The 144,179-nt window shown below is 32.3% G+C and overlaps 2 protein-coding genes across 3 annotated transcripts in view; one reads left to right on the top strand and one right to left on the bottom strand.

Annotated features, from left to right (window-relative positions):
• LOC136983812 (vacuole membrane protein 1-like) overlaps nt 1-45,472 on the top strand; it is a 69,451-nt gene extending 23,979 nt beyond the window's left edge. For both annotated transcript variants that reach the window (XM_067280676.1, XM_067280677.1), the window contains exons 2-12: nt 1,209-1,486; nt 1,556-1,646; nt 5,560-5,670; nt 10,842-10,921; nt 12,710-12,791; nt 20,578-20,629; nt 25,641-25,729; nt 26,215-26,295; nt 31,786-31,964; nt 41,845-41,947; nt 43,456-45,472. In XM_067280676.1, the coding sequence (XP_067136777.1) occupies nt 1,209-1,486; nt 1,556-1,646; nt 5,560-5,670; nt 10,842-10,921; nt 12,710-12,791; nt 20,578-20,629; nt 25,641-25,729; nt 26,215-26,295; nt 31,786-31,964; nt 41,845-41,947; nt 43,456-43,623 (1,314 nt within the window). In that variant the 3' untranslated portion in view covers nt 43,624-45,472. The remainder of the gene's footprint in view (nt 1-1,208; nt 1,487-1,555; nt 1,647-5,559; nt 5,671-10,841; nt 10,922-12,709; nt 12,792-20,577; nt 20,630-25,640; nt 25,730-26,214; nt 26,296-31,785; nt 31,965-41,844; nt 41,948-43,455) is intronic.
• An 18,385-nt stretch (nt 45,473-63,857) lies between these two features.
• On the bottom strand, nt 63,858-143,715 carry LOC136983831 (uncharacterized). The gene is made up of 10 exons (XM_067280700.1): nt 143,026-143,715; nt 142,434-142,638; nt 142,310-142,354; nt 142,117-142,228; nt 107,800-107,809; nt 106,352-106,519; nt 100,005-100,187; nt 89,050-89,315; nt 68,898-69,606; nt 63,858-65,738 (listed from the first exon to the last, which is right to left on the bottom strand). Exons 1-10 carry the CDS (start codon nt 143,090-143,092, stop codon nt 65,254-65,256), a joined length of 2,250 nt encoding a protein of 749 aa, XP_067136801.1. The 5' UTR covers nt 143,093-143,715; the 3' UTR covers nt 63,858-65,253.
• Between the last annotated feature and the right edge of the window lie 464 nt (nt 143,716-144,179).

Here is a 144,179-nt window from a genome sequence, read left to right as displayed (position 1 = left end):
GCTTACATCTATCTTCAGGAATGCTTAGAACAACTTATAACATCATTACCTAGTAATATTTTGTCAACAACTATGTCATGATAGAAAGAAAACAGATAGTTAATTAAAAATTAAAAATTTTTTATATAGGTTGTATATTAATATTTTGAACATTTTGGAGATCAGTCATTTCAAGATATGGGAGATGATCTTCATCTTTACGGTTGACAATATTACTTTACTGTTTCTCGATAAGTCAAAACTGATTCCACAGTGACACTGTTCTACTCGCAATTCCTTTAGACTGGAGTGACAGTATAAAAAAAATTCTTTAAAGTACCTTTTCAAATAAAATTCTAGTAATTAAAAAATGCAATAATACTCAAAATGCAACATTTGTGAAGATAATCAAAAGTGTTCAGATTCTAAAAACCATTGACCTGACGAAGATCCAGAGTGGAGGATCGAAAACATTAGTCTGTACCATTTATGAGTAAGGACTTATTGGAGTTTTATTTTAGAAGGTACTTTAAAGAATTTTTAGTGACACTGTTATTTTCTGACTTTAAAATTTGCAGCATCTCAATGTTTCTATTATGGGCTTCTTGGGAAACACTATTTCAATCCTTTCCTCTCCTGATGTCTTTAATGTATTAAGCAATTTTAAGGATGATGATAAATCTGAAAGCACTTGAACTCAATTTTTTAATATGTATTAATTTAGTATATTAATGATTTAATTATTGTGTTATTTGTTCACTCTCAGATTGGAGGTTTAATGTTAGTTTTGTTCTCTGCCTAACAGTATTAAAGGCATTCTGTAAAACTAAGTTTTATTTGAACAAAGATCAAATGATGTATTTAAGAATGAAGATAAAAAGTTTTGAAAACATGTGGATAACCTTTATTTAGTATATTGAATGAAGTTTATCCTAATATTAGCAAAATATTTTTAAAAAGGATCCAATCTTATAATGTAAAGCAGTTTATAAATTTTAAGAATCATTTTCAATGTAAAAAAACTGCAGTTTTTCATTAATTGTCAGAATTATTCATCTTACTTTAATAATGCAAAAAATTTATTTTATTTTTATGTTTCCATTATTTACTGTAAAAAAATTACTCAAAAACTAATTTAATAAACTTAGAAAATTAATGATGTTTCAAAAATTATCAAATACAATATTTTTTATATATTAATAATTGTTTAAAATGGCATTTTTGAATAGGTAAAACGATTGGAAAAGTGGGATAAACAGAAAATGTCTGAAAATATGGACACTTTACCAAAAGCAAGAAAAAATTTAAACAGTAATAGTAATGGAGGAATTTTACCAATTTCAAGTATATCAGTGCAGACATCTTCATCTTCGATTGCCAATAGAGCAAGATTAAAAATGGAAGAATTGAGAGAGAGAGAAGAATTAGTTCTTTGGAAACAACCAATAACTACATTTAGATACTTTGTAAATCAGTTACTAATTCTATTGGAAAATTTTTTTATTAAGTAAGTTTACTTTTTTAAATCAATTTATTTTAATTTTTCAAATATCATTCTGATAAGTTTTTTTTTCAGATTATGGCAATTCAAATGGTTAGTGGTATTTATTTCAACACTTATTGGCTTAGGAATTCTTATTTATCAAATGGAAGGGCCTCATCAGAAGGTAATTTTCTTTTTAATTTATTAATAAATATGAATATTTTTAATATTCATTGTAGTCCTTTTTTTCTTATTGTTGATATTTTGAAATGAACAACACACATTAATCAATTGATTTTTAGCAGATTTAAGTTTGTAATGATTACTTGCACATTTTCAAATTTCTGATTTAATAAGCTGGAATTGATTGGAAGCTAGATTTAATTTTGAAACCTTATGCAGTTTCAAAATTAGATTGTCAAGATATTTTGTCATGCCTACAAAAAGTTTCAAATTGTTTATCTATTCAGGTTCTTTTAAATAAATAACATTCTCAACCACACAAAAGACAAATCTTCCAGGAATCATTATTTATCTACTGAACTGTTTTTGAGAACCTCTTCCCATCATTAGTAGTATTCTAAAATGCAAAATTTTCAAACATTTTTCTATATATGATATGCAAGATAAGACCAATATTATATTCATGTTCCAGTTCAGTTATAAAAATTAAAATTCCTCAACTCAAAACTATGTTCTTTCTATGTTTATTTTTCTATAAACATTTCAAAGCCTGATATTTTAATAATAAGCCACATGATCACCATAATGAATCTGGCTACTTTACCACTACTATTAATAATTAAATTCTAAGTAATTTGGTACTAGAGATAGGCATTGGGTGCCATCTCTTATTAAATTTAATAATTATAATTAAATTAATATTTACTAAATAATTTAGAATATTCTGGAAGAAAATATTAATTTAATTATAATTATTAAATTTAATAAGAGATGGCACCTAACACCTACCTCTAGTACCAAATTACTTATAATTTAATTATTAATAGTAGCGGTAAATTAGCCTGATTCATTACTTGATCGTTTGGCTTATTATGTTCATATTTTATCAAAATTCAAGTCTGAATCCCAGAAACAATTACAAAAAACACTTTTATCATACTAAATATACTGCATCTCTTTACCCAACCCATACCCTCTTTACTGCTTCATCTTCACTACTTCTTCAGTTGCCAATTCCTAATTAATCCTCAATTCATTTGTCATCTCTCCTCTTTTTATCATTGATTTTGAAACTTTCAGCAGTACATATGCATCATTTTTATTTATTACATTACACTCCAAGCTTAAAAGATAAAAACACATCTGCTCAACTGTTTTTGTATTTATATAAGCATCTCTCTTTTATAATATCCTTGTTTACTCCCATAATATCCTCATTCCTCCAACTAGTGCCTCTCATGTCATGCTTGTGTTTGAACTATGTTTAATCACATTTCTTCTATTCTCTCAAATTTATTTTTGTAGACCTACATACCACTCCTTTTCCTTCATCCCTTTGTCTTTATCACATCTGTCTATCTCTTCTCCCTCCTTCTACCCCTCCTCTTTCCCTTACCCTCTTTTCTGCCAGCTAAACACCTCGTGTAAGCTGAAGTATTTCTTTTATGTATGTATGTCTTTATCACATATTTCCTGGATTGTTGTGCTGTATCTTTTTCATTCCTCAACATATTGAAAATTGATTTGTACTTCACAAAAACCATTCTCTATCTATACCTCATTACTTGCCTGTATAACATCTTGTAAGCTCTCGTGTCATTAACTAACACATTTGTTCTCTTCTCCATCTTGCTCTTTTCTTCTCTCAACTTCATCACAATTATTTCACATTTCTTCTCAGTGTCCTGTTCAACTTTCCTCCTTCTATCGACAGTATTCTAAAATTTTGTACATCAGAATATCACTGATGATGGAGAAGAGGTTCTTCCTGAAAATGTTTCAGCAGATAAAGTAATTCTGTGATGAAGGTTTCTTCTGTGTGGTTGGCATTTGCCATGGAACTGTTGTATGGTAGTTTTCAAGAAAGTAACATTTCTTTTGCATTTCATGAATGTTTCTATTTCTCCTAGCAGTGATCATAAATGTTATATTGCTGCTCTGCTGAATTATTTAATGTAAATATAACAAATTATATCATTATGTTCTGACAGCTTTTGAATTGTCTGTGGTTGAAGTCTTTTGATTGAATAAAATTTATAATTTCAACATTTGATGCCATTACTTATTTTGTTTCTAATTTTAACACAGTTGTGTCTAGTGCATTATACAAAGATGATTTAATGATTTCATCTGAAATTTCATCCTCAATATTAAAACATTTATATGTAGTATCAAAGAAGTAAAATTATATCATACTAGTTTTTAAATATAATAATAAATTTGTTTCAACAAATGTATAAAAGAGATTTTTCTAGCAACTAATGGGCTGGATTAAACAGCTTTGCATGCTGTATATTGGACAGCTGTGGTTTAGAATGCTGTCAATTGTGATAGTGAATGAGACCTAGTCTTCTTATCTGCAAACATTCATTGTGCTATGTATGTGGATTATGTTGTAAACTTGATGGCCATACCATTTTCAACAGTAGATAAAGTAGCTTCCAGCAAGAAAATACCCACCCAAATATTGCAGCCATATCATGAAATGTTTTTGAAGCAATTGAGACAATGAATTAGTTAACTGGGTTCCCAGATCTCTTCCCTATTACATATACATTATGTAACATCAAATTAATCTAAACCTTATTATTTACTAATGTCATATTGACTGCACTCTGTTATTTTATTGCATAAATAGAGAGACTGTTGTTGTAGATTTATGATAAATCTAGAACAGTGTTTCCCAACCTTTTTTGTGCTATTCCCCACCTAAGTCTTTCTAAAATTCTTTTGTCCCCCTCACATATACGTTGAACTCTCTTGGAAGATCTCTTGTCATGTTCATTGAAGTTTTTCTTGCACTTAATTGCCACACTGTTTTATGGTGACCACGAGGAAACCCGATCCTTTCATCAAAGTCTCTTGCACTTTCCAGTCGTTGCCAAATGCGATCTGAAACACCACAACTCGTGTCTGTCCACCTCGAAATCTGGGCAAAGAATGTCCTTTCTCCTCTTTCACCAGCCTAAGGACCTCGTTCATCTCTTTGTTCTCGGTGGTTCCCAGAATTGTTAATCCTACCCAAGGGAAAAGGGTTATAAAGGAAAGTTCTAGAAGGAAAGGGAAATGAAGAACAAAGAAAACTAAAACTAACTAAAATCAATATTTACAATAAATATGGTGTACAGCAGCTATATGGTTAACTTTAACTCTGGACAAGTGCATTTTCGAATTCCCCCCCAACAATCGAATTGCCCTTCTGTGGGGCGTGGGCCCCACATTGGGAAACACTGATCTAGAATGATGGCTTCTCTATTTTTTTACAAATCATGTTTTTTTTTTTTAATTTAGCAAGAATTTTACAATTTATGTTTAGCAATGTTTAGTTTTTGAACATTTTTTGTCAAATTTATGTTTTCAAAAGTTATATTTTATAAAAATTTTTAAATGTTGTGTGTTGGGATTTTACCAAAAACATTATACAATTAGACATATTTGAAGAAAAGCCAAAATGTTAAAGTCAAAGTACTTGTATGATTTTTATTGACAATTTTATACTTGAAAATCTTTCTTTCATATATTCATATCAACACTGTTTTACTACTGTCATCTTATTTTACTTTTCATATTTATAATTTGCACAAAAGCAATGCCACACAACATGAAAAAGACACTCTAAATAATAAAAAAATGGCCTGCTAAAAGCAAGCAAAAACAAAATGAACAAATCAGAAATGTTTTTCTATTTTTAAGTGTCTTCCATAAAAAGAATTTTTTTCTTTTTTTTCCTAAGATTTGTTACTAGCAAACTTAAACGGCTTCAATTGCACTTTCTTGTCTTTTATAAAATGAGTATTGTAAAAATCTATACTTATATTTTTCTGTATTAAAAATCAGAATAAAATTTTTAAAGTTCAGTATAAGTTATTTGATTATATGTTACATTTCAAGTTTTTTATGTATCTTTTTTACAGTATGTCATGGTAATAGAAAAGAAAATTCTTTGGAGCCTCTATTGGGTTGGATTAGGTGTGTTATCATCTGTTGGATTGGGAACTGGGTTGCATACTTTTCTTTTATATTTGGTAAGTTAAAAGTATTTAGAATTGTGTATTGATTTTATCAATTTATCTGTGTCTAGACTTTTGAATGTTGTGTACAAGATAGCAACCTACCTGGAAAATTTTAAATTTTTAAGAGAAATTTAACTGCAAAGAGAATTTTTAAAATTTGTGAAAATTTCCATTACTAAAATCTTTTGAAATGTACATTGGTGAAAATTTGTTTTTAAATTATTTGGAATATAAACCAGTCTATTTAACTTTTTACTCAACTACAAGAGTAATTTGTGTAGTGTCAATGGTAAAAACTTTGCTTAGAGGTGTTGTTGTTGTTATTATTATGTTGGGTTTAGTGGGCTATACTCTGTTGACACTGATGGCTGTATACTATGTTGGACCAGTCAAGGCATAGTAACCAAAACAAGACAAAAATTAAATAAGTGTGTCAGTGTGTATGTCTGTATTCAGGAATTTCCTAACAATATGACGATTCAATATAGTGGCCTTCTGTAGTGTGATATATGTGTTTCTGTTCAATTGTAATGTGCCCAGGCTTTTGTGTAGTGTGTGTGATATCACACCTGTAGAGGAGAGAATGACAGGTACAATATGCATCCTATCCATCCTCCACAGATACCTTATTTCCTGAGCGAGTTCTGTATACTTGCTGATTTTTTCAGTGCATGTGTTTTGTATATTGTGAGTGTTTGGAATGTATATGTCTATAATGTATATGATTTTATTGTGTTTGTCAATGAGTGATGGATGTATTTTTTACATGTGTAGAATATGTAGCAGCCAACTGTGTGGAACACTGTCGAATGCTTTTCTGTTATTGTTATCGTTGTTATTGGAATTATCAAATCAGTGTATCTCAGTCATCTATAATTAAGTTGAATAATTTAATGAAATGAATATGTGATATACTGAAAACCCCAGGCAGAAATCTATACTTAGTCTACATTGTATTGTGCTGAATGAACATTGCTTTCAGTGTTCCTCCTGAAAATTTTACAAATTGAATTTATTTTCATCAAATGAAGATTTTATATTTGCCAAGCGTGAATCCAGCACGAGATACTGCCACTCTGACGACGTCTAATTCGATTTTTGATTTCGGTTGAGGGGCCGCAATTTGCCGTTTATCACAAATCTAACATGTTACCGTATATTATCCCAGTAGATGCTTTCCAACTGTCGCGGTATATGAATGCCGCCATTGCTGCACTTGTTAGAAGGGCACTGTTGCTTCTGTCTACGCAGCTAGCAGCAAAAATCGAATTAGACATCGTCAGAGTGGCGGTATCTCGTGCTGGATTCACGCATAGCAAATATGAACATGTACTCCGCAGGGTAAAGGAGTCCCTATTCCCACGTACCACGCTGCAGAGAGAAGATTTTATTTGCCAATGCTTGCCTTCTGTATATATTTGTAATAATTTGTATGTTTATGGTTTCATATCAAACATGATTGCAGTGAAGTGTAATACATTTACTTTTTGCTTTGCTATAATGTCCCAAATCAGAAAGTTATTTGTGTGATACAGTAAAAAAACTATTTCCTTATGTGTATAATAAATAGGAACATTTCATAATAATACATGCTCCCATAAGAAACAACTTGAGTTTCATGAAGGCTGTTTTCTTCTTAAAGCAGACAAAAACATGCTCCCATCTTATATAAATCTTCAGCAAGCAGAATTTGTATAACAAACGTTTTTGGTTTATTTTATAAACCTGCTTCAGGTTTGAAGTTTTACAAATTCGAATTTCAACAAGAAATGTTTTAAATTTTCAATGACTACTTATAAATTCTTTTTAAACATTATAATTGTGTATATATAAATATATTGAACCATTATATATTAATAAAATAGCATATACACACAAAAGTTAACAAGTAAAACGGCAAAGCAGTATTTGGGACAAGACTATGTCTCGGAGACTCACTACTAAGCATGATCACTTTGACGCTTAAGGCAGATCTCGTTCTCATTCCCCAATCTTCTTTGGTATTGCTGGTTTTGAGCGCAGTCATTCAAACTTTGCCGGGCACGACCACGAGGACATCCATGATGCATTTTCAGTGAAATTAACCTATCCAATGTCGAAATTTCTTTTCGTTACGTGACGGCCAGGTTTGAATTTTTGTTGATGCCTAACGAAAATTCCTGTTTTTGAAAAAATAATCTTGGCTATTGTATCATCCAAAATTACTTTTCTATTTTGCACTAACAATACTGGGTTGTGTCCTATCTTGTCTGTTGACCTCGACCACATGTTCTGCATCTTTTGTTCTGCCTGTAAAAATTAACTGAGAAACTGGTAATTTACTTAATTTGGATTGGCTACGCAATATTTACAATAGTGTTGAGATGTAATACAAATCCAAGATCGGCACGGCTGTCAACTTGAAAGGTTAATTAACGTGAAGTGAAAAGATGTCTCTCTTTGTTAGAGTTTAGGAGCAAAGTGAGGTCACATGGTGGCACCCTCTGCCCTACATGTCAAATTTTTATCAGTCTCACGATTTTACTGTATTAGATAATGTTAAAAAAAACCACTTGTAATGACATATAACCCTGTTTTAACGTCATATTTGAAGCACTCCCAAATTTACAAAATTAGATTACAAATTTTATTTAAAATAGAAGATACTGTGTGTTCAGTTATAAGGTCAAAATTTACTTCTTAGAATGACTGTGGGTGGTACTCTCCCCACCTGACTTCGGTGGGGTGAGATGCCTGTTTTGCCTGTTTGTAGAAGAGGGTCACCATTTTGTATTTTATTCTGACTCAGTTCTCTGTCCCCTGACTACCTACAAGTCTGGATTTTTTTATGCGCAAATGATTTGGGCACCTAATACTCTGTGCCAAATATCAACTCTTGACATGTACTCCTTCCTACCTCTAAGCTGGTAATAAAAACACAGTATGATTTTATAAACAAGACCATAGTCTTGTCAAAAATACAATAAAAATACAAATACAATGAACCATAGGAATTCCATATGCCTATGCCTTATTTAGATATAATTAATTTGTAGGGTTAACGTCATGCATTCGATAAGGATTCTAAATTTTTTTATGGTTAATACAATTATTTTTCAATGTGGTCTTGAAGATTTTAAATGTTTCCAGTGTTCTTGATAATAGACTCCTCTTATCATTCTTGCTACATTTAGATTTGTGGACACCTTGGGCTCTGTTGCATATTGAGCTAAAACAGTTGTGGGTTTATTGTTATCTACGTTGTATTTGTGTTCAATGACTCTGTGTTTTAAAGATCTAATTGCTGACCCAATGTATGCAAGTTGGCAACTGAACCTTGCATTTTTTAGTGGGATAGAATATAAACCCGGTGCATTATTGTTGTCTGTCTCATCCGTGCTGTTATGTAGCAATATATAGATTGTGGCATTTCTGTGGAAGCATAAGCTGACATTTAAATATTTAGCAATTTATTTATAAATTGATTTGAGTCTATTATCAAAATCTATAACTATGCATTTGTGAGATCTGGATTTTATCAGAGTCACTTTTTGTAATAATTCGTTTTAGGAATTTTCCCCTAGTATAAACATCCTGTCGAAAAACGGCCCTGGACGAGAAACTATGCGTCCCCGGCCAGATAACTGTCAACAATCCTTTGTTCTTAAACTAGATCAGATCATCTTGCAACCTTAGTTTACACTTAGCGTCCGAATTCGTCATGTATTTTGAATCCCGGGAACACCTATGACACAAATCGTCATCCGCTTACGATCACGTGACCGATTTCCCAGGCAAAAACTTATAAAAGCCACTCCTTCCACCCCCTCGGGGGAGTCTCCTATCATCTGCCGGACAAACCGCCGTCGATCGTCGTCACCGACTCGGACCTACTGTCCGAACGTCTCCGCGCTCAGTCGCGACTATATAAACTGTGCCTATTACAGTTTTATAATCTCCCCATCGAGGATATCAAGTGCTAACCATCAGGAACTAAAATGAGGTATGAACCGAACTTGTAAGCTCTCTCTCTCGACCTCTACGCGACTTAGGGAATTTAGTCAGATTTTGTCTTTGTGTCCTTTGTTAAATATTAATAAATCTTGTTATAATTGTTAAATGGTCTCCTCTTTGTCTCGAATATCGCTTCGCCTTATCGTTGACCCCATCCGTCTCACCTCCTATCCACTCGCGTAACGCGTAATGCTAACAAACGAAACAGCCATCCTTGACACGTGAGTAACCGGAAAGGGAGATACGACTTTCTCTTGACCTCCCCCCGTTCTCACATATTGGTGTCATTCGAGTGGGGTTTCGACCTTTTCGGAACCCTAAAAGGCGCCAGAAATCACATATCGGTTAGACCGATCTCACACATTTGTTCATTGGGTACCAGATGTGGATTGGTGTTTCTTTTCCGTTTTTTGTTCCAGGTTTTGAATGACCTTTTTATCATATTTGTATATTCTGGCTATTTCCTCTATATATTTAAGTTCTTTCATGGTGTCTGTGATGTTTGAACATAGTGTATATGCCCTTCTGACTAGAGCTCTGAACACTGCAATTTTATACATTAATTAATGGGTCATGTGAATGGGAAAGCATGAATAATGGGTAATAATGTGGTTTGTAGAACACTCTAGTATTCAAAATGGATATATTAATGTCAGATTTTTCAATAAGTGTTAACAGCATAGTCATGCACTGCATCATTGTCAGACTGATTTAAAGAGTAAGCAGATTGGAAACATATGCACATAACGTGTACAGTATGCACTGGTAAAAAGTATGACAATGTCTGCAACATTCAGATTGCATATAACTTATTGAATTTTGTAAAAACACAGAAATGTTTAGTAATTTCACACCTTTGACAATCTGCACCATTTAATGAATGTCTACTGTATGTTGTTTAGCTTTTCCCAAGTTTTTTTTATTTGTATGCAAATATATTTCTCATAATTTGGAATGTGTTTTCTTGATTGATTTTATTTATTAAAAAAATTTTAGACTAATAATAAATAAACTTTTATTTTGAGATTTAACAACAGGAAAGTTATTTTTCAAAATTATTTTATTTCGAGACTAAAATTTTTGAAAATTTTTATGAATGATTTTGTTAAGAAGGAAGTTGATATAATATTTTCAGATAAATTTCTTGTTGAGTTGATACTTTCATAAATTAATATATATTAAATTTTCAGGGTCCACACATTGCTGCCGTAACATTAGCGGCATACGAATGCAGTAGCGTAAATTTCCCTGAACCACCTTATCCAGACGAGTAAGTAGATTTAGTTAATTAATATATTTAGATACATCTTTAATTATATTCCAACTAATAATAAAATATATCTAGAATTAAATAATTAATACCTAGATTATTTTTGAAAGAATGAAGTGGCATATATAACTGAAAATATGCAAGTGTACTGAAAATTTTATATAATTGATCAATATAACAGTATTCTTTAACAAACTTACAGGTGTAAGTTTTAAAGAAGAAGAAAAAGTTATTTTCATATATTGAAAAATTTAGGATAATACAGTAATATCCCTAACTTATGCGATAGGTGGGACCGAGCGATAACCGTGTAAGTCGAATTCGCATAAGTCCGCATATAAATACATACAAATTATTTTTAACTGGGGCCGGAGACTAAAAAAAAAATATTAATTTAGAAAAAAATGTTTAATAAAATTTTAGATAATACATATGTATAACAAATTATATTATTAAAATCGTAAACCGAAGTTATTTTGATGTAGAAGACTTCATAAAATCTAACAAATTCGTCTGATGGCTCAAAGATTCATTTTTCTCCCGCAAAATTTCCTCGTAGCATGCTAATGATTTTTTTATTTCTCGTTTTGTAGAAGAAATGCGCTGTTTGTCGGAGTCTATATTTTCTAAAATTTGTAATTCCTTTTCATTTTTGTATCGAAGTCTTTAATAATGTTAACTTTACATTCCAAAGATAAAGTTTTTCTTTTCTTGTTTGATGCAGAAGAATCAGTTCTACTTCGTTTAGATGACATAGTAGAATCTCTCAAGTCTCCGTAGATATAACAACACAGACATAAATAACACAAAATAAATTGTAGCTATGCGTCGATTCCGCACAACACATCCAAACGTGTAAGCTGAACAATAATGTGGGGGAGTAAGTAAACAATAGTTGCGTGTTGCTCAAACAAAAGACAAATCGACGAAATTTAAAAATTGTGTAACTCCGGGTTTGCGTAAGTCAAGGTAGCGTAAGTCGAGGTATTACTGTACAGGTTGAAAAAACTCAGTAACTACTACTATGAATTTATCAACTTTTTTAGTAATCAAGATTTTTCCAAAATCTTCTTAGCAGAACTTGAATTCAAACTCATCCATACTGAATGTACATTATCCAGTTACGCTTCCAGGAGCTTTAAATGTTGTCACATCGAATGGGATGTTTAATGACCACATACTCTTAATGTCCCTTAGTTGACTATAATTCTATCCTACTCAAATGAATGAGCTTATGTAAATATATATACTTACATTTGCTCATTCATTTGTTCAGTTCTGCCTGATTTGCAGAAACTTTTTTTTTCAATTTCACTCCAGCTTGATGTTTTCTTAAAAACATTTTAATAAACTAACTAAATTATGTCTAATTGTTAAATTTAATACATGATAACAATATCACCTACCCTATAGGTTTCAATTACATTAATAATTAAAAATTGCTGAATTTTAGTCAGCATTATTTAGATATAATTTGAATTAATGTTAATTTAAAAATGTATACATAAAGGTATACTCTGCCTAAACATAAAAGCAGAGAAAATTATTTTATCAGTATTTTAGTATTTACATATATTTATATAGTCTATATATACATAAAAATGTAAAACTGTCAGGAAAATTAATCTATCATCTCAATACTCATTCAAGAAATAGAAATGATATCCAAAAATAATTTTAAATAACTAAGTTATCTGAAAACATTTAGTAATCTAATTTTAATGCAAAAATTTTTTTATAATGATAAATACTTAACTGCCAAAAATATAATTATTTCTTGTATTGCAGAATTATATGCCCAGAAGAAGGGACCAAAGCAATGACTATATTAGCTATCATGAGTAAAGTAAGATTAGAAGCATGCATGTGGGTAAGTAATTAAAGTAATTATATTAAATTTCTATTATGTACTATTTGAAAAATTTTGTAATATTTCTCTCAAATAATAATTATGATCACAAATATTACATTCTTATCAAATTAACAGTTTATTTGATATATAATATATTAGGAAGTTTTCTTTCATTGTCTTCAATTGTCCAACCTATGGATTGTGAAACAATGGATTTTTTTTCCAGGTTCTGCCAAATCAATGTAATTTTATCTCCTTTCAGCAGGTCTATAACTTGAAAAATAGATTTTTTCTAGCCCATCTATTGTAAACTTTTATTTTTCATCATTTAGGTTAACAGCCAAAACACCCTGGAAAGACTCAAATATTAACATTTAGTTAATATATTGGTGTTTCCAGGAATTTGTAGTTCAATGAGGTTACATCTGGGATATGTTAAATTGAAGAATTGTACAAAGAGAGTCAGAAGACTGATACAATTGAGGAGGAGCCATCTAGTGAACATTCAGATGTTAGTCCAAGTGTAGTGCCAAAATTTAGCAAGACCATTGAGTCTTTCCAAGACATGAAGACCTTGCTGATGAGTGTCAGCATCAACAAACAGGCTGTACATGACATTGCTAATATCAAGTGGTTGTTGTATTCAATAGGCAGAAATGCAGCATCAAAACAAACCATGAAGTCAAGTGAAGTGCTAATGAGCATATATACAGGGTGATTCAAAAGTTACAGAAATATTAAAAGATTAATAACTCGCAAACTATTTACAGTAAGATGATGCAGTTTTCACAGAAATGCTTAGAAAGAAGTGGGATTTTTTGTGTAATAAAAATTTTTGTACCAAAATAGTTACATTTCTTGCCATTAGATGGTGCTTGATAAGATTACATAATTTGTGTAGTTGTTACTAGAGCTTACACTAAGAACATTTTTATTTTTTTATTCTTATTTTAACAAATTTACAAATGCTACAGTGCAATCTATAGCAAGAAATATAACTATTTTGGTACTAAAATTTTTATTACACAAAAAATCCCATTTCTTTCTAAGCATTTCTGTGAAAACTGCATCATCTTACTGTAAATAGTTTGCGAGTTATTAATCTTTTAATATTTCTGTGACTTGAATCACCCTGTACTTTGACTCTGTGCTTACAGTATATACAATTTCTGTCAGCTTTATTCTACACATATATAGCATAATATACAAACTTGTAACATATGTGTTTCTATAGAATAAAGAATAGAGATCTCAAGAAACTGAATAATTTCAAGTACTGATATTTCTTGTATGTAGGGGTTAAAAAGCAGAAATATTTTTAATGATGGATATTTTCCTGAGTATGCAGGAAATCTGTTGTTTATGATATAACAGATTTTCAGAACAATGGATGATTTTTGGCAGCCATAGTAATCTATTAAAACAAGATTCTATTGTATTTTGCTTCACATTGCAGAGCTGTGCCATTTTTATAATTTAAAAAATTCTTTGAAAACAATATTAACTTTTTATATTATTTGCACTTATTTAACCTATATATTAAAAATTTTAATAAATTTATGTTAAGAGAAAAGAAGACATTGTAATTTAAAATGATGCAGAGCAAAATAATAATAAGCATCTTCAAAAATGGGCAAATGGCTCTTAAAATCAATCATTGGCATCATTCTCTTGTATACTTGTAAAGAATTCTAATTCCTTGTAATGCATAAACTATTTTACTTTTATGTGATTTATCATTTGACAGCAAAAAATTAAAATTGACAAGAATCCAAGCAAAGATATTCTAAAATTAAACTACTTTCTTTATTAACCCTTAGCCTGCCGTTTGCCACGCCCCCTTATTTTGTAAAAACAGCCAAGGGCAAAATAGGTGAATCGGGCAATATTATTTTAAAAATTCACCAAAAATTAAATTATTATTTATTCATATGAAAAAAATCACATATATTTATCAATATAGTTAGTTTTAAATATGACATTTTTCAATAAAGTTTGTTTGAAAAATTTATGAGAAAAAAAATATATCATATGATAACTGACATTCAAATTTGAAAATTTGTTACTTTTTGTCAAAATTAACATTGTCTGGCTACTTCATTCTTATTGTCACTGAGCCGGAATGACGTAGAATATTGTTCTGTACAATTTGATATAACATTTATACATGTATTCGTTGTGAAATTATCACAAATTATATGAAACATTTGTTCGAAATTTGAACTTTATTCTGCTTTCAAATAATATAATGAACTAATATACTTTATTCATTTCATATCAAACAAGATTATATATTTTTGTAATAAACATATGATTACCAGTAGCAATAGATGTAACATTTGCTGATATTTTAGATTAAAAAAAAAATTAAAAATTAAAAAAATTATAAAATATCAGAACTGAAGGTCATAACTTGAATATTTATAATGCATTAACATATTATAGCTGAATAAACTTATAGCATTAATGAACTTATTATAGTAATATTATTGCATGAATATGCTAAAAATGAAATAAAAAATTATCAGAAAATGAAAAATTAAGAAAAAAGATCGATAATTAAAATTTTTTAAGTCAACAAAACACCACCTGGACAAAAATATGTGAAACAGACGATAAACAAAACGATGCCGTCAAGTGCTGACATCTGTTGTCGATAAATTTTATAAAAATCGATTGTTAACAGGGTAATGATCAATCGGTACCCTGGTGGTTTTGCTAAACAATTAGGGTAACGATAGATCGGTACCTTGGCTGGGTAAGGGTTAAGCAAAGAATTAATACAAACATCACCATGAAATTCCAGCAATTTTAAATTTGGTTGAAAGCATTAGTTACATTATAATTGGGTTGTTCGGCAAGTTTGTAGCGATTTTTGATAGCCGACAGTCGAGACACCAATTGACGCAAAAATGATTAGAATTGTACAAACCAATGAATATTACGATAAATGACCTTGAGACGCGTCCGTTACAAAAAAACCGTTAAGATTATTCAAATAGCGTTTAATTTGTCTCATTGCAAAAAATGGATGCAAACAACGTGCATTATCGACACTTGTTTCTTTTCTTTTTTCGTAAAGGCAAAAATGCTGTACAAACAGCAAAAACAATGTGTGGTGTTTATGGCGGGAGTGCTGTATCAGAATCAACTGTTCGAAAGTGGTTTGCAAAATTTAAAACGGGTAATTTCAGCCTTGAAGATGCTCCTCGCTCAGGAAGACCTCCTGTTATTGAAGAGGACCAGATCAAAGCATTATTGGATGAAAACCCTCATTACACAACTCGAGAGATTGCAGACATAGTGAAATCATCAGACAGTACTGTATTTCAACATCTAAAGAAGCTCGGATACGTGAATCGTTACGACATTTGGATACCTCACGACTTAACGGAAAAAACTTACTGGATCGCATCTCCATTTGTGATTCTCTTGAAAGACGAAATGAAAATGACCCTTTTCTGAAGCGTTTAGTGACAGGTGATGAAAAGTGGATCATTTATAACAGCATCAGCCGAAAACGATCATGGGGTAAGAAAAATGAATCACCATTAAAAACTCCAAAGGCCGGTCTTCGTCCAAAGAAGGTCACGCTCACTGTCTGGTGGGATTGGAAAGGAATCCTGTACTACGAGCTGCTTCCACAGAATCAAGCAATTGATTCTGATAAGTATTGTTCCCAATTGGATAAGCTGAACATGGCAATTAAAGAAAAAATGTTCGGAACTGGCCAATAGAAAAAGCATTGTGTTTTACCAAGATAATGCCAGACCTTCGCACGTCTTTACGAACACGCCAAAAATTATTGGAACTAGGCTGGGATGTTTTACCCCACCCCCTTACTCACCCGACCTTGACTCGTCGGACTACCATTTGTTCCGTTCTCTACAAAATTCCCTTCATGATAAAAACTTTGATACTTTGGAAGCTTGCAAAAACCACGTGGATCAGTTTTTCGCGGGAAAAACCGGAAAGTTCTACGAAGAGGGTATCATGAAGCTGCCCCATAGATGGCAACACGTCATTAAAAACAATGGTGCATACATACATTTTTAGTTTTAAAACAATTTTTTTTATTTCTCTTAAAAATCGCTACGAATTTTCCGAACAACCCAATACTTTAATGATTATCATTTAGAATAAAGAAAAAAATAAAAAAAAAATTCAAAAAATAGAGCATTTAAGAACTTTGATTGTTTCTGTAAATGGAACAAAAACACAAAAAATGTACAGAATACAATCATAAATGAATAAATATAAATTTAAGCAATGTTCTATATGTATGTGTGTCTACAAACATACTATGAGCACATTAATACAAATGAATACAGAATGTGAAAGATAAAATAAAAATATATATACGAAAGCAATATAGATATACCAATGTGACATGAGGGAGAACAAACAAGTTATGGAATTTTGTAAGCTAGTGGTAAACTAATCAGCATGTGTCATAATCTGTGCTGGAACTGTAGTGAATTCTGTGAAGAATTTTCTGAAGAACTGTTCTGTTTTTGAACCTAGAATTCTATTCATACTATACTTGCTTACACCAATGGATTTCACTTGGTTTTATACCCTGCTGGTCAAAAATCTGACAATATTATGCTGTTCTTCCTTTATGCACTACTTGAGAGGTGCTGCTGTTTTCTCAGCATGCTGCCTTATGTTCTTCCATGTCAACAATGTTGTCAGTTGCAGTTACTATTAACTGTGATTTGAAGTTTCATGTGTCAAAATTACTATGATATATTGCTCATCCTCCCAAATTTTAATGGTGTTTTTCCAGTTTTCTATTGAACTTGCCTTGAATATTTTCTTTTTCACTATTAAATGACAAAAACGTGTTTTTATTTCACAATGAAGTGACAATTTAAGACCTTAGACTATCTACACATCCACTTTATTCAGTACTGTATCCTTTGTATATTTGTTCCACCCCTCTTCTATTGGCATAATTATGGCTTTTATGATCATTTGCATCAAATTTTTTATAAAATTACATTAAAACCAACTTTCAGTTTACTTCTATTGTTGACTTACTGTTGTTTGTTATAATGAATGATAACATCGGTATTTTACCAGATGTGTTTGACATTCACCATTTAGACTTCGTTGTGAAATAAAAACAATTAGAAATAAAGACACAGTTTTAACAAAAGAAACACAAAAAGGTTTAAAAAGTTTGTATAGCACAAATAACTTCCTCCTCTTCCTCATCACATCCTGGTATTTTAAGTCGATGAGTAGCTTCATTAAGGTTTAAGTATTCACATATATTTAAAGCACTGTTAACTCTAACAAGGTCATCAAATGCTTTTTTCATATTCCATGTTTTTTCAATTGTCAGTTTACCCCACTTTCAAACACTTCCCAAACTCGACATCCATTAAAATCTAATCCAGTTTTTCTAAAACAGTTTACAATTATTGATTGCTTTATCTCATCGCATGATTTTTTAATAAAGTGCATTGCATCACGAATGCTTAATTTTGTTTTGAATTTCCACCTAATAGAAGTGAACATTATTACACTTACATCTTGCACCTGCTATGTGCAATGCTTTAGTTTTTTATATCTGCATACTTAAATCCTAATGAAGTTATTTCAACAGCAAAAATAATCCTTATTTTAAGAGGTTATATCACTAGTACAGTTTGGAGGTAAGAACTTGAGTTCACTAATTTTCAGATGGATGACTTGGACATGAACTCAAGAACGAAATAATTTTTTTGTTGTTGGAACTCAGTTGTCTTTAATTTTTGATTCTTATTAACCTCTGTTTATTCATTTTTCCTTTGTGGCACTTCTCCCACAAAAGCAAAAGTTTTACCAGGTAGAAGACTGAAAAGTAAATCTATTTAGTCAACCTAAAATATGTCTTTAGGTTTTCAGTCTTCAAGAAATGAATTTATTTTCTCCTTCCTCTCTTTCACTGTTTTAGGATTAATACTTTTACTCTCACCGTTCAATTTTATAGATCAGGTTATGTCTTCTTTTAAAAGAATCTATTCATGCATTTGATGCTTTAAATATCCGTAAATTGAAGTTTTTTGCAATTTTAAAAACTTTTTCCCTTATTCTCAGTCTATCAATAAGAATGTTCTGGGTCTGAGAGAGAGAATTTAATCTTGTAGTATTTCTTTAAGTTCATATCTTCATGACATTTTCTTTTCTTGGTAAATGAACTGCTCTTTTTAACATTATTATCAATGTTCTATCAACGTTTAACAATTGTATTTGAAATCAAAATTGAAATTTTTAGTCACTTCATGAGGTTTACTTTTTACTCAACCAAAATGATCACTTTAAATAATCTGGCTATAAATTCACTATTATTAATGATTAGATACTAATTAATTTGGTACTAGAGGTAGACTTGAGTATCTTTGTATCAGGCTTTGGGATGTTTGGTATACTTATGAGGTTTACTTTTGTTTCCATACAGGAGTCTACTTATTTCAATACCTGTAGTTTCTTGTATAGTGAGAGATTATACATTCTTTTCTTAGCTTTCATTTTCTTTATTATGTGGTTGAAAAAGATTAGTAGACTGTTTGTAGTGAAGTAACTTTAAATCCCATGCCCATATGGAAATACTTTACTCAAACAGTACTAGAACTGAATTAATTATGGCAGATTGGCAACAGTAGCATTATCTACGTCATAAAAATTCATTTATTTTAATTTCTGTTTCTTGTTGATGAAAATATGGCTTTAAAAATTATGGATTTAATCAGTCAAAATATGTAAATTTAAAGAAATGTAGAAAAACTGAAAAGTAATTTACAAGAAAATTTTTGTATAGAACTGACTAAAAGAAAAAGTTTACAACAGAAAAATATGGTGTAAATTATAGGTAAATGTTAATTATTCTTGGGACATATGTACATGGTTTAACTATATTATCAAATGGATTTTTGTACAGTGGAACCTCGGTATACGACCTTAATCCGTTCCCAATGTTTGAACTTATACCGAATAGGATGTATACTAAAGCAACTTTTCCCATAAGAAGTAATGTAAAAATTATTAATCCGTTCTCATGTTAAAAAAAACCCCCTCTTGATATGGTATATCAATGGGGTTGTAAAATAATTTAAACACCGTTTGAGCACATTAATAAAAAATAAATTTTATTATAGATTTTTGAAGTTATTACAGTATAGTGTATTATATTATTTAAATCATTAAATCAAAATCAAATGAAATCAAACTCTCCTTAATACTAATAATTTGTTTAGAAATTGATATAACCCCTTTTCAACGTTAGCAGATTTAATAATGTCTTTATTTTTCACGATTGTCGATATCGTCGTTCTCGGAATACGGTATGCAACGGTCAAATCTCGAACACCCGTGCCACCTTCATATTTCTCAACGTTCTCTTTTTTCAGTTCCATTGTGATTTCATTTTTTTTAGTTTTCTGTTGCTTTTCATTTGCCTTTTTGCAATTCACGATTAATAAAAATAATAAAATTTTACTTACAAATTAAAATCAGAAGAAATTTAACAAAGTAATAAACCGTGGAACCGAGAACATCTAGTCTGGTCTAGTACACCGATAGTGCTACTTGTTCATAGATGGTGCGTATAATTGAATTAAGTCGTATACCGAGCAAAATTTGTTTCGTCCAAACAGGGCGTATTCCGAATTGGACATATTCTAAAGCAGACGTATACTGAGGTTCCACTGTATTTTTAACTTACTTAGCATTCAACTCTGACATTCATCTACTTTTTATTTATATATAACTTTTATATAATTTTTATTTTATTTAATATTTTTTCTAATCTTTTAAGGGTGCTGGCACAGCTTTAGGTGAATTACCTCCATATTTCATGGCCAAAGCATGTAAGTTTTGTAAAAATTCAGTTTTATAACCTCATTAAAATTTATATTGACTGTTATCCAAAAATTTTTAGTTAATTGGCAAATAAGCTGAAAATCAAAATGACATTTTTTGGTTTTGTAATATTTTTTTAATGCTGAAATTTTTTAAAATTAATTTTTAATTTCATTGAAATAAAACTTCCATCAAAATAAAATTCAGTATATAAATTTTATACTGCAAAATGTTTGAATAAATCTACCATTTTGTGTTCTTATCAAAATTTTAACAACTCATTAATGCTAAAATTTCAAATAAAAATGATTTAAAATTTTGTCAAAATTATGTTTTGTGTATCTTTTTTAAGTAGATATATCAATCAATCAATTAATCTTTATTATTTGATATAACTTTTGTTATTACAAAGGGGGTTAAAAGAACATTATTGTTTTAAGGTAGCCACATGAACAAAGAAATTGTATAATTTATACAAAGTTAGCTTGGAAAAATTATCACCGAGTATAATTTGATAACAAAAATCAGATGGCAAGAGTAGCAGCTCGGATATCCAAAAAGAAGTTACAAGAATCGAGAAGGTGTTTTCTCATATCCATCACTACTGATCCACAAAAAAAAACACTCTGAGTCGTCCGAGATATTAATTGATTTGCCATTTAGGTTTATGGAGAACCTATTTAGTCTAAACTGTGCACCAAATGACTTTAGTTTATAACTCAAATCAGACAATAAATAAGGCATTGGACTCCACTTTCCATTAAGGAAGATTTCACTGTTCCAGCCTCTTTCAGTCAAATATTGAACATCCCTAAACCAATACAGGTCTCTCAATCGTCGATCACAGTCCAGAAAGAACTGACTCTCACTTAAACACATATAGCTATATGACAATCCTATATTATTTAATAATCCTTTAGCGATAGCTGGCCATGGCTTCAAAAAAGAATTACCATCCATCTTTGAAAGTCTTGTATATGTCAATTTTCGATAATCGTCTTCCGGTAGGTCAACTAGTTTCCTCCAAAATCTAAACAATTTTATCACCAATCCAATTGCAAGGGGAGGTCTTCCCAATTCCATTCTCAATGCAGACCCCGAGACAGATCTGTTAATATGAAACACCCGCTTAAAGTAGAATAATTGTATCGGTTCAAACTTGTCCACTAAAACACCGCCCCAAACCGGGAAAGCATAAAACATACTTGGTCCAATCAAAGAATCAAATAGTTTAAAGTAGTTATTTAATGAAGACGCTTTGATTTTAATAAGTAACGAGACGAGATTGGAGATCCTAGATCTTGCAGCAGGTAACACCTTGTTTAAATGATAGGAGAATGTACCATGTGAAGAGAAATAAATACCCAGATATTTAAAGTTAGACGCAATTTCAAATCTATGGTTTTCTAAACTAAAACTATCTGTTTTTTTAAGTTTTCCACCTCTACGAAAGATCATAAGCTTTGTCTTTTCCAAATTAATTGCCAATCGATTATCTTCACAGTATTTCCAAGTAAGATTAAGTCTTTCTCTAAGCGAAGAAGCCGAATTAGCCAAGAGAAGGATATCATCAGCATAAAGAAGACAGTTAATTTCAACATGAGAAGATAAAGGTATCATAGAACTTTTACCTCTCAGAAGCCCAGGGAGATCGTTCAAAAACAAAACAAAAAGGATAGGACTCAGTGGTTCTCCTTGAGGTAGCCCTCTATTGGACTCAACATAATCAGTGCTTAATGAAAAAGTTTCTATAAAATATCTAGTATTGGAGAAGAGACTCTTAAGTAAGTTGACAAAAAACGAAGAAAGACCAATGCTTCTAAGCTTATACCATAACAAATCATGATCAACTGTGTCGAAAGCTTTCTTGAGGTCAATAAATGCGGTATATAATTTCCCTCGTTTCCTCGATAGTGATATTTGAATAAGACCGGTCAAAATAAACAAATTATATTCAACACCTCTATTTTTAACAAATGCTCCTTGAACAGGTGTAACAATATTAAATTCGTTCATCCAAATCCGGAGTCGATTTGCAACAATAGTTGAAAAGACCTTTCTAAATACATTAATTAAAGCGATTGGTCTATAATTAGTTGGCGTCTGCCTACATCCCTTCTTATATATCATTCTCAAAGCAATTTGTTTCCAAGATAGTGGAAAGGAGCGCCTAGACCAAAAGGAATTAAACATATCTAATATATCCATTAGTATTTCTGTAGAAAGGCATTTTATCATTTCATTCCTTATATTGTCAGGACCTGGGGCCTTAGATGATCTTAGTTTTCTGATTACAACTTCTAATTCGCTCAGGGTAATAAAGTCATCCAAAAGAGGCACAGTATTATTAAGACTTACATCGATATAAATTACTGTATCTGGTCCAGCGAAATACTCTTGCAAATAGTTTAACCAATCCGAGGGAGATATAGCATTTTCACACGGTTTCTTAATTCGAAACTTATTGACTAGTGACCAAAAATCTCTAGTATTTTTTGTCTTCAATAATAGTGAATTTATTTTAGCCAAAAAGATCTTTTTCTTCGCCTTACATAGCGACTTGTAGCTTTTATTTAATTTACAATATTCGTCCAAGAGGTTTCTACTTTTGTTTCTTCGAAACATTCGTAGTATTCGGTTCTTAGATTTCTTTAAACGTAGACACTGTGGATCAAACCATTGCTTCTCAAATGATAACAAGGAAATGTTCTTCTTGACCATCCCACATCGTAAAGCCGAAGTCAACAAAATGTTTAATAGTTCATCATAGTAACTCTGCGCATCCAGCAAAAAAGTTGTCTTAATCGAGGTATACAGCGAGCTAACCAAAGATAAATAGTCATCCGATCTATCTTGTTTCCATACGTAACGAATTTTTGGGAGTTTCAGAGTCCGTACGCTATCTATTGTAAATTCAAATGAAATTGGGATTGGAAAGTGATCAGAATTGAAAATATCAAGAACTCTAAAATCCAATAATCTATCTAATAAATAAACATTTACTGTTATTAGATCTATAACAGATAGACCAACTGTTGAAAGAAAAGTGAATTTAGCTGGATTGTCTGAGGCACATCGACCATTTAAAATATATAATCCATGCGACTTAATCAGTTTTAAAAAACTTTTTCCTCTTTGGTTCAGTGTTAAGTCATTAGATCTTCAGGAATTTAGAACATTAATATTACTCCCAGCATAAAAATTATTTAGTTCTTCGCCTATTCTGGCATTCGTGTCACCTAAAATAACTATATCGTTGTCAGGGAAATTCATCAACAAGTCTTCCAGTTTTTTTAACAGAAAATCATAAAGATCTATTCTCATATAAACAAGAACAATAATCAAGCTTTGACTAAGTGAACAAAAAAATCTTCCATAATTTAATTTAATCACCATAAGATTATCGGAGTTAAACAACATTTCCGAGGAGCCCAATTTCTGGGAAACTGCAAGAATAAGACCGCCATAAGGACGACCGGGACCAATTGGTTTTTTAGCAAGTTGTTCATATAGAAACAAATCTGGGTTCAACATAGAGAGAACCGGTTTGAAATACTTAGTTAACCATGTCTCAGTTAAAGCAACTAAATCATAATTTTGCAATATATAAATGAACTCTTGGTCATTCACTGATAAGTCCAGCGTTCCTTGGCAATTCCAAGACAATATCCTCATTTCCAAAGTTTTATTTGTCTCGTTAGCAGTTGTTCCACTTAACCTTTTTGGCTGGGTTTGTCTAAAAAAGTATCGATCTTCTGTAGTTCATTCGTATCCAAATTAAAAGTAAATTTGTCACCATCAACAGCAAAAGTATTTCTGAAAGCCGACTGCCTGACTGGCAGTCGGCTTTCAGAAATACTTTTTTTTTCAAAGATTTTGCTTCCGCAAAAAAGGGCAACAGTTTTCTACGCCTTAATCTTGATCTGTATGACAAATCGTCAAAGACTCTAATGCGCAAGAATGACGGCGACGCCTGAATTTTCTTTAAATTTTTAAAGATAACTCTTTTGTCATCTTGACTACAGAGTTTAAACAAAAAAAGTCGAGTTCCCGATATTCGATAACTATTAACTAAAGGAATAGACTTCCTGCTCTGTCTTTTAAATAATTCAATAAAGCGATTAGCATTATTAACTATTTCCTCGTCATCGCCACTCAAACCAGAAACAATGATATTATCCTTCTTCGATTCGTTATGAACCGAGTCTATATAATAATTTTGAAGAGAAAGTTTATCCATACATACAGTTTTAAAGGACGAAAGTTCAGCAATTTCTCCTTCCAGGCGAGACAGACGTTCGTCGTATTCCTTATGTAAATTAGACAGCCAGTCAAATTTCGACTACGATTCCTCCAGTTTCGATAGAATAGTATCAAAACGTTCCTCGAGGAGACACAGAATCTTCTGAGGTAGTTGAGAAGGAATATCCTGCGATGCAAAATAGTCCTCCAGTCGAGACGATTTCAACGTTGGTTCGCTTGGAGATCGACGGCATTTACCGGCAGAAGTCGAAGCTTTATTGCGAGGTGAAGAAGGTGGTGTACGAGACATTGGGCCTGGGTTAAGTTCGACTCCTCCAATAACAAGCAAAAAGAACAAAATTAAAAAAGAAAGAAAGTATCACAGTAGAAAAAGACATCTTCTATAAAGTCAATTAATGGCAGACAATAAATTGTAGTTCGAAACAGTAACTCGCAGAAAAAACACGCCAGCAGCCAGCACTGTCAACAGCGCCCCCTTTAAGTAGATATATTAAGTCTAACTTTCCAGACTATTTTCAGTTCATAAGAAATCCAAATAATGTAGGAAATTTGAAGCAGAGTCCAAATTTATTGGATTAATAAGCTTTCTTACAACCCAAAAATAGCCCAGGAAGTTATGCTTAGTGATTATGTAGTTCAGTCTTGATTATGTTGTTTAAATACATAATTAACAGAAAATTAAATATGATTTTTAGCATTAGGTAATTACCGTAATTTTATTGTAATCTGTAATAAATTTAACTAATTAAATTTTAGCAAGATTATCGGGACAAGATCCAGATGACGACGAATTGAAACAGTTTGAAGAATTAATTCGAAAAAAAAAAGAACATCCAGAAGAACAGGTTAGAAAATAATTTATTTCATTCTAGAATAAGATACAGTTTATTCTTTAAGTAATATTTTTCTTTATATTTTTAAATAAAAAACTTAAAAGGAAATAATGTTAATATTTCAAATTATTATATTTTTTATCTTTCAAGTTTTATAAATCAGTTTGTATTAAAAAAAGAATGAAAAGATTGGTATTAGAAATGATAGTTCATAATAACGAAACAAAATGTAAAATGTTATTTCAATTGCTAAATTAAGTAGTTCAATGAAAGTTATTTTATTTTGAAAAATATAGGATGAATTGAATCAATTTAATGTATAGTATGGAAAAACCAAAACCTGCAGCTTGTTAAAATGTGTGTGAACTTTTGGCACAGACTTTGTATAAATAATAATTTGTATGGAATGTTATAGTATTATAATTAATATGTCAAAGATAATTTAATCAAATGTAAATAAGCATGTAATATTAAAACTACAAAATTTTTATTTTTAGTCATTTATTGATAAGACAAAACTGGCAATCGAAAAACTAGTCGAAAGAGTTGGATTTTTTGGAATTCTTGCGTGTGCTTCGGTAAGTAATTGCTTTCTTTGTACAAAAGCTTAATTAAATAACTTATTTTGCATTGAAATTTTATAAATTTAGACAATAGAAGATAAATTTTTCAGAAGAAAAACAATTTGGATAACAACTGAAACTATTGTACAATACTGTTTGAAACAAAAATTTTTATATAAAATCAAATCTAATAATTTTAAAATTAATTTTTGATATTGCAATTAAGAAAAATCCTTTAATCTAGCAAAAGTTATTTCAGTTAACAACATTTCTTATAAGTTGTCTTTGGATTAAATCCAAATAATCATATAGTTGTTTTCTAAAAGTATTAGACTTATGGACAATTTATTTCTTAGAAAACTTTGTCTTTTTTTATTTCAAAAACACTATGTTGGTTAATAACATTTAATTTTATGTTATGCCTCCTATAAGTGTTTTTTACTAAAGACCAAGACTACAAAATCAACTTTTTATTAAACCTTTAATGCTATGTATTTTGGATGCTACACATCCCATCCCTCTTTAGGCTAAAAATGTTTTTTAGAAAGTACACAATTACAAATGAATTAGGTAAATTATACAAATTTTAAAACCATCACTGACCTTTCTACAATTATTAGAACCACGTGCACAGATATACAAGACACTCACTATTCCACCTGCATCTATAGCACTTATTACTGAAGATGATGTCATCCCATACGTCATCTGTTTCCATTCCTCTATTTAAATTTATTAATGTTTTATTATTATTCATTATCATTATATGCTCTTTAAATTTTTCTAAATAATTTTTTCTTTAGCTAATATTTTTACATGATTTTTGTCAATGGTACAATTATATTTGTTACAATGGATAAATCATGGTGATTGTTTGTACTTTAATCTGATTGCAGATTCGTGCTCTTGTACTCTAATACCTAAAGATCTACCAGTTTCACTAATATAGTACACTTTGTTATCACAAGTACAATTTAACTTATAAACTATACTGTACATTTTCAATTTTTCCATACATGAATTATTTGTTTTAATTAACAGATCTCTTGATTTATTATATGTTGCTAGATTAATACCACATTTTCTAAATACTTTGTTATATTTTTTGAATATGCCCTGAACATAAAAATTTATTATCACTATTGTTAACCTTTACATTAAATCTATACAAATTATGATTTTTAATCCATTTGTTTAGTAATGCATTTGGATAATTGTTAAATAAAAACTTCTGTTTTAAATTCTGTTGATATCTCATTATATCCTGTAAATTTGTTATTCTTGGCTAAGGTTCAATAACATTCTTTTTTGCAGTTAATGGGGCAATATGATCTATAATTTATCATTTTTTCCATATTACATTGTTTTTCATATGTTCTTACATAAAAGTTTTTGTCAGGTCTAGTTATTGTAATGTCTAAATAATTGAATTTTTTATTCATTTCCAATTCTATTTCAAATTTTATACAAGGGTTTAAATCATTAACAAATTTTAGAATCCACTTAAAATCAGTTTTAGTAATTTCATACATCAGAAATATATCATCTACATATATTGCCATAAAGATAGTGCTTCAAAAAGGAATAATCTTTTTATCAATTTCAAACATAACTTTTTCCATATAGTTGTTTCTTACGAGGTGTTTGTTAAAATAATTTTTGCTAAATTAGAAGTTTATTCTTCCATAATTTAACAATTAAGGAGAAAACATAGTGATCTTTTATTACAGTTCTGTTATACAAGAAAAAATATACATGTGTACTATTATGTGTATTTTTTCTTATATTGAGGAAATTGAAATAAAAGTTTACACTGCTGCTTTCATTTGATAAATGCTGTATCTTCAGCACCGACATCTTTTGTATAGTCTGCAACTAAAGGGGGGGGGTCTAAACTTGAAATGCATCTTGCAGAATGACTATTTCAAAAATTTGAGTTTTCCTTATAAATGAAATGCATTCCTGTATGATAAGTCCTTGAATTATCAATGTACTATATGATTTAGAAACATAAAACTTACAATCTTACAATGCAATAGAATAATATTTTAAAATCACTTAAAATCAGACTTTATAAATTGTGATCATATTGAAAAAAAATACACATTTTGTTTAATGTTCAGTTTTGTTTAGTTCTCAATATTATAGAGATTCTTTTATTGATAGTGCAGATTAATTTTAAAACTAATATTAATTGTTTATATGAATTATCATAAAATTCAACAGGGAGGAGATCACTGCAAAGTTCTAGGAGATTGAACTAAGTCCCAAATATAACATACAGCAATATCAGTTGTCATTTTTAAATTTTGAAACACTTCTGGATTTTAAAACTGCTGTATTAAATTATGCAGTATTATGAATTTGAGAGAGGAATTTATAATACTTTTATTAATCTGACATTGATAAAATATTTTTGAAATATTTTAACTCTCTCAAAATCTCTCACAATTACTATTTACACTCCCAGTTTGAGGGCAGTGTTAATGAACAGATGAAAATAAATTATAACAAAGTACAAAAAAAGATAAATAATTTTAATTTAAATGGTATTATTTATAATTTTTTATTTTAATAATTTTGATTGTATTGATAAAACAATTTCTGATTTTTTCCAGTTTATTAATATTTTATAAACTTTGGGAAATTTATTAAGGGAGAAATTTATGCTTTTGTACACAATTATACAGGATTTGTTAAAAATAAATAAATAATGGCTTGTTTCTTTTTTCAAAGCCATGTAGTATTATAGTTGTAGATTAATGACAGGATAAATTACTTTTATTTAATAAAGCATTTTATTTTTAATTTTAATAATTCAGTGATTATAAAAATTATATAACTGTTAATTAGAAGAAAAAAAACTAAAAGTTAAAAAATTTGACTTTAACAAAATAAAACAGTGTGTGTTCATAATGTGTCATACCGTAAAAGACATGAGGGTCAGGAAAAGTCATGGAATTCAAAACAAAAATTTGAGTAGGAATCCTTCATAGGAAACTTCTACATTTTTGTATTTTAAATGTACTCTTGCAACAAAAAGGATTAATGCCACAATTTACCACTTGATAATTCTAATTTCATTAATCTTCTCAGTGTAGAGTTACTAAGTCTATAGATATCTCCTTAGATATAAAGAATTTTAAAGTGTGAAGAGAAAATATTAAATGGTGATAAAAATATAATACTGGTGATAGCAAGTGATGATAAAATCTTAGTCCAATTGTTTTGACATTCAGTGTGAAAGTGAATCACAAATCACAATTTGGAAAAAAACAGCAAAATGTCAAGCTTCGTTCACATCCAGCAATTTAATGACATCACACAGCAAGTTTGGGAAGAAAATTAGGAAGTGATGTTGAGAACCGAAAGCAGTTTTGTGCAATGCCGCCCAGTGTTTCCAGATTGGGAGTTTTTATCGACTGACAAAAATTTTGGGGAATTTTTTGGGGTGACCTTTTTCACTTTGATCTTTTTTACAGTAGACTAAATCAAAAACTTTGACATGACAGAACCTGTGAAATACTGTTTAAACATTGTGATCAAATGTGTTGTTCAGAATTATTCATTAAAAAATTATTCCTATTGCTAGAAAGGGGAGAGCCAGATGTTCAGGTCTCCAATTTGAACAAAACTTGGCTAGCATCAAGCACTAAACACAAACAGATTGTCATGCAAATAATAAGACCCACTTCTCAAGCATTTCCAAAAATTGGTCCTTTGAAAATTTAGTGTTTAGCTTATAAGTCTTTGGAAGTTTCAAATCTTTAGATACTGAGTGAATAAGGTGCTAAGCACTGAGTTAGATGATGTAGGTTCAGATCTTCAGAGTTCTGGTTTAGTTAGTTAATTTTATGTGTAACTTTATTATTTTACCACATCGTTAGCATTATTATTATTAGTATTAAACTTTGTCACAGTTTTTAATCTCTCGTTTTATATCATTTCCTGTTTAGAGAAAACAAGCCTCTGTAGATTTAAGTCTTTTATGTCGTTAAATAAAACTTATTTCTTCACGTTTATTTTCACATATTTTATATGCTATGTCCTCACAAGCAAATAAGCTTCAGATGTTACTGCACATGGACGAAAAAGACAAGTGATATGAAAATAGGGCAGCAAGTCACAGCATTTTATTTTTTTTTTAATATTATGGACAATTTCCTTGTGTACTCATGCTTGTTACACTTTGAATGTCACAATACCACCATATTTAAAAATAAATATGAAGAGAATTTTATTTAATAACATAAGAGTTAAATTTACAGAGGCTTGTTTTCAGTAAACAGGAAATGACATCACAATTTTTAATCTCTTGTTTCATAAGCTTTAAATGTGAGGAATAATAACAGTAATAATAATGCAGTAAAATAATAGAATAGTAATGTTACACAAAAAAAAAATAAACTAAAATTTCGAAGGATCGAACCTATGTCGGCTAACTCTAGTGCTTAGCATCTTATTCACTTGGCCATTGCCACTCTTGTATATGAAACTTCCAAACACTTATAAGCCAAACACTAAATTTTTAGAGGCCCATTTTATGGAAATGCTTGAAAATTGGGTCCTATTATTTGGACAAGGAGCTGTTTGTATTTAAGGCTATGTGCTCACCAAGTTTCGTTCAAATTGGAGAGCTGAATGTTTGGCCCTCTTCTTGTAAATGACAATTTAACAAGTTACTTTTGCTTTCTAGATACCAAACTGATAAGGTTACCAGCACCTGCATTAATTAGTAAGTAAAACTGGTGCAATAAATAATTTGAAGTGGTGAAAAAATTTAAAACTGGCAAAATGGTAGCAATATTTTAAAATTTTCCAGAGCAACCCACGCATGTGCATGTGTATTGCTTACATTTCAAAATTGAAATGTAAGGAAATTTTTACAATAAAAAAATTTAAAATAAGCAGATATTTTTTCATTTTTATTGACCATTGCATTACACTGTGAAATTAAGAATGAGTTGATATCACCATCATTTAATATAGCTTAAATGCTCAAGAACTTTTACTTGAGTATAATTATGACAGGGATCTGGTCTTAAGAAAATCATATAAATTTATAATAGTCCCTGAACTTCTAAATTTTTAATGATATCTGAACAAACTAGACTTATTAGGACAATTCAAGAATGGTTATCGCATATTTCTGGAACAAAAAGGAAATATTACTTGAAAAATTTTAAATTATAGAGATTTATAAATTGTTCATTCTATTTCAGTTCTTTGTTATCTGTGTTAATGATAAAAATTTATTTTTCAATTTGCTGCTTTTGAAAATTTTAGTTCTAGTTTTTTGGTTTTTTGTGGTTATAAAACCTGAGCTCTTTTAATACATTGCAAAAAAAGTTCAAAAATCAATTGTTTATAACATATACTGTATAAAATTTTAAATCCTAAAAATTTAGGATTCAAAATTCTTGAAATCTTTCATTTATTGCTTATAATCAATTCTGCTAATTTTTGATACAGTTTAATTTAATTTATTTTATTCATTTCTCACAGATTCCTAATCCACTTTTTGACCTGGCAGGAATAACTTGTGGTCATTTTCTAGTTCCTTTCTGGACGTTTTTTGGTGCAACACTTATTGGCAAAGCAATTATAAAGATGCATATTCAAAAATTATTTGTTATCATCGCCTTTAATGAGCATCATGTTGGATATGTTCTGGAACTTATTAAGTAAGTAAATAAATTGAAAACATAAATAATGCTCTTTTGTTTCTTTTCAATAGAGTTTTCCATAGAAGTTACTACTTTTGGATATATTTAAAATCCATCTTTAGGTTCGTTCATTCTTTTAAAAAGATTTTTATATATTGAAACAATTATATAAATAATATAAATTTAAGTAAGATAAACAAAAATAAAAAAAAAAAAAAAGCTATAAAATGAAAATATCATGAATGGTATTTTGAATGCCCTTCCATTTCCTATACGAGCTTCCATGCATATTCTCAATGCATGGAAGCTCGTATAGGAAATATCGTATAGGTTCTGTTTTGACTTAATGAAGTCCTCAAACCTTGCTCATGCTTAATGTTTTACAAATTTCAGCAAATCTTGCATGGTTTGAATTTTTACTAGGATTACAATCATTAATCAATTCAAGTACACTTCATGTTTCTGTTGTGAGGCAAAGATTGCTAATGTTGTATGTATTTCTAAAGTCTAATGCCAACAATATGTTCTCTTGTGTGCATTGACAAAGATCTAGAAGCATGTCCTAACAACTTTAGAATAGCTTTTCTCAAAGCAATTCATAAAAGAATTAATATGAAACAGATTCCATTCTCAATGTTGATGGATATATTTCTGAGAATGTATTAACTCAAAATTATAAATGCATTTCAATTCATGAATGTTCTTATTATTATAAACCTCAAATAATCATAATGTTTGCTTTTATATCATTTATATAAATGTTCTGACATTTGAAGAAACTTTAGAAAACTCACCTTTGAAACAAAGAAAGAACCTAAAGATGGCTGTTAAATATAATCAAAAATATTAATTGTTTTGAAAAAAGCTACTGGAAATAAATATGAATATTCTTTGTGTCATATTATCATATATGTACATTTTAAATTGTCTCATCAGAATTACTTATATAAATATGTGAATGCCAAACCAAGTTTGTTACATTGTTACATTTCCATAATTTATAATTACTAATTTATTAATATTGATAAAGCTATTTTATATTTTAACATCAAAAACTGTTAATGATGGATTGCAATAGTCATTTTTTAATTTTAGTGCAAGATATTAATAATATAAATATAGCAAGTTCAATATTGCAATCATTGAAGTTATTAGATGTTTGAGAGTTTTAGCTTCATATTTATTTTTCTGTAGAATGTAAATTTTTGTGTAACAGTTCTAGATAATTATTTACTTATGATAAATAAGTTTGATGATGTTTATGCACATTCTGTAACTCAGTTAACTTGATAAACTGAATAGTAAAATATTCATATTTTTTTGTTTAATTAAATAGCTAATAATATTAGTAGAACTAGGTATCTGAAGTATAAAGTATGAGGGTAATCTTAAAACTAAGGTCTCCTATTTTTTAGAAATACAGTCAAACCTGTTTTTATGCGGTCTTTTTTTGTGCGATTTTTTAATGCAAATTTTTAATTTGTGCAGTTTTTTTTGTGCGATTTTTTTATTTGTGTGGTATAGTTGGCGACTAGTCTCGTGTGATTCGTCATGTCTCACGTTGACTTATTATAGCTAAATAAACTTATTATAGCATAAATGAACTTATTATAGTAATATTATTGCATAAATATGCGAAAAATGAAATAATTTATTTTTTAAGTCAAAAAAACACCACCTGGACAAAAATATGTAAAACAGACGATAGACGAGATGATGCAGTCAAGTGCTGACATCTGTTGTCAATAAATTCTATTTCGTACGGTTTTGAGTTATTTTCTATGTGAGACTTTTTTTATGAGGTCCCTGTTGACCGCATAAAAAAAATATTTTTTTAATTGTGTTGCGAAAACTATTTTTTATAGCCACTCGTAAAGTTTCGTGCGTTTTTTTTTTTTTAATGCGTTTTTTTTATGCGGTCCCTATCCACCGCATAAAAACAGGTTTGACTGTACAAAGAAATGTTTATTTTTAATAATTTTTACATCATTTTAAAGCTTGAACATTTATCTATTTTTCTACATAATTGTCATTTTGGTCAATGCATTTCTGTAGGCGCTGTGGCAGTTTTTGTATGCCCGTGTCATACCAGCTTGCCGCCGTGTCATCTTAAATCGATTGAAATTCGTTGCCAATTGATGGAAGTTATGGCGAGTTGTGCAAGGATGTCAAAAACATCCGCAAGCGGTGTGGGGAGTTTGCAGCTGGTCGTACTGAAATTCACGACAAAGAAAGAAACAGGAAACCGTGAATTTCCGACAAGACAGTCGTGAAAGTTGAGCAAACCATGCATGATAATCGGTGGATCACTCTGGATGATCTCTGCATTTTGGTTCTTGGGGTTTCCTGAAGCAACATTCGTAAGATTTTAATGGAAAAGTTGCAATATCGGAAGGTGTGAGCAAGATGGATCCCGCGACATGCGATATGACATGGGCATACAAAAACTGCCACTGTGTCTACAAAAATGCATTGACCGAAATGGCGATTATGTATAAATGTTAAAGCTTTAAAATGATATAAAATTATTGAAAATAAATGTTTCTTTGTATTTCTAAAAAAAAATAGGAGACCTTACTTTTAGGATTACCCTTGTATTATGCAGAACCACAGTGTACTAAATTTTCTTATTTCTACACTAAATAATTTAATGTAGTTTATAAAAATAGCAAAAATGTAATAAGTCAAAATTGATAAATTCCAATAGTTTTTTGTTAAGTTTGGTTTGAATTTCATGAAAAGTTGAGAAATACTATAATAAAATATAACCATTTTGTATTACAGTAAAAATTTGATTATCTGTCACTCTTTTAAATGTGAAGTGCTAAATTCAGTTTTGGGAAATACAGTAGAATTACTGTATTTTTTGATTTCTTGCTAGTATGCTAGTTAAGGTACTATATTGCATATAAATGCAGTAGAGCATCGATTATCCGACTTATCGGTTAACCGACCGCGTTCTAGTCGGCAAATTCAAATGTCCGCTAGTGATGTGGTGCTACAATATTTGGTTATGTCTTGGCTACTTTAATATTATTTTTGTTAAATTTTTGCGTGTTTTAGCTGGCAGCACTGGCTTGACCATGAAAGGGAGGCTAGTATTTAAACCAGGCCTAATACACTATATCAGGGATGGCAAACTTGTGGCACGTAAGAGAAATCATCTGGCACGTATTGTATCACATGATTTCTGTCTTTTTCAATCATCCTTTCTATTTATCACCTGATCATCTTTTTTTCAATCAGATTTTTTACATTTATTGGAATTAAAGCGTATTCGTTTAATTTCTTTAAATATCGTTATTCGAAGTCTAAGACATTAGCACGCATTAACATCTTTGAAGCTAAGTATGCTTATAATATGGCACGCAGACTCAAAAAAGTTCGCCATCCCTGCACTATACTAATAATGTATTTTTTCATACTTTTCGGTTATCCGACTTTTCAGTTATCCGACCAACCCGTCCCCAATTAAGTCGGATAATCGATGCTCTACTGTATTGCATTGTACAGCAAATAAACAGTTAGTTGATTGTACAGTACTGTACATATAGCATTGCGTATTAATTGTGGATTGTAAATTAATAAATTCTTCCTACCACTACAAAAAAAAATCATTTGTCTACTCTTATGTCATGGCTTCAGTCCTGACCCGACAGATAGTTTCTACTGTATTTGTACAGTACACTAAACAATGAAATACTACATTTTAGACATACACTCATTATTGCCATAAAAATTAGCATACCAAGGAGTTGTCAGAATCAAGCAAAATTGTACAGTACATGTGTGAGAGTAACAATGATATTAGTGATTACAGAATGAAAGGATCATTTATTGCAGGAAAAATTACAAATGAAAGGAGATTCTAGTGCCCTGTTGGGCAAACTCTAGCAAGAACAGATGACATGATACGGATGGGCATGAAAGCATACAAGTGCCTTATGGTATCGTGTGGCATCTCTGACCACAATTGCTGCAAGTGGTCCTATAGTTTGGCCAAACTCCTAGGCTGTCCGACTTGGCATCCCAGGTGATCCCAGACATGTTTGATAAGTGACAAATCAGGGGACCTTGGCAGATCAGGAAAATGTGGCAATATGATGGAGGCAGTCCTGTGACATCCTTGCTATAAGTGGTCTTGTTGGAAAATGGCTCTTGGGAGCCATGCATGAGAGGCAACACATGTGGCTGCAGGATATCACTAACATATTGCTGGGCTGTTATGGTTTCTTGGATCACTACTAGAGGTGACCAGTTATCATATGTGATGGCACTCCAGACCATCACACCAACTATGTGGTAGTGTGCCATTCCAAAGTATAGGAAGGATTGAGGCAGATTCACCACAGGGCCTCCAGACACAAACACAGCTTCGTCAGTGCTCAAACTGAATGTGGATTTGTCACTAGATGACCTGGTTCCACTCCATTGTGGTCTAATCCTGCCAGGAGCGACACCACTCCAAATGTTGGAGACAATGGGTGGCTACCTATTGATGGCAACACACACAATGGCCATTGCAATACAAAATTTTCCTCACCCAGGCACTTCAAGATAGTACAGACAGACTGTCCATATCATTGCCCACCATCCGAACACAGTTTCCTGTCTGGATGGCGGACAATGATATGGTCAGCTGTGTGTGCGCTTGTCGGAGGACCAGGCGGTCCTGTTGGCTAGTGGTCTGCCAAAGGTGTCCTGATCATGGGCACAGTGTGTGTAAGCTCCTTCTCTTATTCACTTGTCCCAACACCACCTCATAGTGTTGTCAGAATGGCCTAGGGGGCAGGCTATTTGGCAAGATGACCATGTGGCTTCTTTCAACCTGATGATCCTCTCCCCTCTCAGCTCACAGCTCAGTTAGTTGTTTATATGGTCTTCAATTGCAACATAAAGGCATATCTGGTAATACAGCATCCCTCTACAACAGGTAAACACCTGTTGTAGAGGGATGCTGTATTACCAGACATGTCTTTGTGTTACAATACTTTGTGTTATACATTGTGCACTTTTTTCATAAGCCAAGAGAGATGCAGTTTAATGCCTTCTGCTGGCATTATACAATGAGCCATCATGCTATGACTAATCATTTTCATATCTGCATGCCAAGTTTTGCAGTAACACAATAACAACTTCTTGATGCACTAATTTTTATGGCAATGAGTGTAATAAAAGACACTAAAAAACAAGAGAGAGAAATATTATTAATGTTAAAGAATGGCAAAGTTTTGATTACTTGCTATCAACCAAAGAAACAAGAATACCATGCCAAATATTCAAAATTAGATAGTTCGTATTAACCTAGATTTTTTTCATCCATTTTACAAAATGTTGAGTTTTCAAATAATAAATTATTTGTTCCAAACTTCTTCAGTAAAGCATTCATGCAGTGTTGTTTCATATTGATGAGACAGATGTATTATGGATGATCTGAAGATGGCCATACCTATGATGATTATTATTTGGTGATTATACATTTACACAATGTTTTGATTGCATAAATTGCATTTGCATTTATGCAACAAATGCAATTTCTCTCTCTGGGCCATACAAAGGGGAAAACAGTGAAAAAATGATGTGTGGTTGCCATGATTACAGCCTAGTAAAAATGGAATAGCAGTTATCTCCCAATTTTTTTTTATAAAAGATTTCACTTTCAGTATAGTACTTGCCTAGTTATTTCAATTTTTTAATTTCTAAACCTCCCTGGGTACAGTTTTCAGTTTTATGCTCTATTATTAAAATATTACCTTCCGGGCATCCACTATATAATTTTCAAACCTATTTCAAAACTATCTGTATTTTTGTTATTCACCCCCTAGTGCACGTTACAGGCATTTTGTGACAATAATAAATTCCTATTACAAATACAGGTATACCTCGCCTTACGTCGGTAATTGGTTCCAGGAGAGGCGACGATGGCGTCGAATTTACTTGTCACTAAGCTAAACCACAAATTACCATTCCCAGTTCTGTATTTCATTTATATATGCAGTTTTAATAATATATGGTCAATAAGAATCTATTTTAAGCTTACAAACAAATAAATTTTAGTTTTTAATATAGTACAGAAAAAAGTAATCTAAATTTACGAATACATGTACATGCATACAGTACATACTTGTAAATGTACATGTTTACAATTTAGTGATGTTTACAGTACATTGTACTGTACTGACTCTTTATTTGTGAATGTGGTTTCTCTAAGACATGTTAAAATAAGATGATTTTTTAAGGTTAAATAACAAATAGTTATTAAAATTATTTTGCGATAGTAGAAAATAAACTAATTTATGTTAAATTTACCAATATCGAGTGGCACCGACAACGACGTAAAATGGTAGATATTGGAACTACCGTGGAAAATGCCAATAATGACCACTTAAAGACCACTAAATAAGACGATAACACATATTTTCATGTTTCGTTCTCTAGGATTTACTAAGATTATATTAACATTTACTGTAAATGTACATATTTTAATTTATGTGCTTTTAACGCTTTTCTAGTGATATTACGATTTCAATATTCGTGGCGGACGGATGTAAAGTCGAATAAAATGACTTAAACTGGATTTTTATTTTTCCATATACTTTTTTGACAAACGACGTATAAGCGAGAACGACATAACTCGAAGTATACCTGTATACTGAATTATTTATATTGTTATTGGCCAAATAAATAATAATAATTTATATTGTTAATGTAAATGTTTGAAATATGGCACACGATAGGGGCACCTCTAGTGCCCGTTTTAGGCATAACGTTACACGGACAGACAGACACGCATTCAACGGGTTATATATATAAGACGACGATTGAGCCTTGTGAAGGCTTAATGTGTAGTGTAGTATCTCTACTTATTTTGCCTGTACATTTGATTTTTTGTTCATTCAAATATTAGTTGGTGCCTTAGTTTTAATTTAACCAGCCACATACTGTGGTTAGGATAATTCCTTTTCTAAAATAGTTTTTTCAAACACCATTCAGACATTTTTCATTATTAGACTCTTTTTTACTCACTTCTGAGATTTTAAGTTGCTTTTTTCAGATTTTAGGCCTTCCTTACAAAAAATTTTTATTATTTCACTCAGAGCATTATAAAATCACTAAAATTTAGCCTGTAATGTATTTATTAGTCTGAATATTTTTGCTTCTCTTCTGTTAATTTATTACCATACAAAGCTGCATTTTTTTCAGTTTTAATATTTTTGGACTTGATGGATTTCTGCAGTAAGTCTATGATTTACAAGGTGTGGTTCCAAAGTTTGGGAATAGATTCCTGAACAAAAATGGCCCTATTTAACATTGTCCAAAAATGCACTGGTACCAGGTATCTGGCACTAATAGGCATCACAAGCTGCACACACAGGATATAATATAATATTGCACAACAGTATGGCATATATATACAGTAGAACCTCAATTATCTGGACTAATTGGGGATGAAAGTAGTCCGGATAAGGAAAAATCTGGATAATCAGGAAAAAAATAATAATTGACAGTAAAGACATGTACTACAGTACATACAGTATGAATAATTTTTATTTGTCTAGATTTACATATAGCTTCAATATTAAATTATTTTTTATTAAGAAATTCAATTATCGATTTTTGTTTAAAGCTAGCTGTTCTTTGTGAAGCTGATAATCACGAATACTTTTAAGACATATAAGTTATAAGTTGTCCCGAGTTACACTCTTCTTGGCTCTCAAACCACTTCGTGGCGACATCTAAACACTGGGCAAGGTACATTTTGCCAGGCCCTCTGGTGGTGCAAGAAAACAGATTTTATAAAAGAAAAAGCAGTTGAAACTGTCAAATTTTTATTCATAAAAATGCAGACTATTTATTGTTTTATGACAAGTAAAATTTTTTTGTCGGGTTCACGGTTTTTAAGTACCGTAATGCATAAACCTGCGAGGCGTGAGGCCCCTCGGACCGTGACGCCGTGGGCGGTGGCCCACGTCGCCCTGGGCCATAGATATAATGTAATTTGAATATAAATTATTTATAAATATGTATGTTATATTTTTATTACGATGCAAAATGTATTAAAAAGTTTACGACCACTGTGCCGGGTGAGACGTTGTTAGAACAAAAAAAGTTATGCATTCCATCACGCACATAAACAGTGTCGCAATTCGCCAAGTGCAAATCAGCAAATTTGTAAAATTTTTGTTTATTTTGAACAATCCGGATAATCGAAAATCCGGATAACTGAGGTTCTACTGTATATACAGGGTGTCCCATAAATTTGTAAATAGTTTAAAAATTCATAAATGTTGAAAGAATTGGTATATTTGAATGCAGTTTGCATAAAAGTTATTCTCACAAAAAGGGATTTTTTGGGTAGAGAAAAAGAAAATAGTTCAAATTTTTGTCGATAGAGGGTGCCGAACACAAGAAAATCATGGAAAAATTATGTTTATTTGCATGCAGGCAAATGTTTATACTTACACACATATCACAGCACTTGTTCTATGTAAGCATGTAGGTTCTCCTTTGCCCATATTCTACAGTTATGGGTATTGACTGTTCCATGCAATGAAAAACGAGCCTCGTCAGTCCACAAGATATCGAGCAGCCATTGTGGATCTTCCTCGATATTCGACAAAACCCAATTTGCCAAGTCCACTCGCTTAGCTGTGTCATTTGGTAAGAGCTGGTGCAGTGGTTGCAACTTATGTGGGTACAATCATAACACACCACGAAGGATGCGGAATACCGACATCTTTGATATTCCAGTTATTCGTGCTAATTCTCGTGCGCTACTTACCGCACTCGTCGACCGTTTTCTCGGAGTCTCCATTTGCCAAGCCGCGTCGGAGGTACGGACCTTCGATAAACGCAGTTCACCACTGCGTGGGCGATTACTCAAATTTCTCGTTTCTTCGAAACGTCGTAATAGGGAAACCAATGCGGCAGGAGTAATTGGACCCGAACCGTTCTTCGTTCTCTTCTGCGTCTTAAACTTTCGTAAAGTTTCGGCCGGCAATTCGTGGCAGAGATAAAACAACTTCACCGGTAGTGCTTTATCCACCAACGTCGACATCATAATGAAAAACGTACGTCGGCGCCAGTAACGGGAAAATTCAGAAATAAGCTGTTCGTTGTACACTCCGCATTTTGTAAGACTGAAATTTGTACAATTCCATGATTTTTCTTGCATTCGGTGCCCTCTATTGACAAAAATTTGAACTATTTTTTCTCTACCCAAAAAAATCCCCCTTTGTGAGAATAATTTTTACACAAACTGCATTCAGATATACCAATTCTTTCAACTTTTACGAATTTTTAAACTATTTACAAATTTATGGGACACCTGTATATCAAGCAGAGTAGCAATAGATGTTTGAAGTGTCCTTCATGGGTTTTGATGCAAATTGTCACATGTTGCACTCTTTTGAGTGTTCCTGCCTGTATATGAACAGATAGCATCCAAACATTGCTCCAACATCCATTGGAAACTGGTTCAGTGTACATGACACTTTTTAGATGTCTGCACAAGTAAAAATCAAGAGGATTGAGATCTGACAACCGAGCAGGCCTTTCTCAACTAATCTATCGGCGATAAACGGGAAGACAGAAGTGGGCCTATTGCTGCACCAGTGCATTTCTAGAGATATATTGATAGGACCATTTTTGTTCCTTGTCTGCCAGAAATCTGCCCGAAGTTTGTCTCCATAGTTTAGAACCACTCTGTAAAGAAATGATTGTGGGCCCACAATTAATCATAAATGTGTGTGTTCAAATATATTACTTACTTCAGATTTATAGGTTGGATTAGTATATAAGATATATTTAGCTAATTCATTTTTTTAAATTTTGTATTGTAAGAATTTTAAAATTTCAAATTGTTTGTAAAATATTAACTGACAGTCTTGCATTACAGACACATTCCTTATGTAGGTGGATATCTTAAAGTACCATTTGAAGAATTTCTGGCAAAGCAAAAGGCCAATTTGCATCGTAAAATAGGAAGTCCCGTACATCAAGTTAGTAAATTTTTTGTCAAATTAAATTATTTTACAAACTCGGAATAAAATTATCGTACGGATATTTAACACTTTCCGGTCTAAGAACGAGTCTTGCTCGTCGATCCGGTTCTCCCGTAAAAGACGAAGGACGAAGTCTTCGCATGTTCGTTTTTACATGTTATTCCGCGGAGCCGGACGGCTTAGACTTATTTTTCAGTCAATGTACGACATCGATTGGTTTATAAATGTGCGAGTCTTGTAATATTGTTAAAAAAATCTTTAGCCTCAAATCTATTTTTTAAAGAAAACACGAATTAGTTTAGCATGTATCTGAAATTATTGCTAAATGCTTGTATTTTTAAAATGCACATCAAACTTCATGCAAATCAAGTACATTTGTTAATATTTTTTCGACGTCATAAAAATGTTGAAAAATGTTAAATAATTTGAATAGTTAGTTAATAATGTCTGTAAGAAAAAAAGGAACGAATCTGTTCACTTAAATAAATTCTGTTCCTGTAATGCCAACTTTGAAGCTGTGTTCGTATAACCCATTTTGAAATAGTGTGTTGTAAAGTAAAACCAATTGGCTTCGTTCTACAATATGTTTAAAGATAAGAATACGACATAAGTAAGTCGACGGATGACAAAAGTCGTTTCAAAAATATATTAATACGGTAGCACGAAATAGTCATTGTGTTTTGATTTTTCAAATATTTTTTGAAACTATTTCTGTTTGTGTGTCATAACTGTTTCAGAAACCCTGTGCATTTGAAAACTGTGTTCTTTCTGGGTGTCCTACCAGAAATACACAAGACAGTCCAAGTTGGAAGGTTTGAAGAAATGATCCAAAACTTCAGTAACGGAAATTGCAATCTACAGTGTTGTGGTGATAGGTTATCGAGGGTTGGATATAGTGCCCTTCGTCAATCTGGATGTTTCTAACAAACACCCTGCCTTTGAGATTGAGTGAATTTGGAGTCTCGGTTGAAAAATGGCAAAACACTTCCTTCCACACAAATAGACGGGTTGCAACGATTGCACCGGAAAATCAAAAATTAGTCCTCTGCTAAAGTCCGACTTTTGGATTTACGGTAGTGGACTATTTCGGGTCCTCTCGAACCCGAAAGACTTGCCCGAAGTCCTTCGGGTCGTCGTGGCCAAATTCTGGAGTCCGAGGAATCTCGTTGCACCGAGACAACCGTATTGGCCCACACTTTAAATGTAAACAACCTTTCTATGGAATTTGGGTGTTGAGAGAACTAGTCATCTCTGTCTATATCTTTATTTCTTAGAATCTGGAATATTTGAATTGTCTACACACATCATCATATAGTGTTTCTGACTTATTTCACCTTTTGTCTTATATAAATTTGTTTCCCCACATTCTAGAATAATTATAATTGTAATGTTTGTTCCAGAATTCAACAAGTAGAAATTTATTTAATGGACATTATTGGATAAGCATTAGAATGAATAATGTAAGATTTCTTTGTTATACTAATGTAAATTTTTTCTTTTAACAGGAAAGTAGCTGGCTTTCTTGGACATTCGAGAAAGTCGTTTTGGCGATGATACTATATTTCGTCTTATCTATCGTGAATTCTATGGCTCAGAGCTACCACAAGAAACTGTACAGGCACCGAAGAAACTCCGGTAACGTTTGGACCGAACAAAAATTGGCCGTCGACTAGAGTCCGTGGCCGGCGGCTCCCGAACGGACCGTCTCTCTCCCCGTACGACAGAAAAGGAACGTCGCCAAAACCGAAGTTCGTGCAACAAACTCGAACGAGAGAAACGTGACTTCGTCGCCCCGTCGTATTTATTAGCCTATGCATTAAGCCGGCAAAACGATTATCGAGAAGTCTGTTTTTACCCAAATTAAAATAACCGTCGAACGGACGGTCGCCCCAAAATTCGTTTGCGTAGCCGACGACGGCATCGTTTATTTTAAATATTCGGTCGAACGGAACGGGGCAGACTTTGTTACCAAACTTCGGCAATCCAAAGTTAACTTTTTCTATGTTGCAAAATACCATTCCACATGCCAAACAGCACTAGATGTAATATATTTTAACTTCTTTAATTACATTAATAAAATAATTGCGTTTCCTTTTCGACCGTACCACGCCGTCGCAACCTCAGATATTGCATTCCTCCACCCGATCGTTCCACCGGTCGCAATTATTTGCACGTATGCAGTCTCGGAGGCCCGACGCGACGCAAATAATTTTGCTCCGATTCGACGGCCGCCGATGGAAATTTTATATCCGTATACAATTTAAGTAGTATCGAACGTTGATTTACAGTATTACCGTAATAAAACCGTATTTATTCCTTTGATAAAAATTTTGTTTTTCATTATATTTTGGTTTTTCCCATTTTATGTTGTGTACTTCTATATGTTCTGGGAATAATTTCAAACAAAAGATTTAGTTGTTCTTTTTTCATCCGATTATTAAAATTGTGTTATATACATATACAGATATAAGCTTCAAATTATACGTACGTATTTATATTTAAAATAGGAATAAAGTTTGAAATTTTGTACATTCCCAAGTCACGTTAATTTTCAGGGAAATACTCGTCGTATTATATATATATAATTTCTCTCTGTATGCGGTACATGGTATATATATTATTTTAAATATTTATCCTCGTAATAAAATTGGTACTTAATTTTATTTTAAAAAATTTTCTTTATTTTTATGGAAAAATAAAGAAAATTTTGAGTGCCAAGTAGTGTTGCGAAAACAATTTCGATAGCATACATTTGCCACCGTAGCATAGTCGCCTATTGTTTGGCATACGTGTACATAAAACAAATTTCTGTATTTTTAGTGTTGCTCGAAACGACCGAGACTTCGATCTGCCTTGTCGTCCATTGCTTTCTTACTCTATAAATAAGATCGGAAAAAGTGCATGCAAACTGCGTGCGTCGTCTACTTTTAGAAAACCTGCTCAATTTTTTATAGTTTGCAAAATGGGAATTCTGTGCTGGATCGAAAGAGTTTCTTGTTTTTATACCGGGGGTGACGGAATTTCGACCCGGATTTCGAAACCGACCGGAACAGACGCCGTGGCACGTACGTTCGTTTACCGCCACGTGATCCGGTCGCCGGCATCGACGCATTTAAAATATTCCGTAAAGCCGAATTGCCAGACATTTGCTCGAAAAGTAACGATTCATCATTCCAGCCATTTTTTTTTGTTTTTGGTTATTGATTTGTCACTTTTAACAAAAACAATTAACCAGACTTTGTGATCTGATAGAGTGACTCATACATATGTATAATAAATAAGTTAGGTTTATTTTTGCGCAGAAATTTTTTTGTAAATAAAATGATTTCGACTGGAATTCGGAGACGGTTTTAATTAAGATTCCAAAGTATAACGAATGCACCGTAAATGTTTAAATGGAATAAAAATGTAATTTGGTCGGTTTTGAATTTTAAAAGTCATTATGTCTCATTTCCATTGTAATAGTTACTACTTTTCATTACTTTTTTCCTATAATATTGAAATAAAAAACACAAGAATCGATTTTAAAGAACTTTTTATTCACGAAATAGCATATTATTATACAGGCTGTCGTACGTCGGCATGCAGTATTTACAAAGCGGAAACGCGGTCGACCCAATCCGGCCTCCGTTCCGCGCGTGCGTACGAAGCTTCCGGATTCGCTCACGTGACGAAAAATCCAATTCGATACGAAATCCTCAACGACGAGAAAAGTTACTCGTGGACAAAAAGTGTTATAATATTTTTTAACTTTTTTAATACTAGTTTTTGCAGATCGGCACGTCGCCATCCGTAACACTTAGTGTCGATTATCGACGGAATGTCTGACGCTAAAAATTCGAACGAGAAAATTTATCACTCTATACGGAAGGATCAGAAACACCACAGATTTTATTACCGTAGAAATTTTTTAAATACTCTTTGTAAACAAACGACGACAAATAACGTCGGAAACGAGAACAATTGCCCGCCGTCGGCACGGCCTATAAAAATTCGGGACGGTCGTTAGATTAACAGAAAGAAACTAACCAAAGCCGGTAATGAAAGTACGTGAAATAAAAACCAGCTTCTCGTACAATCCCCGGGAAGGATAAATTGACACGCTAAAAACCTTTTTTATATCCCAGTACGAATAGCTTTAGATAAAAACTGACGTTTTCGACCAAAAACTCGGTCTTCGTCAGTCATTAGTTTCCAATTTTTAAATAATTTGGAATTTAAAATAATTTTAAACGCGTTGTTCAAATTCCACTTTCGAATTTTATACCGGTCAATAGCCCGACGAAGACAGAGCTTTTGGTCGAAAACATCGGGTTTTATCTAAAGCTATTCGTACTGGGATATAAAAAAGGTTTTAAGTGTGTTGTATGTGAAATAATTTTGAATTATGTTTTGTTAAAATGGCAAAATCTTACCAAACTATTAATATAAAGATCTTTAAGTACCAGGTTATGCTTGGTTAAATTGAAGGAGAATGAAGAATTATCTAATACATTTACATTTATTGGTGAGAAATTATCTTTATGTACCAAAGAATTAATTAATATGTGGTTTTATAAGTTTTTTTTGCTATCTTTGACAGGCTTTGTTACTATCACTTTTTTCCTCCTTTTTTAAAGGCATTAAACCAATGAAAAGAAAACTTTGAATAGTGGTAGTATTTTTTTATATAGACAGAGTTTTGTATGGAATATTTCTAAACACAAAATTGCAAATAATTGCTTAGGTAGACAGTTTGGGTTTTCAACTGTGTTATACTGTACCTCTTGGCTGGCATAGTATACCATGATCGATGGAAAAAATAGAAGTCGCTCAAAGCTCTCGTGTTACTTACACGAAGATATTTGTGTTTAGTTGTGCCCTAATCGTTGAAAGATTTCAAACGACGTCAAAAATTTAAATTATAACCACGTCTGTCGGACGTCCGTTTCTTCCGTCGTACGACTCCCGCAATTTAGTCTGCATCCATTTCTTTATAATTGACTCGGGTTCTGTCCGTACGTCCAGAAATACGATCTCAAAAGTAAACACCGGCATTTTAAGAGACATAAATTAGAGGTTATATAGTTTTTTCTGCTTCTTTTGAATTTCTAACGAATCGATCATTAGAATACAACAACTGATTCTTTGAGTTGTGAACTAATGATTTAAGTGCTATGGAACTGACCTGTTGAGCAAAAAATAAAACCTATGGCAAAGAATTTGATTGTTGAAATTTGAGTTACCTTACCTGTAGCAGTATACATGCAAACAGCACATGCTTGTCATGAACAGTAAGAAGTATTTTGTTTAATAAAAATTTTTTTACAAATTGTAAAATTTTCCACTTGAGTTATGCTCTACAACAAAAATTGGTACGTGTACATTGTAACAGACATCTTGATGTAGCCATGGAAAAACATTATCTGCTCAAAATACTGAGGAAATAAATTTACATCCCATACTTGTGTATAATCTTCACTTTGTGGTTCCTCTTTTTTGCAGTATAAACGTTGGTAACTTGCTTTTCATAATGATGCCTAGACATGACAAAGGCTTTGTAGTTTTGGCCCGTGTTTTATTGAAGTAAGTCTTTGGCAGATCTTTTGTTCGGAGCTCGTGTTTTTGCGTCTCTCTCTCTTTACAATGTGCCGCAGAGCCTCGATTGGACGAATTTGGAATCTGCTCCGGGAATCGACTCTGCTACTTCGATTTGCCATACTTTCAAGCAGTGATAGAGCTTACAGTATGTGACTTGGCACAATCTTGTTGGAGCATTTCTATGGTCCCACATCTGTAGAGGGAGACACGTGAAATGTTGGTGAAAAATTGTTGGGTAGCATTGTGCATGGACAATCCTGTCGTAGGGAACCGAGTCGTCAATGCCAGAATACCCGAAGCACACGCACTTGCACCGTGGCTGGAAATTTGACTTGCTGCTTCGTTGCCCATCTGACGATACTCTGCGACTTGTGTACGATTTGGTCTGACAAGAGTGACTTGTCAGACCAAATCACTTTCCACCCTTGAGTTTCCATCCAAGACTGGTGGTCCCTGGCACATGAAATTGCTTCCTGTACTGAAATATTGGTAACATCAGTTTCTGCTTACTCTACAAACCATAGTAAACAAGCTATATAACTTGAGCTATGGTTTGTCAAGATATGAGAGTTTATACTTCCATATAATCATTAAAACATGATTCCTGAGAAATTGCCACATAACACTCCACTGTATTGTTTCTGTATGATCTGCTCCATATGCCAGCAGTCTTAATTTTCTTCTTAGTCTTTGAGAAGAAAAATTGTCTTAATTTTGGGTTCAAAACAGAGCAAACACCATGTTTTATACTGCCCTTTGTTTGCATATTGGAGACTGAAAGGCACAAGTAGCAAGAATGATAAAGAATTTTCTTCTATCATTAACAATAGAATCTTTTGAAACTCTCAAAGCAATTTGTCAGTCACAAGTAAATCATGACAAATAATCAGAATGTCCCATTGTCCCATTCTAGCATTAAAGTCTGCACACTGAATCAAGTTAGTTTCCGGTAGTAAATAAATTTCTATATGCAATACCTTAAAATCATCATTAACAATTGTCAGGTAGAATATAAGACACTATTAGCTGGATCAGTGGTTCCCATTGCCCTGTGGGTGGCGAGTAAATCTAGGGCTGGAGGCAGGGTTCTGAATGGTGACCATCTTTCTATTTCCTCTTTTAAAATGAGAAGAAACATTGTGTTTAATGGTTTCCAAATGAGGAGAACAATATACAGTAAGGACATAAAGTATGAATTTCATAGAAGAGTTTTTCTAAGAATATTTCCAAGCCATTAACCCATTTTTCATCAACAAGGAATGGATATTTAAGTATAAGTTTATGGAACCAAGGGCGTGGTGACTCAAAAAAGTTTGGGAATCACTGAGCTGGATATTAGTTGACTCCTCAGTATCTAGTTGTAAAATCAAAACAAATTATGGTTAAAATATATTAGATACAATCTCTAAGATTAAACTGATAAGGCCAACAATTAAGACACTCTTGGGTCTTCCAGGCCCCTTACAGTTATGTATTACCTAATGATAAATTTTATATTTATCAGAGAAAATTGATTCAATTACCAAAGATATATGCAATGTTTCCACTAGACATCCATTTTAAGTATTAAATTCCAGAAATTAGAAAAACAATATTCATTATATAAACCTGCAGTATTGGAAAAACAATTTGCATATTATCATTGTTACTCAAGTACAAGGTTTTATATTGGTCATCCTTGTCCTTTATGTCATCATGTTGTTTATCAAATTAGATACAGTGGGTGATCGATTAACAAACAAATCGGATAACGAACATCTTTTGCAAAAGATTTTTATGTTCGGATAACAAACACAAGAAGAAGCGACATAAAATAACGAATACCGATCGGTCTTCCCTCGTCTTCGGGCAACAGTTCAAAACTTTTCGGAGCGCGGGAGACATCGTCGTCGACGCTCGACCCGGTAAATACCGATCGGATAGTATTCCTCCGAACTTCGAAACTCTCCCTCGTGATTCCAGCCTTTTATTTTTCTAACAGAAACAATATTTTCATAGTATTCGCGAGACTGTCGGGCGGGCACTCGTTAAGTTTTGCGCGGGTTTTTATTTTCGTAAGGTGAGAGTATAATAGCAAAGGTAAAGAGTGGGCAGAAGATACCTAATGTTGCCGGGCAGTATGGCTCGAATAGGTCTACAGTAGGTTGCAGTTTCATCTTATTTAAGAAAGATACAGTATAATCAAGAAGACTCGAGCAGCTAAAAGAATAACAAAAATCACATCCGAGAAATAAAGAACATTGAAGAGCTCATAATGGAACCCAAAACTGATCTGACGACAGAAGAATGCCAAGAAACTGCGAGATTTTTTTTTTCTGAAAAAACATAAGAGGACTAATGCCAATATCTGCTATTAAACATCTTTTGAAAAAGTAAGAGGATGTCAGAACAATGGTCTTAGAATGGCATCCAAACCAGGTTGAGGCTTGGGAATTCCTACAATTACAATACTATTAATTACTTCTGAAAAATCCCGAAGGAGAGAGAAAAACAATCAACATTAGACAATTTGTTAACAGATTTTAAAACATTAGTTGGCACATCATCTTTGACACACTTCTTTTACTTGAGTCCATTAGATATTATAATAAAACATTTATTACTCTATGAAAAGAAATTTTTGTATCAATTAAACTGATGGAGAGAGGAATACTTTGCTTCATCATAGTGTATTTTCAGATAAATTGTTCAAATCCAGAAAATTAATTGCTTCTCAAACTAAAATTACTAAATTGTAAAACTACTGAAATAATGGTGATCAGAACTAATATTGCCCAAAATTTTGAAATTGATCAACTTTTTAAAGTAACTTTTCAATCAATTACAAGCAGAAATCATATGTGGAAAGAAATATTAAAACTTTGTAATAAAAAAAGCATTAAAATTATTTTATTATATAGGAAAATCAATGAATTTGTCTAAATGTTTAAGGCGGTGATTTCCAAACTTTCTGTACCTCACCCATTCTTTTTCAGAAAAAACTTGTGCACCCCTCAATTTTCGTAACAATCTAATTTCATAATTACTGACCTTATAATCTATTTAATGGTCTACAAAATACTATACTTTAATTATAAAGACCCTGTACTTTATTAAATAAAGTTCCACTTTGAAACGGCCACAAAAGGAAAACTACTGGACAAAATGTTATGAAACTTGGTAATAGTTTACAGGAAGTCATGGGATTTTATTTCCCCCCCAAAAAATAAATAGTTCAAAAACTCACCACAAGCAGGAAATGGTGCCGTATGCAATACCGTTAAATGAAATAAGACACGGAAACGTCGGTTGAAAATGTTTTTAATTGTTTCTAAAACACGTTACAAAGCGTGTTCAATGTGGTGTCCACTTTTTCTGAAAGCAAGTTAAATCAGATTACTGTGTTCTCAACAGTAGCGCTTAGCATATCGGGAGGAATGCTAAGAGAATGCTAATGTTACGGACGTGTTGGTATGTCGAATTTTTCAATTCCGCCAAATTGTTCATTTTCGACCGACGTCTTCGTGTCTTACTTTGTTTAATAATATTGCATACGGCACCATTCCCCACCGGCGGTGAGTTTTCAAACTACTTTTTTTGGGGGAAAATAAAATCCCTACAACTTCCTGTAAATTATTACCAAGTTTCATAACATTTTGTCCAGTAGTTTTCCTTTTATGGCCGTTTCAAAGTGGAACTTTAATTATAAAGACCCTTTATGTTGTTTACCGGGGCTCGACTCTGGTCGAAACGTTTCGGCAAGCATGCGGATGGATTTTTAGCATACGTAACCGAGTCCCCACAGTCATTCGGACGAGGGTTGTGAATTAAGCATAACCGTTTTGCCGATTCATTTTTTTCGACATCAATTTGACATTTTTTTGTTTGTTTGTTTGTATTAAAAAATGATAAAAGCTGTGAGCCCCCTTGCAATTATCTCGTATCCCACAGATTGGAAAACACTGGTCTAAGGAAAACATTTCTATCAAACTTACTCAGAATTGTGCCCAAAAATTCTTTATTCAGATCCAATGCAGTTGTTTTCCGTATAACTGTATCTGACAATATATTGAGTACAAAAAATCGCACCAGTCTCAATAATCAAGAAATCCTTTGAATCAAAATCGACCAACGCAGTTATTTACCTCCCTTATGATTCGGTTAATGTCCACCTTTCACCACATGTCAAATTGCAAGCAGCAAGAAGTAGACATTAGTAAGATGATATACAATGATAGTTTAGAATCTTTTTTTTTTTTGACAATATTTTTTTAACAGTTGTCACAGATGCAAATTAAAAAATCATGTTACATACCTAAAAAGGAAATCTGTATAGTAAATCTGCAATAAAACACTTGTTCCAGAAATATTGAATATATATGTCACAAATCAATAAATACTAATTCTTTAAAATTTAATAGTATATTATTCGACAAGATTGGTTATTTAGTTAAAATGGATAAAAATAACTGTATTTCTAAACATTTTAAGAGATAAAATATTTTTGTATATTTTATCTCTTAAAATGTTTAGAAATACAGTTATTTTTATCCATTTTAAATACCAATTCTGTTAAAAATACACAAGATTATGAGATGTTAAATAAGAACCAAATTAAATAAAAGATGTTCTATAACCAAATTTCAATAAAATATGACTATATGATGCCTCATTAAGCAAACTAATATAATAGCAAAGATCTATATGGATGGATCACTAAATAACCATCCAAAAGTAATAGCATGAAACATATAAACATTCTATTTTAAGAGTAATTGCTCTAGTTGTTCAGACACTTATCACACTGTGACATAAGCCTACTTATGCCTTGTTCAAAGAATACAGTGGGACACTGGAAGACCAAATCATGGATGGCAGCTTACATTTTGGTTCCCAAGGAAAACTGCCTACCTTTAAGTGGTTTTTTCAGTCTTCCAAAAATACGAAAGTCACAGGATGATAGGTCAGGACTGTAGAATGCTCAAGCATCTCGCATCCAAACTGCTGTAGCAAGTTCTCTGTTCTGGCCATGTGAAGGAGTGCTTTGTCACGAAGCAAGATGATCCCATTCGTGAGTTTTCTGAGACACCTATATTGAATTTGCATTCATAATATATACAAGGTGTTGCATTAATGGTACTGCCACGTTGCATAAACTCAACAAGGAGAGGTCCCCAATTGTCAAAAAAAGAGGGTAAGCAGTGTGGTTGCACATTGCAGACATGCTGATCTTTGCTTGTCCTTTAAAAATTTTTTTGCGCATACCTTAACTTGGGCAAGTCTTAGGATGTATGAATCATGCATCTTTTCCATTCAGTGGTAAATTGCAGTGGGTAAACTTTCAGCAACTAGGATCCCGATTAAGCGATGTTGCTCAACTTTGAATGCTTCTACTTTGCACCACCATCACACGAGCAAATGACAGAGACCATCGATACTTGTCTTGTATGGAGACATACCTTTCATGCATTGCACATTCACGTGCAACTTTTCTGCTTTGCACGATGCTTACCGACTGGGTATTTATTGATCCATCCTTAGCTATTTTGGATCATTTGCTATAAGTAATCTCAGTTACATAATTGCAAATTATACTATATCTTTTTAAGAATTTAGCCAACAATTTAGAAATGGAATGCCAATAATTTTTAAATCATAAAGAATGACGACAGAACATTTTCTAATCATTCTAATAAGTACAGGGTCCGAAGTAAAATTTTTTTCCAAATGTTGTATTTGAAATCAGTACTTGTGTATTTCCAATGTTATCTTTATTTTTAAAAAGTTACAGTGTTTAAAAGAAAGAAAAAGTAAAGGAAAATGTGTTATTGCCAAGAATATGAAGTGCTGTCAAATGCTAAACAAGCATTTTTCTGCAGTTTCTAATTTTCAAAAACGGATAAGGAGAATTTGAAAAATTTCAAACTGTTCAAATTAAAAAGAATGATATTTATGAAAATTTCCAGTTTACATTCCTGTCCAAAAGGGACTCAATAGTGATATAACATTTTGCTTGCAAAACTTTGTGGAATAAAAAATACTTTTGAAACATACTCTCTGTTACAAGAAATTAAAAAACAATTATATGTATAATAACATCCCAAAGCCCGACGCATAGATAATAAACTATAGATAGTAATAATAGCAAAATAAAAGCCCGATTAATTACAGTAATCGTTTGGTTCGGTATTAAAAAACAATTGACAATTCAATTGTATGCATTTTATCATAAATTTTTAAAAATTTGTAAGTATATATTTATTACAAAAAGCATAAGAATTTTGAATTATCTTCACTTTCAAAATGATTATAATTTATAAAGTATACGGAAAAAAGAAATTATAAGTAATTTAATTTCTAGTTTTAAAAATAATGAGACCCATTTTATATTTTTAATTTTTGAACTGGAAAAAAATTGATTATTACACATTTGATTATTTCATGTTCAATGATATGCTTTGTCATATCAGATGTGGCCTATCACTCAATACCTGTTGTAATTATACAGACTTTATTATCTAAAAAGAAAATGCCTTTTTAAGATAATAAAGTTCATATATTCAATCATGTAGTGTTCTTGTATGATAAGTTCTCTACAGCAGATTTTTGCTCACTTCCAACAACCTACAAAGAGAACAAGAAGCAATCAAGTACCAAGATATTAAAAGGCTTGCCAACTCCAAAAGAGTTGACTCCAAGAGTAAAAAATTTTGGAAGATCTTAGGAAACCGAGTTAAAACAAATCCCTCGGCTTAATCAATCGTAAGATTTACCAATAATCTAAATCGACCTCGGCGGAACAATTCAAAAATAAATCTATAAACACCTTTCTGGCTGCTGGGATTCGCTTTTATTTGGCAAACATTTTCAACCTAGTCTAATTAGGCCATCCTCAGGCTACATTTTTCTTGGAACATAAAATTTACATTCTTCATTACAGAAAAGCACAAATTGCAATCTGATGAAATAAATATACTGTAGTTAAATTTAAAAATTATTAAGACACAGTTAACAACATGATTATTCTTAGAAGTTTTCAGATTATTTTCAACTATCTCTAAACAAAACTACCATATTTCCTCCATTAAACCCTGGGGGACAAAGGTGTTATTAAAAATAAACCCCAGGTTGAAAAGCATAGAAAACATATTGAAGTACTGTACTGTACATTTAATATAGTTTAGAGTGATAAGTAAAGAATTTAACTAAAATTCTATCTCTTCAAATTGTTGAGTCAGATAGCACTTTCTATTTTAAGGTTCACCAAAATATTTTTGGAAATAAAATTATAAATATTGATGAATATTGAGTGTGGAAAGTCACAACCAAATTCATAAGTCAAGAACTTATCAGCCAAAGATTAATTAGGAAACTCAAATTGAAAAAGATGGCGAGTTTGAATCAGAAGATGGTAGTCAAGATCCTGATTTTGCAACAATGTTGAAGTAAACACTGCTGACAACATAACTGAATTGAAAGACACTGAATCAGGTTAACTATGAAACCAATAATTATTTCAAATGTTGTGGCTCTAAGTTAATAAATGGTTTTAGTAGTTTGGAAAATGTACAAATAATTAAGTTATTTCTTTCAATTTTCGTCCGCTCATCTCCCATTGCAAGGTAATAAATGCTAGGTTTTCAAATAAACCCCAGAGTTTAACCATGGAAATACAGTATATGAATTATATTTATTCAGGAAGACTTTCTCTTATTGTTCTCAATGTCAACAAAAAGATTACATTTTTACCTCCAACGGTTTAGACATTTTAAATAGCAATTTTAAAAACAAAACAAACAAACGAAAAACTAAATACACATACAACAGCAAAAAACAACAATAAAAGAATATTTTAAAAAAATAATAACAATAAAACATGAAATTAATCTTATAAATATAAAACACTTGTAATAAATTATTCACAACTTTAGCATGGAATGTAAATAATATGCAGTTCATTTTTGAGTAATTGGATAATTAATCTGTTTCTTTCCCAATTAATTTCTTCTTTTTGACAACGACAAATCTTTAGTTGGATTATTTGATATTATAGATTGAAATTGCTGTTTAATTATATTAAAAATCTACTAATCACAAAAAAGTAGAAACAGTAGCTCCAGGTATTGATGAATTGTCACAAAATTTTTAAACAAGTGAGCAAAGCAAAGAGCCTGAGGCAGATGAAACAAGTGGGGGTTGAACAAAGCAAGCAGGGGTAGGGGTAGAGAAATTGAGCTGAGAGGAGAGAAAGTGAACAGGATAGGATGGTTGGGCCTTACACCCCAAGAATGGTTAAGTGAAGTGAGTGGGGGTTGGTCAAGGAGATTTGACCTCACAAGAGGTTGAACTGTCAAAATTTTAGTTATAAATAGTCTATATTGGAAACAAGTGGGCAAAGCCCACAGGACAAACGAGCGAAGCAAACTACATAACCACAAAATTGCAACATTTTCCGTGAGACTTCCAAAAATTGTGATGTTGGACTAATTTGAAAAAGAATGATTTTTGTTTGTTCTGAAATCTGAAAGTTGTTCTATGTTCAATTGATTCTATCTGATAGATAAAATCTGAATAAAAAGTTTTTTATGATTTGAATAAAAATCACAGACTATACATAAAGCTGGAATTAATACAACAGTAACTTACATTAACCTTGCACGTATTTCCAGGAGCAACACCACATTATGGAATCCTCACTCAAAATTACAAACAATGGTAGGTATATTGAAATTTTTGTTATGAATAGTCTATATTGGGAACAAGTGGACAAAGTGAGTGGGAGGCTGGGCTGCCATATGTGGCCAGAAGCAGCAAAGTCCTTCGTTTTTAAATTTTAAAAAATGTTATATATTTTCTACTGTTTATTACAATAATTAATTTGTAAATTTGTAAGAGAGTTCTTGAAAACTCTTCCATCTGATATACCAAGGAAACTACCAAATAGGATAAAGAGTTTATGCAGGATTATAAAGTTAAAAATAACAAAATCAGATAATATAAAAATTCCAAATAAAAATTCACCTGGCATTTGCATCTCAAGGAGACTTAATAAATATGCATAAGTTACTTTCTATCCTAACATGATGTACATTTCTCCAGTTGAATCTAGTCATATTATATAATGTGATGTTTTTAATTTGATGCCTCAATAACAGTAAAGAATAAGAAATGAAACTTTGGTCTTTTTACGATGTATAACACATATGTTGATTGCTTGTTGAGTAAAAAACACATGTTCAGAAATTGGAAGAATTTCAAATTTTGCAAAATTTCAGGAATCTTTTGTCAAATCTGAAAGAATTGACAACCTAAATATTAGCACATCAAAACTGTCTGGAGAACTGTTAGTCGAATCAGGAGGAGGTTCCTCCTAATCCGACTAACAATTAGTTCTTGTTCTAGTTGTTGGCAGGTTGCCAACAAAAAGAACTAATGGAGACCATAATCCATATTTAGAAAGACAAATAATAAAAAAAATGAATGATTTGTTCTTGACACAATACTCTATTATACTGAATACTAATGACGATTTGTAATTCAAAAGAATAAGTTTAATTACAGTTTCTTAGCCATACAGTATTACTTCATTATAAAAATTACAGTAGATGCAAACTTTTTGTAATTTCTTGATTATTTTATTCTTAATAATACCTTCATTATTGATTCCACAATTTGGTCATAAATGTATATGAACTGGTTCAAGCAAATAGTAATTTTTGGGATTATATATGAAAACAATCAGGGATGGGCAACCTTTTCTCTATGTAAGGGCTGCAGAAGAGATAAGAGAAAAAAATGCCAGTAAAACACAATTATTTATTCATGTGTAATTATAAATAAACATAGGTATACTTAATTTAGCTTCTGGAACTGACATAAACATAATATATTGGGAATATTTGGTTAAATATTAGTCACTGCTAGTTTTAAGTTAGTTTCGACGTGAGTCTGTTAGATGGTTTCTTGTTTTAATTTTTACTAAATTGATTGCAGGAAAAACTATTCATGTACATAAGTTGTAGAAAATAACATTTTAATTTTTGTTGCATACTTCCTTAAAGTGGGAAATTGATATACTTAGTTGCCCATCCCTGAATTACATGATTCAAATACAGTGAGTTTTGTATTCTTGTAGCTGCATAATTTCAGAAATTATTTGACTCAAACATTGAAAATTACTTGACCCAGGGAAAAAAATCATGTATGTAATAAGTAGAGAATAACAATATAATGACAAGAAAAAAATTTGTAAATAGATAAGAAAAGGTAATACAAAAGGATAACATTGAAAATAAATAAAAACTCCAAAAAAATAAATAAGCATCTCACTAATGCTTTCCAGAACTTACAAGTAGTATCAATCTATGTAATATGTTTGTTAAAATACTCACAAATTTAAGATGCAAATTACACTTTTCTCTCATATCTGAAGAATTTTACAAAAGTAATTTATAAATAAATTGAAGAATGCATACAGGGTTTGTCCAATAAGTATCGGGACTGAAGTCATAAAAAAAAATTTATTGAAGATATATGTAGGGTGAGCTAATAATCTTCAAAATACGACCCTCCTGCCGCTGCCGCTTTTTCCAGTCTACATACACTTCCTGGAGGGAAGCAACCACAAGGCTGTTTGGGCACTCTGTCAAAGCCGCTTGGACCACCTCAATAGTCCCAAAACGATGTCCTTTCGGGCTCCTTTGATACGAAAGAACAAAAAGAAGTCAGAAGGAGCCACATCTGGACTGTAGGGTGCCAACCACCCTACAGGTAGCATTGACATGTTGTTTGACCAGTGCTTCCCTCACAATTAGCGACGTATGACTGGGCACATTGTTGCGATGGAGCATCCGGCTTTCTGTGATCTCCTTTCGGACGCGGCAGACCCCGATCCCGAAAAGTTCTCTCACTTTGACCACATTTTCATCAATTTGAATTGCTGTTGGATGTCCAACGCATTGTTCATCTCCAATGTCTGCCGACAATCTTTGAATTTTTATGCCACTCAAAAACACGTGTTCTGGACATGGCTTCGTCCTTGTAAGTCTCACGGACCATATCCAAAGTCTCAGTAGTGAATTTGTTCAACTAAGCACAAAATTTGATAGCAAAATGCTGCTCAATGGTTTGCTACATCTTGACTCTCGATGCAAGCACTAAACACACTTTCGCTTCGAGTGCGATCTACACATTCCAAAGGCTCGGAGACAACCGAGTCGGGTCTCGTAGATTATGTGACATCCCTCACCACCGAACCCGCCCATAGAAACCGTCCTCCATTCCTTCCCATTAACAGGATAAAGTCAGTCTTATTGGACAAACCCCGTATAAAGTTGTTTTGCTTAGGAATGTAATTTCTATACATTTCTTTTATTAAATTCACATTATAGTTTTATTAATTGGTAACTTACTAATAAGATATTTAAAGTAATTTTAATCTTAAATGCCCAAATATAAGTGTACTGTACATGAGTATGTCTTCCAAGACTTCTTCACATTGTCAATGTGAAGAAGTCATTTTTAGAAATTATTCGTCTTAATTATTTTTTAAAATTGTGCTTACCATAATCAAAACCAGGGAGTGATTATTATTATTACTTCTAACAAAAAAACTTCTTCTAAGAAGTCTTAATTTTTTTCTGAATATTTTTATAAAATTATGTTTTAATATTTTGAAAAGGAACATCCTGCATAAGAAAATAATTATTGTGTGCAACAAACATGAAAAAATGTATATGTTTTGGGCCAAGTGATTAATAGATCATTATTCATAATGCCCAGCCATTATGAAAAATGACTAAAATGACCTCACAGTCTGATAAATACGTGGTATTGATTAATTTATTAAATTGACCAGACATTATGAATAAAGCTACATTTTCTTTGGGCAATTTGATTTTCAAAAAATCTCCACTTTTTTCATCGAGAATTATTTATTTTTGTGAATTATTTTAAAGTATTTTAAAAACAACATGTGATTTTTAAAAAGTAGGTATTATTAACTGTATTAAGTAAACTAATGTTAACGAAAAGTATAGTATAAATTTATAATGCTCGTTGGCTTGTGACTGTATACCTATAAAGTCAACCTGACATCTTCAGTTCATTTTATTACTTAAAATTGCTTTAACTATCAAGCCTTTCTTACAAACATTTTTTTTTTTTTGATAGATTTCACACATGTTCAAGAAAATTATGATCATCTCTCTTGTGATATTTTTATATTTTGTACTTTATTCTTTTTCCATACAGTTTCTGATGCCACGGCCAATAGCAATATCTGAAATATTTCTTCAGTCTGAAAGTAATATTTAATTACAATACCTTTTACAGGTACAGTTAATTTTTATATTTCTCTGATATTATATCTATATAAATGCTGATATTCTTCCAGTAACTTCAAAGTCACTTTGGTTTTCGACTCTCACTTTTTATATCATTGTCAAATAGGCCTAAGCTGACTGCATAAAATTTTGACTGTTTTGACTTTTTGTAACTCATTTAATCAGTTGTCGAAATGATTATTTATAGTAGTAGTAGTAGTAGTAGTAAGTAAAGTTTATTGTAATAGGGTATACCTGTTACAAGAGGGAGAATCAGTTGATACCAACATAGTTGATTTTGTTATTTAATAATTATAAAATATTGACGTCTTATAATAATATCTAATTTGTTCAACATTGATATATATTTGCAATACTGCAAACATATGTATTTGATATATTATATCATATTACATAACTACAAAAAATTTTTAAATTATACAAATTATCATCAAATTGTAATTTTTTCCACATACAAAATGCTTAGTTAGTATTTCATTGTTGACCTTGTTCGTCGCACGGAGGTTATATCTATTTTGTAACACTAGTGCCTCGCTATAAAACGACACTTATAATTTTTGGGGGATAAAAACCCCTACATCTAGGATAGCACCAACTGCAAGGTAATTACTATTATTATTGAATTATCTTCTTATTATGAAATCTTAGCCAGGTGGAGAAATTTAATGGTAAAAAATTCTGAAACATATATCAGTTGCTATATAAGGTTCTGAAATTATATTATACCAAACAAGATTTTGACAGATTAGAACAATCTTAAGATAGGCAGAATTCAGGAGAAATATATCAATTATGTACTTGATATAATGACTTCGGTGGAATAGTTAATATTTTTTTGATCCCCTAACTTAGAAAAAACTTTAATAATGATTATCATAAGGAATAAGTGTAGGCCAAATCTGTTTCAATTTTTCTATTACCATAGTTTTAGCATTTAAACATTCAAACTAACTATTATTTCTTCTATCTAGCCATAATCAGAACTATGATGACGATCAATTTCTTCTCGAGAAATCATTCAATTGGACTACTTTATCTAGATTAATATCATATGTATATTTTATGTTGTCTTTAATATAATCATCATCTTTTATAATAATTCTATTCCCATTGTGTTTTTCTTCTTTAATTACTGCCAATAATTTTTTTCTTCTCATTCTGGATCTCGTGCATAAATCCGAAGTAATTACTATCTTTTCCTTCACTTTATTATTGAAGTCGCCTTTCTTTTTCCAAAATTCTTTAATAATCAGATTCCTATCATATACGGACCCCAATAATATTTTCACTATGGGTTTGATTTCACTGTTGGTTAATCTAACCACTCCTTCTATGTGACTATTAATTATTCCCAAGTCCTTTTTTATAAACTGATTAATTTCTTTTACATGATCGGTCGAGTTGAACGGAAAGTTTATAACTATAATGTTGTTATTATTTCTCATGTTAGTTAGCTGGTCTATTTCAAATTCTAACATACCTTTCAATTGGCAATTATTATTAGATATTTCTTCTAATTCTTCTACTTTTTGGGATAATTCTGACAATTCTCCATTCAGATATTTATTTTCTTCTTTCAAAGCAATGACTTCTGCTCTAATTCCTTGTAGTTTCGTATGAAAAAGAGAGAACTTATCTTGAATTAGCTCGTATATTGCTTTCAATGTAAATTGTGACTCTTCCCAAACTTGTGGCCCTAAATCTCTTGAAGTTTCGAAGTAGTCGTAAATTTTCGTAGCTCTCGAGGTCCCGGGACTATTTTTATTAAAAACATCCTCTAATTGATAATAATCTTCACTAGTTGTATCGCTCAATTGCCTTTCTTTTTCTTTACACTTATTCTTGCAAGGTCTGCCTCATCCCCTTCTTTGCATATCTTTTTGACGTATTTGTTGTAGAGATCGAGGGAAAGGGCCAGGATTGGACTCAATCCCAGCAATTATTAATAAACACACAATTAAAATCAAGGAAAGCCTATTCACAAATAACCACTTCTTTAAAATTGTCATATTTCGGCTTCTTATGGGTTTTCAATTCACTTTCACTCAAAACAGAATTATCAAGCTTCACTAAAAGTTCACCCGTACCTCCAGTGGCTAGTACACGCCCCCCATTATTTATATTACTTAATGATTTCTCCACGATCATTATTTTTTCAAAAAAATACACTATTTTAAGAAGCGAAAGTAAAATTAAAATGTTGCATGAGATTAACTATTGTCCACATAAATTTAAAATTTGATGCTAAATGCAATATGCAGGCACAACTCAAGACACGAGTGCTAATTGGCTAGCATTGGGCGATCACTCCTCAAGTTATTACCATCACATTAAATACTGTTATTGTCTGATCAGGCAAAGTGACCAGTCGATGTGATAAATTATGATAAAAAATGTGAAATTTATTACAGTGTCCAATATTGTTTATCATTATTCAAAATGCCCATATTAATCACTTAGTCCATAACATATGGACTAAGAATTATACAACAAAAGAGTTTCTGGTACAACGAAAAACGTATATAATTTTAGCCATTAATCGGCCTTTAAAATATTTAAATTTTTCATTTTGGATTTTCATTTCAGAAAATTGATCAATCTAGCCCAGTGGTTCCCAACCAATGTTCCGCAGAACACTGGTGTTCCGTAAGCATCTCCCAAGTGTTCCGCAGATTTAGTCGCAAATCGGAAAGTGTACAATCGTATTCGAGCCGCCGAATATCAAAAAATTAAAATCATAAAATTTTCATAAACTTAAATATATATGTACGACTCGTACTTATGGAGTGTACTACTGTTTCGAATAAGATAAAGGCAATGATAAAAACTGAATGAAATATGTAAAAAACGTTAAATAACTTTAATGTTTCCCATTAAAGTTATTTAGGTATATTTTTTCCTGTCTTAAAATTGGCGTTAATAATATGAGTAGAGATTTTGAATTATAACTGCTTGATTCTAATAAAATAACTGATGACAAGCTGATGTATTTCATATGTTCCGCTAAAGAAAATTGCTCACGAAAATGTTCCGCATCCTAGAAAAGGTTGGGAACCACTGATCTAGCCGTTTGACAGTGTCTCTTTCTTTAGTAAGCATTGTTAAAGACAGCCTTTCCTGTCCTGTCAAATTTCTTAAATAATTTTTAACTCGCTTTAAAACAGAGAAAGATTCTGCACTGAAGCCGGGTTCCTTTGAATTACGGGCCCTAGACAATTTGTCTAATTTGTCTATTGGATAATCTGGCCCTGACAATATCATATTATTTCCATTTCTTATCATTCAAAGAATTTAATTTTAATTTAAAATTGTATATGTTCAATATCTATATCCTTCTAAACTATCTGTGTAACTTTTTTGAATTTGGGATGCTCTTTATACACTTGTGGATATTAGAAACATCTCAAATCCTATACCATAGTACGGTAAGGTGTCATCCACAGTTTACTGATTCAAATTCTACTATAGGCATAGATTGTTTGTCCTTTGTCAAATTTTAATAGTAATCACTGCTTGAAAGTATTCCATGGTCTGTGATCCCAAATTTACTTGAAATAAGAATATAATAATACTAACCAAAATAACTGTAAACCAAGATTGGACAGCACGCCGATCATTTAATACGAGAGAATTCTTGTCGTACGGGCGTTAGATTACAAACAAATGTCGCTATATTTACAAGTGCTTTCGACAAGATTATTTTTGTCTTCTTCGGGTCGATAAATGCGGTTAATGTCCTTTTTCAAATAGAAATATCGAATTATTCCAACGGTATTAACATTTTGAAATAAAATCAAAGATGGAATGGAACGTAAAGAATTTAAATAAAACACGCGCGGTTGTAATGCACACATGCAATAAGTCGCCGAAATGTGGAGCTAGATACATCTTAAACTGTTATATAAGTTAACCCACATAAGCGGCAAATCGAGCACGGGGGTGTCGAACAGATTTAGTACGTCGGTAAGAAGGACCTCCCAAATATATATCAAGGTTTCTAACCAAAATAACAATAAATGCTTACTTTTTTTTTGGAAATTTGACCTTTTTAATTTTCCAACAAGAAAAAGGGTGACAAAAGAAAATTTCAATCCTTATCATTTGAAAAAGTTGGATACCCAGATTCTTGCTGTCATGGCCTTTACAGAAGTCAATGCTCCATGGTAGAAAAAACTTTCCAAAATGCCAGCAAATAGACAATAAAACATTTTGTTTGATTTCTAATAATTTTTGAACTTCAAACTGTCACAAAGGCAAATTTAATTAGGAACAAGTTTATGGACTTTATTTTTCATAACATTATAAATTTTTTACTGGAATACAATGATTGTCTTTAAAAATATAATTAAAGTAATTCAACAGACTTTGCAGTTATATTTCACATCTCGCTGACTACTAAAAAATTTATTAAATGATGTCATATTTGATACAGGATACAAATAAATTTAGTTTCCATATCAAATACTAGTTTTCAACTTAAACTTTTTAAGCCCTCTTTTTAATTATTATTCTTCAGTTAATTAAAAATTTTAAAATAAATCTCTCATAATATTTTATCCAAGTTTTTATAAAACGAATAATACATTTAAACTATAGAAAATTGAGAATTTTTCAAATTTGTTCATGGATACAGTACATATCAAAAAACTAATTTTAAATTTTGCTAAAAAAATATAGAAACAAAGAAAATATCGTCGTAAATACTTACTAATAAATTAACAATATTTTTATATACACACGATTTAAGAAACTTGTGTATCTGATTTAACATATATAAAGAAGTGTAAATTCATGTTAACAAATAATAAATGTTATATTGATTACTTATCATAGAATTATACAAATATATTTAATATATTTATATAATTCTAAATTTATTTAAATATGATTCAAAAAATTGGTAACCATTTGTATATTTTTTATATTAACACAATTGTCAATGTGATAATTTTAATATAGTTGCTATAGAGAAAAAAATAATATTGGAAATAAAGATAAAATAGTATATTACAGTATTAACTTAATTTAGTTCCATCATATATTTATAGATGGAAAATGTCTTTTTGTTAAATTGTATAAGACAAAACTTCATTGCTTTTACAAATTAAATTTGAATTATTTAGAGTGATTCCCATCCTGTTCATTTGTCCAACAAATTATTATATGCAATGTGTGACGGGCACTTGTTCTCGCCACATATTTTTATATGACACACACAAACGAAAAGAGGAAAAATGGAATGAATAAAAAAATTCTGACCCTTCCGATTTCTGAAATGGAGGCAATAAAACACATCCATTTAGATTTTAACATTCCACATCAAGAAAATTTGATAACATTAACAAGTATTACCATATAATTAGACTAAAGAATGCAAAAATCGAAATATCACCGACGACTTCATTGTGTCACTGGTACGTTAATTGTTCCCGGCTGTTTGTTGGCGGACGAGGTCGCCGCAGATGTCTGAGGTCCGTTTGAGGCCGCAGCCATGCTGACGACGACGACGGGCTGAGCGGCAACCGATCCGACAGCCGGTTGCAAGAACTGTTGTGGAATGATTGGTATCTGTCCAACAGATTTTAAGACTGGCGAAGTGATGACTTTCCCCAACTGTGGCTGAGCCGAATACACCTGTGGATGATGCACCGTTGCGGAATGCGACACCATCGACATCGGCGTAACTAACGGTGTCACTGCCGACACGTGACTTCCGGCAGAAACAATGTGGCCGACGGAAGCGGCCACGGGTGACTGAGGCATAACATGCGTAACGTGAGCAACACCAGAAAGTTGAGATAGAGAAGATCTTGCAGCCGGCGAGACGGACTTAATAGATGCGGCAACGATATGACGTCCCACGTTATTGATCTGAGATGCCGGTACTAATTAAAAATATGAAAATTAAAATGATAAGCAACACAAATATTACATATTAAAAATGTTTGTGTTCACCTATATAAACACACAGTCAATAGTTAATTATCTTATTGATAATCAACTATCCTCATAATTGATAAGAAACAGTTATGTATGTCTTTTTTTTTTCTTTTATGTATATAATAAAAGAATATACTTTAAGATATTTATTTGTAAGAAAGCTGTTGTATTAAAGGTTTTTAAAAATGTATTTAAACTTTTTGAAAAGTATGTAAATCTAATTTAAGGATTTTAATGATTCAAAAATTAAGTTTTCTATAGGGCTTCTTCAAGCAATCTGTCAGACAGAAAAAAGTTCAACTGAAAAGGAACAAACAGCTTTCATTTCAAAGTTTAAATGTGCATGAACAGAAATTTTTTTTATTCTCTTTTCTTTTCTTACAAAGTATGAACAAGCCTTAAATTAAAATAAAACCAAACAATATTTGAATCAAATATTAAAGTTTTTGTTTGATTTAAATATTTGAAATGATATTTCAACAAAAGAATCTCTATATATACAGAATATACTAAGGCAAAATCTATTTCCAATTTGGTAAGGTACTTGCATATAAATTACAATTACATTTTATACACTATTTTGAAGATTGGTCCTATTTTACTGTTTAATTTCATTTAAAATAATTAGAAGCAAAAATATGTCCAATTTTGTTTGTGCCATATTAGTGTTTCTTCCATCATTTCAGCTATTGAGCTTACCCCTATCCAGTTTAAAAAACATTTCTGAAAATGACTTTGAGCTGACATTCTTTCATTGATTTACTATTATTTTTTTAATTTTGACTGATTTCTGATTTTTTAAATTTTGTTATTAATAGAAAGATTAACATACCAAAAACCTTATTTTAACACCAGTAGGAGTTAAATTTTTTTGTGGACAAACATTTTCGACCTAATTATAAGTCTGCTTCAGGTCCTAAATCTTATGTTCTATTTTGGAACTTGAAGGAGATTGATATATTTCAAACTTTGGAATGATGGTGAAATTCAAAATCATATTCAATGTTCTTAGTATAAATATTTACAAATTTACATATATATTTTCTTAATCAATGAAATCCATTTTCTTGAGTCCTGTTCGGATAATCATAAAATGCTTGCAATGCACTTAAAATCCTTCCCTCTTCCTTAAAATTGAGGCATTCTCCTTTCAATCCCACTTTGTACATTTCCAGAGCTTCCAATTCTTTAGTATTCTCTGCCTGAATGGTGTGTCTAATGAGACTACCTTGCTCTAATTTTGGTTTCACTCTTGTTTTGAAGGCATTTATGAATGGAGTGATGGGTTTATTTCTTCTTTTCTATGTCATATTTGTGTTCTACAACTTGTTTAGTCAGTGATATGGTAATGTACAGTATCTGACATATACTAGATCTCTATCAAATCTTTTGTCAAATACCATGATCTTGTATAATCTCAGTGCCCTAATTTTATTCATGAAATCTTTACAATTATGTAACAGCTTACAGATTGATGGATTTCTCCTGTATGTGAGTATGGTGTCTCTATTTCTAGCAATTTCCTTATAATATGCCAAACAACTGCCATTTTAGGCCATTCTCTGTAATTATTTTGATTTTTAAATAATTTGTCACTAGAGGCAACCATTAGGTGCCATCTCTTATTAAATTTTATAATTATGATCTAATATGGCAGTTGTTTGGCATATTAGATCATATATATCAGGTTTCATGGCATTTGTATATGTATAATTTCCTCATATACAGGAAGGGGTGTCTAGTCCATATTCAATGATTATCAGTCTGTTCCTGCTAATGTTAAAATAAGGTTTTTGGTGTGTTAATCAAGTAATTCAGCTTTTAGAAGTATTTGGTGAGCCAATAGAAAAATTATTGTAAATTAAATTTTGGTCTGGAGGACTGACATCATTTGTTCAGATAAAATGTTTATGAATAAAAACACACCTTTAATAATCCAGCAAATAAATATTAATAATATAAAAACGTTTTTGACCGTTTCTTAACGATCTTCTTCAGTTAACATACAATAGAAGATAAATTCAAACACCAAAAAAAAATTTTTTTGGTGTTTGATTTTATCTTCTATTTTGTTGGATTATTAAAGGTGTGTTTTTATTCATAGTATATTTATCCAGTTTAGTACATTATATATAAGTATAAAATGTTTAAGCAGAAAACTCCTAAAGATAGATGAAAAAGAAACAAAACACTATGTTAGATTAAATGTCATCAATTTAATTTTCATGCAGAAATAAATACCTAACTGAAAAGATATTTGTACAAAAAACTATTATATAACAAAAAAATTTTGTAAGTCTTAGACTTAGTCTACATTAATAAATTTTATGTGGATAGATTTATTTTCCCTATTTATTTGTAATGTAACAATAACTTTTTACAGAAAATATTTTGTTGAGAACAACTAGTACCTATAGAAATGATAAATAAGCATAAAATAGAGAAATTCAAAACACAGGAGTAAAAAGAAAAGAAAGGAAGAAAAACTGAAAATTGAAAAAGCCAAAATATAAAATGTATTTTTCATATAAACATTTTAGAAAATTAAAGATGATACAGAATTTAAAAAAACACTAGACTACTAGAATAAAGCCAATAACAAAAAAATAATCTGTTTACTTTGAAAAAAGTTTTTCAAAAATAATTTTTGTAAGTTTGAAATGACAATTGAGATCACTTTTACAATATTTTAAGATATTTTAGAATAGTTTTTTCAATTAATATTTGTTTTTGTTCCATCATTAAAATAACATTCATTTGCACAATACAAAATTTCTAATATGCTAATTACAAAGGATATGTGAATGAGGGAACAATCAGGTTCATACACACATTAATTCTTGTCTCATTATTTATTTTATATGCTTATAATGAATTCAGTCTTCATCTTAACTGTCAAGTTTTTTACTTAAAATTTTCTGCAGTTTTTATAAACAATTTTATTTGAAATTTTAAAATATATTATAACCATTAAATTGGATAACTAATTAAACTATATATTAAAACATATGAAAAATCATAAAATATTTCAGAAATAACTTGCAAACTCTAAGATTATTCAATAATTATTAACTGAATGTAAAAATAATAAAAGTAATTCTTACCTGCAGTAGGTAAAATCTGTGGCGTTGCAATACTTCTACCTGTCATACCTGATTGAACAATGTGAGAAAGTGATTTAGTGGTTTGTAATGCTGTAACTGCATTTGACTGTGATGGAACAGCTGTAGTTACCGACGTAAGTACATTACCAGTTTGATTAGATCCTTTAGCCGTTAGCATTGTGGTAGTGGTTACGGTTGAAGACGACGTTATTGCTAAAGATTTAACAATTCCAGAATTTGAGGATTCTGTGGTTCCTGCTGAAGAGGTTGTCAAACCTGTCAATCCAGCTACTTGATTAATAATTATTGATTTTGTTGCAGTAGTGACTTGAGTAACACCCATTACAGCCTGAGAAGCCACTAAAGTAAGTGGAGGCATTAATTGTTTTGCAGAATTTACTCCAGGAATAGGAGCTACTCTCACTAAAGACTGAGTTCCCGTTGTCTTTGGTGATGAGGTCACAACACTAGAAGTTCCCGTTGCATTTTGAGCACTGATTGCCATAAGAGATGCTGTGGAAGTTAAAATATGAAGAGGACCATTCTGAACTGTTGGTGTACTAGTGGAATGGCCAACAGATGTATTATTACCTAATGGATTAGGAGCTGCAATTACTTTCACACCACCTGGTTGAGTTATTACTTGTATTGTATTAGTATGAGGATTTGTAAGCATTCCTGCTACTTGAAAGCTGCATGCTGTTGTTACCTATAAAAGAAATAAATATGTATGTATTTTCTTATATATATATATATACACACATATGTACACATACACAAAATTTTATTTTTTGCTTTGCATAGGATCGATACAAAAGTCTATTTTAAGAACTAATCATAATTAAAATTACGGATTTCATTAACACTAAAATTATGGGTGAGATCAATTTGACTACAACCACATATTGTTTTGATAGTATACTTTTGATTGGTGTGTATATTTGCTATAGTTTGTTTACTGCATACCTGGCTTGGAATTTCATGAGTTCTCATGATTTGGTACCTTTACCAAATAGTAAAACATGCAGCTAAGTAACTACAAAGGAATCTGACAAAACTGAATATATTCTATACCATTAACTATAGTCAAGGGCCATACATTATACATATATTTTATTGTTTTTCATTGATGACTAATATGACATTTTCAAAACTTTTTCTTTAGCCAGAGGGAACAACTGCTAATGAAAGGTATGTTTTAGTAGAAACTTTATTTCTTGATCACCAAGCATTAAGAAAACACTTGAGTAAAGTTCGTGATCCAGAAGACACTGCAATATTTATCTGTAAACAAACTGAGGAAATGATGCTACTGAATATGAAAGCAATGGAGATGATTATGTTCTCAAGAACAATCCAAAATTAAATACTGACTCAGTCAGATGAAGATGTCATTTTAACTTTATTTCCATTTGCTGCTGTTGCTGACCCAGCAGATAACCTATTCAATGACTCAAATTTTCATCTCATCATCAGTGAACTGCTTTCTATCCAAGAAGTGCTGCATACAGTGAAAAAGATGGCAGTCAGATGGTGCAATGTTTGGACTATACAAGAGGTGAGGGAGAATCACCCAGCCAGATAAGCAGCTTCTGTCAGATCAATATCAATACATGTGGTCTTGTGTTGTTACAAAGAAAATGCAAAATGTTTATCTGTGGATGACTGACAGTGGACTGGTCACAATCAAATGTCTTGCTCATTTCTAGTATGGTCAAGGTGTGGGATGGCTTCCACCATTGCCACAGCTTGTCATCGAATAACACAGAAGACCTTTGTGAGTACAGTTTATGTTCAACTTCACATTGCTTAGCTTTAAATTTACTGAACCAATCTTTACTGATTGTAGACTTGGAGATGACATTCTTGCCAAACAATTGCACCATATGGCGATAAGATTTATCTGCTCTTCAATTTATGAGCTGTATGATGGCCTTTGTTTTCCGCTAGACTTATTACACCATCATTCAGAAACAAGACAAGCTTTAGAAAATCACATTTTATTTCCGAGAGTATGCATTTCGGACTTTGAGTCCCTTATCAACTCTTTGTGATGTAACTGTTTAGGAAATAATGCATACAAGTTAATATAAAATTTTTTTGTTTTTGCATTGTTACAAAATTTGTAAAAATTTTATACCAAACTGATAATCATAATGTGCACACATGCAATTTTGTTCATGAGAAAGTACTGACAAACTGACATATTTAAGATAGTATGAACACACAAAATGGCATTTACATTCCCCACAAGAAACTTCTAGATGTCATCTGTTAGAGAACAATTTTGAATATTCTAGAGGTCGAGAAAATTCCAAAAACTTTAGCATTAATCCAATATAACATAAAAAGTATTTTAACATACCAAGTTAATCTATTAGTAAATCTACTGCTATAATCAATGCATCTTTTTCTTTTTTTTTCATATCCTCATTTATCCCACAAATCACCTGCATTAGCCCCATAAATCATTCTCTGCATCATCTATAAATCATCATCCATCCAGCAACCAGTCCATCTTCCTATTAAATTCACAACAACTTGAATCCAAAGATTTAACAAAAGGTGAAGCATTCAAGCTGAGGCAAGGGAAATGTAGACAATAGCCTAATTTCTATAACAATTTTATTAAACTCTATAAGCAAATGATCAGATCAATCTCAAAATTCTTCAGAACAAATATTGTCTCAAATTTACAACAGAGGTAAACTACCACACCCTTTTCATTATATGACACAAACATAACAAGCCTGCTGGAACAGATCTGACCAGTCCAACAACTTTTTGCTGCCAACCTTACAAATATAATTTTAATTTCAAAATCACCTGCTAGAGTGCAACATTGCCACATCAAACAGACTTTTCTATATGAGAAAAGAATTATCTTTAAGGGATTGCTTTCTCCCTCTCCTTACAATATATACAGGTATTTCTTGTACAACACTGTTCAAAAATTGAGGAAATCCTCCATATAACACACTTTCACTCTAACACAGTTTGAGAATTTGGGAAATCCTCTGAATAAAATTTCACAATTTTTAAGTGCAAACTCTGTTATTCAATATACTTTTATTCAAGCATGTATGTTGTCTCAAATTTGCCCATGGATTTTAGAACATTGGAATTTTCAATTTGTTTTGTGCCTTTTACCAGGTTTACTTTAATGAAAATTGATGGTAAATTTTTTTTCTTTCTTGTCCTAGCTTTCTTATCATCCAGGTGTTGTTGCTGCTTTCAGACTTTAGCCTAAAAATCGAACATACTTTTAGACCATCTAAAAATCCTCTAATTAGTCTCGGAAGAGAGAGGACCTAATTCTTGCACCCAGTGAAAACGGGTAAAATCGGCTATAATCTAAATATCTTAATCTCGTTATCGTTACTTTTTGCATGAGCAACATCTGATTCATCTGCTAGTTTTTTTATTTTTTTTATAAAACTTGTCTCTACCCTCAAAATTAAGCTCATGTTCTATATGAGTACAGACAGAAAAGGAAATCTTACAAAAATTGGAAGATGATATTTATTATGCACTGGAAAAAATAAATCACATTGACCACTCTTCAAGTTTGGATGTTAAAATGGCAATACAGTAATACCTTGACTTATGCAAACCCAGAGTTAAGTAATTTTCAAATCTCGTCTATTTGTCTTTTGTTAGAGTGCCACGCAACTCTTGATTACTCACTCCCCCCACACTATGGCTCAGCTTACATGTTCGGATGTGTCACGCGGAATCGACGCATAGCTACAATTTATTTTGTGTTATTTATTTCTGTGTTTGTTATATCTACGAAGACTTGAGAAAGACTACTATGTCATCTAAACGAAGTAGAACTGATTCTTCTGCATCAAACAAGAAAAGAAAAACTTTATCTTTGGAATGTAAAGTTAACATTATTAAAGACTTTGATACAAAAATGAAAATATGTGAATTGACAAAGAAGTTTGATCTACCAGAATCAATGGTAAGAACAACTATAAAAGGTCAAGAAAAAATTCTTGAAGCTGTGAAAACTTGACAGAAGGCCTCAGTTCAACTGAAAAGGGGTTACAAACTTTAGAAAATATAGACTCCAACGAACAGTGCATTTCTTCTACAAAATGAAAAATAAAAAAAATCATTAGCATGCTACGAGGAAATTTTGCAGAAGAAAAAAATCTTTCAGCTGTCAGATGAATTTGTTAGATTTTATGAAGCCTTCTACATCAAAAGAACTTTGTTTTACAATTTCAATAATATAATTTGTTATACATATGTATTATCTAAGATTTTATTAAACATTTTTTTCTAAATTATTATTTTCTTTAGTCTCCAGCCCCAATTAAAAATAATTTGTATGTATTTATATGCAAAATTATACCCCGACTTACGCAGTTATCGCTCGGTCCCACCTATCACATAAGTTCAGGATATTACTGTACTGCACTATCCAGACATCATCCAAAATACAACATTGATTGTCACAGCATTGTCACCAACCAAGTTCCAGTAGAGCATTTATTTTCCGTTCTTAAAATTATTAAATATGATTTAAGAGCTTCAGTGAATGCTGACTTAACAGAAGTGATTTTTTTTGTAAGGAGTAATTCAGTTTATAACAGAGATGAAAAATAATAAATTAATCAACATGGCAAAATAAGCAACCTGTTTTTTACCAGTAAGAATGAAAAATATAACATTTAGATGCTATATTTTTCATTCTTAACTTAGTTTAATGTATCTGTATATTTATATATTACCCAATATACTTGTATACAGTGGACCCCGATATAACATGCATGTTGAGTGGGAAACAACACCTGTGTTATAAGGTGAACCGCGTTATACCAAGCAGCGTGGTGTAACGCGGTTCACCTCTTTACTTTAGCAATAATGTCAAGCTTTTCCTTTACTCATCATGCATACAATAATTAAACACTATTCAAAATACATTCAGGAACTCAATACATACACAATTACTCCATACATAGTAACAATAAAATGCACTACTCACTAATGCCGCACAGACCTGTATATATGTGTTTGAGCTTATCGTGTCGCAAACATCACCCGCACTATAACCGAGTGCGCAGTATAGTGAGCAGCGCTATAACAAAGGTCCACTGTATTATGTGCTGTACAACATTTTTATTAAACTAATTTGTTTGTATAAGAATGTATTTACTATTTTTATTCATACATGCTTACCAAATACCAATGCCATCATCAAACGAGTCAATAAGTGTGAACTTATATATTCAGTAGATGTGTCAAATTTTAATGTTTAATTAATTTTTTAAAATCGTTTTATTTTGTATGTTTTAGAAAATAATCAGAATCGTCGTCATTATTACTTTCCTGGCTGTTATACAGTACAGGCCTATAACAAAGGAAAAGAATGACGATCGGTCAAAAAAATGACTTTCTCAGATTTTTACTCTTTTGAACTCGGGAAGCCTGGAAACATAGAGAAGTGCGAACGAATGTTAGAATGTGTACCAACCGATTTAGTTCAACCATTTTCAAGCTTAATAACTCCCATGTTAAACCATCAGACTCCAATTCAAAATCGTGCCTCCCATGCAGTCTAAGATTCATACATACAGGAAAAAAAACTCAAATCTTTTGCATATCTTGACATTTCGAGGTGCCCCGAGTCCAAAAATGCAAAAATTTGGGGTGGGATCGTTTTTTGAACAATCGCTACACTTTTCCTCTGTTATATATAACAACAGAAAAATAAAAATTATCGTATTGATTCATTACTTAGAGGAATATTTTAGCTTTGGAATAAAAAAGTTCCTACGTTCTATCTTTATTAGAACTAGGTTCCGGTAAAGAAACTTCACTGATTTCGGCGTTAAACTATTTCTTTTTTATTATCACTAGCACTTTCGACGAGTTTATAATCGTCGTCTTCAGATGAAACAAATTATTTTAAAAAACATTTTAATGATCATGACAAGCTAACCACTTTAGAAAAATCAGGAGTCTACGCAATACACCTAGAAAATCCGGAAACAGGAGCTAGCACAAGATATATAGGAGCAACAACAAGAATGCTCGCCTCCCGTCTAGCAGAGCATCAGGATGATGTAGCCAAGGGAAAATATACTGCAGAGCTCGCTAAAAAAGTTCTCGAGCAAGGCTACAACCCCCTGTGGTCCAGAACAGAAATAATAAAGTGTTGCAACAATCGAAGGCTTGTACTCATCTGGGAAGCGCTTCTCACTGCTACTACGGAAGCATGCAATGTCCCCTACTCTAGATCTACCCGGAATGTGGGTAGCATTATATCGGCGCTTAAACAACGAAACGCGCCTAACATCGTATCGCCATCGCGGTGTCAGTTCCACGCATGCGCCGCCCGCACCGTAGATTTATGAATTCGAACATGCCAACATCTTTTTGCATGTTCGTAACGGAATTACCGGATGCCTGTTTTTGAATTCAAAAATTCTGTTCTCCTTAGAACATTCTGCACATTCGTTTTTAAAATAATTCGTTTCACCTGAAGACGACGATTATAAACTCGTCGAAAGTGCTAGTGATAATAAAAAAGAAATAGTTTAATGCCGAAATCAGTGAAGTTTCTCTACCGAAACCCAGTTAAAACTTGGCGTGAGTTCTCAACTTTATTTTATTAGAACTATTTTTATTGATGTTAATATTCAGAGGTCATGTGACGATGTCAGAATTTTCGGGCCTACTTTGTTAACAAGTGGCCAACCCAACCCCTGCCCAAGGTCGGAGCCGAATCGTAAGAAGTTGGAGTCGGAGTAGTGTAAAAATCTAACGACTCCACAGCCCTGATTCAAACACAAATTCTGGATGAAAAAAAATTACTTGGTAAAATTATATTACACTTCACGCCAACGTACAGTAATGAATGATTAACACATAGGTGTTACGGCGTTACAAGCGGTGATTTGTAAAACTTCAATGTACTCGCAAGCACTTTCAACAGCTTACAGCTGTCATCCGCAGGCGAAAATCGAATACTATAATTTTCGAACAGTTAGCTTTTTAATGGACTATTTAAATTACATAAAGCACGTGGATAGAATTCTGTATACATATTAAAATTGCAATAATTGTTATAGGTGTAGAAACATGCCGTGATGATGCAATACCCCCAAAATATTTAATACATAAATAATGATGCCATATTTGGCTGTGGTGTAACTGAAAGGAAATTTATAATTTAGATTGTTTAAATAATGATATCCACAGTTGCAGGATTTCTAATGTCGGTGCATTGCATGGTGTTAAGGTGGATATGTAAAGACTCTCCCATATGAATACCTCTCTTCGATCGTCGCAACGTTTTAGCAATTTTGTATGGCCCGAGTGGAAGATAATCCTGATTTAGCACCTTTTTAGCTAATTCTGTTGTTGGTCTATTGTTTCTAATATCTTCCTGGTGTTCGAGGATGCGGGAGTGTAGCATTCTGGTGGTTGCTCCTATGTAAATGATTTCTAACCCTGACAGTGTATGTTTTAGTGGGATTTCGTAAATTCCCAATTTCTCATTCAACGTGAGAGGGTCTCTATCGTTGCACAATATACGTCTTAATGTTGGTTGAAGGACTATGGGCAACAAAAAACCATGTTTTCTAAATATACGTGTTATTTTTAGGGATATATGGCCCAAAAACGGTATCGGAGGCTGTACTAAAATGAATTCTTCTTTGTTGCAGAGAAAAGATTTTGGAAATAATTTGTTCTTGACACGGTTAAGGAGATAATAAAATCTGTAAGTAGAATACCCAGCATTATGCACCGCCCTATTAATACGGTGCAATTCTTTGTCTATTAATGTCTGGGTGGTAAAATGAGCGCTATCCGAATGAGAGAAGTAATAGCAGACTTTACAAAATTTGTGGGTTGGAAGGCGGTTACAGGGATAAACAGCATACCACATATGTTTTTGTGGTGCACTGAAAAAAGTAGCCGAGGAGATCTATATATTTCAAGATATAGAAAAGAGATTTTGGTATTTTGTTCCTCTTCCACAGTGAACCTGATGGTAGGATATATGGATGCTAACATTTGAATAAACTTGTCTAATTCCTCTGCAGAGCCATCCCATGCAAGTAATATGTCATCTACATATTGTAGATACATGATTGGATAGTGGATTGCTAATGGGGCATGGAAAATGCGATATTCTATATTCCTCGTGATGAGCTCTGCTAAAATGGGTGACGGGGAAACCCATTGGCACACCTTGGGTTTGTTTGTATATGTTACCATTAAATTGAAAATAACTGTTTTCTGTGACGAGTAAGAGGGCCTCTCACAAATGTAATACATGTGATGTTGGGTAACCTGAGCTCAGTAGTAAGGCATTTATAAGCATGACGGCTTCAAATGTGGATATCATTATTTAAACAATCTAAATTATAAATTTCCTTTCTCAGTTACACCACAGCCAAATATGGCACCATTATTTATGTATTAAATATTTTGGGGGTATTGCGTCATCACAGCATGTTACTACACCTATAACAATTATTGCAATTTTAATATGTATACGGAATTCCATCCATGTGCTTTACATAATTTAAATAGTCCATTAAAAAGCTAACTGTTCGAAAATTATAGTATTCGATTTTCGCCTGAAGATGACAGCTGTAAGCTGTTGAAAGTGCTTGCGAGTACATGTGACGTTCTACAAATCACCGCTTGTAACGCCGTAACACCGATGTGTTAATCATTCATTAATTACTTGGTACTTGACAGAATAAACAAAACCCATTGGAACAAATTTTTTATTAACAACATATTTTTATTTTGTCATGCATAAAAATTTTAAAAAATTGAAAATGTTGCTGATATTTCTGATCAAGATCAACAAAAAAACTCAGATGACGATAGTTTTTAAAAAGAAAACACCCCCGTTTAACTAAAATTAATATTAACACTTAATACAGTACTTTTAATCATGACCATTAATTATTGACTGGAAATAATTTATTGATTGCTTTAATAAACATATTTCTCTTAGTAATGAAAAAGAATAGCATACTTTTGTTAACTTTTGGAACCTAACCCTATGCTTTGCATTAGTCCTTTGTTTTGTATAGCATGGATTTGCATAACTACCATGTTATACAAAGGTACCTATATATATATTAATATTACACAGAAAGATTTAGAAATTAGAAAAGTTAAAATAACTAGGTAAGTATTAAAATGAAGTTTATCAATAAACTGGAACTTTTCGATTAACACTGATACACACAAAAACACCTTTCTTACTTATTCTAGCAACGTGGACTGGTGAGCAGACAGATTGGAAGACACAGTAAGAGAAAACACATGCTTGCATTATAATTTATGAATGTGCCCAAACTAAGTTAGTGAGACACAAAGTGCACAAAAAGACTAGACTGTATGGGAAGAAATCCATCTCCTCATCTCACATTAACATATGAACCCACCTGCCTTGAACCAACAAATTCACTAAACCAGGTTCCTATTTGTTGAAGCCTCCTGGCACTTCACTCATCAATAGAAATCCCTATTTTTGAGAGATAAGCATTGTCATTAGTGCCCGTTTCTCAGTTCAGACATGACTAATTTCTTTAGTGAAAAATACAAAAATTTATATAACTTACAGCATTAACATCTAATGTTCAAAAGCTCACTACATTTAATATTTCATGGATATTACTCATACTGAAAAAGTTTTTCCACTCTTTCTTTTGTTCTAAATTCTGCTCATTCTGCCATTGTAATGCAACAAATGGACACAAATTTATTTGATTCCACTCACTTCATCTGCCCACCCAAATGTGTGCTTACTTTAACTCTTATCATTCGTGATGAACCAGCTTTATCAAACAATAAAGCTGTTTCCTAATATAGTGGAACCCTATTTATCCAGATTTCTGGATTATAAAACAATCTATCTCTCAGAAATATTAAAGATAAAAGCTTCAAAGTACAATTTCCTTTTTCTCGCCTTAGTGCGAAACTTGACACTGATGAGTCATTGTTTACACAGCTGGATGACCTTGAGAACAGCTGGTGTCGTGTTTCGCGGGACATTCTCATGAAACTCTCGGGAGGAGAAGGGTAAAAAGTAGGGTGAATACTAGATGGCAGTATATTTCTAAATATTTTTTTAAAATTACGATTTTAATTGAAATTTTCGATTCCCCCGACTTAATTAAACGTATATATAATAAAATCTATTAATTAAAAAAATTAAAAACTATTGGATGTTGTTTTTGACAACAGAAAATAGCTTTAAATAACTTTACCGAAGTAAAATCGGCGCTCTAGAACTTTAGAAGGATGAATGAAGTTTTATAAAAAAATTTCATATTTAAACAATTGAGCGTTAATCGTGCGTCATTAAAGGTTAATTAAAATCGCAATAAAATTTTTTCGCGCGGGTAAAAATTTTTCAAAAAATTTGGAGACTTAGAAAACATTCCAAAGATGCAAAAAAAAAAAAAATTTTTCCGGGCCAAAAGTACCGTTTTGTTTGTCACTCACTTCATCTGCCCACCCAAATGTGTGCTTACTTTAACTCTTATCATTCGTGATGAACCAGCTTTATCAAACAATAAAGCTGTTTCCTAATATAGTGGAACCCTATTTATCCAGATTTCTGGATTATAAAACAATCTATCTCTCAGAAATATTAAAGATAGACATAGAAAACTTATAAATGTGAAAAAATCAAAGAATTATTAAATACATTCTGAGTGTAAATGTTGCAGATTACAAGAATATACTTTCTCCCTATGAATAGGCATATGTTAATTGCTCTACATTTTGTAGGAGTGTTCTTTGAGTTTATTTAATATCTCGTTAAATCTTTTCTAATCTAAGATTTTCAATTATAAAAACTGATCCTTTCCTACTGAAATAAAATTGCTGTGCTTCTCATGGCAGTAAATGTGTTAAATAATTTACTGTTTAATTCTTTAAAATTATTGCCATTTTCTTTAAATGCCAAAGAATTTAAAAGTAGTTTTAAATGCAGAATTTCAGAAATCAAAGTGTTTTTAAAAAATTATCCAAATTCATTATGTTTATAGTTAACAGTAATATGATAACACTTCCAAACCTAAAATCCAGTTAGTGAAATAAAAATATTTATTGAAGAACAAACATTTTCAATCTATAATATGACTATGCTGGCCAAACTCTACAGGAAAGCTGTGGTTTGTTTATGTCGCACCAAGGCCAAATTGGATCTTCTGCTTTGTTGCCGTTCTCTAGGTATAAGGTGATTTCTAGAGGAACAGCTATCAACAGCAGGGACATGGCTCCTATGTCACATGCCTGGAGGACAGTACTATAATGTATTACTGTGTTTCTGCGCAGAAACACAGTAATACATTATAGTACAAAACAAACGTTATTTAAATTCCTTTTATGTTCGATTTGCATTCTTCCAGTAGAATCTGAAGATGGCCTTTGTAAAGGTTGTAAACGTTTGTTCTTCAATAAATGTTTTTATTTTACTAACTGGATTTTGGGTTTGAAGCATTGTTGTATTACATAAATCCAATTTGGGATAGGGTTTCTACATTAGCAATAACCTTCAGCTTTTAAATAAAACAAGTTTTTCAACATTGTACCTTTGTTAGAACTCTATTGATGTTTATTGTCTGAGGTTACATGATTGAAGAGAGAGGGATGATGTGAGTGTAATAAGAACCAGCTTGAAGAGTGGGATGATGTATATTGATCATCTGTAAGGCTTTGGCTGGGAATCAGGTCAAATAAGCAAATAAAATCACAATTTTTATAATTTCAACGTATTTCCTATGAAGAAGTAGAGTCTAATTACTATGAAAAAATAGGATGATATAAAAAAAAAGTCAAAAACTAAACTTCTATTGGACACATTGTCATAAATTTTTGTAAGAAGGTAGAAGGAAAATGAACCATTATTCAATCAGATTCAAGTGTAAACTTTTCAAATGGAGCAATTATAAAAAAAAGTCAAAAAATTGATTTTTTCATTTGTCTACATTAAATTCAAATCATCTATAATCAAACTTGTATCAACAAATTCTTACTTATTACATACCAAATTAAATGGGAAAAAACAATATTTACTGCTTCAAAAAACTGCACTTTTAATCATACTAATAATTTACATTGATATCTTTAAATGTGGTATACTTTTAATTATACTTTAATGTTTTCATTCACTTTTAACAACCTTCTTCAAAGATGAAAAATACATTCCATTTAATTATATTTTTAATTAAAGTATCATTAAAAGTATATGGCATTTAAAGATGTTAGTGTGAAATTATTACTAACAATCTTTAACATTAATAATAAAACCAAAAAGTTATTTGTTTCCAAATGTGCATGATTTAAAAAAAGTAAAAAACAAAATTTAATGCCTCAGAGGCATAACATAAAAAAACACGTCTCTCGTAAGTGTTAAAATTTTTTGCCAATACTGGCAGATTGTCAACTCTCCAGGATTTGCCAGGAGAACAAACCTGTTGACAACCTATCTAAAACACTCCAAAGTCATCTACTCTAGTGACTGCATGGCTGACTCTAAAAATGGTTCATGTAAACAATGTCAACATAAAAAACATACACACAAACTGGAACTGTATACTAAACAAAACACTAACACCTAAATGCTAATTCCAGCATATAATCTTTAATGATCAAAGGTTTTCAGCCGTCTTTCAGAGACCCTCGTCAAGAAACAATGCAAAAACAGAAAAAACAGTTCATCGTTTGAAACGCATTAGCTTTCGAACATAGACGTGTTCCAATTTTTTAAACGTTCAAATGATGTTCAAAACAAAGATTGTTACGTATTACAACATATAAATAAATTATTTTTTAAATAAAGCTAAAAATAAATTATTAATAATACAATATATGGTTTTATTTTGAGGAAACCGTGTTTTATGTTTTCTTTCTTGCGAAGACACAATGCAGTGACAGTTTCCTCAAGATAAAACTAAATTATTAATATAGAAATGGCAAATATCATCATTTGAGAGAAGAACATGGTTCAACATCAAGATAATGGATACTAAGAAAAGATAAAAGTTGGCTGAAGAGGGGCATCGGCCCGAAACGTGCAATGTAAAAAGCATTCCAACCAAATAAAGGATGAAAATTTGCCCAGTGTTTTAAATCTGCTGTCACTGCATTGTGTCTTCGCAAGAAAAAAAACAATATATGGTGTTGTAAAAGTTAGCCCGATGTTTTAATGTACAAAGGATGTTCGATAAGGAAATTGTTTTCTTTACATTGCATAAAGATAAATGCATAATTAGACATCAAAAATTATTGTTATGCTTTGTGGCATTGTAAATAATACTTCCACGATTGTGGAACCGGAATATAGTCGGAGTTAATGCAACCTCCCTCCGTGCCAGCTATATAAATTTCAAGAGCCTCCAATGAACGTAAGTCGTGTTGGTCAAAAGCTCTGTGTAAAAAAGTAGCTTCATCTAACAAGGAGAAACTCTGGGTTAGGTAGCATACTGGGCTAGTGCAGTATTATATTTCTCCTTGGACACATCATATTTGTGGTCTGTATTCTAGCCTCAAGTGATCTGTACGTGAATCCGATGTATGTTATATGTCTATTGAAAGGTGATTGCTTGTCCTTTAAACAATCACCTTCCTCACTATATTCAATTTCCATATACAATTCTACATGATCAGAGTCACAGGGAGCACAAATATAGACCTATCCATCAATAATCAAATTTATTACATCTAAAATAAGCCCTCTTTCCACTGTACTGTACATGTTTCATATAAGATAGTCCTTATATGAAACATAGGGATATCTAAAGTTTCTGCATGTGCTTCCCTCTGTTGTTTTCTTTGTTTTCTGTCTGTGATTGCAACTCAACAGACTCCAAGGAACAGAGTGCAGCTTTAGCTAAGGAGAGTTGAGATTCATCTCTAGCCAGGAATCCAACACTGTCAGAAACAGAGGAGAAGAATAAGTGGCAAGGCTTCTGAAGAAGCTACGCTTGGCACCTATGCCTCCACTTTGCCATCTAAGAAAAGGACTGGCAAAATTAGTTCTTCAGCATGTCCTGTTGACTCTAATGACACATCCAGTGTCATTAGTGTCATCAGTGAGAAACAGCGATTCAATTAATCTTCTAAACCTGTTGGAGAACTCCCAACAAATAACATTTCACACTCATTTTGAGAAAAAACAGTAATTAAACAGTATAAAACCACCATGAATTGTTGTAAATAACAAGGAAAAAAAAACAAAATTTTGACACTTTTTATCCATAAGTAGAATATATTTATTTAATGAATTAAGTAAAACAGACTTGTGTTTAATCATGTTCTATCAATTCATTAAACAGCTTTCATTCATTGAGCTTTTAACACAACTTGTGAAAAGCAAAAGACAAGTTCAAGTTCATCTGTTGTGAACAAAAGAAGGTATTAATTATAAATATGAGCCAAAAGTAAAAAGGTATGTGATAAAAACATCTGCTGGCACTAATATTTAGTGGTGCCACCCCTGGTGTTGATCACTCCATGGCACTTTTATACCACTGAAAGAATGATACAATCACTCAATGTTGCAGGAGGCATAAAACGCAATTTTACTGATAGATGATGCAACTTAGTTTTTGTGCAACTGTATCTGATTTTCAGGAAAATGTTAGGATAATACAATTTTTTTGCACACCTCTGTATATGGTTGATATCCGCAGAGCCCCAATGCTGATTACAATGAGGTGTCACCTGGTGCCCAATGCGATTGTTCACAGTACCTGTTACACTGTCCAGATACCTTCCAGCCCTTAGCACAGTGGTTTTGTGCTAAGGGCTGGAAGGTATCTGAAAATGACACTTTCATGTTGGTATTGGTAGGTGTTCCTCTTAGTTGGACCCTGCTGTGACATTCAGGACCCCACTGACTTGTAAATCAGTTTCTCTCTCTGACAGTATAATAAATTTAAAAGCACCAAGAAAAAAGTGAAAATTATAGTTTTGGAAGGGAACATTGATACCACCAAGATTTGAAACACCAACCTCACAGTTATGAACCAGTGCACCTTCACTGAGTTACCAGCCACTCTACAGATGATGGAAATTCTAAACATTTTAAGTGATTTGCAATTTTCAACTTCAAATTTGAATATTACACCTTATAGTTTGGCACACATCAGTCATTCAGGATGCAGTATAATCTCACCAAGTTTGACCAAAATCGGTGAGCCCAATGTCATGCCATCCCTTTGTGAGACACTGCAGCATAGATCACCAAGCCCTATCACAACAAGGTGGAGACACAAAAGGGAGCACTCCAAAATAAAAGTATAAAAAGAATTTAAGAAAATATCAAGTCTTCAGCAAAAACTACAACAAACAGTTAAAAGTCCAAAAAGATAACCTCTACAGAATCTCAGGGTAGATTCATATTGTAAGTTACAACAAAATTCCTCATAAGTTGTCAGGTATGAGAAACCTTACATTCACAAAACTCATTAAATATGTCTTGCAAATACTATCAATATTAAATAGCTTTTGAATTAATATAAAAGAAAAAGACCTTAACTGAATATTTGGATCAATTATATAATACAAAAACATTTGTTTACATACATAAAAATATTTTATTTATTTTATTTTTATCAAGTAGTTATTATATTTTGTTTCAATTTTTGAAAATGTTCAGTGTTCATAATTTTTGTTCAATGCTAATGACTGCAATATTAAATCGGGCTACAAATCGGTGTTAGTTGTTAGAGATGGTGCCTAATGCCTTCTTCTAACGAGAAATTATTTAGAAAGTAATTAAAAATAATAGCAAAGAAGTAGCTTGATTTAATATGATAGTCATTTGGCATATTACTAATATATATCAGGTTTCAGAACGTTTATATTTTGTTCTATGCTATTTTCATCATGAATTTAAATTGTTTGATTTCTATTTCATTTGATTTCGAATGTGTAAACCTGAAGGAGGTTTCTAAAAAAGACCTGAAAATGTTTATTATTAGTTTACATGCTGCTTTAAAAGGTTGAGTTTGTCTTAATTTGAATCAAAATAAACAACTGAAGTGCCTTTGACCGGTGTTGCTTCTTCTCTCAGTAAATCGCAAACATTTTCGAACCTCGTCCGGTTCTTCCTCAGGCGTAATGGAATTCTGTGTTCTAAAAATTTAAATATCTCGTCAAAGTTGACCGTTGATTTAGAAAAAACTGCATTCTGGAACGCTGTCGCGTGTAGCCGATGTTATCTTATTAGACTTGCGTGTTGAGAGTATGCTATTTCAGGGATTTGTTAAGAAAGGCTCCCCAAGCCAATGATAAGTTGATAATATGACAACATCAGCTACATGTGACAGCGTTCCAGAATGCAGTTTTTTCTAAATCAACGGTCAACTTCGACGAGATATTTAAATTTTTAGAACACAGAATTCCATTACGCCTGAGGAAGAACCGGACGAGGTTCAAAAACGTTTGCGATTTACTGAGAGAAGAAGCACACCGGTCAAAGGCACTTCAGTTATTTATTTTAATTTTGCTTCGGTGTTTATCCTTTATAATTTGAATCAATCATTAGATAGTCAACTCAATCATTATTTCCAACTCCATCTATTAGAATCTCTATTATTTGAAACACCTAAGGTATTAAAGAATGCCAAAAAAACTGATAAGACTTTCTAACATTGGGACTGAAACCATTTATAGAACAGTCAACGTTTTCTCCAACCTATTAATCAGAAAATGTTGAGTATATCATTCCGGTGTATTAGAAGTGGAGAATATTTATTTATAGAACAGCTTAGGAAAACATCTTAAGAATTATAATTCATCATTATCTTTTTTACATCAAAGTCTAAACTTTGATTTTGGTCTAAAGATTTGTAGCTGTAAACTTTAGTTATACCAGTTCAGCTAAACCAATACTAAAAAGGTATTTCAAAGTCAGTTTTAAGTAGGTCTAGATGAATGTCACATAGATCACATTGTTACAAGAACAATTGCTTTTTGTTCTAGCTATGAACTGATAGATCAATCAAATCTATTTGTTCGCAACACTAAAAAATAGTGGAATAAGTTAGTGGAATAAGTTTCTGTAAGACAACATGTAACTTTTCCAAAACAGGAGAAATCAATTTTGCTAACAATGTGCAGTTTCCTAGATGGTCAGCTCAAATTTTGATCAACTGAATAGTAGTCAGAAATCATTCAACTTTGATGTTACTACATTCATTTAATTAAATATTAACATTTCAGAAAATTAAGATTTATCTTTTTAAAAACTATTTAAAATTATCTGCACTTGAACATTACTTATGAAAAAAAAAACTGATAAGAACAAATTGGAGGCCATAGCTACCACTATGAGCACAAGGCTTTGTAGCAGTCATTGGCTATACAATACTTTTCATGGTTTTTATCCAGAAAAATGAAAAACTAAAATGACGTTTTTCATTAAAATACTGGAAAAAAATGAAAACATAAACAAAAAGAGAGGCAGCAAAAAACTTTGATCTCAGAATATTTTCATCTTGTAAAAGTGGAACAATTTGTCTTTGTTGCTTCTTTCCATTTTTGTATCTAGTTTATACAATCTCCTGACACTAACAATGAAAAAATGTATCACTGTCATCAAAAATGTGATGAATATTCGTAACTGATTGTCCAACTGCATATGGCTTTACTTTAAACTCTCTGCAGACCAGCTACTTTGCAGATCTAAAATTTAGTGCTGAATACTAGTTTCTGATACCAAGTCTAAACAAAGTCTAGAATAACTGTCCACAAAATGAATTTTTTTCAAAAATCTAGGTCTAACCAGCAATAGACCTTATCAGGATCTGGTTTTCTGAAATCCACCCTTATAGTTCCTTCCTTCAGAATTTATTTGACATTTCTATTATTATTAACAGCATTAATTTCAGATAAATTTGTTTCCAGACATGAGTTTTACAGTTTGCCATTATGTTTTATGATAGTTTATTTTCTGTCATCTTTCTTTTTTTTCTATAGCCTCTATAAAGACTATAGATCTATAGGCTCTATAGCTCTCTAAATATATTCTAAGAAATAAAGTACTTCATCGACTTGATTTAAAATAAACTTGATTTTCTTTTTCTCAGACATTGAAAATGCATGAAAGTGAGAAAACTCCAAAAATAAAACTAATAATATATCATTGAAAATACTTCCTGTTTAGCTATATGAAAATCAGAAATATTCATTAGTGATGTCATCAGATATACCCTTGTTATTAGGTTCTTCTGCTTTGTCATATATATAACAATATGTTTAATAAATACAAGATATGATATAAATTTCTGGTAACTAAATTATCAGAAAGATACTATGTTACATCTTACAAGATATTCATGAATTTTTTAAATCTTAATCAATACTAAATAAACACAAAAAGAACAGAACAAACAATATTAACTTTAGAAATATACACCAGGTAACAATTAATGCTTAGACACAAATGAAATGAACTGTACACGAAAAGTTGTGGAGACACTGGTATTCTACCAGTGAGATAGTGATAAAAACAGTAAACAATTGAAAGAGTTTGGCATTATTTTAGGTATGGTATGCAAACAACAATATTCCAGTGAAGACAAGATTTTTCTCTTAAAAATTTATTATAAATTAGGTGAAAGTGTCACAAAATTGCTCCACAAATGGTCCACAACATTCAAGAACTGCCAAAAACCATCTTGGGGTACAGTCATGAATTTAATACAGAAATTTGAAGAAACTAGTACTGTCCTTGATGCCTATAAGGAAAATGTTGGCCTAAAACTTAAGGTAGAAGAAAATATCAAGAGCACCCAAGCTGTAATCAACAAGACTCCATCAATATCCTGTCATCAATTAGCCAGCCAGCTCAAAGTGAGCAGAGAGACTAAAAGACAAATCATGAAAAATATTTTATACGGAATTGTCTAATTATTAATAGTAGCAGCATTATAGCCTGATATAATCCAGTAATTATTTGGCAAATTTTATTTATTTTAATTTTGAATTGTCTACAAAGCCTCAAAGACTCAACTACACACAACACATTCATTGTCCAATATGATAATGGCTAGATCATTCCCAACTTTATCTCATTCAGTGAGGGGGAGTCCATTTCTGACTGGAAGGCTATATCAACAGGCAAAATTTCCACTCTTCAGGCTCAGAGAAACCTTCTCCATAACAGAACCTCTTCACCTTCAAATAGTCACAATTTGGGCTGCCCTATGTGGGAAAATAATTTTTGGTCTATTTTGTATCGAGCACAGCTTAATACAAGGCTCTTGCCAAGAATTTTTTCCAAAGATTCAAGAATTAGGTATGGTTAACGATTATCCGTTTCAACATAGCACGGGCTATTTTTGATACAATCTTTTTGACATTCAGAACAAATTAGTATGAAATCTCTAGTTGTTTAGAACATTCTTTTTCATTTAAATTATTTCCATTACATTTAATATGTTTTTCAAGTGTTCTTTTTTAAGTTTGATGTTCCAACTGAAGAAGTAGACGAAACCTGACAGCATTCCCCAGCCTCCATACTTCCTAGACTTGAATCCTCTTGATTTTCTTCTTTGGACTATATTAAAGACAACATCTATCACAAAGCCCCAAAATCAACTGATGACCTCAAAACAACCATTATTAATGCTTTTAATAGCCTCCATAGTGATATTTTACCAAAGGTCATTGATAACTATTCCATGTGTCTTCATCATGTCATTGAATCCAGAGGCAGTCACTTTGAAAACCTCATCAGTTGATTTCCTTTTATTTCAAGAAAACACTAGAGCAGTTTTACCTTTGTATCTATTACCATTCTCTTTAAATAAAGATTTTTGTTTGTCTAAACATTAACTGTTACCCAGTATTTAATACAAGGGTTGACTAATAAGTAAGATCTCTATTTTCATAAAATTAGTTTATAAAGAAATACAATGAACTGACTATTTTTATTAAATAATAGTAAAAATTATTTATTTTAATCGTACATATTCATTATCAATGAAATAACCATTTAGATTGGCATTTTTTTCCCCACAAATTTGATCCATTTCATGCATGAAAACTTTCTAATTTTTCCTTGATCCACTTTAACTACAAGTTAAATTCAAGAAATCAAGATAATAAAAAAAAAGAAGAAATTCAATGCAATAAAAATCACTTCTACCTGTGACGAAAGTGATGCATGAGCAGATGAAGATTGACTTCCCGATGAAGTATTGTGTAATAATGAATTAGCAGATGCTAAAGAGGATGTTGTCATAGAGGACTGCATCTTTGGTAAATTATGTGGCATTGAATCTGTTGTTGAGACAGTTGACAGTGACAATGCTGAAGACATTGAGGTAGTTGAAACTACAGATGAAACAGTACTTAAAACTTCAGGAATGAGGGAAGCATTGATTGGTTTTGATGCCATGATTGAATCATCAGCTGTAAATAATGTAAATTATCATTAGTTATAATCACATCTAATAATATATTTAAATATTGTTTATTTAAATATAAGCATAAAATATTAATTTATGCTTATATTTAAATAAAATAAAACTATATTTTATTTAAATGTAAGCATCCAAGAGCCTGATTTTTAGATTAATGTCAAACAATTTCAGATTACAAAGAGCTATAATAATGCTACTATTAATAATTAAATGTCAATTAATTATTAATAATAGCATAATTATAGCCAGTAATTGTTTGAAATATTTTATTTATTTTAATTTTGAATTTTTCTGTAATTATCTTGAACCTGCGCTGATTTTTTTTGTATCATTAATAAACAAAAATATTTAATTTTATAAATATATATATATATAAATTAAATATTTTTTTATAATATATATATATATATATATATATATGTGTGTGTGTGTGTGTGTGTGTGTGTGTGTGTGTGTGTGTGTGTGTGTGTGTGTGTGTGTGTGTGTGTGCAAAGTATGATAATTGGTGTACAAATATGTGTACAAAATATATATACATGGTACGATCCAAAAGTTCGGGGAATGCAGTAATCTACGACAACAAAAGCATGTATTTGAAGTTACAGCGTATGAAATGGATTCTACCAAACCACCTCTACGTGTTCAGGTTAATTTCACCCATGTTATGTGATTAAACCGCGAGTGCTGCTGTTTTTTTCCGGAGATAGTTACCTTTGTCCTGCGACGTAATCAAAGTGGAGTTTCAAGAACAACCTCCAACATTAAATTTTCTCAGCATTTAGGTAAAACACCTACAAAGATTTTAAAATTGCTAAGAAAGGTGTACGGTGATTCTACGGTGAAAGGTCATGGTGAAGTCGAAATGTTGGAGGTTGTTCTTGAAACTCCACTTTGATTACGTCGCAGGACAAAGGTAACTATCTCCAGAAAAAAACAGCAGCACTCGCAGTTTAATCACATAACATGGGTGAAATTAACCTGAACACGTAGAGGTGGTTTGCTAGAATCCATTTCATACGCTGTAACTTCAAATACATGCTTTTGTTGTCGTAGATTACTGCATTCCCCGAACTTTTGGATCGTACCACATATATATATATATCTAAAATAAGAACTACACATCTTCAGTTCAATTACATTTAAGTTCAAATGTAATTGAAACTGTTTATAAAAAGCCTTCACAATATTAATATGCTGCAGCAAATCATCCTTTAATAAATGGAACAGTTGACTGCATAAAATTTATTAATGTGAATATATTTGCATTTTAATTTTACATATTTTTGATTTTATCTGATTAACAATAAAACTTATACTTCAGTGATAAAGTTATAACAGTATTATTACAACAATTTCTTATACATTTTCTAAATTAATTGCACAGTACATGACTTCATTAGTCATGTACAATTCATTTTATAAAAATCAATTCTGTTCATTTATTCAGTTATAATAGGAAGTAATCTCTTCTGTTATCCGGAAATTAGAATAGTTATACCAAAAAAAAAAAAAAAACCAGACATAAAGATTAGAACTGTAAATAATATAGAAATTAGAACATTAACTTAAGTAACATTTGTAAGTTTAGGAACAATATTGTTAAGATATTTTCTCATTCAATTTCTAACACAGAGTAGGAAAATAAGACTACATTAGTCTATTCAGCAAAACTGAATTCATCATAAATTATAGTACTGCCACTCATACCTTTAAAAATGCAGTAAGATTTTAATTTTCCTAATGTTTTCAGTCATTTTAAACAACCTTCCTTAGGATAGAATACAGATTACAATTTAAAAATAAGAACAAAAGCTATCCTCTGTTACAAGTTGTATTTTGAATATTAACGGTTTAGAAAATCAAACATTTAACTGCATGCATAGGACTTCTACGTAGATTTAAAAATATACATATACCAACCAAAACCAAAAATCGACAATAATGATGTATTTGAACACCAAAAATTTATACGTATGAGTCAGATTTAAATATATATATATATAAAAACAAAAATAAAATAACCTTAACTGATGTAATAAACTTTCCAAAACCCAATACATTGATACTCAAACAATCACCATAGTTAATCAGACTGTAAACATTTAATAATTTATTAAAAATTAAAACTGGCATGCACATCACAGGTTGCAAGTTCAAGTCCTGCACCGGGCTAGTTCTTTTCTTCCAGACGGTTCTAAATTATTTAATAAATTATTAAAAATTGTAATTATTAATTTAGATAAGGGATGATGCCTAATGTCTACCTCTAACACCAAATTACTTAATATCTAATAACTAATAATAGCACATTTACAGCTCAATTAATTACAGCGATCATTTGGTTGAGTAATCTTAACCAAATGATTGCTGTAATTAATACTTAAAAATAATAATATGTACACTATTGTCTACCTCTGTGCTTTATCGTCTTAGTTCAAATCTACTAACACTTTCCATGCACATTATCATATCACAGTCTTTACAGTTTATTGCTTGCCCTGTTAAGGATGCCTTGTATATTTGCCAAGCTTCTGTATATCTTATTATGCTTTTATTCTGTACTTTTTAGATATTCTTGCCCAATCCCAGTCTATTGAGATGGACTCCAGATCGGACATCACATAAGCTGCTAATGCAGTAGTAGGGCTATTCTTCCGGATGCTGTCTTTGTGTTCCTTAATCCTTAATGTTAAGAACTGTCTAGTAGCACTGATGTAGTACAGGTCTTGCGTCCTTGATTGGTATTTTGTAAACACCCAGAATGCATATACAAGGCATCGTCGACAGGGTAAGCCATAAACTGTAAAGACTGACATGATATCTGTTGCACGAAAGGTGTTAGTAGATTTGAACTAACACAATAAAGTACAGAAGCAAACAATAGTGTATATATTATCATTTATAAGTTTACGAGTTAGGTATGTTATTGGTTAAGGTTATTTTATTTTCATCATTTTTTATTTTTATATATTTATATTTAAATTCAATACATACATGTAAATTTTCAGTGTTCAAATAAATCATCTTTGTTGGTTTTTGATTTTAGTTGGTATATATATTTATTTATTTTTAATCTATATAGAAGTCCAACACACAGTAAAATGTTTGATTTTCTAACCTGATTAACATTTGAAATGCAACTTAAGGACAGAGGACAGCTTTTATTCTCATTTTTAAATTGTAATCTGTTTTTCTATCCTGAGGATGGTCATTTAACTCTTTGTTGACCGGGGTACCGATCTGAGGTAATTTTCCTATCAACAATGCCAACCAGGGTACCGATTTGTAGGCACCCGGTTAAAAATCGATTTTTATAAAATTTATCAACAACAGATGTCAGCACTTGACGGCAACCTTTTGTCTATTGTCTGTTTCACATATTTTTGCCTAGGTGGTGTTTTGTTGACTTAAAAAAGTTTAATTAATGTTTTTTTTTTTAAATTTATTTTTTTCTGACAATTTTTTATTTCATTTTTAGCATATTCATGCAATAATATTACTATAATAAGTTCATTCATGCTATAATAAGTCAACGTGTTATAAATATTTAAGTTGTGACCTTCAGTTTTGACATTTTATATAAAATGTCAAAATGTTAAAATAAAACAAATATATATTATTTTAATCTAAAATATCAGCAAATGTTACATGTATTACTACTGGTGATCATATATTAATTAGAAAACTTTATATTTTTGTTCGAAATCAAGTGAATAAAGTATATTAGTTGATTATATTAGTTAATCGTAGAAAAAAATTTTGATCCCAAAGAAATGTTTGATATAATGTGTGATAATTTTGAAACAAAGTCGTACATGCATAAATGTTACATAGAATCCTACAAAATAATATTCCACCTAGTTCTGGCTTAGTGCAAAACAAACTAGGTAACAGGTAAATGTTAATTTTGACAAAATGTTACAAATTTTCACATTTAGATGTCAGTTTTGATATTATTATTTTTTTTCTTTTAAATTTTCTAATAAAATGTATTGAGAAATATGGTAATCAAAACTAAAGATATTAGTAAATGTATGTGATTTTTTTCATATGAATATAATGATAATTTGATTTTTGGTGAATTTTTAATGCCTGACTGACCTATGTCACAACAATGACAACAACGAGTTAAAATGACCAAAAACATTAGGAAAATTCTAAGGCTTCTAAATTTTGGCATTCAACCAAACACCAAACTGATAAAGACTGATAAAGCATAATCCACAAATTCATGATAACAGAATTAAATATCTGAAATTAATTAATAGGATTTCTCAACTTTAATTATCTAAATAACCTAAGTGTATTCATGATCAATATATTAGATTTTTGCACCCATTTGTTTATATTGTCTATGAAATAAAAAAGTAGGATATAACATGCCTCCTAAGAATGCAATTTTCTTACAAGTCATGTTATATCCTACCATGTTATAGCCTATGAGATAATTCCTTGACCCATTTTTAATTCCTCTTTCTTAAAACATATGTAAACAATATATGTTTCTTTGGTAGTAGACCCCATTATAGAACACCAGAACACCATCACATACAATTTATTAGAATTAATTTTTAGTTCTAATTCTTCACAGAAGACCCATATCTTCCTTTGTAACACAACTGCTATCAGTGCAATCAATGCAATGTTGTCCATGTATGACACTGAATGAACAACCTGTTTGTCCAATTAGGAAATCATCTTCCTCCAAACAATTATTAAAGTCAAATATGTAAAAGTTAAACATATGAGGCAGCCAAGAGTCTCCCTGCAGTAGACCACAATTGGTCTCAAAGGACAACCATTAGGTAGTTCTTTGTTGGAAGACTATATTATAATGGTAAACAATAAACCTATCATATTAATAAGTTTTTTGTCTGCCTGATATGTGGTCGGTTTTCTCTGTAAGTTAGAAATAATAACTGAATTATAGGCTTTAACGATGTCTAAAATAAAACAAATATCTTTCAGAGGAAACACTTTTTGTATTTTCTGAAAAATTTCCAGCAATCTCAGACTGCTAAATTTTACTGTTAAGTGACATTTACTTGCATAAACTCATTTTTCTTTGTCATAAAAGTGCTGGACAATAGGTTTTTCTAGCTAGAAATACTTTATATAACAGTGAAAAATGTTGCACTTTCAATAACAAACATTAACTGTGCTTTCATGTTGGGTTGTTTGATCAGTTGTACAGTTTCCTCATACTTTCTTGCATCAATATTTTTCATTGCATGCAAAGAGACATGCTTGAGAAAATATCTGGTGAGAGTATCACTTTTCCAAAAGTCATTTAGCTGCTGGATTTTTCACTCAGCTTTTAAACTATTGTGTGTTTCAGTATTGTTGTCTTCCGTAGACCAAAATGTACACTTTAGTATTGATTTAAACCATTATAGAATGCATTATATTACAGTTTAAATCAAAAGTTTGTTTTCAAACATATAATTAATAATTCAATGAATTTTCAAATGGATCTGAAGCTAGGATCAGAATTTTTTAAAATCTATATCAATTTCTTAATTCTTTTATTTTTATGAGTGTATGCTAAGCCTTAATATTAATCTTAATATGAATGTTCAAACTCTTCAAGCCTGGAATATATTATGCAAAATAGCAACAAATTGAACCTTAAAAGAAATTCCAGGATAATTAATTGCAAATTCGATAATCAATTGCAACCTCCTCTAATGCTTTTGATCTACTTAGATCTTCAAATTGGAATGCGGAAATTGGAACGTTTTTAAAAATCATTTAAAAACGTATAAATGATAAATCATAATAAATGTATAAATCAACTAATTCTCTTAAAAGTTTAAAATAATATTTTAAATCAAATTAAAATTTCTCCAAAATAATTTTTAATTCGACTGCTCCCTTAGGTTTAATGATTGCCATGCATAAGATACTTGTCCTTCCTCTTTGAAATTAATGCAATGGCCACTCTTTACAGATTTAAATATTTCGAGAGCTGCCAGTGTCGTTATTTGGTCGTCATGTTTAGATCGTCTTATGATGGAATCTTGGTCTAGATGGACTTGAATGTTGTTGTCTGAGGCATACCTGGCTAGGGTGGTGTTGTATTTTCCTTTGCTGATATCATACTTGTGTTCAGCCAGCCTTACTTTGAGAGATCGTGTGATGGCGCTGATGTACTCAAGATCATGCTGGAATCTATTGTCTCTCAGCATAATCTTATAAATGCCAGGAATCCTAAGCATGTTGGCATTGTCCTTTTCATTTCTAAGGATGTTATAAATAGTGGGAACATGCCTATATGCTAATCTATCACCTCTGTGATGGGCAATCTCTTTATATAAGCTTTTCGTGTTGTAGTTATAATCTAGAACTATGCGGTGCATGTTGTGAGCGTTCCCACTTAATGATACAACGTTATTGGGTGTAGGAGTACCCCTCTTGGAATAGGCATTTGCTAATTTACGAATAAGGTGCTTTTTGTGACCATGCCTTTTAGCTATGTCCTCAAGATGTTTAAGCTCATAACATGTCGCTTTTAACATGTCCTCGTAGTTCGTGCAGTGGGTAAAAGCGTGTTTGGTTAAGGCACAAAAGGCAGCTATTTTGTAGATATATGGGTCGTATGAGTTTGCTGGTATAAACAGTGGAAGGTGAGATAGTTTATGATAAATATTGGTATGGAAAAGAAAAACCAAATATAGAAAGTTTCATAGAACATATGAATAACAACCCATATGGACTATCCATAAAATTAGACCAAGCCAGCAATTCAAGGGCACGCTTTTTAGATCTCAATAAACAGAGTTATCCGTACCAATATTTATCCGCTTATCGGAGAAACCCTTCCATATACAGCCTATTGAGAAATGGAAAAGACGCGCATAACCCGTATAGACTTCCGGGAGTATATAGTATCCCTTTACAGGACGACAGATGGCAACTTGGCCCAGCATTTGTACCACCTCCTTCCCCCAAGGAAACGGTTAAATCTTGTATCCCAGACTTAGAAAACCTTTTAAGAGGTCTTTCTCACAACCAAAAAGAATATTACAGATGGCTATCTGCTTTAAGAATTAATAGAGCTAAACAGTCAAAGGATATCTTGCAGCTTAAACATAAATTAAGCCAAGCCTCCAAATGGATAAAATCTAACAATACAGTCGTAACAAGGGCAGATAAAGCCAGAATAATGGTCTTAATGAAGCGCGATACGTATGAGAGAGAATTAAATGAATACCTCTCCGCAACGCAATGCACAGAGATGGAAACAAACTGGGTGGATAAAATGCAAGAGAGAGTTAAGCGGTTCGCCAACACCAAACTCACAAAGAAGCTGAATATGAGAAACATTATTACAGACGCTCCGGACGTACCTAAACTTTTCGCTTTTGCTAAAATGCATAAGCAAGGCCATGAGCTAAGACCTATCGTGGACAAAGGAAGAGCTCCTACTATCAAACTGGAGAAATCAGTGCATAATATGTTATCCACACATTTGAATGACTATCAGTTCAATATCTCAAGTCCGAAAGAGTTGATACAGAAGCTTAAAGGCATAGACACACCCGGGTATGCCACAGTATGGGATTTTAGATCGTTATACCCCTCAATTAAAATCAGAACCTTGTTTTTGTGCACTGAGAGATTTCCTCATGGAGAAAGTAAATGATGACAGTCTACACCATCAAGTATTAGAGTTGGCTCATTTGGCATGTTATAGTTCAGTATTTCAATTCAAAGGAAAGGCTTATGCACAGGAGAGGGGCGTACCCATGGGAAGTCCGCTATCCGGGGACCTATGTGAAATGGTAATTAGAGCATTGGAAGCCAAAACACTGTCACCGTTTCTCTCAAACATAATTTTATATGGAAGGTACATAAATGACATCATTATCCTCTGGAAATCGATGCCGGACCTAAAACAGTTTAAAACGACCATGAACGACAACCCCTATGGCCTACAACTGGAAATGGAGCAGCACAGTCCTGAAATAATTCACTTCTTGGATATCGAAATAAGGATTGAAAAAAGGATAGTACAAACTGGGGTCTATAGAAAACCCACGACTATACCATCGTACATCCCCTTCAACTCCTGTGACCCCTCCTCCTATAAAATAGCTGCATTTAGGGCTTTAGTAGAAAGAGCCTACACGCACTCTTCCACAAACAAGGCTCTACAAAAGGAATTAGCGTTTATCAATAAAATAGCAAGAGAACACGGTTACAGTAACATCGTAAAAAAGTTATATAACCGGCACCTCCATATAAGCAGTAAAACGAACCAAGAAAGCGTAGTGATAAAAGATACCAGAGAAGAAAACACAGAAAGGACCCCAGTGACATACAACCCGCACCTTAAAACAATATACAACGCAATTGCGAAGAAAAAGGGAATTAAAATCGCTTATCGGAGAAACCCTTCCATATACAGCCTATTGAGAAATGGAAAAGACGCGCATAACCCGTATAGACTTCCGGGAGTATATATTATCCCTTTACAGGACGACAGATGGCAGAAACAATTACTGTACATAGGGTCCACTAAACGCCCACTATGCACTAGAATAAAGGAGCACAAATCCGACATTACCCACCATAAATACACAACGGCATTGTCCACGTATGCAGCAAACCCGGATATAACACCGATTTTTAAAGAGGCAAAAGTGATTCGCACCACCCAACATCAAGAACATCTGAGAACTTTGGAAGAGATAGAAATTTATAAGGCCGATCGCAAAACAACATGCATCAATTTCAAAGAAGAAATGAATCTCTCCACTGCTTGGCAATTTTTATTGAAAGAAAAATCGTAAATTGGTAAACGTCACACGTAATTATCATAAGATGCGCGCATCGTTTTCCCAACGAAATAAAAGAAATTTAAATGTTTAGAACGGCATGCGGTTGCCACACGTACTCGTTCGTTTAAATACGGAACACATTCCATTTATTTGTGCTGTTCGATTATCGAATCCAGTTCCAGAAAAAAGAATTGGCCTGAGGAAAAGCCCAGGAGGGGCAGCGAAAACGTTTGCCATTTTGGAAAATATTTCACGCCGGTTATCGGTTTTAGAAGGTAGTTAATTTTTTTGTTTATACAACCCGGTGTGGGAGAAGCGTTAGACCCCAAAATTTTGAGAGAGAGAGAGAGAGAGAGAGAGAGAACTCCAAAGATTAAAATTATACTCCAAGTATAATTTTAAAGAAAGCAAAGGATAGTGTGAGACTGGATTTTAGCAGAAAAATTTTTGTAAATGAAAGGAAACTTTACAATATTTTTGAACTAAAAAATGAAACAATCACTGATAGAAAAAACTCCTCGTGGAGAATCGGAGCAGAGGTCTCCATTAATTATCAACAGTTAAGTGGAAAAGTTAACACTTAGCTGTCAGGAATTTGCAAGTCATCGTCAACAATCGACCACTTCTAACACTAACAGTATAAAAGCTCGCACCACTGGAAACTTAGCACGCTCACATAGGAAACTGTTTCTATACTTGTGTCCATCTCCATGCCCAGGAATGGAATCCCGTCAGAGAAGACCTTCAGCAACTCTTCCACATCATCGGTGACCGTCCCACTCCAGCCAAATCTTCGGTGACTATATTGTCCAATCTCACACCAAGAGGTATTTTGTTAGGACCTTTGTAAACTCTCTCCAGCAATGGCAATAGGCTTAATGCATAGCCATCTTAGATAGAATCTGTAAACTTGCATATAGTTGCGTATTCAAGCGTATGTTAACCACATTTAATCTCATAGTTAATCATAGAATAGTTTGTAACCGCCTTTGTATTTTATTCTAGTTATTCAATAAATGTTTTGTTTTGTTAACCTGTCTCCTGTCAATCGAAGACTCCTGTCGACTTACTGACGCTCCTCCCCACTCACTTTTTACCCTCCTAGCCATCCAACGACAAAGAGATTGGGTTTTGCCAACCCGTGCAGAGTAAGTGGTCAGGAAGGATTAATCATTGACCCTCTGCTTATCTCACAAAAGTAAGGCTGACTGAACACAAGTATGCTATCAGTAAAAGAAAATACACCACCCTAGCCAGGTATGCCTCAGACAACAACATTCAAGTCCATCTAGACCAAGATTCCATCATAAGACGATCTAAACATGACGACCAAATAACGACACTGGAAGCTCTCGAAATATTTAAATCTGTAAAGAGTGGCCGTTGCATTAATTTCAAAGAGGAAGGACAAGTATCTTATGCATGGCAATCATTAAACCTAAGGGAGCAGTCGAATTAAAAAAATTATTTTGGAGAAATTTTAATTTGATTTAAAATATTATTTTAAATTTTTAAGAAAATTAGTTGAAAAATTCTCATTTATACGTTTTTAAATGATTTTTAAAAACATTTCAATTTCCACATTCCAATTTAAAGAATCCTGAGGAAGATCTCCTAAGTAGATCGAAAGCATTAGAGGTTGCAATTAATTATCCTGGAATTTCTTTTAAGGTTCAATTCGTTGCTATTTTAATATGAATGTATCACTTAAAATTTAATTTTAGTTATTTTGCTGTTGTTGAAAGACTAATACATTGAATAATAACAAATTATGAAATATTTCAAATATATTAAATAAAATAATGATATAGTAGTTTTACTATATAAATAAAATATTACATTGCAGTAGTTTTAACAGAATGTTTCTAGAGAGTTAAAAATTATTAATATCATACCAGCCATTGATGTCACTGTCATTGTTCCAGTCATGCTATCAGAAGTTGCAGTATTGCTAACAACAGATGAAGCAGGACTAGTAATATCTGATGATGACGAATTGTGATGTCGTAAAGTAGAAGAAATTTCAATCTGTGCATCATCTTCATCATCAACATCACTTAACTGCATACCACCACACTCTGTTCATTAACAAAGAAGTATTAAATTTGGATTCGGATATTTCAAAATAAAAATAACAAAAATATTATAAATAGCAAAATTTTAAGTAATTAATCTTTAAATTAATTTTGTGTAATTTATCTACTGGAATATTAATACATGATAGAATTACTGTGATTAGCATATAAATTGAAATATAATTACTTATTGTAACTAGAGTTTCAGTTATAGTTATCATTATTTTCAGGCAAACAAGCATTTGGTATTTGCACTCATTTTTCATATTTACAAAGCTAAAATTCACTTATTTATGGAAGAATTAACAAAATTTTAAAAAATTGGATAACGAACTAATTAAATAATTTTTAATGTTCTTATCTTAAATACATTCTATCATCATTTTTTTCATTGATCATTATGTAAAACTAGTAGATACTCTCTTGTGGTTTCTTATTTTTTCATATTCACTTTTTAATGCATGGACAAACTCAGCATTTGTCAGGTGCATCAGGGATTTAAAGAGACCTCAAAATGACATCAATATTAATATTATTATGTTGGGTTTAGTGAGTTATACTCGGTTGACACTGATGGCTGTATGCTATGCTGGACCAGAGTCAAGGCATAGTAACCAAAACAAGATGAAAATTAAATAAGTGTGTCAGTGTGTGTGTCTGTATTCAGGAATTTCCTAACAATATGACATATATTCAATATAGTGGCCTTCTGTAGTGTGATATATGTGTTTCTATTCAATTGTAATGTGCCCAGGCTTTTGTGTAGTGTGTGTGGATATCACACCTGTAGAGGAGAGAATGACAGGTACTGTACAATAAGCACCCTATCCATCCTCCACATATACCTTATTTCCTAAGCAAGTTCTGTATACTTGCTGATTTTTTCAGTGCATGTGTTTTGTATATTGTGAGTGTTTGGAATGGATATGTCTATAATATATGTGATTTTATTGTGTTTGTCAATGAATGCGATGTCTGGTCTGTTGTGGTAAATTGTTTTATCTGTGATTATGGCTCTGTTGTAGTACATTTTGTGTGTGTTGTTTTCCAATACTGTCTGTGGAATATATTTGTAGTATGGTTCATGGATGTCTACTAATTTGTGTTTCTTATTTTTAATGTCATATCATGCCAGAAACTATATAACACCACTTCCAGTTGCAAGCTCTTGGCACAGACAGATTATTTACATAGACATAATCAAGCTCTTGATGTATTATATTTGCTACTTGATTATGTCTATGTAAATAATCTGTCTGTGCCAAGAGCTTGCAACCAGAAGTGATGTTTTATATAGTTTCTGGCATGATGTGACATTTTCTGCATGTGTCATTTGTGAGTGTTGTATCTTTGAGTATGTGTTTTCTGTAATTTTTAGTACTTATGACCTGATCCTGTATGGCAATCATGAATCCTTCTGTCTCCCCAAAGAGGCATCCCCAAGCTAACCAGCTGATTGATGCAGTTTTGTCAAAAAAATCCTAGGCCAGGTCGTAAAGATACCTTCCATGGCGTGCCTTTCAAGCCCACAATTGCTTAACAGTGTCTATGCTTTTTATATATTGTGTCGTGTCCATATGTTGAGAGTGTAAATTTAATGGTGTGTTATTTGAGTCTGCTAGAGTTACTGCTTTATGTAACTGTGATGTTTCTTGTTTTTTGTAGAAAAACTCTCGCAGTGACCGTATTTGTTTGTAGTGAAGGTTAACTATGTCAATCAGGCCACGTCCACCATCTTTACATGGAAGGGTTAATCTTTCTGTGGTGAATTTAGGATGACGCTGTTTATGCTTAGTAAGTGTTGTTCTTGTTTTCCTTTGGAGTTGTTCAAGATCTGTGTGAGTCCAATGTATAACTCCAAAAGAATATGTGAGTACTGGGATGACATATGTGTTTATTGCTTTAACTGTGAGTTTTGCATTTAACTCTGTTCTGAGAATAGTGTTTAACCTACTTTGGTATTCTTTAATTAATCTTTGCTTTATTTGTGTATGTTCTGCTAGTTTGGCCTGTTAGAATCTTAAATAGAACTTGCCCTCTTCCATGGATTCTATAACATCTCCATTTCCAAGTGCAAAAGCTCCTTTCTTGAGGGACTCCTTTTTCTATGTGAAGTGTTTTGCATTTATCTAGGCCAAATTCCATTTGTATGTCCTTGGAGTATGAATGTGTGATCTGTAGGAGTTGATGAAGTTGTTTTTGTGTGGATGCATAAAGTTTTATGTCGTCCATGTACATAAGATGTGACAATGTAAGCTGTGTTGTTTTTTCATGTCTGATATTGTAACCACATGTGTTGTTTAACACGTTAAATAATGGTTTCATGACTAAGCAGAAACTGAGAGAACTCAAGGAATCTCCTTGAAAAATTTCTTGTCTAATGAATATTTGGTTTGTTTGTATGAAAGTGTTATGAATCTTGAGATGTAGGGTTGTTATGTACTTTTTAAATACAGATCCTTCCACTGAAAGAAGTATAAAGTTTAAGAGAACTTCAGAAATGCATGGCTCCATGTAAGGAAATTTATGAAGATCTTTTAGGAAAAAGAAAGCAAATGAAAATATCAGATTTTAAGAAAATTATTAAAAAACATGAAAATGTTGCTGATCAAGATCAACAAAAAATTTCAGAAGACGAAAGTTTGTAAAAAGAAAATGCCCTAGTTTAACTAAAATTAATACAGTACTTTTAATTGTGATAGTTAATTAATTATTGATTGCTTTAACAAACATGTCTCTTAGTAACAAAAAGGAATAGTATACTTTTGCTAACTTCTGGAACCAAATTCCATGTTTTGCATTAGTCCTTTGTTTTGTATAGCATGAATTCGCGTAACACTGCATTTTTTTGGAACAAATCTACCCTGTTATACGAGAGATACCTGTATATATGTATATATAGATATACAGTTGAACCTGTCTGTCTCAAACCTGATTACCTCAAAATTTATTTTTTCCCCTGCAGCCTAAAATTAGACTCTTTCTTCTTAATTTTTATTGTGTGTATATCTATATCTAAAACAATAAAAATTAAGAAGAAAGAGTCTAATAATTACAAAAGGCAATTATATGAACATATAAACATTAAGACAGAAAGAAATAAAATAAATAATAATTTAGGATGAATAATCCACCAATCCTGGAGCACCATACTTGATGACATTTACAAAAAAGTGTAATGCATAGATGATTCATAGACTCATCTTACCTTACTGTTGTTGAATGGTTGAGAACAAAACGTTGATGTGAGTTTTTTAAAAATTATTACAATATTGTACACTTTTAATAGTTTCCAGCTTTATTTATTTTATTTATTTATTTTTTAATTATATAGTGAAATGGTATGTAAACTTAAAACAAGAAATTTCATCCTGTTGTTATATTCATTGCTGGAATACATATTTATTGTAAGTTTTTTTTTAAAAATAGTATTTTATTGTCGGGAAATTATTATATACAAATTCTTATTTTATTGTTATTTTTAGCTTTTTGTAGTAATACTGCTGATGAAGGGGGTGAAGGCCCAAAATATGTGTAATGCAGCAGGTTTCAGAGATTCGGGAAGCCTTACTCTTCATCACAGAACACAATTACTTCCACTTCAATGGGAGGATATACTGCAAAAACAGGGTGTACCAATGGGCTCATCGCTGTCCGCTATATTAGCAGAATTGGTCATGGGCATGAGACATCTTGAACACAGGGTCTTTAGATTTCTTCTTGCAATTGCTTACTCCTTGATATACTTGAGGTACGTGGACAACATTTTTCTAGCATAGCACGGTATGGAGGACTCCTTTCTGATATTAGAATGTCACCTGACGAGTGTATACTCCTCTATCACCTTCACGTGGGAAAATGAGTTTGGAGGAAAAATCACATTTTTAGACTTGGAGATGTCCAAGACCCAGGGAGGTTTGGCATTCTCTGTATACCACAAATTTGGTAGTGTTCCCCCAATTATCCCTGCCACAGCCTTTCAGCTGCAACAGTATGTTAACGCAGCCATTGCCCCTTTAATCAGAAGGGCTTTTTTGGTGCCTTCCACACAACATTTTACCAACTCTTGAGGATCATCTACACGGTATGAGCAGCAGGATATGGCTCCACCAAATATAACCATATCCTAAAAAAAGGTAAAAGATTCTTTTTCCCAGCTACTTACTACCTTATGTAGCCCAAGGGACTGGACAGTAGTCAGTCCCCCTCTGCAGCTTTGTGGCTGCCTCACAGCCCAAATTTGCCATATTTTTAGGCAAAATGCCTTGCTTTTAACCATCATCTCATATCCTACTTTGAGGAGGTTTTTACGTAACGACAGGGATGCAGTTTTGATCCTAGAAAAGTCAGGTGTATATTCTATTCCCTTGGAAAACCCAATGTCTGGGACACAAACACACACTATATAGGGGTGACCACAAGGATGCTATCCAGCTGCATATCAAAGCACCAACGTTCTGTCACAAGGGGCACCTGTGACACTGAACTACCCAAGATGGTTGTACAGCACCACCACACCCCACTTTGGGACCATGTGGTAATGCTCAGGTGCTGTGAGGAATGGAATTTGGTGTACATTTGGGAGGCCCACCTCACCACACTGCTATCCCCTTGCAACTCTCCCACCCTTGAGTTGCCTGGGATTTGGATCAGTCTATATAAACAGTTAAAATACCTGCATTAGCTCCGTCTCTATACTCCTGCCTTCTCTGCACAGTAAGGTGAGTGTGTTATATGTATTTTAAATCTATTTTTGTATTTCTTAAACTTGTTTTGTTCTAAGCGGCTAAAGCTGTTTTTGTTCCAATTTTTTGAAAAATTTGTTCGAAAACCTATTTGATTCTGGTTGCATCTATTAGATTTGCAACCAATTTTGCAGCAGCATCAACTATAGCCTTGGCCTCCAGTAAAATTAAAATGTCACACAAGATTAATTACTGGTCACATAAATTTAAAATTTGGTACTAAATGCAATATGCATGAGCAATTCAGATGAGAGTGCTGATTGGCTAGCATATGTACTCCTCAACATATTATTACTTTGCCCAACTAGGTGATAGTAGTATTCATAATGACTGGTCAATTTAATAAATTATGTTAAAACACCTAAAATTTATTACAATGCCTGATTTTGTTTGTTATTATTCATAATGCCCGTATTAATCACCGAGTCCATAACATATATACAACAAAAAGAAAATAATAATTTATTGGTCCGCTTGTGCCAAAATTCATCCATTACTTATTTTTTTATAATTTATTATGTACAGGTACAACAATAAACTGAAAGTTTGAATAAAAAAGGACATATTTTCAAAACCATTGCAACTTAAATGACTATGACTACTACCCTGCATAAAATGATTTTCTATTTTGATATTATTCAAAATACAGTAAAGAAATAAATTTCATATACATATATTCTATAATCTTACTTTTATTACTAAATGATAATAATAATTATAAGAAAAAAACTGTTAGATGTTAACTTAACAGATGCATCTATTGTTCTTAATTCTTCGAATATACACTATTTCACATACACAAGTATTACAAGTATTTCTGCAGGAGATAGTATTTTGCAACCCATTAAAATTTTAATGCAACCCAATATTGAATCACAACCCATGGTTTGAGAAATGCTAAACTGGAAAATCTTAGATTCAGCTGAAATCATTACCACAAAAGAAGCAGAAAAAGCCATTGAAATGTTGAGAACTTTCCTTGAATGTCAAGAAGATATTAGTCAGGATGCATTCGCAGCTATTGCTTACCTTCAAACAAACTGTCTAGTCAAAAAAGTCAGGCATCAGAAATCATTGACCAACTATTTCTGTTAATGGATGTATGGATGTCAAAAAAAGTTTCATTTTTACCTAATAAGGGTATGTACTGTACACACTATTGTATTAATAAAATACCATACCACGAATCAAACCTATTACTATTTACTGCATGTGAACCTAAATATCTCGAAACCTGTCTATCTCAAATTTTTTTCTCTCATTCCTATGAGATTCAAGGTAGATAGGTTCAACTCTATATATATATATATATATATATATATACATACACATATATATTTGTAAATATAAATATAACTTTATTTTTATTTAAAATAAAAAACTATAAATAAAATCCTGAACTAACTATAAAATAAATTTTACCTGATGCAGTTGTAGTTGTTTCATTATCATCATCTGGTAACAAACTGTTCACATCAATATGATCTAACTGAGAAGACAGTTCTTTTCTTAAAGCAGCTAATTTTTGTTGTGCGGCTATTTTTTCACGTGCTAATCTTTCCATGTCATGTTCATATTCACGTTCTTTTTCTTTTCAAGGCCTATATGTAAATTATTAAATTTTTTTAATTAAACATAATGAACAAAGCATATCAAATTAAAAAAGATACATTTCAATATATACTCAGATTCTTTAAGATACTATGACACACACCTTATGTCTTTGAGAACCAATATTTATTGTTTTACAAACATTTTTAACCTATTTTAACCTATAACTCATCGTAGACTGCATATCTTATTAAAACACTACACTCATGACACCTTATAAATTTGCAGCCGTGTTTATTCGGTACAAACGAACGTTTTCGGTCGTGTTTAACGACCTTCTTCAGGAAATATCCAAAAAAATTCGAACACAACGAAAATCTGCAAAAACGAACAAACTTCGGAACGTTTTTTAAAAATATTCTAAAGAGAATTGCGTGCGCCATCTCTACATCGATGCGTATTAAATAACACATTACATGAGAATAAAATAAAAATAAATAACAGACAATAAAAAGTAATATGCTCCTTGGAGACATTAAAAATAAAATACAAACATAAACTATGGTGCAAGCCGAACGGCGCACAGAACATAGGGAAGGAGAGGAGCTGTGCAGAGACAAAAAACTACGGTTTCTGTCCTTGTGTAGGCTTCCGCATATCCGCTTTTCTGAGGTTTACATGTCGCCTGAGCGCCAGGCTGCAGATATTTTACTAGCCTCTCTGAAGTTGATAGATTGTCCTTTTTGGCTTGCTTTGCAGATATGCCAAGCTTCTGTATAACGGAGGTGCTTTACGTTGCGAACTGTTTGTACTAATCTTGCTTGGGCCCATTCAGCTTGGACTTCTTGGGGATCGGAGGCAAAACAAACTATTTTACATCGGAGCTACCAGAAGATCACTCAAGGAAAGGCTGGCGGAACATCAGAGAAATATAAGAAGCGAACAACCATGCACAGCGTTGGCGACTTACGTCCTGGCAGATCCCCAAGAAGTCCAAGCTGAATGGGCCCAAGCAAGATTAGTACAAACAGTTCGCAACGTAAAGCACCTCCGTTATACAGAAGCTTGGCATATCTGCAAAGCAAGCCAAAAAGGACAATCTATCAACTTCAGAGAGGCTAGTAAAATATCTGCAGCCTGGCGCTCAGGCGACATGTAAACCTCAGAAAAGCGGATATGCGGAAGCCTACACAAGGACAGAAACCGTAGTTTTTTGTCTCTGCACAGCTCCTCTCCTTCCCTATGTTCTGTGCGCCGTTCGGCTTGCACCATAGTTTATGTTTGTATTTTATTTTTAATGTCTCCAAGGAGCATATTACTTTTTATTGTCTGTTATTTATTTTTATTTTATTCTCATGTAATGTGTTATTTAATACGCATCGATGTAGAGATGGCGCACGCAATTCTCTTTAGAATATTTTTAAAAACGTTCCGAAGTTTGTTCGTTTTTGCAGATTTTCGTTGTGTTCGAATTTTTTTGGATATTTCCTGAAGAAGGTCGTTAAACACGACCGAAAACGTTCGTTTGTACCGAATAAACACGGCTGCAAATTTATAAGGTGTCATGAGTGTAGTGTTCTATTTTAACCTAAACATTCAGGTATTTTAAATTCTAAAAGAATTCAAAATACCTGACGATGGCCTGTAGATCAGGTTGAAAACGTTGTAAAACAATAAATATTGGTTCTCAGAGACATAAGGTGTGTGTGTCATAGTATTAAAAAAGATACAACAAAAATTTAAGTTACAGGCCTAGTAACATAAAACTTATGATCAATATTGCATAGATAAACTTTTAATATAATAAAAGTAATAATAATGGAAACTTTTTGATTAAGAAGCAGAGTTTTAAATTTCAAAAATAATCTTTCCTTAGATCTTCTCTCTATATATTTCCTGAATACTTCTGAAAACAGATCTAATATACAGTAATGACCATGGAAATTGGATCATCCATAAAATCTTACTTTAATTTAAAAAATAAATACATTTTTTTAATAATTTTGCTGCAGATCTGAAAAAAATGGAAGGACTGCATCATCCATGACATCATAGATGGTTGGCAAAGTCTACTGCAACAATGTTTTCAGTGATTGAATCATCCATTGGATTCAAAAACAGACGTGAGAGAAATCTGCTTTTATAAGCAAAAAAGAAAAGCTTTTGACAATTAATACCAGGTGTAAAGTCCATAATTATTGCATTGAATGCTTAAGGTTTATCCTCTTGTGAAACAGTGCAGAGACTGCATTGTCATCAATCAATATTTGTCCATATGTTACAAACTAGATGTAAACATGGCAACATTGAATGAAAACTACTTAAAATTATATTAAAAATATACAAATTTTGATAAAACTTCAATAAAAATTGGTAGTTATCCTTTTCACTTTCCCAACTTTTCGTCCGAGGTGAATGTTAAAATAACTACAAACTAGTATTAAAAAACTTTTTAAAACTATTACTTTATGGTATTTTCTTTATTTTTCTCATAAATGCATTTTGATCTTCTGATCCTCATAAGTATGTTACTACACATCATAGGACATAGTTTTGCAACTGCCACTTTACAAAATTTTTCCATGAGAAAAATAAAGGAAATAGCATAAAGTAATGGTTTTAAAAAGTTTTTTAATACTAGTTTGTAGTTATTTTAACATTCTTCTCGGATGAAAAGTCGGAAAAGTGAAAAGGCCAACTACCAACTTTTATTAAAGTTTTACCAAAATTTATACATTTTTAATATAATTTTAAGTAATACTGACTTTGGTAAATACAAAAAGTTAAGAATAATTTTTCTTAATCTTTTTAATAGCTTTAATTGAAAGAAATGCTGGATCAGAAGATAAGTGTGTGAGTATGCTGTACCAGGATAGGATGCTGAGACATTTTGGCCTGTAAGAATATACTGCTAGTTCTTCCAAACTGAAAGTAAAGTAGGAGCAGGAGATAGATATAAAAGCAAATATGCAAGTGTGTGATGTTGCCTGTGAAACATGGGTTTAAAATCTACTATCCACATAAGAAATCATTACTGACAAATAAAATATGCAAACAATAGCTTATCTGAGTTAAACAGCATGCAAAGTGAAGCATTGACATGTAAAATCCTGTTGTGTTTTTGAATGAATCCAAATTTTATCTGCACAGATCTGATAACAAACTCTATGTTTAAGAATTAGAAAAGGTGGTGTCTATAACGAGAAATGCTTGATACAGACTGTAGTTTCCAGTAAGTCACATTATGTGACGATACATAACCAGTAAAAATATTGGAAGATTACAATTTCATAACAAAATCTTGTATCTTCCAAGACAAATCTGCATAATGTCATCACACCAAGATAATGAATAATGTTTTGTTTTTCTACAATTTTTTAGCATTATTGTTACTTAAACTGGCACACAAATTGTAGTTCAGGTAAAAAAACTTCCTACAATAGGTCCAGATGAGATGCCTAAATTGGCCTTGTAACAGTTCTGATTTTAACCCTTTTGAGAACTACAGACATATTATGGACACAAAAATGGCAGAGAAGAAAAAACAGCAACTGCAGGCATGTATTAGAAGAGTTTGATAGAGAATACTAGAAGAAACTCATCCATTCTAAGCCAGAGTATGCAAGCTGTTAAAGCTTGAGGTGGTCCTACAAAGTATTGGGATCCTACTCAACAAAAAAGTAACTGTTTATGTTATGTTTTTCAGGTCTACTTATGCTTTAATCCCTTTTTTTCTTCCATCAGTATGAACAAGTTCTTATGACAGGCAGGACCGGATTTACCAATCCAGGGGCCCTGGGCACAAATTGGGTGGGGGCCCACTTTAAGAGTAGGCAAATTTGATGATTTAGAATATTTACATAAAATACTGTAGGAAAAGAAGACTGTTCAAGAAATGGCAAAAAACAGGAAAAATGGATGACTCTAAAAAGAATAAAAGAAGCCAAATAAAAACTAAGAGAACAGTTGGCAATGCCAAATATAAAATCTTAGATGAACTTTATGAGAAATTATAGACAAGAGAAAGGGTGAAGAGATGGTATACAGGCTGGCCAAAATAAGAGAAAGAAAGAACAGGAATCTAGGACTGATAGGCTGCATAAAGGATGATAACCAGAGTGCTAACTGATGAGAGAGACATTAGAGAGTGTTGATTGACAACACTTCTATAGTCTACTGAATTTCCAGTCTAAAATTGAAAAGGAATGAAAAGGAATTGAAAAGGATGCCTTCCTTTTTGTCCAGACAAAAAGGAAAACAGGGTTGAAGTAATAAGTGTACAAGAAGTCAAAATCACCCAAGTAGAATGGAAAATGAGAAAGCTGTGAACCCAGATGGAATACCAATGGAGATATGGAAGACATTGAGCAACAGAGGTTATGAATGGCCAACTGATTTAATAAAATTTTGAACATGGGAAATTCAGTATACCAGAGGAATGGAGAAAAGGCTATTTTGTATCAGTATCAAAGAACAAAGGTGACATTCAGGATTGCTCAACTTACAAAGTTACAAGTTGATAAGCACACATTGAAAATCTGGGAGAGTTATTGAGAGAAGGTTGAGAATGTGTTCAGACATCAAGGAAAATCAGTGTGGGTTTATGCCAGGAAGATTGACAGTTGAAGCCAGTTTCCTCCTGTGCCAACTAATGGAAAAGTACCAAGAAAAGAAAAAAGATTTATGTATGGTTTTCATTGACCGAGAGAAAGCCTAAGATAGAATCCCAAGAGAAGTGATTTGATGGGCATTAAAGAGTAAAGTGAAGGAGTTGGATACTGTAAGTTGGAAAAGTAGAGGGAAAGACTGGAAAGAAAAGGCTTAAAGATTAGTAGAAAGAAAACAGAATATATAAAATGTGCTTCTGAGAATGAAGTTGATGTGAAAATTGAAGGAGTGATAGAAAGAGAATGAAAGATTCAGATATTTGGAATCATTACTCCAGCAAGATGAAGAGATTGATAAAGATATAAAATACAGAGTTGCAGCTGGTTGAACTAAATGGAAAAGGGCTAGTGGAGTTTAAATAAACAACTAAAGTGCCTTTGACCGGTGTGCTTTTTCTCTCAGTAAATCCCAAACGTTTTCGAAAACATTTGCGATTTACTGAGAGAAAAAGCACACCAGTCAAAGGCACTTTAGTTATTTATTTTAATTTCGCTCTGGTGTTTATCCTTTATACTTTAGCTAGTGGAGTACTTTGTGACAGAAGAATACCTCCAAGATTAAAAGGAAAATTTTATAAAATGTTTGGTAGGCTTTCAATGTTATATGGTTCAAAGTGCTGGGCTATGAAGAAAGTGCAGGTACAGAAAATACATGTTGCAGAAATGCAGATGCTGAGATAGATGAGTGATGTTACATGGAAAGATAAAGTGAGAAATAGTTATATCACGGGAAGCTTGGCCATCAAGGAAAGGGAAAAAAATTGAGGGAAATTGACTGAGGTGGTTTGGATATGTGCAACACCAACCAGAAACAGCTCCAGTATAAAGAATCCTGGGAATGTCAATAGAAGGGGCAAGGAAAGGAAGACCTAGAAAGACCTGGAATGAGATCCTTAAATTTGATATGGAGGAGTGAGACATCTCTGTGAAAGTTGCTTTGGAAGGACAGAATGGAAGAGAAAGTTTCAAAGTGCTGACCCCATATAGTTGGGAAAAGAAGAAGAAGAATATTTGAGGTTCCAACTATTGTTCCAGAATAATAGAGCCACTATGAAATAATGACATTAATAAAGTAATAATAAGCAAAATAAATAACACCTTTAACCATCCAGCAATGAAAAATGTTTAACGAGACAAAAACATTTTCAACTGTTTTTTAACGGCCATTTTCAGTTGAACCAATATTAAAAAGAACATTAAAATGGAACATATGAAATACAAATTAAACAGATACCAAAAATGCACTTGCGCAGTTCATTCGACTTGCACCTTCAGATTATCTATAAATAACATAAAAAATAAAGCCGCCACCGGAGGAACAAATGTTGATTACATCATGTTAAACCGCATTATAAAAAGATTTCCAGGCATAGAATAAGCCATCTGCGTCCCTATGATTAATGCATCCTTTGCTTATGTGAGCCTTGTGTATCTCTATCTTTTCAAGATGCTTTACTGCTTGTTTGAAATTCGTGGAATTTGTAAACAAGGTCAGAGTTGAACCGTTGACCTTTTATAGGTATAGAATATACCCCTGGTAAATTATTTCACTTTTCTTTTTCCTTATTGTTTCTTAACATCCTATAGATTGTTGGATCACGTCGATACACTATTCGTAGATTATCTCTGTTAGCAACTCTCTTAATTATTTTGTTTAAAAAAGGGAAATAATTAAGAACTACTCTTCTTTCCTGGATCATTTTGGGAAGAAGTTGATTCTGATTCTGAAACTTCGTAATAAGCTCGTCTACCTCTCTTACTCAATAACCTTGCTGCATTGCTGTCTTCCTAATGTAATCTAACTCTTTATACGTATCATACACACTAGTGCAATGGATATATGCCCGTTTGATCCATTAGCGAAACGCTACATATTTAATGTGCTTAGGATCGATAGAATTTCTCGGAATAATAATGGGTTTATAAATAGGTTTGCGATAAACTGCCCTGTGATCTGATGCTATTACCCATCACGGGACAAGTTTTGCCAGTAAAAGTTTTAGCCTAAAACCATTCTGTTTTCCCCTATAACTGCAGGGTTTTAGGCTAGGACAGCAGAAGCTAAAGAAATAAAGCAGATTGGTAGTTTCATTTGAACCTTCAAAACAAATGTTAATTAAAATGCAAATATATATGTAAATAAATGAATTTTTAAAACTGATCATTTACATATTAAAGTATGTTTGAAATCAAGTGAATGGCTTATTTAATTTTCTACCTTCAGCTAAGTTACACAACACAATTTTAATTAATTTGCTTTCAACGTAAGTAAAATAATTGCATTTATTAAACTTATGGATATATTTTATGATTATTTAAAAACCAGGTGAGATTTTTCTTAACAGTCTTCTAATCAGAAATACTGGAGTGAGAAATGAACTGTCATAAACAAAACCTTTTTTACCAGTATTGAACTAAACAAAACTTCTGAACCTTTTTAGCCTTTACCAAGGCCTGCTTCAGGTGCTGAACTAAACTGGCTTCCTATTTGGACCGTTAAAACATTGCTGTTCAATTTTAAACATTGTATATATCACATTTCACCCTTCTGCCTGGCCCCGTTCGAATTCCTCGAACAGGTATCTTCACACATGCGCAATAGTCTCGCCATCTTTAAAGTTAATACAGTTGCCTCTTAAATTGGCTTTATAAATCTCCAAGGCCTCCAGGTGACGAATATGATCTATTTGAAAGGCCTGTCTAGTTAATCTGCTGTTCTGGAAGTTCAGGTGGACTTCCAGAACACCAGATTAATTAGACAGGCCTTCCTGTTCAAGGAATTCGAACAGAGCCAGGCAGAAGGGTGAAATGTGATATACAGTGGTGCCTCGTATAACGTATGCCTCGAATAACGGATGCTGCAAACAACGGACTTTCTGTTTGGCTGTTACGTGACTCGAGCAACGGACTGGCTGCGAACAACGGACTTTCCAGCATAATTGGTGACTGCTCCATGAGTGCGTTCTTTAATAGCGGTCGCTCTGCGTCTCTGCTACTACGAGAGTGCGCTGCTGTTTGTACGCATTTAGGAATGACGGTGAAAGAAAGAAAGATGGCGGCGCCCACACTATCAATAGTATCATGATGGAGAAATCTATAATTCTAAAATATGAGCTTTAAAAGGCAAAAGAAGGGTCCCAAATGTAAAATTTAACCATAAAATGGATTATTTGTTGAAAGAGCATTCAAAATAGCCTCGAAAAAAATTTGTAAAGACACACACATCACCGCGCACGCCACCTTGCGCTTTCACAATTTCTAAATTCTCATTCATAAAATCACATAACGGACCTGGAAACGAAACTATCTGAGCCATAGAGGATGCCATGTTGCTTTCCACCGTAAATTACTGCTACAAGCGGCCATTTTTGCCGTTTGACAGCGTGCACTCCCACCGGAATTTAGGAACGCATTCCACAGGAATTTTTAAACAGATGTCGCTCGCGCAGAGTTATGCGGAGGAATAAAAGAATGCACCCCATGTTCATTTTTTTATGATACAGTATGGTTATTTTATGCTGCAGAACGAATTAGATGTTTTAACATGTATTTCTATGATAAAATGCATTTCGTACGACGGACGTTTCACTTAACGGACGTGCACCTGGAACAGATTAAGTACGTTATATGAGGCACCACTGTATACAATGTTTAAAATTGTTTTTAAATTGTTCTAACGGTCCAAATAGGAAGCCAGTTTAGTTCAGCACCTAAAGCAGGCCTTGGTAAAGGCCAAAAATGTTCGGAAGTTTTGTTTAGTTCAATACTGGAAAAAAAAGGTTTTGTTCGTGACAGTTAGAGATTTTTCTTGTTTGTCAAATTAGGATTACCAAACTAAAACATCAATTATCTCCATATCAGATGTAAATTAATACCTCTGATAAAGCCTAAAAACACTAAGACATTTTAGTTATTAAGATCTTTAAAAACAATGAATTAAGAATTGTTCCAATTATTATTTCATGATAATAGTACAGGAATCTGCATCATAGAATCGTTCGTCTTATTTTTTTTATCCGAGCACGAGCTTGACGATCGTCAAGCTTGGAGAGTTTTCTCAATTTAGGAAATCTAGGGTAAAATGAAGGCACCGTCAGGGTAGTTCCACCAGAAGCAGGTGACAGCACTGGTCACAATAAATAATTGCTTGTTTCATTCTAAAAGTCTTCCAATAATAAAAATAGATTAAATATTGATATACTATACTTTCCTTCCAATCTATCACTAGATGAAAACATCATCTAGTGATAAATTGTGGTCTCACAAAACAGTTATCAATTCATACAAATAAAAAGGTCTATTATTGTAAATAAACCAGTAAATATACACAAAGACAACAATATGGAAAAACAATTATAAATCTGACATTTGTGATTGTTTATCTACTATTTATTAGTATAGACTGTTTTCTTATTATTTCTTTTTTTTTATTAAAAATGAACTTTCAGGACAATAATTTCAGAATAATTCTAATTTCACAATTATTACTCAGATTATATTTGTATTTTGCAAAAACATTCTCTCTATATTCCAAAGTGTTTTTAGTCAAAGCAAGTTTAAATGACCACTGTACTAGTTATTTTTTTATTTTTGGATAAGAAAAATGATATCATCATATACAACTATGCATACTAAAGATTCACCTTTTTCTTCCTTTCTCTACATCAACAGATGATTGGTAAAAAGGAATAAAGAAACATATCATGTGTTATAAACTTTATCTTAAAATGAATTTGTTCTTGTTTTACCTAAAAAAGCCCTTAAAAAGTATTTGTTAGTTTTGTTGTTTTAAATTTTTAAAATATGTTCAATGCAGAATGATAAATGTTTAAAGCAGTGTTTCCCAACCTTTTTTGTGCTATGCCCCACCTAAGCCTTTCTAAAATTCTTATGCCCCCAACATATATGTTGAACTCTTTTGGAAGGTCTCTCGTTGCCGTGTTTGTTGAAGTTTATTCTTGCACTTAATTGTCACACTGTTTTATTGTAACCACGATAAAACCCAATCCTTTCATCAAAGTCTCTTGCACTTTCCAGTCATTGCCAAACACGACCTGGAACACCACAACTCACGTCTGCCCACCTCGAGGTCTGGGCAAAGAATGTTCTTTCTCCTCTTTCACCGGCCTCAGGGCCTCGTTCATCTCTTTGTTCTCAGTGGTTCCCAGAATTGTTAATCCCACCCCAAGGGAAAAGAGTTATAAAGGAAAGTTCTAGAAAGAAAGGGAAACAAAGAAAATTAAAACTAACTTAAATCAATATTTACAATAAATATGGCATACAGCAGCTATACGGTTAACTTAAACTCTGAATGAGTTTCAAATTGCCCCCCTTAACAATCAAATTGCCCCCTTGTGGGGCGTGGGCCCCACGTTGGGAAACACTGGTTTAAAGTATCTAATTCATTGTAAGTATTATTAACTTGAATATTTTTGAATTTGTGCCTTCAAACAAGTAGCAGAATCAGAGAACGTGAAAAAAAAATTCTTCAAAAAAAGCATTTATTACACATGAATTTGAAATTGTTCAAATACTTAAGTTCTATTTTCAATGGACTATGTAATAAAAAGTTGTCAAAGTTGATTGAGAATGCTCTTAGAGTTTATAATTTACATATCTTTAATAAAATTTCTACAATATGATAATACATATTTTTGTTTCAAATAATGGTCTGTTATGTATTACGATATATCTATTATTATTAAATATTTATTGTTTATTTATAAATAACATTTCAGGATGAAAATAAAATTCAAATGTCAGACAAAAGTAGGAAAAACTGATTTTCATTTATTAAAAATTAACTTTTTTCAAAAACAAAGAAAAATTTTATAATTTCTTCTAAAATTTTCTAAAGTTCTAAGTATTAATCTTACCACAAAATAACGATGACAACCTTTCCGGTAAATTCTACAATTCAATTAATCAAAATGAACTTAAATTCTAGTCCAAAACTAATTCAACTTGTATGTGTGTATGTAAACAATTTTGTTCATTCACTTTGAAGCTTAATAACTACTGTGCTTTGTATCAAAAATTTCTGAAATTTTGCATGAAGATTTGTGTATTAGGGAATTGATGCTTTTAAATTTTGGTCATGTCATATCTCAAGGAGGGTTGGACTTAATGACAATTTTACTCATTATTAGCATTTAAATTTTTTTATAAAATTCATCCCTATCCTTGAAACTAAGTACTTTGCCATTTTATAATAATTAAAAATATAGGGAAGGACGGGGTAACTTCGGTATACGAGGCAAGTTCGTCAATTCAATTTTCTTTGAAACAAAATAAAAGCAGACTCTCTTTAGAGGTTAGACAATTGAGTTTTAATGACAGCTTGTTGAGTGTGCTGTCTGTGTTGTTCTCCGACAAGCATAGTTGAAATATCAAATAAGTTGTCTGTTTCATTCAATTTCTTATAATATTTTGCTTCCATTTATATAGAATTGGCATGTTTTGTTATAATTCCATAATAACGAAAGTTATTTTTCCTGTTAGAAGGATAAAACATTAACTTATTCGTGTGGTCAGATCATGGCTTGGTACCCTATTCTCAAGGTTCCACTTAAAGTTTCTAAATCGTGACTATCGGGCATCTTCGGCAATGTTGCCGATCGTGTTTTGCTATGGTTTGACTTGGGCATAAACAACAACAAGCAGAAGAAATAACTGGATCCCCATACAAACCTACACTAGAAGCCAAGGCTAAAGTTAAAAAATTGGAAACTTGCAGAAGGGCAATGGATTTGGAGAAATCGGATTCGAAGTTCACTAAAGGAAAAGGACAGAAAAGTCCTAATGAACCAGAAAATGATGATGAAAATACTTATTGCATATGTTGCAATGAACAGTATAGTACTATTCAGGAAAAGTGGATTATGTGCTGCAAGCAAACTGTGGGCTCGTGGATGTACAGGTGTGGAAAATGAGTTGGTTCAATTTATTTGCAATATGTGTAGGACATAAACAATTTGCTGTTAAGCATATTTCATTTCTGTTGTTTGTTTGAGTTCACTAATTTGTTTATATTGCTTTTAACTTGCATTAGAATGTTTTCACTAATTATCTATTCGATTTTTTGAGTAATTAATTATTGTTTACATTTTCTTTACTTAAGTATGACTTTGAACTTGTATTTCATTTTTATAATATTGAATAGGTTTTTGCACTTGTATTTTTTTGTTTTAATAGTGAATTCCAACTTATACATTGTTAATAAGACGAATTTATATACCAGCTTGTCTTGCCCCATTATTGTTGCCGAGGATGCCCCTGTTATGGGGGCAACTTCGGCAGTTGCTATCTTTTTATAAAGTTATTATTATTATGATTATTTTTATTTCAAGACTGATTTTAATCAGTTCTATGGTAAGATTACATTCTGGTAGACAATAAACAACACTTTTCTTTAAGTTTACAGCAGTATTTATTACACGAAATTTAACTTATTCTTAACGTGCCGAAGTTGCCCCATCCTCCCCTCTTAAGATTTTTAATAAAATATCACAACAGATGGGACCATATACAGTTCTAAATTTTGTGATAAAAGTTAAGCAACTCATTGTTTGATTTTTTTTAATAGTTTAAAAAATAGTAAACAAATAAATCTTTAAAGTAATCAGCATTTAAAAATGTAGGAAGCTTCAACGACCACAATCTATAAGCAAACAATATTTTAATGCTTTCATTCAACTTGTTTTGTATGCAATGTTAGACTTTATAAAATTAGCATGTTTACATTATTCAACAAATACTTTCTATCATACTTACTTATCTATTAGTGAGACAAATGTTTGTGATATCACTATATAAATTTTTTTAAAAATCTGCTATCATATTCTGCACAATTTTATCAATTCTTAATGTTGTTACCTAAATTTTATTCATTGCTATTCATTTTCCTCTTTGTATCAGATTTGTTTTATAAGGGGGGAATCTTTGTAGTATTATTCTTTTGATATTAAAAACAAATAAATTATTATAATCCTTAATTGATGTAAATAAAATAGAATAGTTTAGAGTTTATTTACGTCATGTCAGCCAGGTTGTGTTTCGGTTGTCGATGGTGCTGGCATGTTTTTTGGAAGGGCATATTAGTTCAAAGTGGTTGGTATCGATAAAGTTTAGCGTGATATTATTGGCGAAATGGAGGTTTATTAATAGATTGGCCTTGGTTTTGATTGTATTTTTGTTATTTATGACCGGTATTGAGTTAAATCCAGGGCCGTTACCCAGTTCGCCACAACAAATCGGCCAGCTGGATATGCAAAGGAGGGGGCACAGCAGACCTCGTAAAGATAATCCCAAAGTACTCGATGAAGTTAACCAATTAGAGGAAATACTAGCTGAAGATTTCAAGCAAGCTGAGCAAGAATATAGTAAATCTAATTCAAGTGAAGTGAGACATACAAGAATACAAAATTATTGCACATCGGTTCGAGAAATGGATTTACAAATACTAGAAGAACCTCAATATTCCTCAAAATTGATTTATGAGTTAATACAGGATAAATTTTCTCAGTTGAACATGGAATTACAAGCAATCAAAACAGAAGTTAATTATATGAAACAAGCAAATGGAAACCACAAAAATCACTCAAAAGTTAGAAGAAATGGAGGTAATAACGTAAGAAAATTGTCAAGTTAAAGGTATGTTAGAATTTGATATTGATCAACTACTAAACGAAAGAACTAATAAAAATATTGTAATAATAAATTTTCCGTTCAAATCTACAGAGTATTTAAAAGAACTAGAACAATTTATCAATATGGATCAGGGTATATTAAATATCTCCATAGAAAGTTTAGTCAAGTTATCTGATAACAATTTTAAACTTATGGTGAAAATTATGTTGGATTCTGTGCAAGATAGAAATGTAATCCTCAAAGAATTCTGGATAAAGAAAGCTAAATTTAATACAGAAGAAAGGAAAAAAATTATACAGTAGAGAGTCGTTAATCAGAACACTGGTAATCGGAATCGCCGGTAATCGGCACGATTTTCAGTCGGACTGTGTCGTGCCGAATCGAACGTTTTTGATACTAAATTTACTTCTAAAGTATAATTTTCATGTTTTTATATTCTTCGATATATTTATTTTGTTTGTACAAAATGCAGAAATAATTTTTAACGATACGATAGCCTCGATTATTATTATAAAAATTTTCGTTAGGCTTAAAATTGACGAAAATTCAACACGAAGTGACACGCAATGGAGAAAAATTTGAACATCGGACAGGTTAATGTATTTTTTCGTACATAATGGGTAATCGGAACAAATGACTAATCGAAACAACCCCAGTCCCCAATTGATTCCGATTTTCGACTCTCTACTGTATTTACGGTTGATCTACGTAAAAGATCGAGGATAAGAAGGAAAAGATTGCTGGCAGTGGTTCAACAGGAAAAGGCTAAGGGAAATACAATAAGAGTTAGAGATGATTGTTATATTAGTGGAAATCATGTTTATACATATGATCTCAATCTAGATAAAGTTATCCAACTGAAAGGTTTTTAGGAACAAATTAAGTAGGACACCAGTCATGACTTCAAAAATCCTTTTGATATTGTGGGTTATTTTGATATTCACAATAAATTAATAAGAAAAATAGAACAGGACAATAACCAAGATTGCAATATATGGTATCCTACTGAAAATAAGATTAACTTATTTGAATTCTCTAATTCAGGTTTAACTATCACGAGTGACAAATCTGAAGTATTAATTAGCTTTTGGAATATTCAAGTGCTACAAGCAAAAATATACAAAAGTACCTTTCACAAATTCTTGGGAGTTAATTACATCATTGGTCTTACAGAAACTTGGATAATTAACTTGAAAACAGAAGATAAAGAATATTTGGAATGACAATTTATAGTGATAGAAAGTAAAGCTGATCAAGTAGATTTGGTCGCCCTGCTGGAGGATTATTGCTTTTAATAAAAAAACATCTAGGTGAATTGAAATCATGTAAAATAGAAGATAAATATATATTTGTAGAAATAGAACTTGGACAGTTTTTTAGATCAGTTCGGGGAGAATCACGTTTGGGTGTTATACTCATATACTTCTCGCCAATAACAGATAAAAAAACTAAATTATATGAAATTCAAAACATTATGGCTCATAAATTGAACATTATTAATTTTTGGTTTATAGATGGTGATGTAAATGCCTGAATAGGCAAAGAAATGGACACAAAATATAAAAGTAATAATGTAACGATGAATAATGTTAGAAAATCCAAGGATAAAACAACTAATTTAGACAGTTTAATTTTACTTGATTTTGTCCAAGACAATGATCTTTATGGTAGATTAAATGGCAATTGTCCCACTGAATACACTTTTTTTTTTATCCTATTCTGGTAAATCTATAATTGATTATATCATTTGTTCGGATTTTGTTTCAGACCTCTGTAAAAAGTTAAATGTACTGATGATTGATGAGTCTGATCATTTTCCAGTACAGTTAGAACTTAGTAGAACTTTAGAGGTTGATGAAGGATTACAGAGATATAGACAGTGTCAAAAGCTAAGATATGACATTGGTCGACGTTTTAACACAATTAAATTTAAGAAAGAAATCGATAACAAGGTTTGCAACATTTTAGATCTAGAGTATGATAACATACACATTGAAAACTATGATAATCTATTGAGGTTAATTTATTCGTATCGATTTAATAGATGTACAAAAAAGAATAAAATAAAATACAAACATTGCTGGTTTGATAATAGTTGTTATTATCTTAAGATTAAAAAACAGAGGAGCCTACAGCAATTCAGATATACAAATACTGACCAAGCTCTAAAGTTTTATTTGGACAACAAGAAAATTTACTTAAATCTAGTGAAAGCAAAAAAGAGGAAATATTTTTCGAATATGAGTAACCTGTTGATGAAAACAAAAGATACAAAAAATTTCTGGTGCATTGTAAATAAATTTCAAAAAGCTCCATTACATACAGATGTTAGTTGTCCAGTGTCCTTCAATAGCTGGAACCAATATTTTAAGGATTTCTCTAATACATATAAAAATAATAATAAAAGGAACACTGTTGAACTGAATATACCTTTGAATCAATCTCAAGAGGAAGTATTTAGTGTGGAAGGTTTATATAATCGTATTAAAAAATTAAAAGAGAAAACTGCTCCTGGCTTTGATACAATTACTAATTATATAATTAAAAATCTACCAATAGACATCATTAAGTTTTTGGTTAGACAATTTGATGGGTTTTATAATTTAGTGGTAATCCCTAAAGATTGGAATATTGTAATATTCCATATGCTATTTAAGAAAGGCAAAAGGAATCTTCCATCAAATTACCAGCCAATTGCTCTCCTGTCAAGGTTTCGTAAACTCTTCACATCTGTATTATTGCAAAAATTCATCAATTGGGTTGATAGAAATAATTATAAGAATGAAACACAGTTTGCTTTTATAAAATATGGAGGAACCCAAATGGCCCTTTTTACTCTAATTGCACTAGTACAATTACAATTATGTAAGAAAAGACGAAGTTTTTGCATTATTCTTGAACATAGAAAAAGCATTTGAATCAGTGGTAATTTCAGCTTTGCAAAGGAAGCTGATTAAATATCAGGCAGATGCTCACTTAGTGAGAATAATAGGAGAATTATTTGGCCGTTATGAAGTGATAGTCAAACAAGGAAACAGTGAGTGGCCAGTGTTAGACCACAGAGAGATGATTGTTACAAGTAGACCTTTGGTCCCCCATTTATTTAATTTTTTTACATTCGACATAAATGAATGTTTTGAGCAAGATGATGATGGTTTTACTTTTGAAGGTCAAATTGTCCACTCCATTTCTTATGCTGATGATGATGTTATTGTTGCACCAACAGCTGCAGCTTTATGTAGGAAGATTAAATCAATGCATTTTTTTTATAAATTAAAACTCAAAATTAACCCACGTAAATCTTCCATAATGATATTTCGGAATGGGTCGAGGCTCCCCAAAAAAAGTACATCCTTTTACCTGTACGACGAACAATTTAAGACAGTACAGGAAATAAAGTTTTTGGGAATAATACTGACACCAACTTTATCCTTCGAAAAACATTATAAAAAAATTAAGGCCAAGTCCAGTGTATTGATAAACAATATGGTGAAATTGCTTACAATTACTAAACTAAAGAATATAATTGTTCATTTTAAATTGTTTAATTCGATAATTATCAACGCAATAGCGTATGCCTCGTCAATTTTGGGTCTTACAAGTTACAAAAAATTTGATATTATACAAAATAAATTTATTCGTAAAATTTTTACCCTGGAGTACGACACACCTGGTTCTGCTCTTAGATTAAAACTAAATAGGTTTAAATTAAGTCCTTACTTTACAAAAAGATTTATTAATTTTCTATTTATGATTAGAGATAGTGGAAACATATCTTCTAAACTGCTGTTTTTGTTATATAAAAAATCCTGCCAGATTTCACAGAGATCATGGGTGGATCAAATGAAAAATATTGTTAATACATATGGAGTCTCTTTAGGTCCACTCTTAAAAAAATCTGAAATTAGTGAATTACTAAAATCTCATTTAATTCAAAATTCATTGAAAGTTTCATTGTCACAAGATATCAAAGAAATGTATTGTGAGACCCAGCCTTGTTTACCTGACCTAACTCTCTAACCCTTCCGGCTTGACGAATAACTGTCAACTTCCACACCTGGGAGTTAGTCATTCAGCAAATTCTCAGTAACAAAAGGACGCTTTCCCATAACCTCCCAACCTATTGTCACAAGTTTGTCAATCGAATAGTGCATGAGACCGGCTTGCCGGACAGTCGTCATCCGTTCTACCGACCGTGCAGTCACCCGTTCTTCAGAAGCTTAGTTGTCACCTGATTGGAATATTCTGTATCCATCATCTCCAGTTCATTCACCTTCTCTTTCCCAAATGTGGATTACCTTGCTATTGAATTGGACGTCACTCATCACCCGATAGGACTATTTCTTCTCCCAACCGAATGTACCCATTCTGGAAATAAAAGTTGCTCCAGCCAAAGGAAACCCACCGATTCATCAGGTATCAATCATCACACGTTTTTATGTAAGCTCTCTCTCTCTTACCATGAAAGCAATTTATCCCTCTCCGTTGAGGAACGTATTTCCTGTAGTTTAACGTCTTAGTTTACAAATAAATGTTGTTTTATTATACTCTCTGCGTAATCACTTCCGATGCACTGTCTCTCTCACTCCATCCCGAATCCAATCGCTCAGTAATGAGATCACTCACGTGACCTATTTTTAAACCACTGCGGCTTCTGTGTCAACCTAGACACAGTGGTGTCAATCCTGACGAGGCACTAAAGAGGTGCCAATGTTATAGGTCACAGTATAACCGGAATAAATCTGAATGGTACAGTTTATTATTGGAATACCCTCTTATCAATAGTTATATGTTCACAAATATACCTTTTGTAATTAAAAAATTTTTCATTCAACTCAGACTAAATAAAGAGCTGATTATGGTCAATAATAAAATCTTTGAATTCTCAAAATCTCACTGTCCAAGAAGTAATGGTATATTGACCAAGTTCCATTTGTTTTGTGAGTGTAAGGAGGGTCAAGACTTAAGGTCTAATATTCGTAGGTCTAGTCTTTGTCATTTAAATGATTTATTAGTTGAAAATACAATGTATCAATTTTTCCATTCAGCTAATACTACTACTATATATAATCTATATAATTTTGCAAAAATTTTTTGTAATTAATTGTTTTAATCTAATTTTGTCACACATAGCATGGATATGTATTCCTTATTAGTGGGTTAAATACTCATCAGTCCTATTGTGTTGATAAACTGTATTTTTTGATGATATTTTACTAGAACACCCTTATGTAACAGGCTAAATGCCGAATACAAACAATAAATACATTTGATTTGAAGTCATGTCAGCCAAGTACTTCCTAATATTTGTAAATTATGATCAAACAAAAAAATATAATCTGGCATATGATGCAACACACAACACATACTAGATACAAGTGTGTATGCAATATACCATATATTTCCACAGATAAGACAATAGTTGAATCATAAAAAAAGGCCCCCAAAATCCGGGGTCGTCTTGTAGGACAGATACAAAAAAATTAGATTGAAATTTATATAAATTAAAACAATTATAAAAAAAACAGACAAACCGAATTATTTACTAGTAGAGAGTGGGGCACGTCCACAAAATAGAATAGCCCATACGACGTTTTTGTGAATAGTTAAGGTGCCCGAATGCCTAAATCAGTGCGAACGTTTGCAACAATAGCAAGGCAGAAAATAAAATTTGTTCATTCGAAAATTACGAATAGAACATAATTCCGTATACGCTATACAGTATTATTATCCAGATGACGATCATCGATCTAAACTAAATTCATAAACCGTTGATAGTTTGGGGGTCGTCTTATAGGACAGATATATGATAAAATTATAAAACTTTGACGAAAATTTATACCTTGTTTTATCTGCGGAAATATACGGTATATAGTCTATTTTAAAAAATTTATAATAATCTATAGTTTTATTCCATACTAATTATTATCCCTTAATCTTCAGTTCTTATCTCCTTTCTGTTGTAACCTAATTATTAAATTCCTCAGAAGTTTTTATAATTTCATCCACTGGTTATGTGTATAACAATTTTAAAACAAGACTTCTGATAATCACTAATTAATTGTGTTTCTAGTTTTGAACAAAAAACTAAGTTGAAAGTCTACCCAAGTATTATTAAATTACATCAAGATAATAATTTGAAGCTTCAAATAAAGCCAGTATACCTTTCCATACAAAATAATATAATACAGTAGAACCTCGATTATCCGGACCTCTATTATCCGGATTTTTGATTATCCAGATTGTTCAAAATAAACAAAAATTCTAAGAATTTGCCGATTTGCACTTGGCGAATTGCAACACTATTTATGTACGTATGTGATGGAATGCATGAAACAAAATTTTGGAAAGACCATTAGTAAATTCCAGTAACAGTAGAAAGTGGTATAGAAGACATTGCGGAAGCAATAGCACAAATTTCAATGTGTGTTGAACGTGACGAAGAAGATGTAACCGAATGGTTAAATTGCGATTCGAACGATCCTGGATTCCAAATTTTGAATGATGAGGAAATAATTAAAAAAATATCTGCCTCAGATGAACAAGATCGAGAAGACGAAGAGATTTGCGAAGTAAGAGATATTGGTCCTACATATTCTGAAGCTTTTCAGTGCTTAGATGAGAGCTAAGACGAGTGTAACTCAGGACAACTTATATGTCTTAAAAGTATTTGCGATTTAGCAGCTTCAAAAAGAACAGCTAGCTTTAAACAAAAATCGTTAATTGAATTTCTTAATAAAAAATAATTTAATATTGAAGCTATATGTAAATCTAGACAAAAAAATTATTCATACTATATGCACTGTCAATTATTATTTTTTTCGGTTATCCGCATTTTTCCTTATCCGGACTCCCTTCATCCCCAATTAGTCCGGATAATAGAGGTTCTACTGTATCAGTAATTCAAATCAGACTTCATAGCAATCTAATTTAAAAGTTTATTATTTATCTTTTTTATTTTTAGCAGATGAAATTCCTTTCTAATTTTTTCTCAAGTAAATTACAGAATTTAAATTTGTTAATCATTTAGATAAAAATTCAAAAGAAATTTAAAAAAGATTTTTATTTTTTGACTTTTCATCCTAATTAATTTTCACAAAATTATCAACAATCTCATTCTTCTGTCCAAGCAGATTTTTGATTTGTTATTCTAGTCTTCCAATCAATTTCAACCAACTAGTTCCTCTTTCATCCCCAACTCTAATATACTCTATTTTCTTTAAGTTTATTATTTACCAGTGTCATGCATTTCATTCTCTTCTTATTCTTAACTCATCACAATGGCAGCAATGTATGATTGGCTGATAATAGTCGATTATGAATTTTGTGTAATGCATGTGTGTCTAAAGTGTAGGATGCATATTTGTAACCTTCAATTAGAATTACAGTTTGATGTTTTAACAATGTATGGTCAAGCCTAATTTACAGTGACTTTCAAACAACTTGGTTAATTGACAGGGATAAAGGAACCTGTAATGAAATAATTTCTTTGCCCAGTAACGAGATTCTCAACAATCAGTACATCTGTTATATCTAAACTATCTCTAATTAAACTATTCCAGACTCTACCTTTCAATGTTATACCACTTGTCTACTTAATCATTCTAATATCAGCTATTTGTATCATCTTAATTTATGCCAGTTTTACTTCCAAGAATTCTAATTCATATATCATAGTTGCTTAACTATTAACTATTACCTGATAAAATTTCTTTTACTCTCATACAGACTCTCCTAATAAAAAGAAACTCTCTAGCTATCTCTATTTTTGCTACTTTACTTTCCACAGCTAAATCTTACTCATTACCACCATACAAATATTATCCTAAATTTCTGAATTTAAGTTTTTTAACTATCTTATCCTCAAATCTAATTTCTTCACTTATTTATAAAAACCATACTTAAATTCTATAAACTCAATTCTGTCTTTACTAGAAAATTGTTACAAATTGTAAACAGGGCAAGCAGACTATAAATCTAACCTGGCTCATGTCTACCATTCCTCAAGAAGTCTGTTGTTCCAATACCCTGTAAATCAAGACTGTTCAGCTGTGTTAAGACTCAAACATATAAGGCAGGTTAAGAACCACTGCCTTAGAGGATGAGCAGTATCCAATAACTTAGATCTGTCCTGGAAAAATGTGGTTCCCCTACTTTCATGATAGAGAAATACCTCCGAAAGGTTATAGTATAGCAACTGAAAGATAAATAGTATAGGGATTATAGTATTATAGGGATTATAAAGTAATCAAAAATCAGCAAAGAAAGCTTAATCCTAACCAATAAAGAATTTATCGCTGTCCTCAATTTTACTGTTACATCCTTGCTTCTGTGAACCAGGGGATATTCTAACAACCATCCCCAAACCATTAACATAAGTTACAAACCTAATCCAACAGTATATAACCTATTATGTAAGAGCAGAATCTCATCCATGCCTCTGAAATACGAGGGCTGTTTCTTTTTCAACCTCTGATGGTCCATAAAACAAAGACAAACACGAATAACAAAATTAATTTATTACCAAAAGTTATGTACAAACATGATTACTTTTCAACATAATCACCATGAAGATTAAGGCATTTATCTATCTGTGGAAGAGCTTTGAAATCCCCTCTTCACAGAATGTTGCCACCAATGACTCAAGATGAGCCCTACCATTGTTTTGAAGATAGTCATTAGTCTCGAACCTCTGCCCTCCTAGCCACGTTTTCAGTTCAGGAAAGATGTGGAAGTCTTCACACATTAAAAAGTTAGAAACCGGGTGGAAGTCTGAAAGATGAAATCTTCACACCTTTAAATACCCAGCATATAGCCCTGATTCAGCACCAAGCGATTCCCACCTCTTTCCTAAACTGAAAATGTGGCTAGGAGGGTAGAGGTTCACGACTAATGACCAAAACAATGTTACGGCCCATCTCAAGTCATTGGTGGCAACATTCTATGAAGAGGGGATTTCAAAGCTCATCCACAGACAAATGCCTCAATCTCACGATGATTATGTCAAAAAATAGCCATGTTTGTACCTAACTTTTGGTAATAAATTCATTTTGTTATTTATGTTTGTCTTTGTTTTATGAACCATTGAAGGTTGAAAAAGAAACATCCCTCGTATATACAATCCCCTTAGAGCAGTGGTTCTTAACCTTTTTAGTGGTCAGACCCCCTTGAATCTGAAAATAAGCTCTTGCACCTCCCTTTAAAAAAATGTGTGTATATTTTTTATTTAAGAAAAAACATTTATTAAAAAACAAACAAATACCATGTTTATTTACAATATATATATTACTGTATAACATAAAAAGCAATATTTAAATTTTAATGGCCAGGTTGTTGTTGTTTATTCATAATAATTCCATTAAAATGAGGCTCTTTTTTTGAAAGAGCCATGCATAAGTCAACAGATGCATTTAAGTGATTTCTGGCTTTTGTTTTGATGTGCAAAAGTGCTGAAAATCCCATTTCATAATGGTAGGTGGTGGCAAATGGTAAAGGTGTCTCTAGTGCTGCTTTTGCCAGTTGTGGATAAGCTTCTAACTGTTTACACCAGAACTGTTCTAAGTCTAGCTTTTCAAATTTTTTTTTCCATATGCGCATTAACTATTTTTTTAAAAAATTTTTGAAATTTCTCTTGCCACACCCCAGGTTAAGAACCACTGCCTTAGAGGATGAGCAGTATCTATACAGGATACACCTCTCGTCCCATCTGTACAGATCAGAGATCACCAATATAACTCTAGTAAAAGTCTACAACTCTCTGGTACCAATTACTACGCAGCAGGCAACACAGTTCTAGAAGATGGCACAACCATAGTTAAGAGAGTCCAGCACTGGCTCAGCACTCAGAAATGGTTGAAATGTACAAGTGGAGCATTAAAGGGAACTGTATAAATCATAGAGACACTACAAACTTATCTAATGCTTGGCAGCTCCTACAACAAGAAATAGAACTTTGTTCTAAAATTGTTAATTCTAGTGTTAAGTCCCAACTCTGTATATTTGTAACATATTTCACTTGTAAATGTATATCCTGTATGGTTATAACTTAATAATATTGTATGTGTACCCCCACATTGTCAACACATGTGACCACTCTCCCAAGTCAACTGACATCTGGCAACCACCCTTACTGTTATATAATGTTTACAATTTGTGTCCACTTGGATAATGGTTTGTGATAAGGAGGGTTGATCCTTCCATACCCTACTTGTAGCATTACTTTATAATTTACATTGAAGTACATTGTAAGTGTTTTATGTTTTTATATTATTGTTTAAGGTATATCATTGTCATGTTTTAATTCAGTTTTATTTGAACTAGCGCTGACGAGGGGTTGCAAATACACTGTGCCAACCCAAAATGCATTTGTAGTCCGTTCAAAAAAATAAAAATAGTTTGCTAAATAGAACTTTGTTCACAATGCATTGTCCAATGCTTTACAACCTTAATGTTTTATTTCAAAATCTTTAGTGGTAAGTGAAGCTTCTTAACATCTTAGATACATGATTTTTGTAACAATGTCGTTAAGCAGCATGACATAGTAGAATGTGCATTACAATTCAGTTATTAATGACAAACAATTGCCAGATTATATTGGACTATAATAAGGCTACTATTAATAATTAAATATCGAGTAATTTGGCTTAGAGATAGGCATTAGGTGCCATCTAATCTGGTAATCATTTGGCATTAATCTAAAATTGGGTTAATAGATTTTTATACAATCAATTATTTTTGAATTATTGTTCTGGATCATTAATTTGAATGCTCAAATGTGCATCATTAATTAAATTCCTGAAGATTCAAATGTTCATTATTAATGAACATTCAAACCTAAGGATGGCTGTTTAAGATAGCCAAAAACATTTGTTTTTAGTGTTAACTGCTGGATTAAAAAAGGTTTTTAATTCTTTTGATCTCAAATAATATGCATCTCTTTTTCTTCTGATTTCTCTGTACAATAAAACATCTAATACTGATGTAAAAAATTAGATTTAAAAATGATCTCTGATAAATCTTTATTCCTACTCTAAAGTTCTTTTTGTAACATTCTGTCCTATCTTAACGCTATACATAAATCACACTTTATTAAACTAGTTAAATGTTTTAATACAAACAAATGTATAGGATTAGTTACATAGCCAATAATTAGTTTGGAAAAATATTAAATTAAAGTTTAAAAATTTTAAATTGGAGAAATATCTTTTTATTTATAATTTATATATTACTATTTATTTTGTAACATATAAGTCCACAACTTTGCAAGTTTTTATAGATATGTAGTTATGAAACTTTGACTTACAACTAAAAGCACTCTTTATAACAAAAAAAGTCATCATTTTGAACATGCATAACAGATGGTGAAAACATTTATAAAAAATAAGCTTTTATTTTCTCTTTTTTATAAGCAGAAGCTGTTTAGCTTTAATTATCATTTTAAATGACTTTATACATTAAGCTTCCTGGGACTTAAGCAGTTTTTCAACTTACACAAAAAGCTTTAGAATGAATTAACTGCTGTAATTTACTGTGATATTTTATTTTTCATAACTTTTATTTTATATTATTTCACTTATTTATGATATTTAATATTTTATAGCTTCAAACATAAATTCAAAACATTTCATCATTAACTAAATTGATTATGATTAATAAGATATTAATTATAAATATATCCTATCAATTTATCTTACTGTTTATTCTAGCTTTCTTAAGCTCATCCTTAATTAAAGTAATATATTCCTTTCTATTACTAGGTTGTTCAATAAGTTTTGTCGTTCGGTAAGAGATGGTGCTATTAGGTTCGTCGCTTTATTTCTCTAAAAAGAATACTACTTTTTTATGAACATGTGTGAAGTTTCATGTAGATCTGTCAACTCATTTGTATATTTACAGCTGTTCAAAGTTGACATGTCGCTGTATTTTTTAACAATGGAAAAAATGAATGTTATGCAGTGATAAAATTCTTATTTTTGGAAGGTGTAGCAGCAAAACAAATTTATGAATGATTGTTAAAAGTGTATAACGACTCTTCACCTTCAATTAGAACTGTAGAAAGATGGGTTGCTGAATTTAAACGTGGTCGTACGAGTCTTGAAGACGATCCAAGTGAAGGACGTCCAAAAAGTGCATCGACACCAGAAATCGTAGCAAAAATACAGCACATGGTTTTGGAAGATCGTTGATTAACCAAGAGAGATTTAGTAGAAGCCCTCAGGATCTCACTAGCAGTGTGAGCAATATTTTGGTTGAAGTTTTGGATTACAGAAAGCTGTGTGCATAATGGGTGCTGCATTCGCTAACAATGGAACAAAAACACATTCAAATGCGACTTTCTCAGCAACATTTGGAGCATTTTAGAAGGAAGGATAAAAAGGATTTTGTGTGTCATTTCATCACTATGGACGAGACTTGGGTCTACCACCATGATCCTGAAACAAAACAACAGGCTAAGGAGTGGTGTGAACCCGGTACTTTGGCTCCAAAGCGAGTTAGGGTCTAGAAATCAGCCAAGAAGGTGTTAGCATCAGATTTTGGGGATGCAAAAGGAATTTTGTTTGTGGATTACCTCCAAACTGGTAAAACAGTAAACTCAGATTATTATTGTAACTTTTTGGGCCAGCTAGATGTAAAAATTCGTGAAGAAAGATCTGATTTACAGAAGAAAAAAATCATTTTTCATCAAGACAACGCACCCTCTCACATAGCTCAAAAAACCATCGTGAAAATCTGTGAATTAAAGTATGAACTGTTGCAACATCCACCCTATTCGCCAGATTTAGCTCCCTCTGACTTCTGGCTGTTCACATATCTCAAAAAATTCATGTGTGGGAAACGATTTTCATCGAACGAAGAGGTAAAAGCAGCCATGGAAGTGTATTTTGACAGTCTTCCAGATTCTCACTTTAGGGACGGAATCCATAAATTAGAAATCACCGAAACTAGTGTATTGAAGTTCAGGGAGATTATATTGAATAATAAAATGTATTTCAAACCATACAATTGTGTTTTTCTTATCGAACAACAAAACTTAATGAACAACCTGGTATCTTCAACCTATAAGAATCTTATATTAATTCATTAAGCATCCTATCATAACTTTTTTCAAAATTTACAGATATAAATAATCACTGTTAGTTTTCCTGTACTAAGGTGACTATATGTCCCCCATTTGTCAGGGACAGCCCCAAATTTCACCAATTTTAACCCTCAAAAATACAATAAAATTTTAAACAGAATCATTTTAAAAGTCAATATATAAATAATTTTTTAAATAACAAATAATTCCTTCATAATCTGATTTGTCAAATAATTTTTAAAAAATAATCTAAGTTTAGCCATTTTTAAATCCATTTTTCACTCACTCTTAAAAATTGTTGTGGTTTGGACAATAAACAATATGATCACTCTACCCTATTCTTTTCAAATAATTGCCCAACTATCATCATTTGTTCCAACAGTTTTATACAAGATAAATCAACAAAATGATTATTATTTATAATAGTCATGTCCTATTCCTCAATCTAACTGATTCATGAAATGAATGCAAAAAATTAATATTTTATTTGCATTAGTTTTAAAAATAAAAAAATTAAATTTAAAACTGATGCCAAATTTACAGTTAAAAATGAAATGCTACTTAATACAACCGATCTCATATGTAGGAACTTAAGCTGTAAATAGTTAAACGACCTGATAACCTTTCTGAAGTTTATACTATTTAGTCACAGACTCTGCTTGTTTTACACTGCATTCACCATTTTATACAATTTATAGTTTCTGTAAAATAGACAATCTGTGTGCTTTTTTAACATGATTATGTCAAAAGAAGCTACAAGTGGAGAATTTGTGGAATCCTCACTTGAAGGATCAGTCATTTCTTTAGCACTACCATTCTGTTCTACATAAACCTTCTGCTAAGATTTGTAATGACAGAAAGAAATAAAGATCTACTGCAGAGAAATGACATTCTGCTTTGAGAAAAACATCTCAAGGAATATATCTCTAAGCATTTATAATATAATTTGTCTATCCTCAATTCAAAATAAATCAGAGAACTCAAAAATATCATACACAAGAACAAAGAGATTGTCTCAACTTTGTAAACCTATACTCCCTGTATTAACCTTGAAACTTGTTTTGTGCTCTGAGACTTTTTACTTTCTCATATCCTTAATGGTTACAAATATTTTTCAGATATTCAAAAACTAGTGGTTTAGTTAGAACTAAAACTTAGTTTTTTATGCATCACTTTTCTCCTTTAACAACACAGTCCACAAGGAAAAAAAATAACCATGGACAGTCCTATTTTAAAAAACTACTTTGTGAATTTGTTATAATTAAGCTGGAAAAGTAATCTCTATTTTTCACCCATCAGTGACTACAACCATAAAGTAGATAACAATATGCTTATTTGGAATGTATGGACATTTCGACTAACTGATTCTATAAGCTCCAGTTGATTCATAAGCTAGATACATTTTTCCTCGCTTATAAATAACAATCCTTGAGTTAACATTACAACTCAATCAATTAGAGTTGTTTGAAGTACAAGGTACCACTGTAACTTTAAATGCTTCAAAGTTCAAACACTAAATTTGACAAAAATTTATCATGGAGTTTAAATGATGCTTTGAAGTTTAAATTGCATATGCAATGAAAAATGCTCTCAAAGCATAAGCATAACTTATTGTGCATCCAAAATATCTCTCTCTCTCACATTATACTCATATGTTTTTTTTTTTTGTGCTTTTATCACTTTAGTTTTGGTGGGTTTGATTATATACAGAATACTGAGAGTTATTTTTCAACTTTTAACAATTTCTTTACTTCAATAACTTAATGGTAAAGCATAAAACACCTTTCAAAACATCACTAGTGTCCTGTGACAGATTTAAATCATTAACAAATGTTTTTGAGCTCCTTCTGAACCCTGCTTCAGGTTTTCAACATTCTATGAATAGAACATATATAGAACCAAATTCAAATTTAAATCACTACATTACCAATGAACCTCTGATAAACTTGAACATACATGATTACATAACAAGAAGTGTGCATTACATTGACTGAATGGCACCTTATTCATAGTGATTCATCATATTTTGCTTGCTAAGCATATGATATTTGTTTTTCCTCTTTACAGTTGATGCATAGCCCATTCTTGCTGGCTTTAAAAATTTCCAGGGCCTCCATATCTCAAGATACTTTCACTGTGCCTGGTTGTACAGATCAACTTTGTTTGTTGTAACAAAGCTTCAATGTCATTGTCAGAGGCATATGCAGACAGGGCAGTGGATAGTTTTCCACTGTCAATTTTGTATTTGTGTTCCCTTATTCGCCATTTCAGAGATCAAGTGGTAGAGCCAACATACATGGTCACTGGATGCTAGCATGGTTTTGAGGTGTGTTTTATTTGATATCTTCAATGTAAGATATCTATATCATTCCTGCAAAGAATAAATTTTGTTATAAATATGGTATATAATGATCACTTCTAGATCATTTTGCCAATAACTAAAAAAACATAAAAATGTAACACAAATAAAGGAACTGATAGCACTGTTTCACCATTCTAACTAAACTTCCAGCTTCCATCTTGGATTTACTCATCTGGAATAACTGCCACCCTTCTCATGCTTGTATATTAGAAAAGAACAAAATCTATAAAAACTCAATTTTGAATTTACGCCTTAACTCTCTCCACTTCTCATAGAAGTTTCTTATCAACAATTCCTGTTCACTTTTAACATCTTAATCATATGTTTTTAAGGTTTTTTTTTACTTATTTTAAGTTTTTATTTTTATTTCTTATAATTATTCATCTCTTTTAGTTATCCTAAGTTTATTGCAACATTATATTTTAGATATTCATTGTTTTGTATTATTCTATTTTTTTTCCTGTAACATTGTCTTGTTTTTGATGCCTGTGTTGATGACTTGTTAATAGGGTTGAAAACATTTGCATTTGGAAATATTTGTTCACTCTTAACAACGAGAATAAACAGATGAACAAATACTAACTTATCTCCCATTATATCTTTTAAACTTTACCATTAATATAATGTGTCAGTGGCAAAGTATCCAAGCAAGAAACTTGACAGCCATCTCTATCCAAGTCTACCCATTTCTGTGAAATATTCTTTCAGAATGACAAGGTAAATGCAAAAACTTTCCATTCAAATCCCAATAAAATAACTGTAATACAGTATCGTATTTTGCTATTCTGTATTGTGAATGTGTATTTTTTTTATGATTTATACATGCTAAGTTTTTAAACTTCTTGTTGAAGTTGTGTTAAATCAGATGAAGATACATTTTTCCATTATACAACCCAATTATCCTTTCCATTTCTGTTAAACAGGTTCTGTTATATGCAGGTTAATTTAAATTAATTTTTGCACAAAATTCAAGGGACCAAAGAAATTTTCCATTAATGACAGGTTTTTGCTATATGCAGGTTCCATTATAGACAGGTTTGACTGTATTTAGTCTTTTTGTTTCTGAAAAATTTGTTGGGTTTTTGTCATTCTCAAGTATTCAATTAAAAATATTGGTTTACTTTTAACAATAATAATTACAGGTATCCCTCATACAACATAGCTAACTTTTGGAACTTAACCATACATTTTGAATTAGTCCTTTGTTTCATATAGCACAGATTTGCATAATGCAGCACTTTTTGGAACCTAACTACTGCATTAGTCAGGAGATAACTGTAAACTTGATTCTTTGATCTTCTCCACCTACAGGAAGTAGCCTTTGTGTTCTACTCATATTATGTAGATACTGTATTAAGAAACTTGTTGCTTGTAGGAGATAGCCTAGTAGGTAGCATATGGAAGCAAACCATCAGCGCATGGTGATGCAATACAGTTTTATTCAGCAGCAGGCTTGTCACAAGTGCCTGACATATACATTTGATTTTTAAAATAAATTATACTTAAAATAGTAACTAGTTCCTTTCTTCATAATGAGTATTATTTTATAATACACATAAAAGTAATAAGAAAATACCAGTAATGTAAATATACAGTAGACTTATTTTTTAAATATTTATTTTCTATTAAAGTTTGTTCTTGTTAAACAAATAAATTTGGTACCTATCTACAGTAGTTTATGGTATTTATTAATTTTACATTGCTTCTCTTAAGTTTTCAGAAATCCTCTAACAGTTTCTGCATCTACTAGTCAACGGTAGTTATTATTTTAAGAATGAGATACGGGTAATATTCAAGAATGGTTCTGTACATGTTCCCAAATAAATTTACTACTAGGATACTCAATCCTTGGATATTTAATGATCATTTATGAAATTAAAGACAAATATGTGGATTAAAGTAAAGCATATAGGCTGAATTAAAACTGAAATTTTGTCAATCTACAAAATTATTCAAAATTTCTATTAAATTATGATCTAAAATTAAGATTATGAAAGCTTGGAAAAATTTTTGTAATTTATAAAACAACTTCTTACCATTAAGCTGTTACATTTTATCATCATTTATTTAAATCCAAATCCAAAAACCTTTCCATTAATAGTAAAAGTCACATTGATAATTACAAAGATCTGTAGAATATAATTGTTATTCTGAACAATAAATAAATAAATTTTTTTTTTATAACAACTGTATTCAATTTGAAATTTTTCTTAAAACAGTTTAGAACAAAACTACTTTATTAGAGAATTAGAGATTTAAAAAAATAAGAGGATATATTTAATGTTTCCAAACATGCTATCTGATGTGTATTCAAACGTATTAAGGTGCATCCATTTTCTGGTTATCTTCAGAAATTGAGCTTGGTACTATGCAACAATCATTACTTCAAAAATTGCTTCTGATGTCATACTGCTGACAAGGTGTTTAGACCAAGCAATTTAGCCAGATGAATAACCAGAAATGAACCACCATTTATATGTAATAAACTTCAGTATGAAATAAGTGTTTTATAATTTCAGTTAACTACGAAATTAAATAAATTTCCATTTAATTTATAAACAAAGTTTTGAACAACAACTAATTTAATAACTCAATAACTGGTTAACGAGCATAATTCGTTCCAGAGTCTTACCCGTAATGAGAAACACTCGTTAAGCAAAACAATTTTTCCCATAGAAATTAATGTAAAATATGATAATGCGTTCCACGCCGAAAAAAATGCTCAAATGTTTTATGTATAACGTTTATTCAAAAAAAATTGTACAATATACACTGTTAAATTAAGGAGCATGAATCATCATCATCTTTTCTTCTAGTGCAGAATGAACCATCCTGGAATGAAAATTCCATTTGCAGAAACAAAAAAAAAATCACAGCTAATATGTTTGATAAACACTTCAAACGATATGCCAAATTCTTGAGGTATGTAAAGGCTATAATTAAATATTAGAAATTAATTAATTTGACTAGAGGTAGGCAGTTCCATCTCGTATTAAATTTAATAATTATAAATAGTTAATTTTTAAAACAGACATTTCTAAAATTTAATTTGGAATTGATCATTAAATTTAATGGGCCAAGAATTTGGCATATCGTTTGGCGTGTTTATTATATAACGGGCTATGGTTGTTGATGTTTATAAGTAATGTGTGTAAACGCAAGTTTGGAAAAATATGTGATCGCAAGTGACACCGAGATGCTAGCGGAACGATTGCTAAACACAGACTGATAGAGCATGCCGCATGTGCACAATTTGGGACTTCCCTTCTCCTCGTCACTCGTTATGCGAAACATCACTCGTTAAACGAGGCAAATTTTTACAATTTGTTTTGCTCGTTATGTGAAATATTCGTTGTGCGAGGTGCTCGTTAAGCAAGGTTCCACCGTAATTGAACAAATTCAATTAATTATAATTAGTGGGATGGATGAGCCTGTTGATCACTGCACATTTTCTCAAATCTTGGAATCAAACTGAATGCAGCCACCCTCCACATTGATTTTCGTGCAATGCTTAGTTTTATCACAGCGACAAAAACAGCTTCACACAAATAAGAAGTTGCAAATGAAATTCACATTCTCCGAGCTTTACACACTCAGAAGGGGATATAATTACGAAATTGTTTTTGCTAATGTTTCAAACAATTCAGTTTAACTAAGAATGTCAATTAGAAAAACCATCTGAATTTCAATATAATTTCATGTATTTTATAATCGGGAATATCAAAAAAAAAACATAGTCTTTCAAATTTCTAATAATTCTTTTACACAATTTGTAATATTTCATATTTTTTTCTCCTAAGCGACAATATGAAGATTAATGAAATCAGGAAATTATACTTTGTGAAAAATATCCTAATCTATTAGCTAAGATCAGGGCTGGATTATCGAATAGGCAAAGTAGGCAAATGTCTAGGGTCCGTAATTCGGAGGGGCCCGGCTTCAGTAGCCATTACCTAAAAAAAAAATAAAAAAAATAAAAGGTCAACAGCCATCCGTGCGTCAGAAGTAATCTCCGCCACGAGATCTCTCGCACCATCTAGAAATATTCCTAGGGCCGCCTCTCATAGTAATACTGATGTATGGTTATGATTCATTTTCTAAATTTAAACTTATACGTCGCGACATCGCATATTCGATGTAGCGTTCAAGTTGCTCGAGTGCGAAGTTATTACAATTCAATAGTGTTTTATAAAACAGTTAAAAAGGGTGACACTACGGTGTGACTTGGGGTGACACCACGATATCCGCACCGGGTGTCACCCATGCTAGCTACGCTAATGTCACATTATATAAGATTTGTTTAGAAGCAACTTATTTAAATGGGGTCCCAATTTAAATTTTGTCTAGGGCCCGCTAGAGGCTTAATCCGGCGCTGGCTAAGATATAACACAAAAATAACTGAAATAGAATAAGCAATTTCAAACCTAATATAGAGGAAAAATGCTTGAATATTCAAACAGATCCTAACACATCAAGCTGAAAAATTAAAATATTACTTCACCCAACCAGATACTTTATTCAGTCGATATCCAACCACCAAAATGCATAAAACAAGCAATAAAATTTACCCTAAACTATAATCTACAACAGCGGTAGCCAACCTTTTTGGAAGCGCAATTACAAATTTTCGTGAACGTTGCAGGCGCAACAATATGTAATGACATCATATATGTTTATTGTTAAAGTTATTTTTAATTTTTTTTTTTAATTCTTAATTATACTTTCTTAAGATTTTTTTCATTTAATTTTGTCATTTTTAATTTTGATTCTTTTTGATTTTATTTTATAAGTTAAAATAATAATAAAAATTTGTAATAACAATTTTATCAAACGACATTTATTACATAATACGTGAAAAATTATTATTCGTTAACGAGAAGATTGAGATTGTATTTCTTGACATAACTTTTCAAAATCAGGAGAGTGATGTAATGGCAGAACAATCAGTAGTAATAAAATAAAAGCATACAAGATAGCGCTAAAATTCGATAGAATTCAATAAAATAATAACTTTTGTAGTGGAACTAAGTACTTATATTTTATTATTTATTACTTGAAAATTTCAATTAATAAATAAATAAATAAATAATTTCAAGAAAATTCTGCTTAAAAGCTGGATCATGAAAGTGATTGAAAATAAAATAGAAAAATTATTTTAATTTATCGGGAAGCGTGTCGTGGGCACATAATAAATCGCTTAAGGGCGCAGGGTTGGCCACCCCCAATCTACAATACAAGTCAAAACAAGAAATAATTCCAAAAATAAATAACTAGAAAAATAAATATAATCGAAATCAATACCATCATTGACACAAATTAATATCAGAGAAGTCCAGCAAATGCTAGTTTACATGCGCTAAACTGACAGATAAAACTTTGACTGGATCCAGTGCAAAGTTAGAGAAGGACAGATTAGAACAGAGGATCCAACCTACAGGAGTAAGACAGAAAAATCATACCACATCCACTATGTCTATTCTCTTTGCAACAAAAATGAGGAAACAGGACAGACCACATCACGTTCCCTCATTCTGCCAAAATCCAAGACGAAGGAAATTGGGCCAGGGCAAAAGAGGACTCAATACTTTTTCAGACCTGTCCAATTTTTAAGCTACATGGCAAACTAGCGCAACTCTGACTGATTTTGATGCTCCAGTCCACATTCCAACACAGTTTGCTAGATTTTCATTTCTTACAGAATGTTTTTTTTTTTTTTTTAACAGTCGTCGACTGATGTAAAAAAGGAAGAAAAATAAAAACTAATAATGAATTGACAGAAGGACACTGCCATAAGTAGTAACGAAATAATTTCGCCCTGGTTTCATATAAACGAATACTTTAACGAGATATCTTAGTACAGTACGTTCGAGTAAAAAAAAAATTCCATTTACGTCGGCGACGGTTCGACCCCGATTTGCGAGAATCGCACCGAGAAAGAATTGTCGGGACAATTCTGGCCATTAAATCGGGGAAAGCGACGTCGGAAACGACGGGACACGCTCCAGGGAAGACGAAACGAACTCCCGAGTTAACGAACGTTAAATCAGACTCGTTTCGGGCGCCGTAAACGGGAATTAATTTCCATTCAATATTTCTCTATCGATTGGCCGAAAACTAAGATCGTTACTTCGTACGTTTCTAAGCCAGGAAGCGCATTCCGATCGAGACCGGCGAAAAACGAAACTCCATCGGAAGCTGCACCGACCACCGTTCCCATTTTAAAAATTTCGGCGGCGCGGACTCGCGCCCCGACGCGTCGCGAGCCACACGCGAGTCAAAAATCGCAAACGAGCACGTGGATCAACGACGTCGAATCGGAGCCGACGGCGCACGCTCGACCGACCACGAGAGAAATCGGTAGAAAGCACGAGGAAAGACAGAAGGAACGATTTGACGCTTTTTCAATTTAATTACTTAATTTTCAATCCAGTTTGAATTTTTGACGACGAAGAAGCATGGGACGCTGGAAAAATAAAATTTAGACTAAAAAAATAGGCGTCGAGAAGGCGGAAACGGATGCCGATGACCGTTCGGAATTCGACTTGTGATCGGCGGTCGGAAACGTCGCCGACGACGTTTTCGAGTCGCGCGATTTCCGGAGACAACCGACGCGCACGCCGGCTTCTGTCCACGGCCCCAGACCGAGCGTAACGCCGAGCCGCGCCGATCCGCGGCCGGATCTTCGTCTCTCGCCCGCGACCGATTCTTCCGGAACGAAAGGACGTTTCGGTCGGTGCCGTCGGAAAACACCTCGGCCAATTTCGGACGAAGAGACGGTCGGCGGGTCGACACCCGGGGAAAGCGCAATCCGGGCCGGGCCCGCGGTCGGCGCGACGTCGTTCCGCGCCACGCGCTCCCGAGCGGGAGAGGCCCGACTCACCTGGATGTAACGCAGGGCTCCCCTCAGGATGCTGAGATTCGAGGTCTTGCGTTCTTCCATGTTGGGTAGCTGCCTCTTCAGCGTTTCGAAGCATTCCTTCAGATGGGCGCGCCTGTCCGGTGCGAAGACAAACACAGTATATAGGAATAACGTGCGAAAAGTCGACTAGACGTCGACTCGACTACCGGCTCACCTGTTTTTCTCCAGCTTGTTGTGCACCTCTCTGGTTCCTCCTCCGCTGGAAAAAGTCGGAGTTTTCGTTAACTGATACAGCGCGATACGCGAGCGGGGAAGAGATTTAAGAGAAGACGACTCACCCCTGTATCTCGTCACCCAGAATCGGAGGTTCCCTGGACAACTGTCCTCCGCCGGAACGTCTTCTCTCCTTAGAGGCATCGGGGCGACCGGCCGGAGGATCGCCGTCCTGTTTGCAGGCCACCGATCTGTGTCTGGGTCCGGTCGGCGAGGCTTCTTCGCGTGCATACAACCTTCCGAACGTGTCGTAGTCATGAGGTTCTTCCCCTTGGACGGAAGTGAAACGTCAGTCTCACGTCGTCGGTGTTTACGCGCTCGTCTGCCTTCGCGTCCGCCAATTACCAGCGTCACGTGGAAGACGACAATAATAAAAGTCGAAGCGACGGTGCGGACGGGCGCGCGCGTCGTTTCCGGGTTAATTCGAATTATCGGAGCGATCGATTTTAAAATCGTAGGAAAAAGATGTTATTAAATAAAGAAGGGCGGCGAATAAAGGCCGGGGAAGGCCGTTATGCGGCGATTACGAATTACGATTGAAGACTCGGAACAAAAAGGTCGGAACCGCGGCCCGAATAATCGGACTGGGACGCTGGCCTCGTCCGCCTCGACCCTCGAAAACCCATTCCGCAATTACCGACCTTTAAAAGGACTTACCACGTGCTTTAGCTTTGGAACTGTATTCGACGTATTTCGCCGCTTCCAGTAACGTCTCCAGATTCATGACCGTTACATCAATTAGTCGGTTGCCGACAGCTTCGATCGGAACGCGACGCGATATTAGAAACGGGGGAACGAGTAAACACCCGGGCCACGTTCGTCGAACACTTTCCTGCCAAGATGGCGGGACTCGTCAAAACAGTCGCCGTTCTCTGGTGCAAAAATGCCACAGCACCACGTGGTCACGATGATTGACGTTGCATGGCTACCGGAACGCCTCGTCCTTATACCAGTCTCGGTCGCCCGATCATTGTCTTTCGTAGAAATTTGTCTTTCAAACGGGATTTTTAAAATAAATTTCGCTCGATTTATCGTTTAGAAAATACACGCTATATAATCTCTGCTAGAGGCGCTCTCGATCCGATCCAATCGAACAGTGCTCTGGCGCTGTCTAACGAATCCGGGTATAAGAACGTCGGCATTTTGAGATCGAAATGGTGGCCGCCATACTTTGGAACGGATGCGTAAATCGTTTCAATCGCTCTATGGACTTTAATTTTTCTCGACGCCTCGGAGGAATCCAGATTTTTTCCCAAGATTTCGTAATTATGCCGCGGACGGATTAATCGTCGAGTACTGGTATAAGAGCGCAGATTTACGCGACTGGAACCTTCCGGGTTCGACCAATCATCGTCGATTCGGTGACGTAGCGGTGGGTCGGGCCACAATCACGTGTAGCGAGATGTTGTGCTTTCGCCGCGTACCACCCCCAAAGTTGACATTAGCGAGTCGACGTCGCATCCGAGATTTTTCGCTCGATTATTCCGTTAAATTGGATAAGTTTGCATTTTTCGACTGGGATTGGGCTCGCCGTCGTCGCGCGTAGGGCCTCCGCCCGATCTGGACTCGTTTGGCGTTGTGTGTACGTTATTTCGTCAGAACTCTTTTCTGTATTCTGGAACGAATGGAAAACCACGCGTTTCGTCGGTCACGTGGAAACGTCTGGCGTAACGGGACGTCACTTCCGTTCTTACGGCGAAAACTTCCGCGCTAGTCGGGATAGCACGTGCGCGAGTTTTTATTTATCACGGAGAAATAGGCCAAAACGTTACGTTAAAAATCGAACGGCGACCGAATTTGACACGGACGAC

Source organism: Centruroides vittatus, unplaced genomic scaffold, assembly GCF_030686945.1.
Source record: "Centruroides vittatus isolate TY-2023 unplaced genomic scaffold, ASM3068694v2 contig_89, whole genome shotgun sequence".
Lineage (NCBI taxonomy): Eukaryota > Metazoa > Arthropoda > Arachnida > Scorpiones > Buthidae > Centruroides > Centruroides vittatus.
The sequence above is the reverse complement of the archived record's forward strand: the minus strand, read 5'-3'. Positions and strand labels throughout refer to the sequence as shown.

Bases quoted from the DNA above. Each gene is read 5' to 3' on its own strand.
- LOC136983831 (XM_067280700.1), bottom strand. From the start codon at position 143,092: ATGAATCTGGAGACGTTACTGGAAGCGGCGAAATACGTCGAATACAGT. The intron at 89,316-100,004 runs GTATGATATTAA...CATTATTTACAG, and splicing joins GACAGTGACATCAATGGCTG to CTGATGATTCAATCATGGCA. The intron at 65,739-68,897 runs GTAAGAATTACT...ATTTTTAATTAG, and splicing joins ACAGATTTTACCTACTGCAG to TACCGGCATCTCAGATCAAT.